At 46.6% G+C, this 119869-nt stretch overlaps 4 protein-coding genes across 4 annotated transcripts in view; 2 read left to right on the forward strand and 2 right to left on the reverse strand.

Moving 5' to 3' along the window:
* The first annotated feature begins 865 nt into the window (after positions 1–865).
* On the forward strand, positions 866–17038 carry LOC128347504 (zinc finger protein 883-like). The gene is made up of 5 exons (XM_053302369.1): positions 866–972; positions 4268–4396; positions 6548–6630; positions 7403–7529; positions 9481–17038. The coding sequence occupies exons 1-5, from the start codon at positions 966–968 to the stop codon at positions 10866–10868; spliced, it is 1734 nt and encodes a 577-aa protein (XP_053158344.1). The 5' UTR covers positions 866–965; the 3' UTR covers positions 10869–17038.
* Positions 17039–19527: 2489 nt separating this feature from the next.
* On the forward strand, positions 19528–70337 carry LOC128343910 (zinc finger protein 850-like). Its single transcript, XM_053293341.1, has 14 exons — positions 19528–19727; positions 21771–21982; positions 22538–22643; positions 23838–23920; positions 24446–24572; positions 38898–38980; positions 39491–39617; positions 49533–52086; positions 52498–52564; positions 56001–56118; positions 61111–61260; positions 64172–64254; positions 64758–64884; positions 67393–70337. Exons 2-14 carry the CDS (start codon positions 21776–21778, stop codon positions 69036–69038), a joined length of 5478 nt encoding a protein of 1825 aa, XP_053149316.1. The 5' UTR covers positions 19528–19727; positions 21771–21775; the 3' UTR covers positions 69039–70337.
* A 7960-nt stretch (positions 70338–78297) lies between these two features.
* Positions 78298–79208, reverse strand: LOC128343911 (zinc finger protein 664-like). Its single transcript, XM_053293342.1, has 2 exons — positions 79055–79208; positions 78298–78867 (listed from the first exon to the last, which is right to left on the reverse strand). The coding sequence occupies exons 1-2, from the start codon at positions 79206–79208 to the stop codon at positions 78431–78433; spliced, it is 591 nt and encodes a 196-aa protein (XP_053149317.1). The 3' UTR covers positions 78298–78430.
* A 21042-nt stretch (positions 79209–100250) lies between these two features.
* LOC128347473 (zinc finger protein 436-like) overlaps positions 100251–119869 on the reverse strand; it is a 22919-nt gene continuing 3300 nt past the window's right edge. The window contains exons 3-7 of the mRNA XM_053302215.1: positions 114839–115367; positions 114479–114611; positions 112858–112931; positions 111083–111209; positions 100251–102372 (exon numbers count right to left, since the gene is read on the reverse strand). Of these exons, the coding sequence (XP_053158190.1) occupies positions 100913–102372; positions 111083–111209; positions 112858–112931; positions 114479–114611; positions 114839–115255 (2211 nt within the window). The 5' untranslated portion in view covers positions 115256–115367 and the 3' untranslated portion in view covers positions 100251–100912. The remainder of the gene's footprint in view (positions 102373–111082; positions 111210–112857; positions 112932–114478; positions 114612–114838; positions 115368–119869) is intronic.

The following is a 119869-nucleotide window of genomic DNA, read 5'->3' on the forward strand; positions in this document are numbered from 1 at the left end:
CTACGCCCCGGTTGGGGAGATAGCGGAGCCGGAGGTCGCACCTCCTCGGAGCAGGAGCCTCCTCCCTATTCTGCATCTTTGCAGCGCAAAATGGAGGGCAAACAACACTCTCCAACGCTGCTCGCAATTGCCTCTCCTGCACAAGTCATGAAAACGCTCGCGCTCGTCGCCCCCACCCCGCTCGTGGGCGTCCATCTAAGGGTTAAAGTAAAGGAATCCACATCCCTAGAGAGGCAAATGGGAGGAAAGGGAGGGGCCGAGGAGGAATTCTTCCTCTCCCGCTGCCTTGCTTCCCTCCCTCCCTCCCGGCGGGTGAGTGACTCAGGCGGTCTCCTCTGGCGGCTGCGGAGTTGCACGGGCGCGTGAGTGAGCGAGCGAGTGAGCGTCCCAGGACGGTAACAGCTGAAGCGGGGGTGGGGGAGGGAAGAGATCTGGGGTAAGGAGGGAATCCTAGCAGGGAGAAAATGGAGGGGAAAGGCAGCTGCTGCTTGGGAGGAGCAACAGCGATGAGAAGAGAGGCGAGCCCTCCTTCTCCCGTCTCGCCCCCTCTCGCTTTCCTCCCCCCCCCCCGGATGCCTTCATTCCTGTCCTCCGTGGAAGGCTAGGGGATGGTTATGTGGGGCGGAGAGCAGGCAAGGCTCCTGCATTGTGGAGGACTCCCATGAAGGAGCCCCCAAACAGCCCCCACCCCGCAGTTCGTCCTCCTCCAGCTTTGGCATGTGTCTCTCTTTCCTGCAAGGGGAAGGCCTAGGAGTGAGCTGGAAGCGTCCATCTTTGCTCGGGGGAAAGGGGTGTTCCCAACCCCTCCCCCTTAAACACAAGGTGTGCATCTCTTCCCACCCACCCCCTTGTTTTGCTGGGTGCCCCAACCCTATTGGCTCAGGGCCAACCTTCGCGTTCTTTGTGTCCTCGGCTGAGTATGGTTTCGACGCCTTCAGCTTCCCTGCACATTCGGTATACAGTATATGAAAGGTGATAACTCATTACCTGCTTTTCTGGAGAAGTTGTTTTGCTTTTCCAAAGAATTTGTAAATGGGGAGGAACAGCCCATTCTCCTTCTCCTTTTGTTTTTAAGGTGTTTTTTTTAAAAAAAAAACACCCTACAGAGTGTGCTTCCCATTGCAATTCAACACTCACAGGAAAAAGACTTTAAAACTAATATTGCAGAACGGGCTTGCAATACTGAGAGAGCTCTTCAGAGATCCTTAATGGTGCTCACTCAGCACCCTATTACACTCCAGAGAAATGTCTGAACCACCTTCAGGGCCAGGAGATGATAAGCTAAGTGAGGGGTTGATGTATCAATGGCTGCTGCTCCATGGCACAACAACACTTTGACTTTGTCCCCACTTTGATTTAAATGTGTACCGCAGATATCAAAGAGTGTGGATAGTGTGCATTTTGCAATGTAGAGAGCCAGTATGGTCTAGTGCTAAGAATGTGAGACTAGGATTGGGGAGACCCAAGTAAAAATCCCCACTACTTCTCTCAGCCGAGCCTGCCTCACAGGGTTGTTGTGAGGATCAACATAACCATGCACACCACTCTGAGCTTCTTGAAGGAAAAATGAGATCTAACTTTAAATAAAATCTCCTTGCTGTTATTCCAGACTCCCATGCAATGACCATCTTATTTGGGTGTACAAAGATTGTATCAACTTTAATGTTTCATCAGCATATGTGTGCACGCATACACAGAGTGAGACAGATACATTCTTCTGCACCTGAAGGATCTTTCCAAAACAAGAAGGAAGAGTTGAGCTTCTATCTGCCCCCCTAAACACAGAAGCCTATGCACATTGCCACTAGTCTCTGCAAAGTGCCTGCCCCAGCCAAAGTTCACCTGGATCTGTCCACGATTGCCATTCCTCTTCCAGACCCCGTGTTAACCAGTCTAATCCATCTCTTCCCATTGAGTCCCCTTCCCCCCACTTTACAAATTCCATATGTTACGATGGAGATTCCCCAAATTTGCATCCTCTGATATTTTTGGACTTCATCTCCCATAATCCCCAGCCTCCTCTCATTCTGTCCCTTTCCTTTTTCTTGTAATAAAGCTGATCTTTAAAGTATATGAGTAGCCTGCAAAAAATTAATTGGAATTTTCCAACACGGGTTCTTCTCCAATGGGTCCCCAGATGCTGTTGGACTACCATCCCCATCATTCCCAGCCACAGTGACCATGGCTGAGGATTATTTTTATTCATTCATTTATTCATGCATGCATTTGATTTATATACCGCCCTTCCAAAAATGGCTCGGGGTGGTTTACCACAAAATATAAACAATTAAAGCCAGTTACTTAAAATCAAAACTATAAAAACAGAGTAAAACCAATTAAACATTCAAACAGTTAAAAACCCTGGAAAACCAGGGCAAACATTTAAAACAGTTTACAGTAATTTAAAAACCCTGGAAGACCTGGCCAAACAGGGCTCTCCTGAAAGACAATAATGAACTCAAGTTATGGATTTCTGATGGGAGTGCATTCCATAGCCCAAGAGCAGCTACAGAGAAGGCCCACCTCTGAGTCGCCACCAGACGAACCGGTGGTAATTGGAGACAGACTTCCTCAGATGACCTTAACGTGCGTTGAGGATCATGATGCGTCCCTTTCTCAAGAAGGCAGATCTGGCCACAGTTACCCATGCCTTAGTCACGTCACGGCTGGATTACTGCAATGCGTTCTACGTGGGGCTGCCCTTGAAGATGTGGCAGCTAGGGTTCTATCTGGAGCTGCCCGCTGTGATCGCATCACACCTATTTTGAAAGAGCTGCACTGGTTACCAGTGCGTTTCCGACTCCAATTCAAGGTGCTGGTTTTGACCTTTAAAGCCCTTAACAGTTTGGGCCCGGGATACCTGAGGGACTGCCTGCTCCCAAGGGTTGCTGCCCGCTTGACGAGGTCATCTGAGGGGGCTCTGCTCCGGGTGCTGACAATGAGGGAGGCTAGGTTGTCGTGCACTCGGGACAGGGCCTTCTCTGTTGCTGCCCCCAGGCTTTGGAATTCTCTCCCAGTGGCCATTCGCTCCTCAAACTCTGTCACAGTTAGGGGTGTGCACGGAACCGCCGCACTGCGGTCCGGCACTGGGGTGGGGGGTTGCTTTAAGAGCGGCGGGAGGGTTTACTTACCCCTCCCGCCGCTTTCCCGATCTGGCGCCGTAAAGTTCCGAGTAATTGGGGCGGCAGGATACCTCCCTGCCGCCCCTTCCCCGCTGCTCCTCTGCAAACTTCCCAAGAGTCCTTTGCGTGCATGTCAGAAACATGAAGACGTGCGCGCGTGCACAAAGGACTCCTGGGAAGTTTGCAGAGGAGCAGCGGGGAACGGGCGGCAGGGAGGTATCCTGCCGCCCCAATTACTCGGAACTTTACGGCACCAGATTGGGAAAGCGGCGGGAGGGGTAAGTAAACCCTCCCGCCGCTCTTAAAGCGACCCCACCCCCACCCCCAATCTGGACCGGTCTGGAGGCCTTTTCAATGGCTTCCGGACCGGTCCGGGCCCATCCCTAGTCACAGTTTTTAGAAAGCTGGTTAAATCTTGGTTTTTTATCCAGGCCTTTACATGATTGTTTTATTGCTGCTTCTGTGTGTTTTTATTCATGTATAGTTTTCTGTGTTTGTATATTATATATTTTAATATCAGATTTTTTTATATTTTTAGCTAAATACTTTTAACTTATTTTTATTATATGTGTTTTAACTTTTGTAAACCTACATACTTTTCTCTTTCACAACAACCCTGTGAAGTAGGCTAGGCTGAGAGAGAAGTGACTGGCCCAGAGTCACCCAGCTAGTGTCATGGCTGAATGGGGATTTGAACTCGGGTCTCCCCAATCCTAGTCCAGCACTCTAACCACTACACCACGCTGGCCCTCATTTGGTGGAGAGACAGCTTTGCCACCACATTGGGCTGGGAGGCAGATGTGGGTAGTGGCCAGGGGGCTGGTGGACTGTGTCTGTGCCCTCAGGCCTACTGAATTAGCTTGCATTCTCCTCCCCCTTCCACATCCTAACAGTCAGTGGCAGGTGGGAAGGCAGGTATCCACTCCAAGAGGCCCCAATGGTGGGCCATGCTTTTGGCTTAGTGGGGTGGGGGCAGAGGGTGGCACATGACCCAGGCCGTGGGCACCCCTCCCTGCTCGTCAGCTAAGTGGTCGCTTAGTCCTCCTGGAGGTGGAGCTGGTACTGAATTGGCTACCTGTCACCTTCCCACCCCATGTCCCCTACCAAGTGATCTGTGAGGGAGAAATTGTTTTCTTCTTTTTCAGGCTCTGTGGACCTTTCAGAAGGTGGCTGTGGGCATTTCACGGAGGAGGAGTGGGCTCTGCTGGATCCGGACTTAAAAGCCCTGCACGGCGAAGTCATGGAGGGGAACTTTGCAGTGCAGCCCTCTCTGGGTAAGGTCCCCTCTTTTGCCCTTCAGAGAGGGAGTAAAAGTGTGAGAGAGATGAGTCTGACTTGGTAGGTGAGAGACAGGTTTTGGGAACCATCAGAGGATGCACCTCCAGAGCAAACGTGTCTTCCCCTCTGCCCTAGAGTGGGAAATTGAGTGCAAACACTTGCAAATGCCTCCACTGTGCTTCTGTCTAGTCCTGATGAACATCCAGCTAAGGGGTAAAATGAAACAATTCCGTTTCCCAGATGAACAAAGGAGAAGAAAGGAATGAATGAATGAATGGGGAGAGTAGTTTACTGCTGCTTCCTCTGTAAAGTTAATCTGTAAAGTTAATCCTTTCTCTGTAAAATTAATCCTCTGCCAGACTTAATTTGTAAAACAGCACTGCTGGATTCTTTGGAAAGAGGCTATTGAGATTGCCAGAGGCCATGCTATTGTCCTCCTCAGGATGTCTTATAGAAGAAATCCCAGCTGCCCCATCCTTGAGAGGGTGTGGGTGGGTAGGGAATACTAAGCAATCAAATTCTTGTTAGGCAGGCTGATGACTCCTTTTGTGCTAGCAGAAATATTTCACAATCAAGAGGGCTTTTTACAGTTCTGGCTGTTGTTTAGGCTTCTAGGTTGCCAACTTTCTACCTTGGCAAGGGTTTATTGCCAGCATTGGCTACAGAGCTTGGGCCATCAACAATAATCAGAGGCCTGGCTTTGGTGATTTATTATTATTATTATTATTATTATTATATTTTATATCCCACTCTTCCTCCAAAGAGCCCAGAGCGGTGTACTACATACTTAAGTTTCTCCTCATAACAACCCTGTGAAGTAGGTTAGGCTGAGAGAGAAATGAGAGGCCCAGAGTCACCCAGCTAGTTTCATGGCTGAATGGGGATTTGAACTCAGGTCTCCCTGGTCCTAGTCTAGCACACTGACCACTACACCACACTGGCTCTCTTTAGGTGCTACAGTTTCCTCCACAAAGCCTTTCTGCTCTTCTGCAGCTGCTTCTGACTCTTGTCTTCCTGCTATTTCCTCTCTTTCCATTTCTTTGTTCCACTTGGGAATTCTGGATTGGTTGGATGGTAGGTTAACTGTTCTCTCACCCAGAAGGGGAGGAGAGCTGGTCTTGTGGTAGCAAGCATGACTTGTCCCCATAGCTAAGCAGGGTCTGCCCTGATTGCATATGAATGGGACTGCAAGATATTCCCCTCAGGGGATGAAGCCACTCTGGGAAGAGCAGAAGGTATCAAGTTCCCTCCCTGGCTTCTCCAAGATAGGGCTGAGAGAGATTCCTGCCTGCAACCTTGGAGAAGCCACTGCCAGTCAGTGTGGACAATACTGAGCTAGATAGACCAATGGTCTGACTCAGTATATGGCAGTTTCCTAAAGTGGCCTGGGCTTTTGTTCCCCGAAACCCACGAGTGGGATCAGAGTCCTAAAGGCAGTCCCTGAGGCTGCACTAGATGAGAAATGCCATCCCCAGCGGGGAAAGTGTAAGGGAGGGAGGGAAGATTCCTCCCCCGGGGAGACAGAAGAGAGTGGGGGGAATGAATGGAGGGAGAAGGCAGCTTCTGCCGGGATGGTGAGAAAGGAAAGTGAGCCCTCCTTACTCCCAAGTCAACCGCCCCCAGGGAGCAGGCCTAGGCAGCTTTTCTTTCCCATCTGGATCTTAGTTTTCTGCATTGCTGTGCTCCGGGGAAGTCTCAGAGTGGGAAGGAATTACTTGGGGCAGAGGTCAGGGGAAACGGCTTCACTGCATCACACACACACACACACACACACACACACACCCCAGATTGAGGGACTTGGTCTGGGCGCCTCAGGTGAAGGAAGCAACCCTGTGGTGTCAGTTTTGCCTTTCTTTCCTGCAAGGGGAAAACCAGGGGGGCATTTGTCTCTGCTTTGAAAAAATAATTTCAAATTATTTCTGTCTGGGATCTTCTGTGCTACTTCAAGTTCAGGCAGCAATGGAAGCAGCCACTCATTTTCCTCAGGCAGAGGAGGCTGCATTAGATGCTGGTCAGAGCCAATGTTAAGAGGAATGTTGTTGGAGAGTGACTGAAGGACCTTTGCCCTGCCTTTATTCTCCCCTTGGTCTTGATTCTCTGTAAATCTCATTTACCCAACTATTCTTATCACTTTCTATCCTTTGCAGGTCCTGGAATTATGTTGGCAATGCATTCTCAGCCATCCCTTCTTTCTAGTGGAGTGGAAGAAACTTCAGTACGACTGGATCAGGTAGGGGAGGGATCATTGGGGATGGAGGATGCCTGACAAATGGGCGCGTGCTCTCTCTCTCTCCCTCTCTCTCTCTCTCTCTCCCTCCCCCCCCCCTCCAGTCTTCCTGGGCCTGAAAGAATCTCTTTCCTTTGGCTTTGGACAAAGCTGCTTGCCAGGAAGCCTGTGAAGGCCATGATTCTTAATAACTTGGCAAGGAGGAACCGTGGTGATTCTCTTTATTTAGCAGTGGGAGAGTATCTGGCCCTATCCACCCCCAGCACAATACTTCCAGTGACTGTTGCTGGTGTCTGTCTTATGTTTCTTTTTAGAATGTGAGCCCTTTGGGGACAGGGAGCCATCTTATTTGTTATTTCTCTTTGTAAACCGCCCTGAGCCATTTTTGGAAGGGCGGTATAGAAATCGAATTATTATTATTATTATTATTATTATTATTATTATTATTATTATTATTATTTATAATAAACTCCTGGCACTCAGCTATTTAGCAGAGGGAGAGCAAGAGTTGAGTCTTCATGCCAGCCTTGTATCTTTTCCACTGGCTGTTGATAGCCTGTGTCTTTTTTGAAAGAACTGGAGCCGCTTTGGGATAGGGGGCTGTTTCCTCCCAATTTCTGTTGCTTTCTAAACTGCTTTGAATGATATCTTAAATATCATTCAAATATCACCCATTCTCGCATGTCACACTACCTCACCTTCACAACCCTTTTAGATGGTGCTTAGAAGGGAAAGACCCCTTATCTTCTTGATTCATATTTTCTTCTTGATTCAGGCTCTGGTGACCTTTGAGGAGGTGGCTGTGCATTTCAGTGAGGAGGAGTGGGCTCTGCTGGATGCGGACCAAAAGGCCCTGCACAAGGAAGTCATGGAGGAGAATTTTTGGAATGTTGCTTCTCTGGGTAAGAGATCTTGTTTTTCCTTTTGGTTAATGACACCATTGTCTTTTAAAGTGCTCAAAAAGCTTTGCAGGATTATTATTATATTTATTTATTAAACAACTTCTATAACGAATTTAATAAAGGTGAGAAAAATCGAGCTGGCTTGCTCAGTTGATGAAAACGTGGTTAAAAAGTTGTGGATCTGATCCTTGTACTTGTCAGAGAGGCAGTGCAGTACAGTGGTGAGTGTCAAACTAGAACCTGGAAGGTGGTCCTCTTGGCTACCGCCTCAGCGATGAAGCTCATTGGTTGGCTTTGGATCATTAAGCTGACCCCTCCGCATAGGGTTGCTGTGGACATAAAAAGGGAGGTGCATAATGCAGGAAGGGCATGAAATAATAAGAAATAAAACTGATTATTGAGGAGGCTCTTTCTGAAAGATCATGAACATATGGTTCAACCTTTTACAGGGTCCGTGTAGTTCAGTGTTCTCTACCTGGCAGCAGCTCTCCCAGGTTTCAGACAGTCATTTCCCCAGGCCTACTTGGAGTTGCTACCAGAGGCTGAAACGGAGCCCATTTGCATGGAAAGCAGGTTGTCTGCAATTGAGCTGCAGCCCCTACCCAAAGGAGTCTGGCAGTTGGTGGGGGCATCTCAGCCTTCTTGAATGTGTAAAGAGAGAGGGAGATCTACCTTGAGTGCAGACACTGGTCCTAGGAGAAGTTTCCCCCTCTGAGCTATATAACTGGGCTGTCACTTGAGCAGTAGGGATGTGCACGGAACCGGTTAGGAGTCTGGCAGTCTGGTGGGGGGCGAGAATCTCAGCCTTTTTGAGTGTGTTAAGAGAGAAGGAGATCTACAATTTGCACAGACACTGGTCCTAGGAGAGGGTTGTAGGGATGTGCACGAACCGGTAATGATGGTTCGGGGGGGGGGGGGTTGTTACCTTCTAAAGGAGCGAGATGGTGCTGTTACCACCCCACCCAGCCGATGTGTTTCCCCTGCCGGTGCTTTGCCCAGAATCGCTGCACAGGGTGGCATTGTACCTTCTTGCTGCCCTGGTCAGTGTCGGACTGGAAGTCATGCACATGCACTGGCCATTTCCAGTCTGATGCTGATCAGGGTGGCAAGCAGGTATGCTGCCGCCACGCGCAGCGATTTTGGGCAGAGTACCAGCGGGGGAGGGAGTAAGAGCACATTCCCTACTCTAAAAGTCACACACACACACACACACACACACACACCTGCCGAACCATCCACCCACTGGACCTTACACATCCCTACAGGGTCCCCCCGCTTTGAGCTCTATGACTGGGCTGTCACTTGAGCAGCAGGTGGCAAGCTAAGCCTTGTGAGAAGTCCACTTTCCTAGGGAACTCCCTGTGTGGAGCCTGAAGTAACAACCAAGGCTGTGAACCCATTCTGTGGTTTTCCCCAACCTTCATCACACAGACAAACGTCCATACTTGAGCAGAATGTCTAATCTAGAGCTTCCCCTGCCATTGGTGTATCATCAGGTATAACTTTGGGGGCTACTCATGGAAGTCAAGGAACCCAAAGAGGACAAAGAGGTCTTGAAGTGAATGATGTAATTTCCTAGGATAACCAGCCTGGGGGATGTCAACAACAGCCTGAGGCCCTCTTGTCAGCCTAGGGAGGGAGAGTGTTAGGCACCAGGGTTTGCATTCTGTGCCATCACTGGGTGCCCATACTGGATGTGGGGGTGCTGCCCATTGAGGCATCCGGTGAGTGAGATGAAATCCTGACTGTGACCCACCCCTTGAGCCTGTGCTTCTTCAGGCATGAAAACCCAGATGGACACAGCCAGGGCCTGCCACATCCATCTCTGACTCAGTAATACATGCAAAATTAACATTTTTGTTCCATTAAGAGCACATAACTGAGGGTTATTCATTGATCTGAGGCTCCTTCTTTTTTCCAGGCTCTGAACAGTTTTCTTTCTTCATTCCAGCAGGTGTCAGGTGCAAAAGGGAGGAGGAGGGAGAAGCCCACGAAGAATTGTTGGGAGGTGCCAGATATAAAAATAGAGAACAAAAAATAATGAAAACTGAAGGGAAAGAGAAGAGGAGGAATGGACCTTCTGCTTCTCTGCATGGTGACCTCCACGAAATCACAATGGAGGGGGAAAAGGAGGAAATAGCAGAGAGGAGTCTGTGCTCTGTGTATAAGAAAAGCTTCAGTTGTGAATCAAGCCTTCAACCTAGGTGGAAAATGCATATAGAGGGAAAAACATATAAATTGTGGGATTGTGGGAACAGCTTCTGTGACAGTGGAACTCCAAATATAAATCCTATTATCCAAACTGGGGAGAAACCATTAAAATGCTTGGAGTGTGAAAAAAGCTTCAGTATGAGTTCACACCTCATTATACATCATAGAACCCACAGTGGGGAGAAGCCTTACAAGTGCTTGGAGTGTGGAAAGAGCTTTACTCAGCGTGGAACACTTACTGTACATCAAAGAACCCATACTGGGGAGAAACCATATAAATGCATGGAGTGTGGCAAGAGCTTCAGTGTGAGTTCACAACTCATTATACATCAAAGAACCCACACTGGAGAGAAGCCTTACGATTGCTCAGAGTGTGGAAGGAGCTTCAGCAAGCTTGGAACACTTACTGTACATCAAAGAACCCACAGTGGGGAGAAACCATATAAATGCATAGAGTGTGGGAAATGCTTCAGCCAAAGAGCACTCCTTACTGTACATCAAAGGGCTTACACTGGGGAGAAACCATATAAATGCTTGGAGTGTGGAAAGAGCTTCAGCGATAAAGGATCTCTTACTACACATCAAAGAACACATACCGGGGAGAAGCCCTATACATGCTTGGAGTGTGGAAAGAGCTTCAGTGTGAGTTCACACCTCAATACACATCAAAGGATTCACACTGGGGAGAAACCATATAAATGCTTGGAGTGTGGAAAGAGCTTCAGGGTCAAGGGAATTCTTACTAAACATCAAAGAACCCACACAGGGGAGAAGCCCTATACATGCTTGGAGTGTGGAAGGAGCTTCAGCGACAAGGGAAGTCTTACTGATCATCAAAGAACTCACACAGGAGAGAAGCCATACCACTGCTTGGAGTGTGGAAAGAGCTTCCGTAGGAGCTCATGCCTCACTTTACATCAAAGGATTCACACTGGGGAGAGACCATATAAATGCTTGGAGTGTGGAAGGAGCTTCAGGGTTAAGGGAAGTCTTACTAAACATCAAAGAACGCACACAGGAGAGAAGCCATATAAATGTTTGGAGTGTGGAAAGTGCTTCCGTCGGAGCTCACACCTCACTTCGCATCACAAGATTCACACTAGAGAAAAACCATGTAACAGCTTATAGTGTGAAAAGAGCTTCTGTCACAGGAAGTCATTTATCAAATAGTCCACTCTGATGACTGATGTAAATGAATCCCAGGAAAAGAGCCACATTATTCTGCTCTGACAAAAACAGCAGAGAGAGCGAGAGAGAGAGAGAGAGGAGTTTCAAAAGTACATTACAAGCCTCACTTCATAGAAGAGTTCTCAGTTATGTGGGGAGCAGCCATATCTATCCTTGGCATGTGGAAAGAGCTTTGGTGAGAGGCACTCCCTTACTCCTCACCAGATAACCCTTTCCAGTGATGAAGATTGTAATGGAATTCACTTTAGAAAAGAGCTATTTTTAATCTGCTCACAGCTTAAAAGTTTTATTTTAAAAAAAATTATACACCTTTTGATTTTGGCATGAGCTTTTGTTGGTTGTATTTGACAAGAGAGGGCTCTTTCCTGTGAATGGGAATGTTTTCGTCTCTATCTCCATCTCGCTGGTGAAGCACCATCCAGCTGCTTTCTATTTTACAATGGCGCAGCGCATTAACATTATCCATTGATCATGCATTCTGTAAAATTTCATTTTGATGATGGTTTTTCAGGCCTCCTCCCATAACAGATCACACATCTAGTCCCTTTTCTTTTAAAATAGTCTTGGACTCCTGAAAGCTAGTTCCCCTCTCTTCATTACAAGGTGGTTGGGTCGTACTCCCGTGTTAGTGCTTGTTTTGGCCCCAATTTTTTTCTCTAAATGACAGTACTCTCCACAGGCACTGTCTGGTCCTCTGGTCCAGGAAATGTTTCAGCCTTTGGGGCTTGAGTTTAAACTAGCATTTGGGCAATGTGTAGAGGAATGGCACAGAAGAATCCTCCGGTCACTCAGACGAAAAGCACTCTGATCCTCCGGGAGAGGTAGAAAGACGTCTGCATTCCCAAAACAGGTGGTAGGCTGGGTGGTCCACCCCAACTTGAAGAAAAAGACCTTGGGGTTGTGATGGATAGGTCAGTGAAAATGTCCACCCAGTGTGCAGCACCTGTGAAAAAGTGGAATTCCACACTAGGGATCACGAGGAAAGGGATGGAAGCTCTAGCTCCCTGAATATAGTGGCACAGTAGTGTTGGTATAGTGAAGATGGAGAGAGGTTTCTACCTTCTAACACAATAAGATCTGAATGTTCTATTTGTCCTAAAATCAAAACCATCTGTCAAGCATACATCCACTAGGTGACACAAGACAACGCCCCTCCCAATTTATTACATTTTTATACTACCATCCCACCCAGGTGGCTCTTGGTGGGTTCACATAAATAAAACAGATAAAAACACAATCAATAGCCCATTAAAGCAGCAAAATAAAATCATTTTAGAAACCATAAAGGCCAAGCTAAAAAGATGTGGGGTTTTTTTTTTTGGCTCTGCATGGCTGGCAAGATTCTTAAACCTCGGCTACAACCAGGAGGTGCATTTTACACCCCAGGAGCAGCTATTGATCCTGAGATGCCACCAGGTGAGCTGGTGGCAGCTAGAGAGGGGCCTCTATCAATGACCTTAATGTGCGGTGGGGATCATGCCGAAGAAGGCACTTTCCCAGGTAACTCTACCCTACGCCGTGTAGGGCTTTGAAGGTAATTAGGAGCACTTTGTATTTTGCCCAGAAACGTATTGGCAGTCAGTGCTGCTGTTTTGAAATGCACGTAATAAGGTTCCTCTGTGAAACCCTGACCAATCTGACTGCTGCATTTTGAATTAACTGAACTTTCTGAACTGTATACAAAGGCAGCCCCATGTGGAGTACATTGCAGTAGTCAAGCCTTGAGGTTACTAGTAAGTGCACCACAGGTTTTGAGATCATTTTCAAGGAATGGATGCAGCTTTTGTATTGGCCAAAGTTGATAGAGATCCATTGAAGTTGATCAATCAATCAGCTTCATTACAGTCAGAGACCAGCATAGGTAATAATACAGTTGAGTATTTATTTATTTATTTAGCTAATAGAGCCATATTGAAAATTTCTACATAGATGCATACAACTATCAATGAGTAAAAATGGCTAAAAAGTATAAAATAGGCAAATAGGCTTTAAAATATAATAAAGGGTAAAAGAGATAGCTAAAAAATAAGAACTGATAAGTAATAAACTGATAAGATAACTAATATAAGCAATATGTAAAAATTGGTCCATTAAAATACAACTCTAGTAGGATGAGTAGTAAAATGTTTAAAGTTAACTATCTATGAGTTAAATGCATCTAAGAAAACAGACGTATATAAAGAGACTTATTAGGATATCCAGTAGTTAAAATCATGGATTCTTGGCTAGCTGTCATAGTCCGATGGATCTTGCACGCTGCCGCACAGAACCTAGCAACATTATATGTGAAGATTCACTTTTCATCTGAGAGCAGCATCTTAGTGTAGGCTGGACTGGGGCGGCCAGGGTAGGTGAGAAGTAGAGGAAAGATAAGCTTCTCCTGGCCAACTTTATAAAATGGGCAGGAAAAGAGAACGTGTTCAGTGGTTTCTACCTCCTCAGAGGCACAGGAGCAAAGTAGGGATGTGCAAACAGGTTCGACCCTGAACCCATTCGAGGTCAAACCGGTTTGGTTCGACCGTTCGGGGTCAAACCGAACCCCCCCATGACAGTTGGGGGGGGGGGTCGCATTTTTTTTTAAAATTCAAAATATTGTTTTTAACCTTTCTATCCTTCGGGGGAGCTCGTTGGGGGGGTCTGCGGAGGTTCCCCCTCCCCCGCTGGCCTTGGTAATAATCCGCTCCATATATTGGCGCAGTGGCCATTTTGGAAGCCGCCGTGCATGTGCAAATGGCTTCTCCGAGGCCTGGCATGGCCCAGAGCCTCACAGAGGCCATTTGTGCATGTGCAGTGAACTTTTTTTTAAAAAATAATTTTTTAAAAAATTTTTTAGAAAATGTATTCGCATACCCCAACTGAACTGAGGTGGTGGGTTCTAAGGGGTGCAGAACCGAACTGGGCCGGTCAAGTTTGAGTCAGGTTCGGATCCATGCACATCCCTGGAGCAAAGCCTTTCTGTTAATGGGATCTTCCTATATTTGCCTTTCAGCACAGTGGATGGAAGAGCGTGACAGCAGGCAAGGGTGAACGCCCTTCTGTGGCTTGGAATTTTCAGCTGAGTCAAATATGTCGGGGGGGATACCGTGAACCTAGAACTGTCTGAGGCCAGGTAGCCAGGCCCCATACTTAGGTCCACCTGTCGTTGCATGTCCAGGATCTTCAGTTTGATGGCTGTTTTCGCTTTGTCACTGCCTGTAGCAAGAAGGGGAGTTGAAATTGATCGAAATCCATCAGTTTGGTGCAGATACATTGAAAAGTGGCTCAGTTCAAATATCACTCCTGAGAAGTTAAGTCTCCCATTTGCCAACAGAGAACACATCTAATTTATTTTCAGTTTGTTCTTTAAAAATGCTTTCAAAGCTTCAGCTATATGCTGCAGCAGAAATCTGTGGTGTGTTTTTTTTGGGGGGGGGGGGCGGGGGTTCGTGGTCCAGTATTTCCTGAGTTACTAGCCTTTGAACTCCCCATAAGAACAAAGTAAAATCAACACAGGGCTCTGAATGTTGATTTTGCCGCTTGGAAGTTTTGAAGCCAGAGTTGGGAGGCGCAAATCCTGGCAAATGGCCCCATAGCTTGCACACTGCTGACTGCAGTGAGCACTGCCTGGGACCCATTTCTGGAAGCAGAGGTGGGACTAGGGCTGGGAGCCACTATTTGCAGTATGCTGGGGTGGAGGGAGAAGGAAGGAGGCAGGTTCACATTAACCAGGAGGGTTGCCAGTAGCGCTGCCCCCTCAAGTGGAAATGAAAAGTCAGCCCCCCCCCCGCCCTGGTGATGTAAAGACCACATTTTCTAGACCAGAGGACCACAGTAAAGACCACTCCTTCTCCTCTCTTCCCACTCTTTATCTGTTCAAACGCTGTGGGTGGGAAGTTGGAGAGGCTAGAACAGGGAGGGGAGGGGATACCACCGAGGGAGGAGGAGTGACAGGCAGCAGGGCTGGCATGCTACAAGAAATTTTTTGGATGGCAGTAGTAGGTTCTGGAGCTGCCCGTGGCAGGGGTGCATGACAATTGCAAGTCAAGGTGCCCATCTTAACCTCTGCACCATTTAAGCTGTAAAGACTTTGTACAGGCTTGTATATTTCACTGCTTTAGAAAAGAGGCTTCATGCACCCAAGCTTGGCTTTGGTCTTCCAGCTTGAGACTGGCTGGGGAGGGATGCATCCAGGCATAAATTCAAAAAGTACAGTTTCCCTAATTCCTTGCTAGAGATTCCTCTGAAATATTTTTACCTGATGCAACTTTGCAGAGCGCAGTCTTTCCCCAAACTGCCAGCTGTACAGTAAGTGTCTAGCCAGAAATTCAAGAGGTCCCCAGTCCAGCCACGATAACTTCCTACAGCAATATCTGGTAGGTTTTTTAAAAAATAAAATCTCTACAAGGCACAGTTGTTTACACAAGTGCTATGTAGGAGATGGAGGCCCCCAAATTTACTCGTGAAGAGGCCTGAAGTTCTTTGTGACTAGGTAAGCCTTGAAAGGCTGCAAGGTTTACTTCTGTGGCCTACTTGTGAGGGAAGGTAGGGCTTTACTAGTGAGTGTTATCCCTAATTGTGAGTAGACTGCCTTACTTAATGTTACCTGTAAATGTGGAGTTTACCTGTGAAGGCAGTGGTTCGGTTTGTGCCGTCGAACTGGGTTGGGCGATTTGATCCAATTTGGGTGGCTATACTTGTAGAGGTGATTCCTAAGAGATTGAAGGAGCAAGCAGGGGGTGGGGTGGATGAGAGGGCACCTTACTGGAGCAGCGTGGTGGCTGTGGCCCACCCGGGCCCCACAAGTGCCCCCCACCAGCAGCCCAGGCAGGCGAGGGTTCGGTTTCCAGCCTCCGTGCATGCACAAAGGCCATTTGCGTCACCAAGCTCGAACTGGTCAAACTGGGCTGATTGGGTTTGATTAGAACCAGTTCTGCACACCCCTGTGTGCCTGTGGGCTCCTCAGAGGCATCTGGTGGTGGGCCGCTGTGTGAAACGGGATGCTGGACTACTAGGAAGTCCTTGAGCCTGATCCAGCAGGGCTGTTTGTTATATTCTTATGATGAAATGTGAAGGGTGGCTTGCAATGCTGTATCACAAGAAACTAATCTCTACTCTAATTCTTCTTGGAAAGGGTTTGAATAGTAGAGGTTAGATGCTGCTACCTTTAGCTGTCTTGTTTGCAACAACTGATCTGCAATTGACAACATTCCATTACAAAGTGCAGGGTGGAATTAGGGCTCCTGCAAGGGTGGAATTAGGGCTCCTGCAAGGATTTTTAGAGCCTTTATTCTCAAACACCCATTTGCACATGAAGGATGAGGGGGATTGAAATGGATTAAAACTAGCTTTTAATGCAGATACAGCTTTAGATGGTGGTGGAAAATGGCACAGGGGGGAGGCAAGGACAAGAGGCTCTCTCAGCTGCTGCTGCTCTTCCTGCTTCTTGTGCTCTGGCTGAAGTAGGGGAAAACCTTCAGCCAGGGTCTGTGTAGTGATCAGCCATCGCTCCCCTAAAGAGTTAGCTGGAAGTGAACCCTGTCCTGACTGACAGACTGGTGAGCTTCAGGGCTCAGCCAATCATCACATCAGGTGGGTGGGTCTTAGAGAGCCATGAGGAGGAATAGATGGTCCCCTTGTTTGAAGAAGTTGGCTGGGGATGCAGAGAGAACGTGTGGCCATGGAGTATGGCTGCAGAAGGAGGATGACTGCAGCTCTTGGATGATAGAACTGCAGGGTCTTGATTCTCTACCAGGGTTTGGTGAGTTCAAGAAAAGGGAAGCCTGGGCTTTTGGCTTCAGAGAGGTAGTCTAGGGGAAAGTTTGTTTAGTCAGATTTTGTGCTAGACTTTTTTCTTTTGTGTGACTTGTAGATCCCTGAAACTGTTCTAGGATGGTTTACTGGTAACATAACTAAACTAAGAAACACTAGCCTTCGCCCATCCAGCCAGGGCGTTGTAAAAGACTCTGTAAGCTTTTTAAAGGTGCTTTTGTATCTTCCTACATCCCTGTTCCTTGCAATTAGGGTGCTTTTTGAAGTATTGTAACCACTGAGTATTTTTACTTGTTTCTAAAAGCTGAGGGAGCCTCAGATGGAAGCACTCTGTAGCAACTGAATAAAGCTTTTTCATTCTTTTTGTTCTTTGCATTTTACAAGTCTCTCTGAGTGAATCTTTTGGCTCCGGAGAAATGGAGGGGGGCTAAAAGGGTTTCCCCCCTCTCTGGTGCAAACACTCCTCAGGCTGGGTCATCAGCTACCAGATTTCTCACCATGTGTAGGCTTGCTGGTGGAGGATTTATGAGTATTCTTCTCATAGCAAAAGAAGAGTTTCCACCCCAAACCCAAGGAGGTACAAACTCTGAGACAAAGGAGGTGGTGGTGGCAGCCGTTTTTGAAACTACCAGAGATAAAGGAAAGCTTAGGGAACAGCTTTTCTAGGGAAGTGCAGAGGGGATGATTCAGCATTTTTCTTCCCCTCACTGCGCTTGCTGTGAGACAAAGGCTTAAAAGTAGCTTGATTATTATTATGATTATTATTTACGTTTTATATCCCGCTTTTCCTCCAAGGAGCCCAGAGCCAAGTACTACATACTTAGGTTTCTCCTCACAACAACCCTGTGAGGCTGAGTCTCTAGTGACTGGCCCAGAGTCACCCAGCAAGTCTCGTGGCTGAATGGGGGATTTGAACTCTCGTCTCCCTGGTCCTCATCCAGCACTCTAACCACTACACCACGCTGGCTCTTTATGCAGATACAGTTTTAGATTATGATGGAAAATGGCACAGGAGAGGCTCTTCCTGCTTCTTTTTCTTTAAGCAGACAGAGCTTTAGATGACAGAAGCAGCATAAAGGAGGCAAAGACGAGAGGCTGTCTCAACTGCTGCTCTTCCAGCTTCTTTGTGCTCCACTTGACTCAAGGGAAAACCTTCAGCCAGGGCCTGGAAACTAGTCTCCACTCCCTATTCTCTTGCCCACTTCAACATTGCAGCTCAGGAACTGCTGCAAGATCACCGGGCTCAGGATCTGATGCAGAGAGTAGCTCTGGTAAAATTAGTACAGCGAGGATGGGGGTGGGTGGGTTGAGGTGCAAGTTGCTTCCCTTCGCATGTGCACTGGTGTGTTTATGAGTCACACTACACAGGGAAGTGACTTGGGCAGCTCTCCTGCTCCCGGCCTGGCCCAGACCCACTGCTTTAGCCATTGCTGCAGGCAGGCCTGCTCAGCCCCCCCTCCCCCCCCGTGCTCAGCTGTGCACGCAGGTAGATTGGCTGGCAGGCCTCGGGCTTCCCGCAGCCACCCTCTATGTTGCACAATTGGCCACCCAAGACGGGCTAGTGGCACAGCCCCTCACAGGACATGGCAGGGGCGGGGCAGGCCCATCCCGAGCCCACTGCAGAGCATGATTCAGCTAACTTAAAAGGCAGGACTGTCCTTGAAAAATGTGTTATGTGCAGGTCAGTGGGAAGTATCTTATTCATAGTTTCTACTAAAAATTGTCAGTTGCAGCTTATCTTGCTGCGCTGGAGTGGGTCAGGAGGCAGGCAAAAGTCTGTGGGTCCAGGGGCGTAACTATAATAGGGCAGGGGGAGACAGTTGTTTGGGGGCCCCCCAGAGGCAAGTCACATGACTGACTTCCCCAGCCACGCACCCGCCCAGGCTTCCTCCAGTTGTATTCATCCTCTGAAATGGATGTGAGTGTTAAGACCTGGAGCTACCAGAACAGCATGTCTTTCTCTAGTACCATTGGACTCTAGTACCAGACTAGTACCATGACTTGCATTGTCCACAATTTACAAAACCTTTAAAAAATAATCTAGGATGATGTGAGAGAGATATATATATACACACACACGCTTTTTGTTACCACTATTCAGCCTCACTTAAGATTTATTTACTTAAGAATTATTTACTTCATGGGTTGAGCTTTAGTGAGAGGGGGCCCATTTTAAAATCTTGTCTCTGGGCCCACTCCAACCTCGCTACACCCCTGTGTGGGTCCAGGCTCCAACGTTACCTAGATGAGGAGCTAAGATCAAGGAAGTGATTATTACAGCTGCAATTACTAGAAAGAAGCGCCTCGCTACTGCAGAACATGGGAGGGAAGGTTTTGCCTGTCTCCGCATCATTTAGGAGTTCCATGAGCATAACAGCACAAGCGTGGAGAATATCAAAGCTAACAAGGACACTGCATTGCTTCTTCCAATGGATGCTGCTTTTAAGCACCCAGAGAGAGTCTCCCACTGCTTGGTTTTCCGCAGGTTATATGTCATGAATAACAAGATTTCGAGAAAGAAGCTCCAACTATAACTGGACATTTGGGAGAAATGAGGGAGAGGGGGGGCAGCAGCTGAGGAAGAGCTTGCTCTTTCCCACTCCCCTCCTCCAGTCTCTTCCAAGAAGGTGGTGGAGGGCGAGGGGGCATCTTCACGTTTCGTGCCCGGGCTCACTCCAAGCTTGCTACACTCCCGCTGGTTGGGGAGATGGCGGAAGACGCATTTCCTCAGCGCATGAGCCTCCTGCACTTTAGGGTGAAAAGTGGAGCGCTTTATTGCTCGCACTCGTATTTGTCTCTTGGACAAGGCGTGAAAAGGCTAGCGCTCTTTTCTTCTTCTGGTGGTGGTGGTGGGCGTCCATCAAGGGGTTAAAGTAAAGGAATCCAGATTCCACATTCCTAGAGAGGCCACTGGGAGGAAAGGGAGGGGCCGAGGCGGAAGTCTTCTTTTCCCGCCGGCCGCGTCCCGCTGTGTTGATTTCTTCCTTCGTCCCGTGCTGGGTGAGGCCGCTCTGGCCTTCCCCTTTGGCGGCTCCGGAGTCCTACGTGCGCGTGAGTCCCAAGACTTTAATTACTGGGGGGACGGGACAGACAGACAGATTGTGTCATATAATACATGTATATATATAAATGCTATATATAAATATATTAATAATAATAATATCAACTTTAATGTTTCATCAGCGTATGCGCGCACGCAGCGCATGCGCACACACAGAGACGGACAGGCACATCCTTCTGCAGTCCATGAAAGTTCCTTCCAAAACAAGGAGAGAGAGGTGGGCTTCCATCTGCCACCCTAAGCACAGAAGCTTCTTGTTTTTGCCTGGTACTCATATTCATTAAAAATCACCTTTATTACAAGAAAAAGGAAGGGGCAGAATGAGAAAGAAGGAGAGAGAGAGAGAGAAGCATTGGGAGAGGCCAAGCATTGATTCCCAGAGACAAACACTGTTGCAGCCTTCATCCTCCACCAGCCTTTCTTTACAGCAGTCAAGCAGTAAAAGGAAGGGCAGTGTTCAGAACAACTACTAACGTCGGAGCATTGTGAGGCTTTTATTTTGATAGCTGGAAGGGCAACTTGCAGGAAGATTAATTCAGGGCAGAGTGAAGAGGAGCTCCTCCCTCCAGCTCAGACAGCTACTCCACAGGCTACTGCCCAGGGAAGGAGGCAGTGCTTGCATGCCCCCTGCATGCAAGAGGGAGGAGGGAGTCACTCTCTCGCCTCCTACTCCCCTGGCCAGCCAATTCTTCTTTGTGTTGAGCCTGAGGCAAGTTGCATGTGGCCACCTTTGCCAAGGCTGACAGAGACACAGGTCAGGGAGAGAGTGTGGGAGAGTGAGCCAGTGAGTGAGTGTGTGACTGAGGGTAGCTGACAGGCCTCAATGCTTTTGCAAAAGCATTTTGCAAGCGTTTTGCATTTTGCGTTTTGCAAGCGTTTTGCGTTTTGCAAGCGTTTTGCGTTTTGCATTTTGCAAGCATTTTGCAAGCATTTTGCATTTTGCAAGCACTGGCTTTTGCCTTGGGGGCGGGGGGGGGGGACGACAGTGGCAGAGTGCATCTCTCTGCTTGGTGACCCAGGGAGTCGCTCAAATGGGTTTTCAAACTCAAACATGATGCTGATATTGAAATTCAGCGCTACAAAGCCAGAGATCACAGGAGCCAAGTTAGTCCAGCAGGCACTAGGGATCGTTGCAATTTGAGGGATATGCGCCCTCAAATTGCAATGATCCCTAGTGCCTGCTGGACTAACTTGGCTCCTGTGATCTCTGGCTTTGCAAAAAAAATGTGCAAAATGTCCTGCGGGGGGGCGGGGTGCCTTACTCAGCCCCTCCTGGATCAATGGGTCTTGCTCGGCCCTCTGTTGGCTGCCTGCCAACTTCCCACCCCATGACTTTGTTTGGAATAAGCAGGAGACAGTGGGGAGGGCATGCCCTCAGTCCCCATAACTGGAGGACAAAACACATCAGATATAACAAGACTGTGCTGGTGATTAATGTCTTGCAGGGTGGGGGAAAGGAAGAGAGATTTTGTTTTGCAGTAGACAGCATGAAAAAGGTTAATTCTCAAAAGGGGAAGTGGCGAGGCTGTGGGGCCTGGACCAAGCCCTGTGGACCAGGCCTGGATTTTTTAAGTACCCAGCAATGCCCTTGCATGCCTTTGTTTTGGGTGGAGGGCTGTCACATGCAGCTCCTACTTTTTTTTCAGGCAGAGGGGGCTGTGTTTGACCATGGTCATAGCCCATTCTGAGGGGGTTTGTGGAGGAGGGCGACCAAAGTTCCCATGGGAATAATCTCCACTGATCCTTAATGAAGGAAGGCATCAGAAATCCTTGCCCTGAATCTCACCCCATCCCCTTTTTTTAATTGAAGCCTCTCTCACAGTTTAAAGATATGTTGAGTTAGGACAGGTTTGGTCTTTATGCATCTAAATCTATGTTTTGAATTGTGCACAGAGGAAACACGAGGTGTTTTTTTTTGAAACTAAAATATAAAAATACAAAATGTATTTAAGGAAGACATGTGCAACGCTATACTGGATGCTCTCTATATTTCACTTCCCTACATTTTCCTGTCACTTTTGTGTCCTTTGCAGGAGTAATGTTGGCAATGCATTCTCAGCTATTTCTTCTGTGGCTTGAAGTGGAAAAAACATCAATACGAGCAGATGAAGCCAGGGGAGGAAGTCATGGGACAGGCAGGTTCCCTCTCTTCCTGGTACAACTGCCTGGGCCTGAAGGAATCTCCCTCTGGGCCGAAGGAATCTCCCTTTGCTTTGGCTTTGGTCAAAGCTACCCACTCATGCAGGTGTGACTCTACCTAGGAACATAGGAAGCTGCCATAGACTGAGTCAGGCCATTAGTCCATCTAGCTCAGTATTGTCTTCACAGACTGTCAGTGGCCTCTCCAAGGTTGCAAACGGGAATCTCTCTCAGCCCTATCTTGGAGAAGCCAGGGAGGGAACTTGGAACCTTCTGCTCTTCCCAGAGTGGATCCATCCCCTGAGGGGAATATCTTACAGTGCTCACACACACCAAGTCTCCCATTCATATGCAACCAGGGCAGACTGCTTAGCTAAGGGGACAAGTCATGCTTGCTACCACAAGACCAGCTCTCCTTCCTAATTGAGCCTTTGAAAGTGTCAGCTTTCATATATTTTGCATGGGGAGGTCAGCTGTGCTTCTTCAACCCAGCATGACATCTTTTTTCCAGTGGCTGTTGCTGGTATCTCCATTGTACCCTATTCTTCTGCCCTCCTCACACCATCTTTCCTGAACTCCCTGTTTGGATTGTGCTTAGAATGGAAAGAACTGTTAAGGGATCTTCCTTAAATGAAGAAGGAAATGTTTTCTTCTTTTCCAGGCTCTGTTGACCTTTCGGCAGGTAGATTACACGGAGGAGGAGCGGACTCTGCTGGATCTGGGCCAAAGACCCCTGCACAGGGAAGTCACGGAGCAGAACTCTCTAGGTAAGGCTCCCTCTTTTGCCGTTAAAAGAGGGAGTAAAAGTGTGAGAGAGATTAGTCTGGCTGACTCAGTAGGTGAGAGACAGATTTCAGGAAAGAGAAAGGTACATCTGGAAAGCATCAGAGGATATATCTTCAGAGCAAATTATTATTATTATTATTATTATTATTATTATTATTATTAATAAAACTTTTATACCGCCCTTCCAAAAGGCTCAGGGCGGTTTACAAATGTGTCTCTCCACCCTGCCCTGGAGTGAGAAATTTAGTGGAAGCACTTGGAAATGCCTCCACTGTGCTTCTGTCTAGTCCAGATGAGCGTCCAACTAACGGTTAAAATGAAACAATTTCGTTTCCCCGATGAACAAAGCGGAATAAAGGAGTGAATGAATGGGGAGAGTAGTTTTCTTCTCCTAGTTGTATTTGGGTAACGAGGAGCCTTGGGCCTTCAGTGGATGAGAATTCCCATCCCTAGGGGAAAGTGGGTGGGAAGAAGGAAGGCGGGAAGATTCCTTCTCCAGGGAATGAGAGAAGAAAGTGGGGGGAGTGAATGGAGGGAGAAGGCAGCTGCTGCTTGGAAGGAGCAGTGGTGAGAAGGGAAAGCCAGCCCTCCTTACCCCAGCAGCCCTGAGCAGCTTTCTCCCCCGCCATCTAAGTTTTCTGCATTGCTGTGCTCTGGAGAAGTCTGAGAGTGGAAGTTGCGCAGAGCAGGAGGAATTATTTGGGGCAGTGTGTGACACCCCGCTCCCGATTGAGGGCCTCGGTCTGAAGAAAGGAAGCAATCCTTTCCTGTCAGTTCCCCTGAAGTCATAGCAGTTCCCTGTCTCTCCTTCAATGGGAAGACTGGGGGTGGGATTGTGCATTTGTCTTCACTTTGGAAAAAATAATCATCCAGACGGAGGGGGGGTGCAATTCATTCCCCCTCCGGCCTTTGCCTGTCTAAATCCTCTGCTAATCCTTTACCCGATTTCTGACTGGCGTCTTCTGTGTGCTTCAGGTGCAGCTACCCAGGGAAGCAGCCACTCATTTTCCTCAGGCAGAGGGGACTTCAATAGCCACCAGTCAGAGCCCCTGTTGAGGGGGATCTTGCAGGAGGGTGGCTGAAGGACCCTCGCCCTGCTTTTATACCTCCCTGAATCTCGATTCTTCGTAAATGTCATATTGCTGCATCTTCCCACCATTTTGCATCCTTTGCAGGTGCTGGAATTTTATTGGCAATGCATTCTCAACCACCTCTTCTTTCTGTTGGAGTGGAAGACGCATCCGCACGACCATTTCAGGTAGGGGGGAGGATCACTGGGGATGGAGGGTGTGTGACAAATAGGCGATCTCTCTCCCTCCACATCCTCGTGGGCCTGAAAGAATCTTATCTATCCTTTGGCTTTGGTCAAAACTGCTCGCTAAGAATGCTGTCGAGGCCACACATGAAGGCCTGAATCTTGTTAACTTATCAAGGAGGCACCTTTGAAACTGCTGGCACTCATGATATTTAGCAGGGGGATAGCAAGGGTTGGGTCTTCATGCCAGCCTAGCATCTTTTCCACTGGCCTTTGATGGTGTCTCCCTATGCCTCTTTTTTAAAAAAGAAAGAACTGGAGCTCCTCTTGGTCATGGGGCCATCTGCACCCACTTCTTTTACTTTCTAAACCACATTGAATGATATAGAAATATACTTAGCCATCCTGGGGGGACATCCCCCGCCCTTCTTGCACCACCTCCTTTTAATAACTCTTTTGGATTGTGCTTAGAAGGAAGAGCCCCGTTATGTGATCCACGAGGGAGAAAATGTCTTCTTCTTCTTCCAGGATCTGGTGACCTTTGAGGAGGTGGCTGTGCATTTCACGGAGGAGGAGTGGGCTCTGCTGGATCTGGACCAAAGAGCCCTGCACAGGGAAGTCATGGAGGAGAATTTTTGGAACGTTGCCTCTCTGGGTAAGAGATCTTACTTTTCCTTTGGTTGATGACACCACTGTCTTTTAAAGTGCTAAAACGGCTTTGCAGGATTTTTACTTTGTCTTCTATGTATTTATTAAAATACTTCTATAGTGAACCTAATAAAGGGGAGAAAGATGGGACTGTTTTGCTCAATTGGTGAGAGTGTTGTAAAAAGGTTGCATATTTGATCCAAGTACTTTAGGAGTGGCAGTGCAGTACAGTGGCTAGTGTCAAGCTGGAACATGTGAGATCCTGCTCTAAATACCCATTCAGCGATGAAGTGCATTGGGTGGCTTTGGACCTGTAATCATTCAGCGATGAAGTGCATTGGGTGGCTTTGGACCTGTAATCATTCAGACCCCATCACATAGGGTTGCTGTGAACATAAAAAGGGAGGCCCATAATGCAGGAAGGATGGGATATAATAAAAAAATAAATAAAACTACTACTGATTGATTGATTAAGTGCTGTCAAGTTGGTGTCGACTCTTAGTGACCACATAGATGGATTCTCTCGAGGATGATCTGTCTTCAGTTTGACCTTTTAGGTCTCTCAGTGGTGCATTCATTGCTGTCGAAATCGAGTCCATCCACCTTGCTGCTGGTCATCCTCTTTTTTCTCTTTCCTTCAACTTTTCACAGCATTGTGGACTTTTCAAGGGATCTGGGTTTTCGTGTAATGTGTCTGAAGTATGATAGATTGAGCCAGGTCATATGTTCCTTGAGTGAAAATTATGGATTGATTTGTTCTATGACTCATTTGTTTGTTTTCTTGGCTGTCCATGGTATCTTCAAAAGTCTTCTCCAGCACCAAAGTACAAAAGCGCCAAGACTTTTCTCTCTTGCTTCTTCAAAGTCCAGCTTTCGCATCCGTAGAGTGTCACAGGAAAAACCATTGTCCGAACAGTTCTAATCTCTGTAGGTATTATCTTTGTAGGTATAATCTTTGTAGGCTTTGTAGGCCTTTCCAAGGCCTTCATTGCAACCCTACCAAGTGCTAGTCTGTGGCGTATTTCTTGACTGCTGAACCCTTTACTGTTGATGCTCGATCCTAAAAGGCAGAAGTTATCCACCACTTCAATGTCTTCATTATCAATTCTGAGGCTGGTTGCTGTACCCGTTGTCATTAGTTTAGTCTTCCTTACATTTAGTCTGTCTATATAGACTATTTATATACCTCTTTTCAATAGACGTTTTCAAAGCGGTTTACATAGAAAAAGTAAATAAAATATGATGGTCCCCTTTCTCCAAAGGGCTCACAATCTAAAAAGGAATATAAAGTAGACACCAGCAACAGCCACTGGAGGGATGCTGTGCTGGGGTTGGATAGGGCCAGTTGCTCTCCCCCTACTAAATATAAGAGAATCGCCACTTAGGAAGGGTGTGATATAATAACAAAAAATACAACTGAGGATGCTCTTTCTGACAGATTTGAACATATGAAGGAACTTTTTACAGGGTCCACATAGTTCAGTGTTCTCTACCTGGCGGCAGCTCTCCCAAGTTTCAGACGGGCATTTCCTTACCTGGAGTTGCTACCAGAGGCTGAAGCGGAGCCCCTTTGCATGGAAAGCAGGTGCTCTGTAGTTGAACTGCAGCCCCTCCCCCAAGGAGTCTGGCAGTCTGGGCGGGCGGGCGGGAGGAGGGGATCTCAGCCGCCTTCTGTGTGTTGGGAGAGAAGGAGATGTACCATTTGTGCAAAGGCGGGTCCTAGGAGAAGTTTTCCCCTCTGAGCTCTATAACTGGGCTGTCACCTGAGCAGCAGGTGGCAAGCTAAGTCTTGCGAGATGCCCACTTTCCGAGGGAACTCTCTGTGTGGTGGCAGCAAGAACAACTACTACTACTATGAATTTTGCTGTACCGCTCTTCAGCCAAAGTTCTCAAAGCGGTTTACATAGAAAAATAAACAATACATAAATAAGATGGTCCCCTGTCCCCAAAGGGCTCACATGCTAAAAAGAAACATAAGGTTGACACCAGCAACAGCCACTGGAGGGATGCTGTGCTGGGGTTGGATAGGGCCAGTTGCTCTCCCCCTGCTAAATATAAGAGAATCACCACTTTAAAAGGTGCCTCTTTGCTCAGTTAGCAGGGGTATCAACTGAAGCTGAGAACCAGTTCTTTGGTTTTTCCCCACCCTTCATCACACAGACAAATGTCCATACTCAAGCAGAATGTCTAATCTAGAGCTTCCCCTGCCATTGGTGTATGATCAGGTATAACTTGGGGCCTACCCTTGGAAGTCAAGGAATCCAGAGCCACACTGGACAAGGAGGTCTTGAAGTGAATGATGCAGTTTCCTAGGTTAACCAGCCTGGGGGACGTCAACAACATCCTGAGGCCACCTCTGTCAGCCTAGGGAGGAAGAGTGTTAGGCACCAGGGTTTGCATTCTGAGCCGTCACTGGGTGCCCATACTGGATGTGGGGGTGCTGCCCAGTGAGGCATCCGGTGAGTGAGATGAAATCCTGACTGTGACCCACCCCTTGAGCCTGTGCTTCTACAGGCATGAAATGCCTGGTCTGTAAAATGCCTGCTCTACAGGTCTGGTCTATGAAATGCCTGGTTTACAAAATGCTTGGGAGATCACTAGTAGTGATGGCCACTAGTGGTAGATCACTGTGTGGAACAGGATGCTGGACTGGATGGGCCTTGGGCCTGATCCAGCAGGGCTGTTCTTAAGTAAAACCCAGATGGACACAGCTAGGACTCTGCCTGCCACATCCATCTCTGACTCAATAATGCATGCAAGATTTCCATTGTGTTCTGGTAAGAGAGCATGTTACTGGGGGTTGTTCGTTGATCTGAGGCTCCTTTTCTTGGCGTCGGCGCTGAATGGAGCTGCAAGGAGGAACGCTGCAGCCCCGCACACACACTTTCTGGGAGAGCGCTGGCAGAGGGAGGGATGGGCAGGTAGGAGGCACCCTCCCTGTCCCTTAAAGTAACCCCCCCCCCGCCCTCCCAGGAATGTATGGAACTGGTTCCATGCACATCCTTAATACGTTGGTCTGAATACCAGTTGCAGAGGAGGGTTGGTGGAAGAAGGGTTATTGCCTTGGTCTCCTTCATGTGGGCTTCCCAGAGGCATCTGGTGGGCTACTGTGAGGAACAGGATGCTGGACTGGACAGGCCTTTGACTTGATCCAACAGGGCTCTTTTTATGTTAAGTGCAAGGCATCAGCATCTGTTCACAGGTATGGAGTCCTGTTGCTTGAGGAGCAGTTGCTCTGGTAGCCAGGGAGTGAATTGTGAAGAAGATGATTTCTGGGAGAAGAGGGCTCCATACTGGAATGGTGGAGAGCAGAAGGGTGTAGGAAGTGGTCATTTAGCCTCCTCTCTGAGGTGTACACAACAAGGGGCCTTTTTAGCCCTGTTCACTATGCTGTATGGGAGAAGTGCTGTGAAGATACCGCTTTGTCATAAAACACACAATTGTCTTATGGAACTCATTGCCACATGATGTGGTTATGGCCAATGGCTTTCAGTGGATGTTCTAGAAAAGGGTTGAGATCCTACACAAGTTACCTTCAGAGAACATCAGTCTGAGGATGAAATGTGAAGGGTGGTTTTGCTTGTCAAGAGGTAAGGTAGGTTAGGCGGAGAGATACATGACTGGCCCAGAGTCACCCAGTGAGTTTCATGATTGAATGAGGATTCGAAACTCAGGTCTTCCCGGTCCTATTTCAACACTCTAACCACTATGCTATGCTGGCTAATTCATACTTTCTACTAAAAATACACCCCACAAATGTTTCCATCTCTCCCTCAGCATGTTCTGCTGTAAAAAAAATAGTGCATTTATTTATTTATTTATTAAAAATTTTATACCGCCCTTCCAAAAGGATCAGGGCGGTTTACATTAAAACACCATTAAAATCAATTAACAAAACAAAAATTATAGACTACATAAAATAATAATTAACAAAACATCATAAAACACCAATTAAATAGCCAAAACAATTTAAAAACAAGTTTTAAAAAGCTGAGGAAGCTTGGTTAAAGAGATGCGTCTTCAGTAGTTTCTTAAAAATTGCCAGAGATGGGGAGGCTTGTATCTTATTAGGGAGCGCATTCCACAATCTTGGGGCAGCAGCTGAGAAGGCCCGTCTCTGTGTAGCCACCAAACGTGTTGGCGGCAACTGGAGACGGACCTCCTCAGATGACCTCAATAGGCGGTGGGGCTTGTACTGAAGAAGACGTTCCCTTAAATACCCAGGGCCTAAGCTGTTTAGGGCTTTGTAAGTTATAACTAGCACTTTGTATTTTGCCTGGAAACCTATTGGCAGCCAGTGTAGCTCCATCAACAGAGGAGTAACGTGGTCTCTCCAAGATGACCCAGAGACCAACCTGGCTGCCGCATTCTGAACCAACTGAAGTTTCCGGACTACGTACAAAGGCAGCCTCACGTAGAGTGCATTACAGAAGTCCAGTCTGGAGGTTACCAACAAATGTACCACTGTTTTGAGGTCATTGATCTCAAGAAACGGGTGCAGCTGTGTATCAGCCGAAGCTGATAGAAAGCACCGCCTCAACCTGAGAAACCAGGGAGAGGTGTGAATCCAGAAGTACTCCCAGACTGTGAACCTGTTCCTTTTGGGGAAGTGTGACCCCATCTATAACAGGCAGATCAAAATCGTCTCTAGAGTTCTGACCCCGCACAATAAGTATCTCCGTCTTATCTGGATTCAGCTTCAGTTTATTCTCCCTCATCCAGCCCATTACTGCTTCCAGGCAGGCATTTAGGGAGGATATGCCAACTCCTGAAGAGGTTGACATGGAGAAATAGATCTGGGTGTCATCAGCGTACTAGTAACACCCAGCTCTAAATCCCCTGATGATCTCTCCCAGCGGTTTCATGTAGATGTTAAAAAGCATTGGAGAAAGTATGGAACCTTGAGGGACACCATACTTAAGCTCAGATTTTGAAGAGCAACAATCTCCAATCGACACCATCTGAAATCTATCTGAGAGGTAGGAGCGGAACCACTGTAAAACAGTGTCTCCCACCCCCAGCACCCTCAGACGTTCCAGAAGGATACTGCGGTCAATAGTATCGAAAGCCGCTGAGAGATCCAAAAGGACCAACAGAGTCACACTTCCTCTGTCAATTGCCAATTGGAGATCATCCATCAGGCCGACCAAGGCAGTCTCCACCCCATAGCCCACCCGAAAACCAGTTTGAAATGAGTCTAGATAATCAGTTTCATCCAAGACCGACTGGAGATGAGAGGCCACCACCCTCTCAATTATCTTGTCCAACCACGGGAGATTGGAAACAGGCCTATAATTGCTCAACTCTGAGGGGTCTAATGCAGGCTTCTTTAGAAGTGGTTTAAGAAGAATTGTCTCCTTAAGACAAGGAGGCATCCTGCCTTCCCTCAGAGAAGCATTTATAATTTCCACCAGGCCAACTACAACAGTCTCCCTGCTAGATTGAACAAGCCCTTTTGGACAAGGGTCAAGAGACTAGGTGGTAGACCTCATCGCCCCAGGCAGCTTGTCTACATCCTCAGGAGTCACAAACTGAAACATCCAGTCGAATCACATAAGAGGAATAGTTGGACACCTCCAGTTCAGACATCAAATTAATTGTGGAGTCTCCATCTAAGTTGGCCCGAATCTGAGAGATTTTATCTGCGAAAAATTCTTTAAACACATCGCAGTGAGTAACTGATGATTCCAAATACTGGTTCAAGGGTTGGGGGGAAGATACTAGTCCCCTCACAACCTTGAACAACTCCACTGGACATGAACTCGCAGAGGCAATACGGGCAGAAAAGAACCACTTCTTTGCTGCACTTATTGCCTGAACATAGATCTTTAGATGTGCTCCATGTTGTAATCTGTCAGATTCGAGTCGAGTCTTTCTCCACTTGTACTCCAGCCGCCTACCTTGCCGCTTCAGCCCCCGTAGATCTTCCATATACCAAGGGGCCAATTTTGAAGCGGGTCGGAGGGGACGCTTAGGAGCAATTGTGTCTGCTGCCGTGGTGAGCAAGTTCCAATTCTCAACCAGGGCATCAACAGGATCACCGGCAGAGTCAACATTGAATCCCTCCAAGGCTTCTTGGAATCCCACCAGATCCAGTAACCTCTTCAGGCGGACCATTCTAATAGGCCCCTCGCCCCTGCGGAGGTGGTAGGTGGTTGTAAGTCCAACCTTAACCAGATGGTGATCCGTCCATGACAATGGGGTTATCACAGGAGTCCACACCCAAGGAACACCACCCTGATCAGAATAAAAGACCAAATCAAGTGTGCGACCTGCAGTATGTGTCAGACCAGAGACCGCTTGGGATAGGCCCATAGTTGTCATGGCCGCTATGAACTCCTGAGCTGCCCCGGAAAAGTTGGTCCCGAAATGAACATTCAAGTCCCCCAGCACCAGAAGTCTGTGAGACTCCAACGCAAGTTCCGCGACCAAGTCCGTGAGCACAGTAAGGGATTCCGTTGGGCAGCGGGGCGATCGGTACACCAACAGAAGTCCCAATCTATCCGTGGTCCCCAAACTTAAGTACACACATTCAATATGGTCTGATACCCTAACGGGGATCCTGGTAAGGGAGATGTTATCCTTATAGACCACAGCCACTCCACCTCCCCGCCCACGTCCCCTCACCTGCTCCTCTACAGAATACCCTGGAGGAAGAAGCTGGGACCAGACTGGGCCACCAGCCCCCCCCCCCCCCAAGTCTCAGTGATGCTCTTCAGGTCGGTCCCTTCATCCATGATCAAATCATGGATTACTTCACGTTTATTTTGGACCGACCTGGCATTGCAAAGGAGCAAGGTAAGGCTATGTGGGTTGTTGGCAGTGCTCTCCAAGGTCAAAGAGCTGACAGGGCAGCCGGAAGGGGAGATGGCTGTTAAATTTCCCTGGGAACGGCCTGCTGACCTGCCAATGTTACTTCTTCTGTTCCCCACCACCACTGGAATAGCTGCCCCGCATTCCACAAAGGCGCCCCCTGTCTCCCCATCTCCAGACAAACCCAAACACATTACAACTACTTCAGCCAAGTTTCAGTAACAAAGCTGGCACACATACTACAACAACTCTTCAAACAGCCAACTAAAAATGATATAGCCCAACCCTCAGCCTGCCACCGAAGGCTGGCACCAAGGGCTGGCCCACTTTGGCGGCCGCTGTAGGCTGGCCGCGCCGCCTATGGCAGCCCCCTTCCTTATAAAGCCTCCAGGGTCCTCCCTCCCACAAAGGACTCTGGGCAAGGCTGATGTAATCAATCGGTGCCTGCAGGTGATGTTAGTTCAGGCACTTGGAGGAAGGACGGTTCCCAATCAGTCAGCAGTGCTGTGCTGGTCTGAGTTGTCCCGGCCAGCAGACCAAGAGTGGAGGAGGCAGCTGAGAGTCTCCACGCCATCCAGCAGATGATGATGATGATAATAATAATAATAATAATTCGATTTCTATACCGCCCTTCCAAAAATGGCTCAGGGCGGTTTACAAAGAGAAATAACAAACAAATAAGATGGCTCCCTGTCCCCAAAGGCCTCACATTCTAAAAAGAAACTTAAGACACACACCAGCAACAGTCACTGGAAGTATTGTGCTGGGGGTGGATAGGGCCAGTTACTCTCCCCCTGCTAAATAAAGAGAATCACCACGGTAAAAGGTGCCTCTTTGCCCAGTTAGCAGGGGATGCTAGATGATAAACAGCCAAAAGCTCACCACCTCTGATCTTCTGCATTGCAGCTTATCTTGTGGTGGTGAGGGCGTGGAGTAAAGGCCATTCACATCCAAGGGCAGTTTTAAACTTTTAAACACCCTTCTGCCTTTCTTTCCAGGGGAAGGCATCAAGTGGCCAATCCTCATTGTTTTCTGGGGAGAGTGCTTCTAAGGGTTAAAATGAAAGAATCTCAATGCCTAGAATGGCAAAGAGAAAGCAAGCAAGGATGAATGGGGAAAACATTTCCTGCTGCTCCCTCTTCCTTTGTAACCTGGGCCATAGGGGATCAGTGGCTCGTTTTCTGGTGAGTCCTGCATGAATTTGGGTGAAGTGAAGGGGAGTCCCAGGGCTGCAGTGATTAAGAGATGCAAGGCTGGCAAATGAGGAGGTGTTGGGGGGAAAGAAAGAGCCCCGGCTTCATTTCCCACCTTTTTTTCTGGTTGTGTCTGTATTGCTGTACTCCAAGAAGTTTAGCCAGAACTTTGAGCCTCTTTGAGTGCCAGTGAATGCCATTTGAGGACCAGGATGCTGAAACTTTATCCACCGCCTCATTCATTTCAGTATTTGGAAATGTTCTGGTTGAGGAGAACATCATGGGGTTTTCTGCTTCTTCAGAGAAATTAGTCTCCAGAAGGCAACCTGGAGTGTCCAGTCTAGGGGCAGCTTCTCTCTCCATCAGTCTGGGCAGGAAACAGAAGAGTAGCCCGTTGGGGTGAAGGAGACCTGCTGCCATCCCTGTTTCCATGGGAAGGGGCTTCTCTCTGAACTTGATTCTGGTGGGAGCTGCCACTGTCTTTCCCACCCAGAGCGATTTGGTGAGACCCAGGAGGTGGCTGTAGGGGAAGGTTGGTGGGAACTGCCCGGTGGGAGTGGGAAGGGGACCACGATAGTGGCTGAAGCATGGAGGGGGGAAAGGCAGGCAGGTAAAGCAGCTGCTGGTGGGGAGGGCAAGGCAGAGAAGTAAGAGTTTGGGGTATGTTGAAGCCAGGGGGGAAACCTAGTCTTTCCAGTTTTTTAAAACAAACTTTGGGAAAAACATAAATATATGCAATAGTTCTTTCTGTATCCCATTTAAACATAATTTAATATTCAAAGACTTTCCTTCTTACAGGTAAAATTAAAGCATCTACAGCTTTACCATGTCTTAAGTAAACCAAACAGTTGACATGACATATATGTAATAGAAGTTATTGTTAATGTGCTTGAAAAAGGGAAGTCGAAGAATGGTTTTTAATTTGGAAGCTTTCAACTTCAAACATTTATTTAATTGGATAATGAATAATGACCGTATGTGGTATGGTAAATTTGAATATGAGCAGGATCTTCTGTTTCTCTTGGCCATGATGATGTTCTGGAATTATTGATCTGTTTCATTGAGTGTTAAAAATATGAGAACAATAATCATTAAGATGAGATTATTAGCATCATAATTTCTTCTAAAAAAAAAAAAAGCACATATATAAAAGCATATTCCAGTGTAAAAGAAGCACAAACGCTTCAAAATTTATAATATAGTAGACTATGCCTTACCATGCATTTCACAGGGCATTATAAGAGAATATTCTTTTACTGAGGGATATCTCTCCCCCCCCCAATTTTTCTGAGCTTGCTTCTGCCTTGGGGGGCTTGGGGCTTCTGCCTTGGGGAGCTTCTGCCTTGGGGGGATGGACTCCCACCATTTTTACAGGGTCTTTTCTGTCTCCACCCTTCCTTTCTCCCCATAAGAAGCTGCTCTGTACAGCTCACCCAGCCCATTTTCAGCACCCAGATCCAGGATTTTATCCCCCTACCCATATCAGCAAAACCAAGAGCTCTCTTCTCTTTGGGTTCATTCAGACCACTTCCAAGCGAATGTCATGAGTCGGCAGCCATTGATATTGCCTGGTTACTTACCACTTTTGTTACCCAGACCACTAAGAGGCCCACTGGATGGTTCTTGTGAAGACTCACCCCATTAATACCAGTAGGGGCCTCTGCAACTTCCTTCTACTGCCGATCTGAGTACTCCTCAGACACGTAAACATCGCTATGATGGATTTCCCTCGATTTCAGGAGGTGGTGCTTTGGTGTAGGGCTGGTCCTCTATACAGAGAGATTTGAGTCTGCTGATGTAATAAAGTATTATTTATTAAGTCAATAACTCAATGTATTTAAGCAGGATGGTTCAAGAATGCAAAGAATAAACATAAATAACCATAAAGGGCTTGTCTAATTGGGCTGGGCTAAGTGACCACTCACTCCGCTCTTGTGAAGTATCTCGACCAGAACCTACCTTCCCAGTGACTTCTTTTCTTCCGGGTCTGCCTTCCTGCTGCTCTTTCTCTCTTCTTCATCCAGAGCTCTCTGTCTGGCACCTCAGCCAACACCTTTCCCAAGCCTGCTCAGATCCTCTACTTTGTCAAAACTACTCTCTGTAAACATACTAAGGTAGAACCAGAAAAGTCAATGGACTCTCCACTGGTTATACTGGAACTGCCTCAGTACGCCTGGAGGTCATCTCTTATTGCAACCAAACATCAACATTACTGTATAAACTAATGCAAAACTAAGATGGGTTGGGTTCCCACATAACACCAAACCTACTTGCAAAGTCGGTAACCAACTTGACTGTGAGTGTTTGAACCCGTGCCAAGGCAGGAGCCTGAGGATCACTTGAAGTTTCAACCCAACCGAAATCTGGAGTTGGTTTGCAAACCAAACTGCTTGCCCTGAGCAGCGTGTTGTGTCTGAACCTTCGTTCCTGGCTTACCGGGAAGCCCAGCCAAGGGACTTCTGGCTCAGCTTGGCTACTTGCAGTGAATCAAGATCTGTGATTGTCTTAAGCACCAACTTCAAGCTGATTCCAGAGAGTTTAAGGCACCCAGATTATTATTATTATTGTTGCTGTTATTATTATTACATTATATCCCGCTCTTCCTCCAAGGAGCCCAGAGTGGTGTACTACATACTTGAGTTTCTCTTTCACAACAACCCTGTGAAATAGGTTAGGCTGAGAGAGAAGTGACTGGCCCAGAGTCACCCAGCAAGTCTCATGGCTGAATGGGGATTTGAACTTGGGTCTCCCCGGTCCTAGTCCAGCACTCTAACCATTACACCATACTGGCTCATGCTGGCTCACTCAGATTGTGGGGAGGAGATGGGCAGGGACATGGGAGGTGCTCAGAGTTCCATTCTTGCCTTTGTTTGAGATGCTGGGGTGTGTTTATTTAAAGCCATGTGTGCTTAGTGCGGGCCCTACTGAGTCCTGCCATGGTGGTATGTGGGCGGCTGCATCCGCACCGAGGAATCCTGCCCCACCCCCACCCGGTGCCCCCAAATCAGCCTCGTTCTGCAGATGACTCTTTGAAGCAGTGCTGGAGATTTGAATGGCCTGATCTGGGGAAAGAAATCTCCAGGAATAGCTTTGGTCAAACAGGTCACCCAAATTAAACATGTTTCCGATTCAAAGTGTAGTGCAATGTGCCTAGCGATCAAATGTATGTTCAATCCGTGATTACAGCTGTCTTAACATATCCTAATAAAACATTTAGAGAGAAACAGAGAGAGAAGAAAGAAGGGAGGGCTTGGGAGTGGGATGGCAGTGATTAGTAGGGAGGAGGGAAGGTTGAGCAGGCTGAGCTGTTTGTTGAATAGGCATCTCGCCATTTTCATGAAGAAGGCTTCGAAAGGATTTGTTCGTCACTTAGAGCACAAGGCTTGGGAACGATGCAGGCTTAGGCAGTCCAGCAGGCTAGTGGTAGATGCTCAGAGAGAGAGAGTGAGAGTGTTTGTTTGTTTTTGTTTGTTTTTGTTTGTTTTTGTTTGTTTTTGTTTGTTTTTGTTTGTTTTTGTTTGATAAATTTGTATACCGCCTTTCATTAACACAATCCCAAGGCGGTTCACACAAAAATTAAAAACAAGACTATAAAAATGACAATTAAAATATTAAGCTAAAATATAAAACAGATCTGACTAAAAAGATTTAAAATACAGGCATAAGAACTGTACAAAATACAAAGAACATAAGAACATAGGAAGCTGCCATATACCGAGTCAGACTATTGGTCCATCTAGCTCAGCACTGTCTACACAGACTGGCAGCGGCAGTGTGCCATGGCTGGATAGTCTTGACTATTCACTATGCAGCAGAAGTCACAGACAGTCCCTGTCCATGGATAGAATTCCTGCTTCAGCCCTGTGGCTTGAGCAGCTAACTCTGGGGATCGCTCTTGAGCAAAGGTCTGCTGGTTAGGCAAAGCTTGCTGACTGCCCATGTCTGAGGTTGCCTCTTCTATACACAGCTGGCCCTTTTGTTCTGTCATGAATCTCAAAAGTGTCAATTGCTGTTATCCTCTAGATCCTGTTTCCTGACAATTATCGATCAGTTCAGGATATTAGTTCAGCCCAAGATAAACAGGATTTTGGTTCCAGCTCCTGTTAGCTGCTATCAGAAAACATTGTATTCTTGTGTTCTCAAAACATCTGCATTTCTTAAGCTGTGGGTTTTTCTTTGCTTGAGAGGGCAGACTCCTGCCTCCTCTTGCTCCACATATTGTTAGAAGTCAGAAAGGTGTGAGGAGGAAGAGATCTAAATTCTATCTATGTGAGATAGAAATCAAATTACTTGTGTGTGTAAATCTACCTAACATGCATCTGTAAAGGCATTCCACAGTGATAGCATTTGGATATATGTGAAACAGGAAAACAAGCCTGGCCATTGTGTTTCTTGATTACAAGCTGCGCAAACATTTTGAAACATCTTTCCATAGGAAATGCTGGATTACTCCTACCTTCACAAAGCAGTTACCATTTGTCACAAAAGCAAGTCATGAGGCTAGGATGCCATGTACTGATCAATTCATTCAGAGTTGAGTGAGACCATGCATCAATGTCTCTCTGAGCTGAACATTGCTATCGGAAATAGGCCTGGGTTCTGAACTAAATTCTGGGTCCAGTCCATTGACTTTGGCCATGCTGGCTGTAACAAAACCCACAATGAAGAAAGGCATCAGTCTTTCTCTATTTCTCTCTCTCACTTTATTTCATTCTCTCTCACATCATCCAGACACTTTTGTGTCCTCTGTACAAATCAGGTCGGCAATGCATTCTTAGCTATTTCTTCTTTGTGTTGAAATGGATAAAGCTTCAATATGAGCAGGGATTGTAGCGGGAAGAAGACCTGGGGCGGGCAGGTTCCCTCTGTTCTTGCTACATCCCCCTGGGCCTGGAGGAATCTCCTTTTGCTTTGGCTTCAGTCTAAGCTACCCACTAAGGAAAGCTGTGAAGGCCACTCGTGAAGGTGTGATTCCTGCTAACTGAGCCTTTGAAAGTGTCAGATCTCGAATATTTGACAGGGGGAGGTTAACTGTGCCTCTTAATCCCAGATGTGCATTTCACGGACAGGGAGTGGCCTCTGCTGGATCAGGGCCAAAGAGACCTGCACAGGGAAGTCATGGAGGAGAACTTTGCCATGCTGCCCTCTCTGGGTAAGGCTCCCTCTTTTTCCTTTAAAAGAGAGGATAAAAGTGAGACAGAGATCAGTCTGGCTCATTCAGTACCTGAGAGGATGGTGCATGTAATGCCAAGCCTGTTAGTTTGATCCACATGGGCAACATGATGCACGGTGGCTTGAGCCACAAGACAGATTTTGAGAAAGATTCATTGGGGAAGCATCAGAGGATGCACCTCCAGAGCAAACGTGACTCCCCACTCTGCACTGGAGTGGGAAATAAGAGTGCAAATACTTGGAAACACCTCCACTGCGCTTCTGTTTAGTCCTTATGAGCACCAATCTAAGGGAACAATTCCATTTCTCAGATAGACAGAGAGGAATGAATGAATGAGGAAAGCAGCTTCCTGCTCCTTCCTCTGCAAAGTGGCTTCTGGGCTTCTCCTCCCCAACACCCAAAAGTGGGATCAGGGGGTCCCCTGCTCTGGGAACTGGTCAGTCCTCAATGTATTTGGGTGCAGGGGAGTCCTGGAGCTGAAGTGGAGGAGAAATGCCATCAGCAGGAAAGTGTGGGGGAAGGAAGGAAGGAAGAAAAGAATGATTCCTCCCCAGGGGGGTCATCTCTAACTTGTTTTCCTGCGTCCCAGTTCTCTGCAATCTAGGGAAAGGTGAGAGAATGAGAAGTGCAGGCCAGGTAGGAATAGTTTGGGGCAGAGATCAGGGAAGGCTGCTTCATTGTTTGACACACACACACCTGGACTGAGGTACTTAGCCTAAGTGGGGCTTAGGGAACTAACTCCTCTCCTGGACGTTCCCTTCAAGTCATAGCATTTCCCTGTCTCTCCTGCAGGAAGGAGAGCTGGGGGCCAGCTGGAATCATTTGTCTTTGCTTTGGAAAAATAATCATCTGGGAGGAAGAGAAATGCAATTCATTCTCTTCAGGCCTTTGCCTGTCTAAATCTTCTGCTAATCTTCCACCCTGTTTCTTTCTGGCATCTATTGTGCTGCTTCAGGTGCAGGCAGTGGAAGCAGCCACTCATTTTCCTCAGGCAGAGGCGGCTTCAATTTGATGCCAGTCAGAGCCCATGTTGAGGGGGATGTTGCAGGAGGGCAGCTGAAGGACCCTCGCCCTGCTTTTATGCTTCCTTGAGTCATGATTCTAGGTACATTTCATTTTGCTACATCTTTCCATTATTTTGTGCCCTTTGCAGGTGCTGGAGTTATGTTGGCAATGCGTTCTGAGCCATCTCTTCTTTCTGATGGAGTGCAAGAAACATCAGGACGACTGAATCAGGTAGGGGAGGGATCATTGGGAATGGAGGGTGTGTGACCAATAGGCGATCTCTGTCCTCTGCACGTCCTGCTGGGCTTGGAAGAATCTCTCTTTCCTTTGGCTTTGGTCAAAGCTGCTTGCTAAGAATGCTGTCCAGGCCTCACATGAAGGCCTGAATCTTGTTAACTTGGCAAGGAAGCACCTTTGAAAGTGCAGGCCCTCAGATATTTAGCAGGGGAAGAGCAAGGGTTGGGTCTTTGTGCCAGCACAGCATCCTTCCCACTGGCTGTTGATGGTGTCTTCCTGTGTACTTCTAGAAAGAACTAGAGCTCCTTTGGGACAGGGAACCACCACCACCCCGCCCCATTTCCTTTGCTTTCTAAACCACTTTGAATGTTATACAAATATACTTAGCAATCCTGGGGGGGAGCATTCCCCATCCTTCTTGCAGCACCTCCCCTTCATTGTGCTTTGAAGTTAAAGCCCCATTATGTGATCCATGAGGGAGAAATCATTTTCTTCTTGTTTCAGGCTCTGGTGACCTTTGGGGAGGTGGCTGTGCCTTTCAAGGAGGAGGAGTGGGCTCTGCTGGATGTGGACCAAAAAGCCCTGCACAGGGAAGTCATGGAGGAGAATTTTTGGAATGTTGCCTCTCTGGGTAAGAGACCCTGTTTTTGTAGTACGGTTGTTAGTGTTAAATCAGAAGCAGGAAGATCCTGCTTCAAATGTCCCTTTTGCGAAGAAGCACATTGGGTGGCTTTGACCAGTAATCTCTAAGCATATCTCATAGGGTTGTTGTGGACATAAAAGGGCAAGCACATAGTGGAGGAAGGGTGGGATAGAAAAACAAGAAGTAAAACTGAACTCCAAAGAGGCTTTCTCGGCTGGTGTAGGAGGTCACCCAACGTGGGATTACATCCCTCCACATGCTCCAGAAGGCAGGAAGTAGAAAAAACTGAAGAACTCAACCCAGTGCATGTGGGCGTACACCTTCAGTTCTACTTCCTGCCTTCGCTCCAGGAGGTTCTCCTACTCAGCTCGCTTCGTAAATTCCTTCCTATTTTGCTTATTCTCCTGTTCGGTCTACTATTCATTGTATACTTCTCTTACTTCTATAACATCTTACTATTACTATAACCCTTAAAAAAAAAAAGACCTTTCTTTCTCCGTTCCTTTCTTGCTACTTCCCCCTCTCCGTTGCTAATTTACTTTGGTCTCTCCTCCTTCTCTCACCTCTGGTCGGCCCTCCGATCGATGGCCGCGAGGAAGGTGGTTGGAATTGTGGCTCTGAGGGAGCAAGCAGCCCGCCAACGGGTTTTCCCGCCTAAGGCCCGAGCGGGTGAAAAGGACGTGGACAAAATGTCGGCCTCTAGGGGGAGTCTTGCTGGCACCACCAGGCCACAGCGACTTTCCCCTCAGCGAGATGGCCAGGGTGTGGATGCTAGGTCTCTTGACCGGGCACGATCACCTCCGCTCGGCGTCTCCGCCGCAAAAAAGGCAGAAGAAGAAGAAGAGCAAGCACGCCGAGCGGGAGTTGTTGCCGAGATCACACAGACACAGGACGGCCTCGCCTGTGCGGCCGCCTCGTCAAGCTGTGGAGGAAGCAGTTTCCCGGTCCCCGCCCCTCCTTTCGCCAGCGGCCGTACGCTCTGCGCAGCACTCAGCAGACGGGCCGTTGGTGGAACGGCAGCCGGTTCAGCTCCCCAGCCCCGGAACAGCAGAGCTTATGGACGAGGGGGACCAAGTTGAGGGGCAGCAGAACGAGGACGACAACACGGCTCGGATGTCTCCGGTGAGACCGGGGCCCTCACGAGGGAGCGGGGAGGCGACCGTGCAGCACTTAGCTATGGGCTCCCCTGGCCATACATCACCGGGTGACGGCGCCCCCGCGGCCCTTCCGGGGAACTCCGTTAATCCAGAGGCATTAAGGGGCTTGATAGAGGCGGCAGTAAAACGTTCCATAGCGGCTGCGCTAAAAGGACAGCCTGGGGACAGAGCGCCGAGGCGCCGGGGGGAGGTGTCCTCCTCCTCGGACTCCCAGGACCTATCCCCTGTCAGGAAGAGGCTTAGACGAGCCATGAGGGTCACCCCTTACTCGCGTACCCGCGAACTTCACTCCTCGGGGGAGGAGTCTCCCGACATTATGCAGCCCAGAGACGAGCACAGGGAGCGGGGAACCTGAACTTAATTCATCCTCTGGTGAAGATAGCGAGATTCCTGAAGAACAGGGGCTCGGGGCCCACAATCAGCGTCTTTCTCTGAAAGAGGATGCCCAATCTATCATTAACAGATCCCTACTAGCTTTGGGTATTAAACCAGTGACCCCCGAGGATGATAAACCCATATCCAAGGGTTCACTTGTCCTGCCCTGTTCAAAGCCTGTGCAGTCTAAGGCGGTTATGCCTGAGGGCTTCTCTGCCACTATTAAAGAAGAATGGTCCGCCATTGCCTCTGCTAAGCGTGCTCCAGCAGCCGCCTCTAAGCTTTATGATTTTGATGAGGAGACTCTTAATCTCCTGAAGGTTCCCCTCACGGATGCCCCCTTTGGAGCGCTCCTTAGTGGAGTAGTGGTCCCCAAGGATGGGGATTCCACCTTTAAGGACCCTGCAGACAAAAAAGCGGAAGCGGCCCTACGTAGGCTTCATGATTTATCTGCTATGGCTATCAGGGCCGACACTACAGCCTCCCTGGTATCGAGGGCTTCAGTGTTATGGATTGATGAGCTGCTCAATGAACCACCGTTGGATGAATCTCAGATGCGCCGCAAACTACTACGTTTACAAAAAGCAGTTGCCCTTGCAGCGGATGTGATGTAAAACTGCCTTTTTCGGGGTTCTTCTAGTTCAGCTTTCTCTACATTGTCTGGCAGCGCCTCTCCAGAGTTTTGGAGAAATATTTCCCCAGGTCTACCTGGAGTTGCTACCAGAGGATGGAACTGAGACTCTGCATGGAAAGCAGGTGCTCAGCGATTGAGCTGAAGTCCCTCCCCTGAGGAATCTGACTTTCTGGTGGGAGGGGAGGCATCTCAGCCACCTCAAGTGTGTTAGGAGGGAGGGAGATCGACCATTTGTGCAGGGACTGTTCCCCCTCTGAGTGATATAACTGGGGTGTCACTTAAGCAGCAGGTGGCAAGCTCAGTCTTGTGAGATGCCCACTTTCCAAGGCAACTCCCTATGTGGTGCCACCAGTAACAACCAAGGCTGTGAACCCATTCTGGGTTTTTCTTTCCCCCTGCCTTTCATCATCCAGACATCTGTCCATACTTGAAATGTCTGATCTAGAGCAGGGGTTCTCAATGTTGGGTCCCCAGATGTTATTGGACTTTGACTCCCATAATTCCCAGCCCCAGTGGCCTTTGGTTAGGGATTATGGGAGTTGGAGTCCAATAACATCTGGGGACCCAACGTTGAGAATCCCTGATCTAGAGCTTCTCCTGCCACAGGTGTGTGGCCAGATATAACCTGGGGCCTACCCATGGAAGCCAAGGAATCCAGAGTCACACTGGGCAATGAGGTCTTGACGTATGGGTTGGAATCTCCTGGGATAACGAGCCTGGGGGATTTCAAGAGCACCTCTGCCAACCTAGGGAGGGAGAGTGTTAGGCACCAGCAGGGGCTTAATGAGGGCAGAGAGGCCTGTGTTGAATACACCATCCATGCCCACACCATCCATGGCGCAGGTGCCACCTGTTTGTGCAGCGCCCCCGGCTCACTCATGTTGGTGCTCATCGGTCTCGGCGCCCATGCTGCCACTTCTCCATATTGCCCACTCACCAGGCTCCCAGAACAATGGGAAATAGGAAAGCACCAAATGAGGCCTTGTTGCTTCCTACTGGCTCAGAGCTGGCTGGAAATGCGCAGTGTGCATGCGCCCTGATACAGACACAGGGTGCATGTGCATAATGCCTTCCCAGCCGTCTCTGGGCTGACGGGAAGCAAGGCGGCCCTATTCAGGTCTTGTTTTTGCTTTCCACTGGCCTGGGAGCCTGTCAGGTGTGCAGTGAGGCAGGCAGCAGGATAGCGTGGTGGGTGGGTGGCAGGGTGGCATGGCAAGTGACAGCAACAGTGGCCAGCCCGCAGGGCAGCAAGAACAAGTGAGTGAGTAGCCAGCCAGCCAAGGGAGAGGCGAGGGGGCTTTCAGAGGTTGGAGAACTCGTGTTCTTAGAAGGTGTCCGTCCAATTATAGCTCCGCCCCTGGGCACCAGGATTTGCATTCTAAGCCAACCCTGGGAACACACACTGGAAATGGAGATGTTGCCCAATAAGGGATCCAGTAAACAAGATGAAATCCTGACAGTGACCGACCTATTGAGCCTGTGCTTCTACAGGCAGGAGAACCCAGATGGACACAGTTAGTGTGCTCCAGAGGGGCGCTAGTGTTGGAATGTAAGATCTCAGGCAACCTTTCATTACCTGAGTGAATTTATTTTATTTCTCATATTTATATACCGCCTGATACATAAATATGACTTGCTGTTGCCAACTGAAGTCTGGGCACCATCTCCCAGGTGGCCTACATACGAACCACCTCCGGCAGCTTGGATAAGGTCTGGGCATCATCTCCCAATTGCACATTGGGGCCAAAAAACCCAACTTCAAATATACGCTGATGCGATCTGATCTGTCAGTGTCTGACCAGGAGAGAGATCTTGGGGTCATGGTGGATAGCTCGTTGAAAGTGTTGACTCACTGTACAGCAGCGGTGAAGAAGGCAAAATCCATGCTAGGGATCATTAGGAAGGGGGTTTAAAATAAAAATGCTAATATTATAATGCCCTTATACAAATCTATGGTGCTGCCACATTTGGAGTACTGTGCACAATTCTGGTCATCATATCTTTAAAATAATATTGTAGAACTGGAAAAGGTCCAGAAGAGGGCAACCAAGATAATCAGGGGCCTGGAACACTTATTTATTTTATATTTATTTATTTGATTTATATACCACCCTTCCAATATGGCTCAGGACGGTTTACAATTAAAACAAACCACTAAAACAGTAAAGAGCTAAAACAAATTAAAACAATATAACAACAATTAACAATTTAAAAACATTTTAAAACAACAATTAAACAATTACAGTGATTAAAAGCCTCGAAATCAGTTTAGAATATTATAACCGATTAAAAAACCCTGGAAAGCCAGGCCAAAGAAATAAGTTTTAAGAGTTCTCCTGAAGGCTAATAGAGAATTCAAATTGCAGATTTCCGCAGGGAGCGCATTTCACAGCCCCGGAGCAGCTAAAGAGAAGGCCCGTCTCTGAGTCGCCACCAGACGAGCTGGTGGTAACTGGAGATGAACCTTCTCAGATTACCTTAATGTGCGGTGGGGATCATGCAAAAGAAGGCGCTTTCTAAGGTAACTCGGGCATAAGCCATTCAGGGCTTTAAAGGTAATAACCAGCACTTTGTATTTTGCCCGGAAACATATCGGCAGCCAGTGCAATTGTTTCAAAATAGGCGTAATATGGTCTCTCCGGGTTACCCCAGAGACCAATCTGGCTGCCGCATTCTGAACTAATTGAAGTTTCCGAACTATGTACAAAGGCAGCCCCAAGTAAAGCGCCTTGCAGTAGTCAAGCCGGGAGGTTACCAGCTGGTGCACCACTGTTTTGAGGTCATCCTCCTCAAGGAATGGGCGCAGCTGTCAAATCAGCCGAAGCTGGTAAAAAGCACTCCTGGCCATGGCCTCCACCTGAGATACCAGGGTGAGGCCTGGGTCCAGGAGTACTCCCAAGCTGCGTGCCTGCTCCTTCTGGGGGAGTGTAACCCCATCCAGCACAGGAAGATCTAACTCACCCCTCAGATTCTGAGCCCCCACAATGAGCACCTCTGTCTTGCTTGGATTCAGCTTCAATTTGTTCTCGCTCATCCAGCCCATTACTGCCTGTAGGCAGGCATTTAGAGAATGAGTGCCATTTCCTGAAGATGAAAAGGAGAAGTAGATTTGGGTGTCATCAGCATACTGATAACACCCAGCACCAGATCTCCTGATGACCTCACCCAGCGGTTTCATGTAGATATTGAAAAGCATTGGTGACAGAATGGAGCCCTGAGGGACTCCATATAACAGCTCCTGCTTTGAGGAGCGACTGTCAACAAGCTCTACCATCTGAGATCTACCCGAGAGATAGGAATGGAACCACTGCAGAGCAGTGCCCCCTATTCCCAACTCCCCCAGGCAACCCAGAAGGATACCATGGTCGATGGTGTTGAACGCCACCGAGAGATCCAAGAGGACCAACAGAGTCACACTCTCTCTGTCGATTCCCCGGTAAAGGTCATCCATCAGGCCGACCAAGGCTGTCTCAACCCCATAGCCCGTTTTAAAGCCAGTTTGAAATGGGTCTAGATAATCAGTTTCCTCCAAAACTGCCTGGAGCTGGTTAGCCACCACCCTCTCAATTACCTTGCCCAGCCAGGGGAGATTGGAGATTGGCCTATAACTATCCATCGCTGAGGGATCCAGGGAAGGCTTCTTAAGAAGAGGTCTAACTATTGCCTCCTTCAAACACGGAGGCACCCTACCCTCCCTCAGCGATGCATTTATGATATTAACTAGGCTATCTCCAACAATCTCTCCGCTAGATCGAAGCAGCCAGGTTGGGCAAGGATCCAGAGAACAAGTGGTAGGCCATACCACTCCAAGCAGCTTGTCCACGTCATCAGGAGTCACAGATTGAAACTGATCCAACCTAACACCGCAAGAGGAATTGCTGGATACCTCCCTCACAGACCCTGCAGAAATAGTGGAGTCCAAGTCGGCCCGAATACAGGAGATTTTATCTGCAAAGAACCCACTAAAGGCATCACAGCAGAGAATCTCAGGGAGCTTATTTGGGGCAGAAGGAGCAGAGACTATACTCCTCACCACCCGGGATAACTCTGCTGTACGTGAACCCGCAGACGCAATGCGCACTGACCAAAAAACGCTTTTTTGCTGCGCGCACTGCCATCACGTAGGTCTTCAAATGGGTTCTATGCTGCATCCTGTCAGATTTGAGCTGAGTTCTCCTCCACTTGCGTACTAGTCGCCTATCAAGCTGCTTCATCCCCCGCAACTTCTCTGTATACCAGGGGGCCATCTTAGAAGCAGGCCTGGAGGGACGTTTAGGAGCAATAATATCTACTGCCCTGGTGAGTTCTCTATTCTAGGTTCCCGCCAGGGCATCAACAGAATCACCGGCCGCACCAACATCAAAACCCTCCAAGGCCTTTTGGAAACCTGGGTCCAGCAGCCTTTTTGAGCGGACCATCCTAATAGGTCCATCACCCCTGCAGGGGTGGGTTGTGACCGTGATACCAACCTTAGCCAGGTAGTGGTCCGTCCATGACAATGGGGTAACCACCGGATCCCCCACCCATGGAAGACCCCCCTGATCCAAACAGAAGACCAAATCCAGTGTGTGGCCGGCAACATGAGATGGTTCAAGAATTAATTGGGATAGGCCCATAGTTGTCATGGCCGCTGTGAACTCCTGAGCCGCACCAGACAAGCCAGTCCCAAAGTGAATATTGAAATCCCCCAGCACCAAAAGCCAGCACCAAGAGCCAACTCTGCGACCAGCTCCGTCAGCTCAGTTAGGGAGTCAGTTGGGCAGTGGGGTGAATGGTACACCAACAGAATCCCCAATCTATCCCTAGTTCCAAGCCTCAGAAATACACACTCAATATAAGTCAACTGTCTCACAAGGGCCCTGGTAAGGGAGATAATGTTTTTATGGATCACAGCCACTCTCCCCCCTCCCCCGCGCCCACTTCCCCTAACCTGCTCCACAACAGAGTAACCTGGAGGGAGAAGCTGAGCCCACACTGGGCCACTCACCTCCCCCAACCAGGTCTCAGTTATACGTGCCAGGTCAGCTCCCTCATCCATGATCAAATCACTGACAATTTCGGTCTTATTTTGTACTGACCTGGCATTACAAAGGAGCAAGGTCAGGCTCTGTGGGTCGTTGGTGCTGCTCCCCAAGGCCTGAGAGTTGTCAGAACAGTTGGAAGCAGAAATAGTTACTAGATTACTAATTTCCCTTCCCCTGTAATGGCCAGCTGCTCTGCCAGCGCCAATTCTTCTATTCCCCACCACTACAGCAATAGCTGCCCCAAGGCTGCCAGGTGCACCCCCTGTATCCCCCTCAGGAGAGCCCAAACACATCTCATCAACTAGGCCTGGCACAACTCAGGGCAATAAAAACAGCACTTTGACCCAAAAATCCACCCACCCACTGAACAACCAGCCCTCAGTCCCACCCCCGAAGGCCCGGCCCCAAAGGCTGTCCCCTTTTGGTGGCCGCTTACAGGCAGGCCGCCGACCACGCCACCGGCGTGTCTTCAGCAATTTATGAGCCTCTAAAACTTCCCAGCAGCCCTTTCTGCCACAAAGGACTGCTGGCTGACACAGGTGTTAATTGTCAGGCTTTCTGAAGGCAGCAGGCTGATGAGTAACTTATGAGGCAAGGCTACAGCATCTGGGGCTCTTTAGTTTGGAAAAGAGGCAACTATGGAGAGATGTGGTAGAGGTGTATACCATTATGCATGGAGTGGAGAGAGATAATTTTTTCTCCCTTTCTCACAGCACTAGAACCAAGGGTCATCCTATGAAACTGAAGGTGGGGAAATTTACGACCAACAAAAGGAAGTACTTTTTCACACAGCACGTAATTAATCTGTGGAATTCTCTGCCATGGGATGTGGTGATGGCCACCAGCTTGGATGGCTTTAAAAGGGGTTTAGACAAATACATGGAGCCACTAGTAATGGCTACTAGTCTGGTGGCTATAGGCCACCCCTAGCCTCAGAGGCAAGATTCCTCTAAATTCCAGTTGTAGGGGAGCAACAGTAGGAGAGAGGGCATGCCCTTGCCTCTTGCTTGTGGGCTTCCCAGAGGCATCCTCTTGTATGCTTGACTCTCTCTTTTTGGTTCTCCTTTACTCTCTGACTCCTTTCTTAACTCTGACTCTCAAGCGCTCTCTATAATCAGGGCTGCTCAACTCTGGCCCTTCAGATGTTTTTGGACTACAACTCCCATAATTCCCAACCACAGTTGCCCGTAATCAGGGATTATGGGAGTTGTAGGCCAACATCTGCAGGAGGGCCAAAGTTGAGCAGCCCTGCTCTATATACACATTATTGCCTCAACAGTTTTTTAAACAATCCAATTAGTACAACTCTGGAAGTTCCTTCCATTTTTTCCAAAACATAACCAATAGAATTAAATCTCTTTTTCCTTCCAAAATCAAACCAGTACATTTTTGTCATCCACAAACTGAAATTGCTTCACAGAAGCCATGACCCTGATAGTTCTCTTTACTAGCAAACCTTTTTACACAGAAATCCTGTTTACAATAATGAAGAGGTTTTAGGACTATTAAAACAATGCAAGGGATTATTTTCAAAAACAAGAGCTCTAGGCCTTGTTCCTTCACAGCCACTCTAAATTACAACACACATACACACACACACACCCCATAAATATAGAAGGAAAGAAGTGTATTTTATCATTCTATCCTATTTATAAAATTGGATTTTTATTTCCTTAACACTTCACATTTAAGTATAATAAATCATTTAGCTGGGGTAGAACCCTGCTTGAAAGGTAAGCTGCATTAAATTGTATACAGGAGAGCCTCATTAATTGCAGACCTGGCACCCACAGTTTTGCATATCCGTGGTCAGGTAATTGCCTCCCGGTCTCAGTATACACAATTTTTTTTAGGCATTTAAGGGGTTAAAGCTTGCATATCTGCTGGTCAGGGATGGTCGGAAATGACCTCCGAGGTCATTTCCACCCACCATTTTGAAGACAGGAGTCATTTTGTGGCTTCTTTTTGTCTTTAAAAAAGAGGAACGCATTTTATTTTAATTTGGGAGGGCATTGCTGGGCAGCTGGGGACACACACAGCATGGTCGGGCACTGCCTCCCAGCCCCAATTTCCCCCACTTTCTGTCCATGTTTTGTCCTATTTTCACCAGCTCCTTTGCACCCCTCCCTGCTAACTAGGCAAAGAGGCACATTTTCAATGTGGTGATTCTCTTTATTTAGCAGGCGGAGAGCAACTGGCCCTATCCACCCCCAGCACAGTACCCCTCCAGAGTTGTAGTTCAAAAACATCTGAAGGGCCAGAGTTGAGCAGCCCTGATTATAGAGAGAGCTTGAGAGTCAGAGTTAAGAAAGGAATCAGAGAGTAAAGAAGAACCAAAAAGAGAGAGTCAAGCATTCAAGAGGATGCCTCTGGGAAGCCCACAAGCAAGAGGTGAGGGCATGCCCTCTCTCCTACTGTTGCTTTCTTGCTGGTGTCTATCTTATGTTTCTTTTTAGATTGTGAGCTCTTTGGGTACAGGGGACAGGGATCCTTCTTTCTTTCTTTCTTTCTTTCTTTCTTTCTTTCTTTCTTTCTTTCTTTCTTTCTTCCTTCCTTCCTTCCTTCCTTCCTTCCTTCCTTCCTTCCTTCCTTTCTTTCTTTCTTTCTTTCTTTCTTTCTTTCTTTCTCTATGTAAACCGCTTTGGATGGTTTATTCATTGATTTCAAGCTGTTTTTCTGTTCCAGACTGAGCAGTTTTCTCTCTTCATTCCAGCAGGTGACAGGTGGGAGAGGGAGAAGGAGGGAAAAGCCCACAGAAGATGGTTGGGAGGTGCCAGATATGAAAACGGAGACCAAAGGAGAATGGAAATGGAAGCAAAGCAGAAGAGGAGGGATGGGCCTTCTGCTGCTCAGCTTGGTGACTTCCATAAAATCCCAGTCGAGATAAAAAAGGAGGAAGTAAGAGAGAGAAGTCTGTGCCCTGTGTATAAGGAAAGCTTCAGTTTTGAACCAAACCTCCAACCTCAGTGGAAAATGAACATAGAAGAGAAAATGTGTAAATGGTTGGAATCTGGGAACGACTTCAGTGACAGTGAAAATCTTACCATGTGTAAAATAATCCACACTGAGGAGAGACCGTTAAAACGCTTGGCATGTGGAATTGTGAACTCACACCTCACTTCACATCAAAGGATTTACTCTGGGAAGAAACCACCTAAAGGCTTGAAGTGCAGAAAGCATTTCAGGAAGACAGCAAATCTTACTATAGATCAAAGAACCCACACTGGAGATAAACCATGTCAATGCTTGGAGTGTGGAAAGAGCTTCAATGACAAGGGATGTGTTACTCAACATGAAAGGATACATACTGGGAAGAAACCATATAAATGCTTGGAGTGCGGAAAGATCTTCAGTCGAGCACAATCCCTGACTAGACATCAAAGAAGCCACACTGGGGAGAAACCATATCAGTGCTTAGAGTGTGGACAGAGCTTTATTGACAAGGGAAATCTTAATAAACACCAAAGGACACACAGTGGAGAAAAACCATATAAATGCTTGGTGTGTGGAAAGAGCTTCATTGTATTGGACTCCCTTACTAAACATCAAAGAACGCACACTGGGGAGAAACCATATAATTGCTTGGAGTGTGGAAAGAGCTTCAGGGTGAGTTCACACCTCAGTAGACATCGCAGAATCCACACTGGGGAGACACCATATCAGTGCTTAGAGTGTGGAGGGAGCTTCAGGTTGAGTTCACACCTCTTATTACATCAAAGTATCCACACAGGAGAGACACCATATAAATGTCTGGAGTGTGGAAAGAGCTTCAGTGACAAGGGAAATCTTATTAAACATCAAAGAATACACACGGGAGATAAACCATATAAATGCTTGGTGTGTGGAAAGAGCTTCCTTGTATCGAACTCCCTTACTGAACATCAAAGAACGCACACTGGGGAGAAACCATATCACTGCTTGGAGTGTGGAAAGAGCTTCAGGGTGAGTTCACACTTCAGTAGACATCGCAGAACCCACTCAGAGGAGACACTATATAAATGTTTGGAGTGTGGAAAGAGCTTCAGTGACAAGGGAAATCTTAATAAACACCAAAGGACACACAGTGGAGAAAAACCATATAAATGCTTGGTGTGTGGAAAGAGCTTCATTGTATTGGACTCCCTTACTAAACATCAAAGAACGCACACTGGGGAGAAACCATATCATTGCTTGGAGTGTGGAAAGAGCTTCAGGGTGAGTTCACACCTCAGTAGACATCTCAGAATCCACACTGGGGAGACACCATATCAGTGCTTAGAGTGTGGAGGGAGCTTCAGGTTGAGTTCACACCTCACATTACATCAAAGTATACACACTGGGGAGACACCATATAAATGTCTGGAATGTGGAAAGAGCTTCAGTGACAAGGGAAATCTTATTAAACATCAAAGAATACACACGGGAGATAAACCATATAAATGCTTGGTGTGTGGAAAGAGCTTCCTTGTATCGAACTCCCTTACTGAACATCAAAGAACGCACACTGGGGAGAAACCATATCACTGCTTGGAGTGTGGAAAGAGCTTCAGGGTGAGTTCCCACTTCAGTAGACATCGCAGAACCCACACTGGGGAGACACCATATAAATGTCTGGAGTGTGGAAAGCGCTTCAGTGACAAGGGAAATCTTACTACACACCAAAGAACACACATGGAAGATAAACCATATAAATGCTTGGTGTGTGGAAAGAGCTTCATTGTATTGGACTCCCTTACTAAACATCAAAGAACGCATACTGGGGAGAAACCATATCATTGTTTGGAGTGTGGAAAGAGCTTCACGGTGAGTTCACACCTCAGTAGACATCGCAGAACCCACACTGGGGAGACACCATTTAAATGTCTGGAGTGTGGAAAGAGCTTCAGTAGCAAGGGGAATCTTAATAAACACCAAAGAACACACACTGGGGAGAAACCATATAAGTGCTTGGAGTGTGGAAAGAGCTTCAGTGATAAAGGATCTCTTACTACACATCAAAGAACACACACTGGGGAGAAGCCATATCACTGCTTGGAGTGTGGAAAGAGCTTCAGGATGAGTTCACACCTCACTAGACATTACAGAACCCACACTGGGGAGAAACCACATGAATGCTTGGAATGTGAAAGAAGCTTCACTGACAAGCGAAGTTTTACTGAACATCAAAGAACACACACTGGGGAGAAGCCCTATAAATGCTTGAAGTGTGGAAAGAGCTTCCATCGAAACTCAAACCTCACTTCACATCAAAGGATTCACACTTCAGAAAAACCATCTAAGGGCTTATAGTATGGAAAGCTCTTCTGTTGCAGGAAGTCACTTATTTCATCTCAAAGAATGCACTCTGATGACTGATGTAAATGAATCTCAGGAAAAGAGCCACATTATTCTGCTGGGGCAAAATCAGCAAAGAAAGAGTTTCAAGTGCCTTGCAAGCTTCATAGTCAAGTTTTCAGTGTGGGGAGCAATTGTATCTATCAGAACATCACCCTTACTCCTCACCAGAGAATCCTCTACAGTGATTAAGAGTCTAATGGAATTCACTTTAGAATACAGCTACTCTAGGTGTTGGTTAAAGCAAGAATAGCACTCACACCTCAAAAACCTGTACTTTTATTTTGACATGAGCATCTGTTGTGTGTATTGGACAAAAGAGAGGTCTTGCCTGTGAATGGTAATGCTTTCCTCTCCTTCTCCAGCTCGGTGGTGAAGGCACCATCCAGCTTCCTTCTCTTTTATAATGGTGCAGAGTTTCAACATTATCCAGTGACCACACATTTTGTAGAATTGTACTTGGATGATGATTTTCAGACCTCTTTCCATAACAGACAACACATCTAATCCCTTTTCTTTTAAAATAAAGTGTCTGGAGTCCAAAAAGGTAGTTTTCTCTTTATTACAAGGCAGTAGTGTTGTACTCGATGTTAGTGCTTGTGTTCTTATGTCGAAAGGCAATACTTCCCTCGGGTGTTGTGCACATGGCTCACTCTACACTCTGTCTATACTTCTTCACCTAGAGTTAAGAAGAGCTTTTGCTATACTGCCTCCTTGTGGTGGCTCTCTGTTCTTTGTATGTGAGTCATGGGACTTTCCAGGAAAGTGGGGAAAGCATGACATGCTACAACTGTGTCAAATAATGCAAGCTTCAATTATCTAATAAAAACTACAGAAAATCAAGTCCCTCTGTGAGGCAAAAGAAATCATTTCTATGCTGTCTTGTGTTGGTTGTGTGTTAGTCAGTCCTATCTCTGGCACAAGCTAAGGACTAGCATACTTAGCATTCCTGGGCACCAGGGAAGAGGGTATGGAGGAGAACCATGGAGAAGAAGGGGAGGGGAAGCGGCTCAATCAGGTGAAGCCACTTGAAGACTGAGGAGGCAGGTGAGCTGGATGGAGGTGAGGAAAACTGGAGAGAGTCTTGAAGTCTACTACTAATAATAATAAACTTTATTTGTGAGCTGGCTCATAACAAATTGTTCTCTGAGCGGCTCACAACAGAGGAATAATACATATAATAAAAACAACACATTAAATCATAACAGACAAAGAAGTGAAAATACAAAACAATACAAAGCAGCATTAAAAACACATTTTAAAATTAGTAAAAGTCAGATAAAATCTGAAAACCCGAATTTAAAAGGCCTGGGTAAACAAAAAGGTCTTTACCTGGCATCTAAAAGAACAAAGTGATGAAGGCAGGCAAACCTCTCTAGGGAGGCTATTCCATAAACAGGGTGCAACCACCTAAACGGCCCTTTCCCTGGTAGCCACCCACCTCAAACAGCCCTACTGGATCAGGCCCAAGGCCAACCTAGTCCAGCATCCTGTTTCGCACAGTGATCCACCGGATGTCACTGGAAGCCACAGGCAAAAGATTAGGGCATGCCCTCTCTCTAGCCATTACTCCCCTGCAACTGGTACTCAGAGGCCTCCTGCCTTTGAGGCTGGAGGTAGCCCACAACCGTCCAACTGGTAGCCATTGATAGACCTCCATGAAGTTATCCAAATCCCTCTTCCAGCCATCCAGGTTGTTGGCTGTCACTACATCCTGTGGCAGAGAGTTCCACAAGTGGATCACGAGTTGTGTGAAAAAGTACTTCTGTTTGTTGGTCCTAGACCTGGCAATCAATTTCATGGGATGACCCCTGATTCTAGTGTTGTGTGAGAGGGAAAAGAATTTCTCTCTCTCCACTTTCTCCACACCATGCATGATTTTATAGACCTCTATCATGTCTCCCCGCAGTTGTCTTTTTTCTAAACTAAAAAGCCCCAGGTGTTGTAGTCTTGCCTCATAAGAAAGGTGCTCTAGGCCCCTGATCATCTTGGTTGTCCTCTTCTGCACATTTTCCATTTCAACAATGTCCTTTTTTAGATGTGACCAGAATTGTACACAGTACTCCAGGCGTGGCCGCACCATAGTTTTATATAAGGGTATTATAATATTAGCCGTTTTATTTTCAATCCCCTTCCTAATGATCCCTAGCATGGAATTGGCCTTTTTCACAGCTGCCGCACATTGAGTCGACAATTTCAACGAGCTGTCCACCACGACCCCAAGCTCCCTCTCCTGGGCAGTCACTGACAGCTCAGATCCTATCAGCATATACTTGAAGTTGGGTTTTTTTGTCCCAATGTGCATCACCTTGCAGAGGCGTAACTAGGGAAAATGGCGCCCGGGGCAAGCACTGAAATGGCGCCCCCCCGTGCCCCCCGCCCCCCCAACATACTACATTATACTTAGGTTTTTCCTCACAAGCACCCGCCGCCAAGCCAGGCCACTGACTGGCCACCAGGCGCCAGCAAAGCAATGGGGGGGGCACGGGCAGCGCGGAAGGGACTGCTCGTGGGGGAGGGGGCACCGATGCGCTCCCTTGACTGCTGCAGCACTGCTGCACTGAGCAGGAAACATTTGTATTAATAAAGAATTAAAAAAAAATAAAAAAAAATTTTGTCATGGCAGCGCCCCCCACGTGACCAGAAAAGATGGTGCCCGGGGCACGTGCCCCCCCTGCCCCCCCTATAGTTACGCCTCTGTCACCTTGCCAACATTGAACTGCATTTGCCACTTTGTTGCCCACTCCCCCAGTTTGGGGAGATCCTTTGGAGCTCCTCACAATCAGTTATGGATTTCACTACCCGAAAGAGTTTGGTATCATCTGCACATTTGGCCACCTCGCTGCTTACCCCTGCTTCTAGATCATTTGTGAATAAATTAAAAAGCACCAGTCCCAGTACAGATCCCTGGGGGACCCCATTTCTTACTTCCCTCCATTGTGAAAACTCTCCATTTATACCTACCCTCTGTTTCCTGTCTTTCAACCAGTTAGCAATCCACACATGTACTTGTCCCCTTATCCCATGACTGCTAAGTTTCTTTAGGAGTCTTTGATGAGGAGCTTTGTCAAAAGCTTTTTGGAAGTCCAGGTATACCATGTCAACTGGATCACCTTGATCAACACACTTGTTGACACTCTCAAAGAACTCCGAAAGGTTGGTGAGGCAAGATTTACATTTGCGGAAGCCATGCTGGCTCACTCCCAGCAGGGCCTGTTCTTCTATATGCTATACAATTTTATCCTTGAGGATGCTTTCCATCAATTTGCCTTGAACAGATGTTAAGCTAACCGGCTGTAATTTTCCGGATCACCCCTGGATCCCTTCTTGAAAATCTATATTACATTTGCTACTCTCCAGTCCTCTGGTACACAGCCGGATTGCAGGGATAAGCACTAGGGCTTTGAAGTTTAGTGTATATCTCTGATTATCCCAGCCCACTACCCAAAAGGATATTGCAGAGCTTGGAACCCATAAGAACAGGGAGCTGGAACACCTCTACAAGGGAAGCACTAGGACTTTGAAGTTTAGAAAAAGACAGCTGCGGTGGGAGGGGGATGGAGATTTATAAAAAGAATTGAGGTATAGAACAAGTGGATACTCGGAATTAACAAAATGTGTTATTTTTTAATAATATTATTATTAAAGTGGTGTAGGGCGCGCGGGGTGAGGGCACCTTCACGTTTTGTGCCCGGGTCCCATCCTGCTTCTTTGCAGTGCAAAAGGGAGGGCAAACCACACTCTTCAATGCTGCTCGCACTAGTATTTGTCTCTCTTGGACAAGGGCATGAAAAGGCTAGCGCTCCTTTACCCCACCCGCGGGTGTGCTTCCATCGAAGGGTTAAAGTAAAGGAAACCACGTCCCTAGAAAGGCAAATGGGAGGAAAGGGAGGGGCTGCGAAGGAAGTCTTCCTCTTCCGTTGCTTTGCTCCCTCCCGGTGAGGCTCAGGCGGTCTCCTCTGGTGGCTGCGGCGCTCCACGGGCGCGTGAGTAAGAGTGCGGGAGTCCCAGTCCTGCAATGGCTGGAGTGGGGCGGGTGTGTGTGTGAAGAGACCTGGGGTAGAGAGCTCACGGAAGTGGGGGCGATAATTATGTGGGGCGGAGAGCAGGCAAGGCTCCTCCATTGTGCAGGACTCTCATGAAGGAGCCACCAAACAGCCCCCACCCCGCAATTTATTCTCCAGCTTTAGAATGTGCCTCTTTTTCCTGCAAGGGGAAGGCCTAGGAGTGAGCTGGAAGCGTCCATCTTTGCTCGGGGGAAAGGGGTGTTCCCAACACACACACCCGATTTTGCTGAATGCCCCAAACCTATTGGCTCAGGGCTGGGCCCTAGCGTTCTTTGTGCCCTAGGTGAAGTATGATTTTGGCGCCCCCTCCCCTGCACATTCGGTATACAGTATTTGAAAGGTGAGAGCTCTTACCTGCTTTTCTGGAGGAGTTATTTTGCTTTTTCAAAGAATTTGCAAATTGGGCAGAAAAGCCTACTCTCCCTCTTCTTTTGTTGTTGTTGTTTGTTGTTTGTTTACACAGTTAGACAGGTGCCATTGACTGGCCTGTTCCATCCAGACATCGAGTCTCCCCCCCCCCCCCACCACCACCTGGGATGGCCGAACTTCACTATCAATGTTGTTGCTGTTGTTATAGATATTGTTGCAGAATATAGGCTCTTCCCAGTAAAACTGCTTTTTGTAACTGGCTGATGGTGATTTCTGTGGCCCCTATGGTGTTGAGGTGCTCTTCAAGGTCTTTTGGAACTGCACCCAGGGCGCCAATCACCACTGGGATTATTTGGGTCTTTTTCTGCCACAGCCTTTCAATTTCAATTTGTAGATCTTTGTATTTGGTGATTTTTTTCTATTTCATTTTCTTCTATTCTGCTATCCCCTGGTATTGCTATGTTGGTTATTTTGACTTGTTTTTCTTTCTTCTCGACTACAGTTATATCTGGTGTATTGTGTGGCAGATGTTTGTCTGTTTGTAGTCGGAAGTCCCATAATATCTTTGCATCTTCATTTTCTACAACTTTTTCAATTTTATGGACCTGCCAATTTTTGGCTTTATTATTATTATTATTATTATTATTATTATTATTACTAGTATTTTGAAGCCCGTTATGATAACGGGCGCTAGCTTTCTCTCCCGCCTTTAAGTGTTTTTTTTAGGTGTTTTTTTTTTCTTTGTGTCTCTCGGTTTTTGTTTTTGTTTCCATTTTTCCCTCCTCCCTCTGTCCTCCCGCCGCCCGCTCACCCGCCCTCCCAGCTTTCCAAAATCCCCTTCCCCGCTCCTCCCCCCAATTGATTACGGGCCAAAAGGGCCCATGAGAAGGCCGTCGCCCCCTCCTATCGCCCACCCAGCTGCCCGAGCCCACCTTACCCGTTCCAGCCCGCAGCAGTCGGGTGAAGAAAAAAAAAATTATTTGCACAGTGGGAGCTCAGGAACAGAGCTCCTCTCTGTGCTATGCTGCTGCCCAAACTGCCGCTATGGACGAAAGGACGTTGCGTCCTTTCGTCCATAGCGGCAGTTTGGGCAGCAGCATAGCACAGAGAGGAGCTCTGTTCCTGAGCTCCTCACTTCCACTGTGCGAATAATTTTTTTTTTCTTCACCCGACTGCTGCGGGCTGGAACGGGTAAGGTGGGCTCGGGCAGCTGGGTGGGCGATAGGAGGGGGCGACGGCCTTCTCATGGGCCCTTTTGGCCCGTAATCAATTGGGGGGAGGAGCGGGGAAGGGGATTTTGGAAAGCTGGGAGGGCGGGTGAGCGGGCGGCGGGAGGACAGGCTTCCCCTGCCGCCTCTTCCCCCCTCAATCACCGGCTGGGCGGTCTCTGGAGGCGCCGCTGCCATCCTCCGTGGCCGGCCCGGGCCCTTCACGGTCGGCTCTGTCCCGCCGGCCTCCGTTCCGGCCCCCGTCTCCCCAGCTTGGTCGTTGTCTCTTCTGGGCGAGGCGGCGGCTCTGCCGCTGCCTTGGCCAGTTTCCCCCGCCGGCGCTTCTCCGGCTTCTTCAGGGCGGCCGCTTGTGGCCGTCCAAGATGTCCGCCGGGTGCTGGCGGTCGTGGCTCCCTGGCCTGTTCTGGGCATGCGCTTCGTGCATGCCCAGAACCGCCAAGGGAGGCACGAACACACGCTTGGTGTCCATCCACGGACGGACACCAAGCGTTTTATTAGAGAGGATTATTTTGCATTTATATCTCACTCTTCCGCCAAGGAGCCCAGAGCGATGTACTACATACTTAGGTTTCTCCTCACAACAACCCTGTGAAGTAGGATAAGCTGAGAGAGAAGTGACTGGCCCAGAGTCACCCAGCTAGTTTCATGGCTGAGTGGGGATTTGAACTCGAGTCTCCCCGGTCCTAGTCCAGCACTCTAGCCACTTTCTTCCTTTCTTTTTAAAAACCCTACAGAGTATGCTTCGCATTGCAATTCAACATTCACAGGAAAAATACTTTAAATTACAGAACAGGCTTGCGATTCTGTGAGAGGTCTTCAGAGATCCTTATTGGGGCTCACACAACACCCTATTACACTCAAGACAAATGTCTGAGTGGGCCTGGAAATGATAAACTTCAGGGCCTGGAAATGATAAACTAAGTAAGACAGAAGGGTTGATGTACCAATGGCTGCGGCTCCATGGTACAGCAACTCTTTGACTTTGTCCCCGCATTGATTTAAACGTTTCCCACAGATATCAAAGAGTGTGGAGAATGTGAGTTTTGCAACATAGAGATCCAGTGTGGTCTAGTGCTAAGAATGTGAGACTAGGATTGAGGAGATCCAAGTAAAAATCCTCACTTCTTTCTCAGCCGAGCCTGCCTCACAGGGTTGTTGTGAGGATAAACATAACCTTGTACACCACTCTGGGCTTCTTGAAGGATAAGTGAGATATAACTGAATAAAATCTCCTTGCTGTTATTCCCAGACTCCCATGCAATGACCATCTTATTTGGGTGTACATTGATTGTATCAGCTTTAATGTTTCATCAGCATATGCGTGCACACACATACAGAGTGAGACAGCTACATTCTTCTGCACCTGAAGGATCCTTCCAAAACAAAGAGGTGATCTTCCATCTGCTACCCTAAACACAGAAGCCTACACACATTGCCACTAGTCTCTGCAAAGCTCCTACCCCAGCCAAAGTTCACCTGTATCTGTCCACGATCGTCCATTCCTCTTCCAGACACCGAGTCAACCAGTCCAATCCATCTCTTCCCACTGAGTCCCCTTCTCTCTCCCCCCCCCTCAGTTTACAAATCCTATCTGTTACAATAGAGGCTTCCCAAACTTGCATCCTCTGATGTTTTTGGACTTCATCTCCCATAATCCCCAGCCTCCTCTCATTCTGTCCCTATCCCTCTTCTTGTAATAAAGCTGATATTTATAGTATATGAGTAGCCTGCAAAAAATTAATTGGAATTTTCCAACACAGGGGTTCTTCTCCAATGAGTCCCCAGATGCTGTTGGACTACCATCCCCATCATTCCCAGCCATGATGGCCATAGCTGAGGATTATGGGAATTGAAGTCCAACATCACCTGGGGACCCAAGGTCGAGAACTCCTGCATTGTTGATTTCCATGTAATCTTTTTGCCTGCTACTCATATCCTTTAAAAATCCCCTTTATTACAAGAAAAAGGAAGGGGAAGAATGAGAAAGAGGGAGTGAGTAAGAAGCATTGGGAGAGGCCAAGCATTGATTCCTAGATACAAACACTGATGCAGCCTTCATCCTCCACCAGCCTTTCTTAACAGCAGTCAAACAGCAGTCAACAGCAGGCGTTCAGAACAAAGTTTAATATCGGAGCATTGCGAGGCTTTTATTTTGATAGCCCAAAGGGCAACTTACAGGAAGATCCATTCAGGAGTGAGGAGCTCCTCCCTCCAGTCCAGGCAGCTACTCGATCCCCTACTGTCCAGGGAAGGAGGCAATGCTTGCATGCCCCCTGCATGCAAGGGGAGGAGGGAGTCACTCTCTCTCCTCCCACTCCCCTGTTCAACCAATGCTGCTTGGTGTGGAGACGGAGGCTAGTTGCATGTGGTCACCTGTGGGTACCTTGGTATTGGGCAGAGACTTAGGTTAGGGAGGGAGAGAGACAGAATGACTTTTATTGTGGCTGTGGCAGCTAGCAGGGACCCTGGGGTGGGTGGGGGACTCCCCCGCCCCCCCGGGCATCTGGACTCCACCCCTGCTTTCCACCATGCCCTTGGAAAGCATATTGCAGGGGTGTGTGACCTTGGCAGGCATTTGGAGGAGAGACAGTATTGACGCCACATAGTGCCCATGCCCTCTGGCCAGCTGAATTGGCTTGCTTTCTCCTCCTCCATCCACATACTAACAGTCAAGAGGCAGGTACCTGCCCCAACAGGCCTCAGTGGTGGACCATGCTTTTGGCTTGCTGGGACGGGGGCAGACAGTGGCATGTGACCCAGGCAATGGGCACCCCTCCCTGCTTGGTGGCGAGTAGAGATGAGCACAGAAACGGTTTGCACTTCCGCCGGTTCAACAGCAGTGGGGGTGCTGCTTTAAGAGCTGGGGAGGGTGCACTTACCCCTCCCGCCGCTTTCCCCCTAGTGCCGTCCGTCTTTTGGAAAGCCCATTGGGGTGGCAGCGTATCTTCCTGATGCTCCGTTGCCTCCCGTATTCCGGATATGACCGGAAGTTGCCGACGCGCCTGTGCGTGTCGGCACAGGTGCATCAGAGACTTCTGGTCATATCCGGAATACGGGGGCGACAAGGTAGCAGGGAGGTATGCTGCCACCCTGATGGCCTTTCCAAAAGAGGGATGCCGGCGGGGGGGAAGCGGTGGGAGGGGTAAGTGCCTTCAAGCCTCCCTGCTGTGGTTCCATGCACATCCCTAGCGGCCAGGTGGTGGCTTAGTCTGCCTATTGGTGGGGCCGGTACTGTATTGGCTACCGGCTACCTTCCCACCCCACATCCCTGCCAAGTGATCTGTGAGGGAGGAAATGTTTTCTTCTTTTCCAGGCTCTGCTTTTTCCAGGATTCTTTTCCACCACCTTTCAGGAGGTGGCTGTGTGTATTTCATGGAGGAGGAGTGGGCTTTGCTGGATCCGGACTTAAAAGCCCTGCACGGCGGAGTCATGGAGGAGAACTTTGCAGTGCAGCCCTCTCTGGGTAAGGCCCCCTCTTTTGCCCTTCAAAGAGGGATTAAAAGTGTGAGAGAGATGAGTTTGACTTGGTAGGTGAGAGACCAATTTTGGGAACCATCAGAGGATGCACCTCCAGAGCAAACGTGTCTTCCCCTCTGCCCTGGAGTGGGAAGTTGAGTGCAAACACTTGAAAATGCCTCCACTGTGCTTCTGTCTAGTCCTGATGAACATCCAGCTAAGGGGTAAAATGAAACAATTCCGTTTCCCAGATGAACAAAGCGGAAGAAAGGAATGAATGAATGATTGAATGAATGAATGAATGAATGGGGAGAGTAGTTTACTGCTGCTTCTCTTCCCTGAAACCCATGAGTGGGACCAGAGAGTCCTAAATGCAGTCCCTGGGGCTGCACTGGATGAGAAATGCCATCCCCAGGGGGGAAAGTGTGAGGGAGGGAGGGAAGATTCCTCCTCTGGGGAGACAGAAGAGAGTGGGGGGAATGAATGGAGGGAGAAGGCAGCTTCTGCCAGGATGGTGAGAAAGGAAAGTGAGCCCTCCTTACTCCCAGGGTCACCCCCCAGGGAGCAGGCCTGGGCAGCTTTTCTTTCCCGTCTGGATCTTAGTTTTCTGCATTGCTGTGCTCCGGGGAAGTCTCAGAGTGGGAAGGAATTACTTGGGGCAGAGGTCAGGGGAAATGGCTTCATTGTATGACCCCACCCACCCCGCATTGAGGGACTTGGTCAGGGCGCCTCAGGTGAAGGAAGACACCCTGTGGTGTCAGTTTTGCCTTTCTTTCCTGCAAGGGTAAAACTAGGGGGCCATTTGTCTCTGCTTTGAAAAAATAATCATCCGGGAGGAGGGGGAATGCAATTCATTTCCCCCACCTAATTGCTCTGCTGATTTTTTTTTTTAACCGATTTCTGTCTGGGATCTTCTGTGCTGCTTCAGGTGCAGGCAGCAATGGAAGCAGCCACTCATTTTCCTCCGTCAGAGGAGGCTGCATTAGATGCTGGCAGTGTTCCCACTAATTTATTTCATCAGTGAGCAGAATGAGTTTTGTTCTGGGCAACAGTATCAAGGCAGTGGGGGCACATGTGCCTTATTATATGCCACTATAGATACAAAAAAACCACACAATCCCATTAGGTACACTCCTTTCTGTCCCCACACCACACATCTCTCCCCCCACACACTATCTCTATCTACACACACACACTCACTCTCTCTCTCTCTCTCTCTCTCTCTCTCTCTTTCTCACTCTCTCTCTTCCTCTAGTTCAAGTGTGAAGAATTCAAATGCCCTGGTGGGCCCAGACCAACCGTGACTTGGCTTGTGGGGCCCGATGTCAATTTTATGGCACTGAGATTATTAAAGTAACACTTCATACGAATTAGTTATATAAATAAATTAAAGTGAAATTGATTAAAATGAAAATTAAATTATAATTTAACTTTTGAAAGTTCTGGCAGGCCAAGATTAATTTAAATTAAAATAAATTGAATTAAAATTCATTCTGATAAAATACACAAACACATATAATCTGTACAGAATACATAATGATAAAATGTATTGCTCTTGACTTTCCACGTCTGCCAAATCATCCGACTTAACAGGAAAAAATAGGAGAGGTATTTCTCAATTTTTGATTAAAAAAAAATTACACTTTGATCCTTGACTACACAGGCTATTACGAGAGAGAAGGGGGGGGGAAAGAAAGAGGGAATGGATGGGGCAGGCTTGGCAAGAGAGAGGGGTGTGTGGGGATGGTGCAGACTCTTACAAGAGGGAAAGAGAGAGGAGGAGAGGCAGAAAGTCAGAGGGAAAGGATGGGGCAGACTTGGCTTGACGAGGGGATGGTGCAGGCTTTTACGAGAGAGGGCAAAAGAAAGAGGGCAAGGATGGCTCAGGCTTGGCTTGGCGAGCGAGGGGAGGCGGGAGATACTGCAGGTTTTTATGGGAGGGGGGAAGGATGGTGCAGGCTTGACAAGGAGTGGGTGGGAAAGGACGGTGGGGTGGGGTCCTCAACAAGCACAGTCAACTAGTTCCAGCCACAGGCAGTCTCCTTGCAAATACCACCCCCATGCAAAAGCCAAATCAGCCTCGCCAAATCCAGCAGTAACTTCCGCTGCGTGTCTCTCCAGCGGCCTTGGTAATTAAGGGGCCGGGTTGGGCGGGGCAGGGGGAGGACACGGCTCACCTGAAGTCCTGGGTTGGTCTGCAGGGGAGCTGCCTGACCACATGCCCCCCCCCTCTGCTCAGCCAGCAGCAGCACCACCAGCCTTGTGCGCCACGGCCAGCACAGACGAGGCCCTGCCAGGCTAAGAATAATGCTGTGGAGGAGCTCCATGTGGCGGCGGCAAACAGGAAAGAGACTCAGAGCAGAGGCTGGAGCCGGTTCCCCGATCTTGCCACAGAAGAGCTCAAGCGGCTGGGGGTGGGGGGGAGCGAAGGTGGAGGGCAAGATCAGAGGAATCGGCTCCAGCCTCCACTATGAGACCCATCGCCTGTTTGCTGCTGCTGCTGCCACGAGAACTTCAGAGAGAAGGTGGAGGGGCCAGGGGGAGAGCAGAGCAGTGAAGGTGCCGTGGGGCAGGAATACAGGCAATGGGGAAAGGTGGCGGCGGGGGAGTGGGGCAGCAGCCGCGGAGTAAGCGGCAATGTCTGGGAGGACCAGCGGACTCAGTTGTGAATAGTCAAGAGGGCAAGTCAGCAGCTCAGTGAGTGGCGCATTGGAAATCGCTGCACGGGGGGGTGGGGGGCTTGAAGGCTGTGTGCGCAGCTTAGAGGGAACGGTGAATGCTGGTCAAAGCCAATGCTAAGAGGAATGTTGCAGGAGGGTGACCGAAGGACCCTTGCCCTGCTTTCATGCTCCCCTTGGTCTTGATTCTCTGTAAATTGCATTTCCCCAACTATTCCTATCGCTTTTTATCCTTTGCAGGTCCTGGAATTATGTTGGCAATGCATTCTCAGCCATCCCTTCTTTCTGGTGGAGTGGAAAAAGCATCTGTCCAACCAGATCAGGTAGGGGAGGGATCACTGGGGAAGGAGGATGTGTGACAAATGGGCTCTCCAGCCCCCAGTCTTTCGAGGCCTGAAAGGATCTCTTTCCTTTGGCTTTGGCCAAATCTGCTTTCCTGGAAGCCTGTGAAGGCCATGCTTCTTGTTAACTTGGCAAAGAGGAGCCTTTGAAAGTGCTGGCACTCAGCTATTTAGCAGGGGTAGAGCAAGGGTTGAGTCTTCATGCCAGCCTAGCATCTTTGCCACTGGCTGTTGATAGCCTGTGTCTTTTTTGGAAGAACTGGAGCCGCTTTGGGACAGGGGGCTGTTTCCTCCCAATTTCTTTTGCTTTCTAAACCCCTTTGAATGGTATCTAAATATCATTCAAATATCACCCTGGAAGGAACATTCCCCACCCTTCTCACATGTCACACCACCTCACTTTCACAACCCTTTTAGATTGCGCTTAGAAGCAAAAGACCCATTATGTGATCCCCCTGGGAAAACATGTTATCTTCTTGATTCAGGCTCTGGTGACTTTTGAGGAGGTGGCTGTGCATTTCAGTGAGGAGGAGTGGGCTCTGCTGGATGCGGACCAAAAAGCCCTGCACAGGGTAGTCATGGAGGAGAATTTTTGGAATGTTGCTTCTCTGGGTAAGAGATCTTGTTTTTCCTTTTGGTTGATGACACCATTGTCTTTTAAAGTGCTAAAACAGCTTTGCAGGATTATTATTATATTTATTTATTAAACAACTTCTATAATGAATTTAATAAAGGTGAGAAACATCAAGCTGGCTTGCTCAGTTGATGAAAACGTGGTTAAAAAGTTGTGGATCTGATCCTTGTACTTGTCAGAGAGGCAGTGCAGTACAGTGATGAGTGTCAAACTAGAACCTGGAAGGTGGTCCTCTTGGATACCGCCTCAGCGATGAAGCTCATTGGTTGGCTTTGGATCATTAAGCTGACCCCTCCGCATAGGGTTGCTGGGGACATAAAAAGGGAGGTGCATAATGCAGGAAGGGCATGAAATAATAAGAAATAAAACTGATTATTGAGGAGGCTCTTTCTGAAAGATCATGAACATATGGTTCAACCTTTTACAGGGTCCGTGTAGTTCAGTGTTCTCTACCTGGCAGCAGCTCTCCCAGGTTTCAGACAGTCATTTCCCCAGGGCTACTTGGAGTTGCTACCAGAGGCTGAAACGGAGCCCATTTGCATGGAAAGCAGGTTGTCTGCAATTGAGCTGCAGCCCCTACCCAAAGGAGTCTGGCAGTTGGTGGGGGCATCTCAGCCTTCTTGAATGTGTAAAGAGAGGGAGATCTACCTTGAGTGCAGACACTGGTCCTAGGAGAAGTTTCCCCCTCTGAGCTATATAACTGGGCTGTCACTTGAGCAGTAGGGATGTGCACAGAACCACAGAAGGGTGTTCCGGCACTGGGGGGAGTGTCGCTTTAAGGGGGGGTTAACAGCGCGCGCGCACCAGCAGCGGAGACGAGCACGCGCGCTGCGAAGGGCACATGCGCTCCGCCAGCTCTTCTCGTTTAAGGCTTAGAAGGACAACGATGGGGGCAGGGGCGGCAGGGAGGAACTCTGCCGCTCCAAGAAGGTTTTTAAAAGCACCAGCACCGGAGGGGGAAGAGCGACAGGGGCGGGGAAGTACTACCCCCCCTTAAAGCGACACTCCCCTGCCCTTCCGGACCGGTCCGGAGGCTTTTTTAATGGCCCCGAACCGAACCATGCACACCACTATTCAGCAGCAGGTGGCAAGCTAAGTCTTGTGAGATGCCCACTTTCCGAGGGAATTCCCTGTGTAGTGCCACCAGTAACAACCAAGGCTGTGAACCAATTCTTTGGTTTTTGCCACCCTTCATCACACAGAAAAATGTCCATAATCAAGCAGAGTGTCTAATTTAGAGCTTCCCCTGCCATTGGCGTATGATCAGGTATAACTTGGGGCCTACTCATGGAAGTCAAGGAATCCAGAGTCAGACTGGACAAGGAGGTCTTGAAGTGAATGATGTAATTTCCTAGGATAACCAGCCTGGGAGACGTCACCAACAGCCTGAGGCCACCTCTATCAGCCTAGAGAAGGGAGAGTGTTAGGCACTGACAGAGAAATTCCTGGAATTCTGGGTTTGTTTAATGAACAGAGGCCATCACCTTCCATCAGGTTCAAGCTTTTATTGATCAAGACATGCCGGGTGTCTTTTTTCCCAGAGCATACACTCAGGCACATGGCAAGAGTCTTTTATACTCTTCACGTACAGGCTATAGGAATGAGCACAGAGCCTATCAGAGGCCAAGGTTTCATGGTATACCAATCATACTAGTACCCTGGGCTAACTGAGCAGAGAAATACCTTTTACAGTGGTGATTCTCTTTATTTAGCAGGGGGGAGAGCAACTGGCTGGCCCTATCCAGCCCCTGCACAGCATCCCTCCAGCGGCTGTTGCTGATATCTGCCTTACGTTTCTTTTTAGATTGTGAGTCCATTTGGGAAAGGGAACCAACTTATTTATGTATTCCCCCCCCCCATGTAAGCCGCTTTGAAGACTTTGGTTGAAGAGCGGTATATAACTATCAGTAGTAGTACAAGCAGGATAAAGCTTAGCAATTGGTAGACAAGCTGAAGCAGTTACAAGGCAGAAACCAGCAAGGATGTACCAATCGGCTTTAGCTGTGCTTATCCCTAGCCAGGCAGGGCAGGGTATGGTCAACAGGTGCTTATCTCTAGTCAGGCGGGGCAGAGTATGGTTTCCAGGAAAAGGGGCCCTATGACGGCAGGGTACAGAAACTTGTGACCTTTAGAGCTTATGTAGGTCACATAACCAGGTGAAAGGGGATAGTGGAATTTTCCTTCATCAGCACCAGTGGTTTGCCTTCTGATCCATCACTGGCTGTGCATACTGAGTATGGAGGTGTTGCCCAATGAGGTATCCGGTGAGCAAGATGAAATCCTATGACCCTTGAACCTGTGCTTCTACAGGCCTGAGAACCCAGATGGACACAGCTAGGACTCCACTTGCCACATCCATCAATGACTCAATAATACATGCAAGATTTCCATTGTTATGTTAAGAGAATACGCAAATGGGGGTTGTTCATTGATCTGAGGCGCCTTCTTTTTCCCAGGCTCTGAGCAGTTTTCTCTCTTCATTCCAGCAGGTGTTAGGTGCAAAAGGGAGATGGACAAAAAAGCCCAAGGAAAATTGTTGCGAGGTGCCAGATGTAAAAACAGAGAATGCAAAAGAATGAAAGCTGAAGGAAAACAGATGAGGAGGAATGAACCTTCTGCTGCTCAGCATGGTGACCTCCATAAAATCACAATCCAGGAAAAAAGGGAGGAAGTAACAGAGATAAGACTGTGCCAGGAGTATAAGAAAAGTTTCAGTTTTGAACCGAGCCTTCAACCTCGGTGGAAAATGCACGTAGCGGAGACACCACATGAATGGTTGGAATGTGAGAACAGCTTCAGCGACAGTAGCACTCTTACTATAAATCAAAGAATCAACCCTGGGGAGAAATCGTTTAAATGCTTTGAATGTGGGAAGAGCTTCATCCGGCATGTAGCACTTACTATACATCAAAGGATTCACACTGGGGAGAAACCATATCGGTGCTTGGAGTGTGGAAAGAGTTTCTGGAATAAAACAGATCTTACTATACATCACAGGATCCACACTGGGGAGAAACCATATCACTGCTTGGAGTGTGGAAAGAGTTTCCGTGTGAGTTCACATTTCACTTCACATCAAAGAACCCACACTGGGGAGAAGCCATATAAATGCTTGGAGTGTGGAAAGAGTTTCCCTCGAGGTGACCGCCTTACTTTACATCAAAGGATCCACACTGGGGAGAAACCATATAAATGCTTGGAATGTGGAAAGAGTTTCCCTCGAGGTGACCGCCTTACTTTACATAAAAGGATCCACACTGGGGAGAAACCATATAAATGCCTGGAGTGTGGAAAGAGCTTCAGGGACAAGGGAAGTCTTACTAGACATCATAGAATGCACACCGGTGGGGAGAAGCCATATAAATGTCTGGAGTGTGGAAAAAGCTTCAGTGACAAGGGATATCTTACTATACATCAAAGAACCCACACTGGGGAGAAACCATATAAATGTTTGGAGTGTGGAAAGAGCTTCAGCGACAAAGGATCTCTTACAAAACATCGAAGAATGCACATCGGTGGGGAGAAACCATATAAATGCTTGGAGTGTGGAAAGAGCTTCAGTGTGAATTCATATCTCATTTCACATCAAAGAACCCACACTGGGGAGAAGCCATATCAGTGCTTGGAGTGTGGAAAGAGCTTCCATCGACCAGATTCCCTTCTTAGACATCAAAAAATCCACACTGGGGAGAAACCATATAAGTGCTTAGAGTGTGGAAAGAGCTTTGGTGACAAGGGAAATCTTACACAACATCAAATAACACACATGAAAGAGAAACCGCATAAATGCTTGGAGTGTGGAAGAAGCTTCAGTATAAGTTCACGCCTCACTTTACATGAAAGTATTCACACAGGGGAGAAACCATATAAATGTTTGGAGTGTGGAAAGAGCTTCGGTGACAAGGGAAATCTTACACGACATCAAATAACGCACATGAAAGAAAAACCGCATAAATGCTTGGACTGTGGAAGCAGCTTCAGTATAAGTTCACACCTTACTTCACATCAAAGTATTCACACAGGGGAGAAACCATATAAATGTTTGGAGTGTGGAAAGAGCTTCCATCGGAGCTCATACCTTACTTCACATCAAAGGATTCACACTAGAGAAAAACCATGTAACGGCTTATAGGGTGAAAAACACTTCTGTCAGAGGAAGTCACTAATCTTAAATCTGATGACTGATGTAAATAAATCCCATTTCATTTACAAAAACCTGTAATTTTGTATTTGATTTAAATTTGATTTATAATCAAAAGAGCCACATTATGCTATGGCAAAGAAAGCATTTCAAGTTACATTGCAAGCCTCATTTCATAGAAAAGTTTTTAATTAGATGGGGAACAACTGTATCTATCCTTGGAGTGTGGAAAGAGTTTTGGTGAGAGGCACTCCTTTACTCCTCACCAGATAACCCTCTCCAGTGATTAAGATTGTAATGGAATTCACTTTAGAAAAGAGCTTCTTTAATTAAAGTAGCTCTTTTCTAATGTGAATTCTTGCTTTGGTTAAAATTACAGGCTTGTTAGCTTAATATTTGTTGCAGGCAAATTGATAGAAAGCATTCTCAAGGATAAAATTGTTAAACATAGAAGAACAGGCCTTGCTGAAGGAGAACCAGCATGGCTTCTGCAAACGTAAATCTTGCCTCAACAACCTTTTGGAGTTCTTTGAGAGTGTCAACAGGTGTGTGGCTAAAGGTGAGGCAGTTGACATAGTATACCTGGAATTTCAAAAAGCTTTCAACAAAGTTCCTCATCAAAGACTGTGATGGCATGGGTCTTTGTTCAGCCTAAAAACTCATTCAAGTTTGTTCCTTTGTGGATTTCTTGTCTCTCACCAGCCTGTTGGGGAATTGTTGGTTTTCCATGTGTCTCTTTTGGCTAGAACAACCTTCAAGTATTGTTAAGTATCATGTAGATAGTTGCTCCTAATGTTTGGAAACTTCTACTATCAGGAAGAAACATTAAGCTTTTGAAATAAGTGTTGAGCTATCAAATCCAAGGATATTTTGCCTGTCTCCAAGAGGATGATTGTAATTACCAGCTCGCTTTAGCTCTTTCCTGTGCCAGATGCTAAATTTGCAAATCTTTTCTATAAAGACCAGCTTTTAAGGGAGGGAGGTGGGGTCAGTCATCGGAGGACTCTTGAGGTTGCTGTTTTCAACATGTTACTTCTATGTTACTTTTAACTTTGTTAGCTGAGACCAGGCTGCATGGCTCCTGGGAGTGTGCAGACGTCACTGTGATGCAGGGTTTTGTTTTCTGAACTGCAACTTAAAACCTAAAAGCCACTGAGCCTCCTGTCTCTAACACCAGACAGGAAGAAAGGTATCTCGCTTGTGCATTTTAACCATTTTGCTTTGTTTGCTTTTAAACTTCCCTGCTTTTTATCTCAACTTAAATAAATTAGCTTTGATTGTTTAAAACTTGGTCTGGCTGGAAACGTGCTCTGTTCTGTCTCCCTATGTGCCTGCTCTGCCTACACGCTCTTTCAGGAGGGGTTAAGGCCTTTTGGCCATATATTGAGTTTACCCTGGTTCTAGAGAGAACAGGGGAGGAATTACTGCTGGTTTTGTCTCATAGGAGACTGGTGGCAGCTCTCCTGGAGGATTTTTAAATGAGTCTTGGCAAGGTCCAGGGTTGGAAATTCATAAATGATCTAGAAGTTGGGGTAAGCAGTGAGGTGGGCAAATTTGTAGATGCCACCAAACTATGTAGGGTTGTGAAATCCAGAAGATTGAGAGGAGCTCCAAAAGGATCTCTCCAAACTGGGGAAATGGGCAACAAAATAGCAAATGCAGTTCAATGTTAGCAATTGTAAAGTGATGCAAATATAAAGATGGGGTGGGGGGGACTCACTGCAATTATACACTGATGGGGTCTGAGCTGTCAGTGACTGGCCAGGAAAGGGATCTTGGGGTAGTAGTGGGGTGTCAACTCAATGTGTGGTAGCTGTGAAAAAGGCCATTTGCATGCTTGGAATCATTAGGAAGGGACTGGAAAAAACTGCTAATATCATAATGCTAACTTGGCAAAGAGGCACCTTTTAACGTGGTGATTCTCTTTATTTAGCAGGGGGAGAGTAACTGGCCCTATTTCCACCCCCAGCACAGTACCTCCAGTGACTGTTGCTGGTGTCTATCTTATGTTTCTTTTTAGATTGTGAGCCCTTTGAGGACAGGGAGCCATCTTATTTATTTATTTATTTCTCTGTGTAAACCGCCCTGAGCCATTTTTGGAAGGGCGGTATAGAAATCAAATTAATAATAATAATAATAATAATAATAATGCCCTTACACAAAACTATGTTGCAGCCACATTTGGAGTATTGCATGAAGTTCTGGTCACCATACCTTAAGAAGGGCATTGTAGAACTGGAGAACGTGCAGAAGAGGGCAACCAAGATGATCAGGGGCCTAGAACACCTTCTCTTATAAGGCAAGGCTGCAACACCTGGGACTTTTTAGTTTAGAAGAAAGATGACTGGGGAGACATGATAGAGGTCTATAAAATCATGCATGGTGTGGAGAAAGTGGATAGAAGTTTCTCACTAGGTGCCACCCAGCCCCCAGGTTTCAACCAAGGAAACCAATTGCCAAGAAATTTAGGACCGACAAAAGGAAGTACTTTTTCACACACTGCATAATCAACTTGTGGAGTTCCCTGCCACAGGATGTGGTTATGGCCACCAGTCTGGATGGTTTTAAGAGGGGCTTAGACAAATTCATGGAGGACAGGTCTATCAGTGGCTACTAGTCTGCTGTCTATGGGCCACATCCAGCCTTAAAGGCAAGATGTATATACCAGTTGCAGGAGAGCGACAGTAGGAGAGAGGGCATGCCCTCGGGGGTAGGGGGAAGGTATGGGCAGGCGGCAGGTGTGGCATGTGGGGGAGTGGGCGGCTGACACTGAGGCTGTGACATCAAGCAGGGGTTGTGGTGGGGGCAAGGAGAGCAACCAAGTCCTAGCACACAGATGCTCTGTGTTAGTTCAGCTAGTTTGTCATAAATCAAAACCGTTTGTCAAATCTTAGGCCCAGGACATTTCAGAGAACGTCATCTTCACGATGAGCCTCCTCGCCCATTGAGATCAGCCGGAGAAGTCTGCCAGCAATTGCCACCAAAAGGTGAACCTTTGACTCCAAATACAAGCTTCGTCATGGGAGATGTAGTACCAGAGTGTAGCCTGCTATACAGCCTGCAGGGCTGAAGAAAACCGCTTTCTGGAGGCCTGCAACGTGAAGCCAGCCTCTTCATTGTGTGTGCACTGCAGTCAGTGACTGGCCTACCTCAGAGTGCTGAAACTCTCTCTATATATATTTCTCCTGGGTGTGCCAGGGAAAATGCATCCCGGCAGCCCAGCTGATTGGCTGGGCTGCGGAGGTGCCTGATTGGCTGGTGCACCCAGGAGAATTGGCTGGCTGGACAGATGCGAGGTGGTGGTGGCGGGCCTTGTCTGGCCTGGCCGGATGCAAAGCAGTGGTGGCGGCAGCGGGCCCGGCCATGCAAGGTGGCGCCTGGCGGGCCCAGCCTGGCCGCAGATGTGAGGCGGCGGGTGGTGTGGTGGTGGCGGCGGCAGCGGCAGTGGGCCCAGCCTGGCCGCAGGGTGAAGAGGTTGCGGTGGGCCTGGCCGCGGGGTGGCGCTGCGGCGACAGGTCTGGCCGCTGCGGCAATACTCAGCCTGGCATCTTGGGCTCGGCACTCGGCCTGGCCGGAGACTGGTACAGGTGGGGGTTGGGGAGAGGTAGCCGGCCCCAAAGAGCGAACAGATGCTCTGTGCGGGGGTCGGCTAGTATAGAATAAAACCTGTTCTTTATTAACTTGAAAAAGGGCAGGTGCATGTTAATGCTAAATAAAGAACCGTTCTTTGAAAGAAAGAACGGGTAGCAAGTCTGTATACACACCACCTGCCAGCTATTATTTGTTTGTAAAAACTTTTATTAGTTCATCAAACATTCAAAAGATAATTTGGTTTTGTGTCTTTCTCATGCCTCTGCCAATAAATGTCTACATCTCACTAGAGGACCAGAGGGAGTTCTCAGGGAGTAATGTCCAGTTCCTTTGACTCAGGTGCTCTAGAGAACATGCAGAGTGCAAAGAGATTGACAACACAGCACCCAAGAGGCACCTTTTCTCAGAACTGTGTATGGACTCAAAGCTGAAGACCTTGGACTATATTCACTAGAAAGGAATGGGTCCTTGGAATGAGGATCTCAAGTTTGTGACACTGAAATGGGGCAGGTCTGTCTGCTCTGACAGAGATCTCAAATCAATCCTTGGAATATTGATCAAGTATCTAGCTTTTGGGGTTAGATATTTCAAATTGACCCTGGTATATTAGTTATCAGTTGGACAAGGCTTTCAGTGACTTTGCAAAGTGATAGGCATAGTACTGACACCTAGTCAACATAATTCACGCACAGAAACAGTACATGAACAAGGTCTTCTGAGTCCAAAACACCCCTTTGGGCACAACATATTTGGCACAAGCAGGGTAACGCGATTATGCCTTTCTCACGGAGGTGTGAGAAAACAGAATAGTCTCGACTCATCTTGGAACCACGATTACCTTAAGAAAGTGGCTACAAAAAAGGAAAAAAAGGAGGTGGGAAGAGGACCTAAATGCCATAGGCTGGACTCCTTCTGTAGACTGGAGCCATGTTGGAAATGACCTGCAGAACTTTGTGAACCATCTGGGGAATGGAGTGCTGGCAGTACCTGGAGCCAGGCCAGGGTAGCAGCAACGGCAGCCAGAGTGGGGCTACTACTCAGTTTAGTTCTGCTTGCCAAGCAGCAGAAGTACAGGCAGACTATCAACAGGTGCTGCTTGTCCTCTCATATGCTAGTCAAAGTTGTACCTGTTAGCAGTTGCATGACAAGGCACCAACTTAACTGATGAAAGGCTGGGAAAGACAGACCAGGGGACTGAAAGGTAGCAAGCTTGCAAACAATGCTAAAACCTCCCCTCCCCTCCCCCTGCATCTGTATTTGGATTTGTCCATCCAAAGGAGAGAGGGAATCTTACCAAGAGAGGCCTTATTCTCAAAATTCTCATCCATGACTTCTCTCTGCAGGGCTCCTTGGCTCCAGTCCAGAATTCACTCTTCCTTGTGACTTTGTCAAAACTCACCAGACCCAACAATAAATAATTAAATTGATGATGATGATATTAGAATGACAATGATTGATTGATAGAGTTAAACTTGTTTGTTTTTAAGTCTGGTAAGCCTGTCAGTCACAGGAATCCTATGTGGGGAGCTGCCTCTTAACTGAGAGTTGTGTGAAGGTGCCTAATTTATGAAGTGGCTTACACACATCACACTATGGAAATATAGGGATCCAAATTTACTTCGCCAAGGTGAGGTGAGGGATCCTTGTCAAATTTAATCAGCCGAGGTGCTGATACTGAGCAGTTATTGGGTCAATAAGTGGATTGTGTTCAGGACCAATGAGAAGGTGGAGCTAAGATCCAATCATCCGCTGAGTTCAGGGCTGAATTCAGAGCTGGTCTTGTGGTAAAGTGTGCCATCCAGTTGATTTCAACTCCTGTTGCCCACAGAGCCCTGTGGTTTTCTTTGGTAGAATACAGGAGGGGTTTACCATTGCCTCCTCCCACACAGTTTGAGTTGATGCCTTTCCGCATCTTCCTATATCGCTGCTGCCCGATATCGTGCCAGCGGGGATTCAAACTGGCAACCTTCTGCTTGTTAGTCAAGCATTTCCCCACTATGCCACTTAAGGTGACTATGGTCTTGGGGTAGCAAGTATGATTTGTCCCCTTTGCTAAGCAGGCTCCATCCTGCTTTGTATTTGAATAAGAGACTATATCTTTGGCTGTTTTGGAAGATTCCACCATATGCTGTATTCCCAACAGCTCTGCCCCTGCCACTCAAGTCAGTGGTGCATGTTTTACTTTACTGTGTATTTTATAGAGATATACGTACTCCTCTTATTGGTCTAATTTTGTTACACTATCCAGGCAGTCTGGATGACTTTTATGTAAATCTTCTCCTTTCTGACTCTGATGCTGAGATTATCTACTGTGTGGCCAAATTTTGCACCACTGCTTGTAACATCAGAGAAAAAATGCTTAACTCTTATGTGAGGTACATGTGTCATTCTGGTGGTGGCTTGATAGTTTTAGTATTATTCAGGATTATTCATTATTATTTAGTATTGGAGTGTTTTAAATTATGTAGCCTATAACTGCTGATTATTGTAATTGTTGGCTGGTTGTGGACAGTTATAAATTAAAATAGATAGATAGATAGATAGATGGATGATATGTGTAAGCACTGTAAAAGATTCCCCTTAGGGGATGGGGCCGCTCTGGCATCTACATCTCTTCTACATGCAGAAGGTTCCAAGTTCCTTCCCTGGCAGCATCTCCAAGATAGGGCTGAAAGTGAGTCCTGCCTGCAACCTTGGAGAAGCTGCTGCCAGTCTGTGTAGATAATACTGAGCTAGATGGATCAAGGGTCTGGCGGTATAGGGCATATTCCTGTGTTCCTATGACCAATCAGCTGGTGTGGAGGGATAATGAAGGAGAGAGAATTCCTGAGGAAAACCAGAGGCAGAATATGCAATGACAGAGAGGCAGGAGGAGGAGTTGAAATCCACAGTGGGTGCCAGGACACAGTATCCTCTAATCAGGGATCCTCAACGTTGGGCCCCCAGATGTTCTTGGACTTCAACTCCCATAATCCCCAACCAAAGGCCACTGGGGCTGGGGATTATGGGAGTTGAAGTCCAAGAAAATCTGGGGGCCCAACATTGAGGATCCCTGCTCTAGATGTTCTTCAAGATCCCCAGATGTTCTTCAAAACAGCTCCCATCATCCCCAGCTGCAATGGCATATGGCTGGGGATTATGGGAGTTGTAGTCAACAACATCTGGGAACCCATTACAGGAAATGCTTGGCAGGAAGGCAGCAGAGTACCAGATAGCCCGGAGAGAAGTGGAGCCCTACCACAGGTAGAAGCTGTGCCAAGATCATGGAGATGAAGCCCAGCAAGAATCCTTTTCTGTGGGGAGAGACAAAGAGGGGCAGGTAACCCCTCAATCTTCCTGAACCTGAGTGAGAAGTGTGAGCCTATTGTCATCTGCAAGGTCTGAGCCCCATCTAGTGGTTATGAATAAAAGTCAGAATGGAAACACATTTAGTAGTAGGGAAATTTGGATCTGGTGGGGGAGAAGGAGGTTTGGCATGAATCTGCAAATTGATTAGTGTTAGGAAGGGATGTATAAAATTATGCATGGAGTGGAGAGAGTGGACAGAGAGAAGTTTTTCTTCCTCTCTCACAACACTAGAACCAAGGGCCATCCCATGAAACTGAAGGCGGGAAATTCAAGACCGACAAAAGAGTACTTTTTTCACACAGCACATAGTTAATTTATGGGATGTGGTGATGGCCACTAGCTTGGATGGCTTTATAAGAGTCTTAGACAAATTCATGGAGGAAAGGTCTATCAATGGCTACTAGTCTTGGTGGCTATAGGTCTCCTCCAGCCTCAGGGACAAGATGCCTCAAAATACCAGGTGCAGGGGAGCAACAGTAAGAGAGGGCATGCCCTCACCTCTTGCCTGTGGGCTTCTCAGAGGCATCTGGTGGGCCACTGTGTGAAACAGGATGCTGGACTAGATAGGCCTTGGGCCTGATCCAGCAGGACTGTTCTTATGTTCTAAGGACCTATCAAGGACTGGCAGTTTTCCATCTAGCCTTCATCTCTCTTTCATTCTGAGAAACTGTAACAAGCAAGCATGCACAAGTAAACCATTATATTTCATCTATTTATGCTTTATTACACTTCAACTAAAAGTATCTTGTTTTACTCTATTCTTGATTGTGCCATCCTTACTCTCATGCTTACTATACACTGCAATCAGGGATAAGGAGAAGGGGAAAGGGAAGAATTGTGGTAGGTTTCTATTCCTGAAGGAATAGTTTGGATTAAGTTTTTTGTGGTGGAGGATTGGGGGTGGGGGAAGGGAGATTTTGGGGGAGTGCAAGGACGGGGGCCATTAAAGGGGATTAAACCAGGAGCTCATCTGATTCTTCCCAAGGATGATAACCTTACCACCACAACAACTTTATTTATTAAAGCTGCCCCATAACAAGTATTCTCCTGGTGGCTCACAACCTACCAATTGTTCCCCTAAAAGCACACCCAGAAAAGATATTTAAGATGAGATGGGTAGGTCTTGTCCAGCAGGACCTAAACATTTCCAGCCTTCCTGTTGGCAACTTGGACCGAAAAAGGAAAAATGGAGTTCTAAGCAGAATGAAGGATTAAGGATGTAGGATGAAATCCATTCCACTATCCCCCCAACCCCCCAGAATGCCTTTTTAAAGGGAAGGTGCTTATGATGTCTGTGAGCAGCATCTGTTTTCAAAGTAGCAGATGAAAAAGAGTACCCCCCTCAAGATACCCTAGGACCCCTTGCATGTGGTCTGAATTTGGCTTGTAAATACAACAGTTCCGGAGACATGTGCATGCACACACACAACAGACATGGTGATTGCATAAACTTTCCAAATGTAGGCTAAAACTCAGCCTCTCTCCCACCTAGCAAGCAGCTGCCTACTGTTGTTGCACTGAGGACTCACACAGGATCTAAGTACCAGCGCTGCTCTTTTTACAGGCAAGGAATAAAGTGGCTAGTCCTCATTGTTTTCTGATGAAGGTCCATCTAAGGGTTAAAGTGAAGGAATCTCGATACCTAGAGGGGCAAAGAGGAAGGAAATAATGAGTGAGTGGGGAAAGCCATTTCCTGTTTCTCCCTCTGCAAAGTAGCCCCTCTTCCACCCATGTGTGGGACCAGGGGGTCCCCCCCCCTAGGATCTGGCGAGTCCAATGAGTGTGTGGATGAAGGGGAGTCCCAGGGCTGCAGAGGGGGAGAAATGTAAGGCAGGCGGCAATTGAGAAGAAAGAAGGGAAGACCCTGAGCAGGAGAGCAGCTCAGTTTGTGAATGGAGGGGAAAGGCAACAACTGCTTGGGAGGAGCTGTGGTGGGAAAAGAGAGTTCTTCCCTCAGTCCCTGAATGTGTCTGTTCCACTTCTTCAGGTATGTTTATCTTCTATCTTGTTAAGAGGTTTCTAACTCTACCTAACCTAACAATCTAATTCACCCTCCACCCAAGTCCCAGTCACCCAATGACCAACATCCAGTCATGTCTCCAAGCATTCCTTCCTCTAAGCATACCCACCTCCTCTTATTTCAACATTCCATGCTGCAAGCAATTCCTACCTCACACCATCCAGACAAGTCACAGACCAACATGCACTACAGCCTAACATTTTTAAAAAATGTGTGGTTGGAGGGGTCAGTGGGCAACATTGGTGCTCTGTGCCACTTTAAAGAGAAGGAGGCTGCTTAGGCAGGGATGCATTATCAGTTATAAGCAAGGCATCTCTTTCGACAAATGTATCCAAGATAAATTAATGCCAAAACAAACAGGCTTTTGAAGAGGAAGTGTTTTTCTGTTTCTGCAAAAGCAGGTGAATGACGACCATTTCTGGAATTAATCACCAGAGTGGCTTCTTTGATGTGATGTGACATGGTCAATTCGACTGAAGCTCTTTCCACATTCCAAGCATTTATACGGTCTCTCCCCAGTGTGCACTCTTTGATGTCTACTAAGACTTCCGCTGGTGCTGACGTTCTTTCCACATTCAATGCATTGATATGGTTTCTCTCCAGTGTGCGTTCTTTGATGTACAGTAAATTTTTCACTCACACTGAAGCCCTTTCCACATTCCAAGCATTGATATAGTTTCTCCCCGGTATGGATTCTTTCATGTGAAATCAAGTGATTCCTTTGAATGTAGGTATTCCCACATTGAAAGCATTTGTATTGTTTCTTGCCAGTATGAGTTCTTTGATGAAGAGTAAGACTTCCGCTCACTCTGAAGCTCTTCTCGCATTCCAAGCATTTATATGGCTTCTCCCCTGTGAGAAATCAAGTGGTCCCTTCGAATGTAGGTGTTTCCACATTCCAAGCATTTATATGGTTTCTCTCCTGTATGAATCCTGTAATGAGAAGCAAGGTTAGCGTTTTGAGTGAAAAAATTTCCACACTGCAAGCATTTATATGGTTTCTCTCCAGTGTACATTCTTCAATACCCAGTAAGGTATGTACTCATACTGAATCTCTTCCCACATTCTAAGCACTTATATGGTTTCTCGCCAGTATGCATCCAGTGATGTTTACTAAGATTCCCACTGCTGCTGAAGCTCTTTGCACATTCCAAGCATTTATACAGTTTCTCCTCTGCACATATTTTCAACTGAAATGGCATGTTTGGTTCAAAAACAAAGTTCTGCCTTCTTCCAGAGCACAGTCTTCTCTTTGTTCCTTTCTCTGTTTTTAGTTTGACTGCGATTTCATGGAAGTGACTATGATGAGAAGCTGAAGAGCCATCTTTCCACTTCTGTTTTGCGTCAGCTTTCCTTCTCCGTTCTTCCCTTTTTTTACATGTGGGACTTCCTAGCAAACTTATATGGGGCTCCTCCTCATTCTCACCTTCACACCTGCCACCTGCTGGAATGAATAGAGAAAACTGGTCAGAGGCTGAGATAGCAAAGAAGCAACAACCCTCAGTTCAAACTTCTAATAATGGAAGAGTTAAAAGGAGGCAATCTCCTGTAAATTACCAAAATATGGGGGTCAGTGTTCCCTGTAAGAGGGATTCCTAGATGTTGTTGACTACAGCTCCCACAATCCTCATCCAAAGGCCATTGCAGCTTGGAATGCTGGGAGTTGTAGTCAACAACATCTGGGAATCCCTCTTACTGATGGGGGTGTATGTGACAGGCAGAATTCTTGCTGTTTCTGCCTGGGTTCGCACACCAGAAGCAACCCAGGCTCAATGGGTGGGTCACTATCAGGATTCCATCTTATTTACCTGATACCCACTTGGGAAACCCCCCAGTGTGTGTACACAGTACTATGCACTAACAGTCTCCTTCTCTGGGCTGACAGGGGTAGCCTCAGGGTAGCATTGAAGTTCTCCAGGCTAGCTAGCCCTGGAGATTTAATTATTTACTCTGAGGCCCCTGGGTCTGGTGTGGCTCCGGGTTTCATGGCCTCCATGCATAGGCTCCAAGTTACATCTGGCCCTGCATACTGGGGGCGGGGGAGTCCCGATCCAATGTTTTGCTTGCATATGGATAATCATGTGGAAGACGAAGGGGATTCAAAATGCACTTGACTCATGGATAAGAGCATTACTTGGGACTTATAGGGACCTTTCAACCCTGCAGGGACTGGCGATCAGTCATGAGCTTAACTAAATGGGCTGGAACTTAATCCATGCCAGTCAGATGGTTTTGAACATTTGAGCAGGAGATTTAAACTTGACACACAGAGTATCTGCTCACAGCCTTGGCTGCAGCAGCTGGCCCAGATGGGGGCATGCTGTTGATGGCAGGGACCTCAAAGGATTTCGCTTGCCATCTGCTGCTCATGTGGCAGTCACATTACATGGCTGAGTGGGGAACCTTCTTCCAGGACCAGTCTTTGGGCAGATACTGGATCTCCCTCTCCTAACATGCTTAAGGTGGCTAAGATTCCCCTCCCTCCAGACTGTCAAGACTCCTTAGGGGAGGGGCTATAGCTCAATGACAAGGCACCTGCTCTGCAAGCACAAGGTCCCAGGTTCAATTTCTGGTAGCATCTTCAGCTAGCCCTGAGAAAATCCTTTAGATGGATCTCGGTATCTGACCCTTAGTAAGGCAGCTTCATATCTTCAGGGACTGTCAGACACAGCCTCCTCAGGGTTCAGTTTTATTTATTGCATTTAGTACCCATCTTTCCTCCACTGCATACTTCACTGTTATCCTCATAAGAACCCGACAACATAGGCTAGGCTGATAGATGATTCATTTAAAGGCATGCAGTGAGCTTCAATGCTGACAGGAATTTGAACCCAGATCTTCCAGGTTCTAGTTTAAGCACAGCTATGGTACAGCACCAGAAAGAAGGCACTGATTCTAACAAAGAAGAAATCTCAAACAAGATGGAGCCCTTCACAGAAACACTGTGGGTGCCGATGACTTGCTCCAAATAAGTTTAATACTGGGGATGTATTACCACCCTCCTAACCAAAATGTTCAAGGTGATTTCAACATGGAGAATGAAATCAGAGAGGCATCCAAGAGAGAAAAGATTACGGTAATAGGTGAGTTCAGTTACCCTCGCATACCCTCACACCTGGGGCTTTTTAGTTTAGAAAAGAGATGACTGAGGGGAGAAATGATAGAGGTCTATAAAATCATGCATTGTGTGGAGAAAGTTGATAGAGAGAATTTTTTCTTCCTTTCTCTTAACACTAGACCAGGGATCATCCCATGAAAACTGATAGCTAAGAAATTTAGGACCAACAAAAGGATGTATTTTTTCACACAATGTATAATCAACCTATGGAATTCTATGCCACAAGATGAGGTGACAACCAATTGCCTGGATGGCTTTATGATAAATTAATAAATTGATAAATTAATGGAGGAGAGGTCTATCAATGGCTACTTGTCTGAGGGCCCTAGGCCACCTCCAGCCTCAGAGGCAGGATGCCACTAAATACCAGTTCCAAGGAAGTAACAGCAGGAGAGAGGCATGCCTTCATCTCTTGCCTTGGGGGCTTCCCAGAGGCACCTAGTGGGCCACTGTGTGAAGCAATATGCTGGACTGGATGGGCTTTATAAGCCTGGGCATGTTCCATGTTCTGTGCTTGCATCTCTCTTGCACCTCCACCTCTTTTGCCTCCTGCTCAAGACACTTGGAAAGAAGGACACTGCCAGGATCACAGGTAGATATGGAAAACAGCTTTCTCTCTCTCTCACCCTGAAATCTCTGTCCCCCTTCCTCAGCGCTAAGACATGGTAAATGCATATTGGGACAACTTGTGCCACTGCCAGAGAGTCTGCAAACCCCTTATGAGAAAGACCATTGTTACTGAAACAACTCTGCGCTAATCTTTGCCTTAACATTCTCTTTTCTTATTCTGTACCCCAATTACCCCTCAATAAAGCAACTTTTAATTCCAAGACACGTGTCTCTATACTCTTTGCCTCCTTCCAGTGCATCCATGCAGAGATCAACTTTCTCTGATATTTCAAAGTTAACAAAGCTATTTACTGGTATGAACCCATTTGAAGCTAATTTCCCCCACTCTGAGCAAAACATAGACACAAAGGGTGATAGTGTTCCCTCTAACAATCTTCATCAGTTTGTGGAATGAGTTTAGTTCTGGGCGGCAGTATCAAGGCACTGTGCACAAACATGCATTCAGAGTGGGGCATTCCCAATTCAGCCTGAGCGGGATCTAAAATTAACTGAGCGGACATTAAAAACACTTTAGCACACACACATCTTAGAGGGAACCCTGGTGGTTACTGCCACATGGAACAGGATGTTCCAGCCATGACTAAGAGGCAACATTTCTAGATATCCTAAACTACTCTGCCCTAGAGAAATTGGTCATGGAACCCACCGGAGGGGAGGAGAACCTGGATTTATCCTAAGTGGTTTTATATCTAGCCTTGGTACAAGATGTATGTGTCACTGAACCGACTGGAGCTGCTAGCACCATGCAATCAAATTCTGCATGAGTGCAAGTAGAACACTGTTGAGAAAATCGAACACAGTCACGCTGGATTTAAAAAGAGGAAGCTTCACAAAAATGAGGGGACTGGTGACATTTCAAATGGCAAGTCAAGAGGGTCAAGATTCTCCACAGTGCTTGGAGGCTACTCAAAATCACAATAATAACCTCAGCAAAACTGTATAGCTCAGAGCAGGAAAGATACCATCAAGTCTAGGAGAATGCCAACATGATTAATTAGCAAGGTCTAAGAAGCTATTAAAAGCAAAGAGGTTTCCTTCAGCAAATGGGTCATCTTGCCCTAATGAGGAGAACAAAAAGGAATTAAGCTCTGGCAAAATGCAATTCAAACAGACAATAAGAAAAGCACCACCAACAAAAGACTTTGAGGAGCATATGGCTAAAAATATTAAGACCAACAACACATTAGAAGAAAGAAACTGGCCAGACAGGTGGCTGAACTGCTGAGCGATAAGGGAATTAAAGGAGGATAAGGAAACTGCAGATAAGCTGAATTAAATAAGCTGAATGAGAGGAGAGCTGGTCTTGGGGTAGCAAACATGACTTGTCCCCTTAGCTAAGCAGTCTGGCCTGGTTGCATATGAATGGGAGACTAGAAGTGTGAGCACTGGAAGATATTCCCTTCAGGGATGGAGCCATTCTCTGAAGAGCAGAAGGTTCCAAGTTCCCTCCCTGGCTTCTCCAAGATAGGGCTGAGAGTGATTCCTGCCTGCAACCTTGGAGAAGCCACTGCCACTGAAGATATAGAGCAGATATCTGTGCCTGAAATGGCCTTTTCAGGAAGGGGATCTGAAGAACTGAGGTAAATTGAGGTGACAAGGGATGAAGTTTTAGATCTTATTGACTAATGAGCCCCACTGCCTGTTAAGATCATCTGGAGAGGTTCGTCTGCGGTTGCCGCCAACTTGTCTGGCGGCTACGCAGGAATGGGCCTTCTCCGTTGCTGCCCCTGGACTTTGGAAGGGGCTCCCTGTTGAAATCAGAGCCTCCCCATCTCTGGCAACTTTTAAAAAGATGCTGAAGACACATTTATTCACCCAGGCTTTTAATTAGATTTATAGTTTAGAAATTTTAAATACTGGGTTTTAAATGTTTTAAATGATTTTAATTGTTAATTGATTCGATGTTTTAAATGATTTTAATTGTAAGTCGCCCAGAGACAAGTTTTGGGCAATATAGAAATATTTTAAATAAAATGAATAAATGAATAAATAATCAACAAACAAATCACCAGGTCTGGATCGTATCCACCCAAGAGTTCTTACAGAACTGAAATGTGAATTTGCTGCTCTCTTAACAAAAATATGTACCTTACCATGAAATGAGCCTGTGTGTATTGAAGGCTAGAAAATGGCCAATCTAACTCCTTTTTTTTTTTTTAAGGATTCAGAGAGGATCTGGGTAACTACGGGCCAGTCAGTTTAACATCTGTTCCGGGTAAGGTGATACCCGGAAGTTGATACCTCTTTCATAACACTAGAACCATGGTCATCCTATGAAACTGGAGGCCAGGAAATTTAGGACCAACATAAGGAGGTATTTTTTCACACAGCACATAATTAATCTATGGAATTATTTGCCATGGGGTATAGTCATGGCCACTAGCTTGGGTGGCTTCAAAAGGGGCTCAGACAAATTCATGGAGGACAGGTCTATCAATGGCTACTAGTCTGGTTACTATAGGCCACCTCCAGCCTCAGAGGCAAGATGCCTCTCAATACCAGTTGCAAGAGAGCAACAGCAGGAGAGAGGACATGCCCTCACCTCTTGCCTGTGGGCTCCACAAAGGAATCTGGTGTGCCTTTGGGAAACAGGATGCTGGACTTGATGGGCCTTGGGCCTGATCCAGTATGGCTATTAAGAAGAATATTTATTTAAAGAGATTATTTGAGGTTTGTTTCACTACTGATTAGCAGGGCCGAAATCTTGCTTGATTACAACGTTTAAAATTTGAACTTCTCACAGTACTTAGTTACGTTACACACACTACATAAGGCTTCTGCTTCTCAGCTTTGAACCCAGTTCCTTCCCAGGACTGTACTTCATTAGAGACTGTCCTAATAACCCAGTCCTTTTTTTTTTTTAGACTGTCTTATCCTTTGAGTCTCAGAACAGCTCTTCTTTGAGACTGTTGCTACCAGCCCCAAATCCCCCCACTCTAACTGAACTTCAGATCCAACGTCTAACTGCCTAACTGCCTCTTATGATTGACAGCTCTAACATGTTCTAAGCCAATTTGCATAAAAGTAGTCCTGCACCATTTCATCACAACCACTTTGAAAACTTTGGTTGAAAAGCAGTATATAAATATGCACAGTAGTAGTAGTTATCTTTATATATACACTACTTTCCCACAAAAGTGGTACAAGTTATTTAAATAGCAAAAGAGATGGGGAAATGATGGTTCCCTGTCCCTAAGGGGATCAAAGACCAACAAAAACCACCAGAAAATACATTATGCTGCAATAAAGAGGCACAGTTTGCTCTTCCCCTGCCCAAAGGTTCCTCTTTGCCCAGTTCAAGCTTTCATGAGTGTCATTCAAAGCCTTCCTACTAGGCAGCTTTGACAGAAGCCCAAGGAAAGGTTTGTTCAGGTTCAGGGGATGTGGATGTGACAGAGGTAACCCGTCTGTGTTCCCTGTCATCCTCTCCTAATGGTCCCTCCACTGCCTGATCTGGTCGTGAAGGTTTTTTCACTGCATCACAAAGAAGAAATGACTGAGAATGTCTGGCCAATGTAATTTCAGGACCTGCAAAGGATGCAAAAGTGAGGGGAAGATTTAGGAAAACGTCATATATAGGGAATCAACTCTAGGAATACAAACACACTTTGTCTTTTTATATTCCAGTTTTGGGGGTGAGGGAGGAAGCCCTCTCTTCCTGTTTGCGCTGAGCACAATGCAAAACACCAAATAGTTGGGGTTTAGGTACAGCCTAAAACTACCATAACTTAAGAGACCTTTAAGCTCTTGGAGAAGATAAAATAACAATCCCCTTCCCTCAAAAAAGGGACTCAGGGAAGGGTAAAAGCAGTGCAAGCATTTCAGATGGCCTCCCTCCCTCAAGTAGAAGTGGAAATAATTCCCATGAATCCTTCAGTTGTCCTCCTGCAAGATTCCCCTCAAAATGGGTTGTCCAATTCAGCCTCCTCTGCCCGAGGGAAATTAATAGCCACTTCTGATGGCCTCCTGTCCTGAACCAGCAACAACCCAGAGGATGGGAACAGGGCAAGAGATTAAATGAAGAATGGGGTAGGGAAAGGTCTGAGGTAAAGTGATGACGGATATTTATATCCCGCTTTTCAACAAAAAGTTCCCAAAGCAGTTTGCATAGAAATAAATAGATAGATAGATAGATAGATAGATAGATAGATAGATAGATAGATAGATAGATAAAATGATTTCCTGTCCCCAAATGGCTCACAGTCTAAAAAAGGAAACGTAAGATAGACACCAGCAACAGCCACTGGAGGGATGCTGTGCTGGGGCTGGATAGGGCCAGTTGCTCCCCGCCGCTAAATAAAGAGAATCGCCACTTTTTAAAAGTGCCTCTTTGCTCTGCTAGCAGACATTCTCCCTCCCTTGGGCAATTTGTCCCGAGCTAAGATGGATGGGATAGTTCCTTGGTCCTTTTGGATTTTGTTTTGCAGCACAAAAGATGCCAGACAAAAATTGGGTAAAAGGTTAGCAGATAAATGAGACACACAAAGGCCTGAGGGGAGAATGGACTGCATTCCCCCTCCTCCTGGATGATTACTTTTCCCAAGTAAAGACAAATGATTCCAGCTGGTTCCAGCTGGTCTTCCCCTTGCAGGAAAGTGCTACTACCGGGCTGCAAGGGGTGCGTGTTGGGTGGGGAGTGCTCAGGTGGACCAACTCCTACAATCTGTGCCCCCCCCATCATATGCATACACCTCACAATACAAGCATGAGGTGATGGAGAGAACAGAGGCAGAGATAAGGAAAGGAAGCTACCCCCACGCCCCCTCCCTGGAGAACCAAATGGAGAAAGGTGGGAGCGCTGGCTTCCCCTTCTCACCACCCCCACTGCTCCTCCCAAGCCGCAGCTGCCTCTTCCCTCCCTTCACCCCTGCACTTTTCTCCTCTCCGCCCGGGGCTCTTTCCTCCTTATTCCTCACCCACCACACAGCCCCCTGGGACTAACAAAGGACCCGCCCTGATCCTCCTGCGAGTGGGTAGATGAGGCCAAGGCCACTTGTTACCAGGGGGAGGCAGGAAACGACTCCCCCCTCTCTTCCTGTTTGCTCCTCTAGGAACACATAGGAACATAGGAAGCTGCCATATACTGAGTCAGACCATTGGTCTATCTAGCTCAGTATTGTCTTCACAGACTGGCAGCGGCTTCTCCAAGGTTGCAGGCAGGAATCACTCTCAGCCCTATCTTGGAGAAGCCAGGGAGGGAACTTGGAACCTTCTGCTCTTCCCAGAGCGGCTCCATCCCCTGAGGGGAATCTCTTCCAGTGCTCACACATCAAGTCTCCCATTCAGATGCAACCAGGGCAGACCCTGCTTAGCTATGGGGACAAGTCATGCTTGCTACCACAAGACCAAGCGAGATGTCTTCCCTTTAACCCTTAGATGAACTTTTTTGCGGAAGAAATGAGGACTAGCCCCTTGACGCCTTGCCCTACAGCAGTGGTTCCAACTTCCAACCGGGGGTACGCAAACCACTGGCAGTACTTCTAATGCTTTTAAGGAATACTCAGAGCCCTCCCATTTTGCTGCCTATCTCCCATCACCCCCAGCCACACATTATGGATGTTCAAAAACAGCTGAGGGGCCAACATTGCTCGCCCCTGACCAAGTGAGATGAACACAGGAAGCTGCCTATGTCCAGGGGCATAGCTAGGGGAGAGGGGCCTGTGTTCATCCCTCTCTTCAGCGGCCCCTTGGAGTGAGAGAGATAATGAAGAAGATAGGGAGGGGTGGAGAAAAGGAGGCCCTCAGGTGCTTGGGCCCCGGGTTCTTTGAACCCATCTGCTCAATTATAGCTACACCCCTGACCAAGTCAGACCATTGGTCCATCTAGCTCAGTATTGTCTACATCTACACAGATTGGTAGTGCCTGGCTTCTCCAAGGCTGCAGACCGGAGTTTCTCTCTCAGCCCTATCTTGGAGATGCCAAGGAGGGAGGGAATTGCAGCTGCTCTCCCCAGAGTGGCCTCATCCCATATGGGGAATATCTTACAGTGTTCACATGTAGTCTCCCATTCAAATGCAAACCATGGTGGATCCTGCTTAGCAAAGGGGACAGTTCATTTTTTCAACCACAATACACATTGTGCATTGCACATGTGTTTTTTGCACATTGGGGCAACCCCCCGCCCCGCCAACTTCACATACTGTACATACTGATGGGATCTGAGCTGTCAGTGACTGACCAGAAGAGAGATTTTGGGGTCGTGGTGGACAGCTCATTGAAAGTGTCATCTCAGTACATGGCAGCTGTGAAAAAAGCTAATTCCATGCTAGGAATCATTAGAAGGGGGGTTGAAAATAAAAAATGCTAATATTATAATGCATGTATACAAATTTATGGTGTGGCCACATCTGGAGTACTGTGTACAGCTTTGGTCACCGTGATGTACCATCCCAAATGTGGTTCTTTTCTCGGTCAGCGAGCCAAAGACTTCACCAGTTGAGAAAGGGTAAAAAAGGCTTTTTTATTTGCTCCATGGTAAGCAAAGGTTCTGGCCAGCTCATGCTCAAACTCCAGAACACCTGCTTTGTGATGCGGCAGCGTATTTATACAGCAAAGATAAGAAATAGGTTTTGTTTCTCAAGAAAAGATGAGCTCAGTCTCCCAACAGTGTAGATAAAACAGAAGAAATAGGATTAGTGAGTCAGAGGGCTAGAGGGTCAAGAGACTGGTCATCCCTTCTCTACTGCTCTGACACATTCCCTTTGGAATGTAGATTTCTACTCTCAGGGACACTTCCTCTCTTCCTGTTCCTTCTACCTTGCAACATGCAAGCAAGCTTCTCTCCTTGCACCATGTGTGCAGAGAAGATGCAGAATCCATCTGCATCCAGCTAGATCAGGGATTCTCAAACTTGGGTCCTCAGATGTTTTTGGACTTCAACTCCCATAATCCCCAGTCCCAGTGGCCTTTGGTTGGGGATTATGGGAGTTGAAGTCCAAAAACATCTGAGGACCCAAGTTTGAGAATCCCTGAGCTAGATAGATAGATTAGAGATCCTAACTCCTCATTTTCCTATCTAGAATGGAGTTCTCTAATAAATGCCTTATATATTGATTTGAAACTATGAACTGGCTCCAAGTTACTTTACTCTCAGCATACACGCATGCCTAACTAAATCTGCTCTGTTGTGCCTCTGTGCACTCTGCTATAATTGAAAAAGGGTTTCTCTACCAGAGAGAATTCCCAACAATATAAATAGTCATAGTTGTATTATTATGGTGCCATCCACATACATCTTGCTTTACAAAAAAAGAGGACAGTTCTCTGCCCCAGAGAGGTTACATTCTAGGTACTCACACAAGGGAGGTTACAGAGGAAGAGAAGGAAAACGGAGGCAGGGGTAAACAGAAGGAGAGAGTTGCACTGTTTTTTGTGTGTGTGCTCTTTTGCTGGAGTAGAACAGTTATTTGATCCATCTAGTTCAGCTTTGTGTACTCTGACTGGCAGCAGCTCTTTAAGGTTTCAGAATCTTCCTTCCTTCCTTCTCCTCTGCCTGGAGATTCTGGCAACCTTCAGTATGCTAAGCAGATGTTCTGCCACTGAGCCAAGGCCCCATCATGGATGCCTAAAGGAGGGAGTGGAGAAAAGGCTTCCCTTTGAACCAGGGCTACACAACTTTGGTCCTCCTGGAGAAGTTGAATTTCTACTCCCATAATCTCTACTGGCCACTGTGGCTGGGGATTATGGAAGTTGTTGTCCAAAAAAAGTTGTGCAGCCCTGCTTTAAAATTCTGGCTGAAGTTTCCATTCACCCCCCCCCCCCGCACTCCCCTGGTTTCTCTGGCCTTAAGACTCCATTTCACAGAAGCCTAATGAACAAATCTACTCCCCCCTCTATCCTTCAAATCTGGCCACCTGGTTAATAGCCACCCCCTTGAAAGACAGAGGGATTAATGGATGCAAATAGGAAAGACCCCCTCCTGCCTTTGTTTCCCTGTGGCAGTCATGACTCCAAATGGCTAGAGCCATGTCCTGGGTCATAGGACACTTTAGACATGCATTGAAACTCCCAGAATCCTATAAGCATGAATATTTATTTATTTATTTATTTATAAAATGAATGCCCCGACTTCCTTCCCAAAGAAACCCAAGGTGGCTTACAAACACAAAGTTAATATCATTTTAACATAATACTTTTTGTTTTAACAAAATGGTGGATATAAAAAGAACAACAACACAGAGCACACAAAATCAAGTTCAATAATGTTTGCTGGACTTCCCCGATCTCCATGCTTGTGGACAATCTCAAAGGACTCTAAAGCAGGGGTGTCAAACGGAATGGTGTGGTGGGCCGGATTTGATCCCGACACACCTGGGGGGAGGGGGATTGTGTTGGGAATTCTCTCTGGTAAGAGAAAATTTATTTATTTATTTATTTATTTATTTATTTATTCATTCATTCATTCATTCATTATTAAAACTTTTATACCGCCCTTCCAAAAGGCTCAGAAAAATGCCCCTTTCTCGCCTGGGACTGCTCAGGGTGGAGGCTAGATGAGCAGCTTTCTCTTCCCCTTGTTGCAAAGCTGAGCAGTCAGCACCACAAGCTAAAGCCAGTAGTTCCAGGGTAAGGAGGGATTCTGCTAGCCCAGGATTCACATGGCATGGCATTACTGAGGGCTAGGGAGGGTTCAGCAATTACGGATTTATTTATTACATTTTTATACCACTCCATCATAAGAACATAAGAACAGCCCTGCTGGATCAGGCCCAAGGCCCATCTAGTCCAGCATCGTGTTTTGCACAGTGGCCCACCAGATGCTGCTGGAAGCCACAGGCAGGGGTTGAGGGCGTGCCCTCTCTCCTGCCATTACTCCCCTGCAACTGGTACTCAGAGGCATCCTGCCTTTGAGGCTGGAGGTGGCCCACAGCCCTCCGACTAGTAGCCATTGATAGACCTCTCCTCCATGAAGTCATTCAAACCCCTTGTAAAGCTATCCAGGTTGTTGGCTGTCACCACATCCTGTGGCAGAGAGTTCCACAAGTGGATCACACGTTGTGTGAAAAAGTACTTCCGTTTGTTGTTCCTAGACCTCCTGGCAATCAATTTCATGGAGTGAACCCTGGTTCTAGTGTTGTGTGAGAGGGAAAAGAATTTCTCTCTCTCCACTTTCTCCACATCATGCATGATTTTATAGACCTCTATCATGTCTCCCCGCAGTCGTCTTTTTTCTAAACTAAAAAGCCCCAGGTGCTGTAGTCTTGCCTCATAAGAAAGGTGCTCTAGGCCCCTGATCATCTTGGTTGCCCTCTTCTGCACCATTTCCAGTTCTACAATGTCCCTTTTAAGATGTGGTGACCAGAACTGTACACAGTACTCCAAGTGTGGTCACACCATAGTTTTGTATAAGGGCATTATAATATTAGCCATTTTATTTTCAGTCCCCTTCCTAATTATTCCTAGCATGGAATTGACCTTTATCACAGCTGCTGAACATTGAGTTGACACTTTCAACGAGCTGTCCACCACGATCCCAAGATCCTTCTCTTGGTCAGTCGCTGACAGGTCAGATCCCATCAGCGTATACTTGAAGTTGGGGGTTTTTGTCCCAATGTGCATCACCTTACACTTGACAACATTGAACCGCATTTGCCATTTTGTCGCCCACTCCCCCAGTCTGGAGAGATCCTTTTGGAGCTGCTCACAATCTGTTTTGGATTTCACTACCTGGAAGAGTTTGGTATCATCTGCAAATTTGGCCACCTTGCTGCTTACCCCTGCTTCTAGATCATTTATGAATAAGTTAAAAAGCACCGGTCCCAGTACAGATTCCTGGGGGACCCCACTTCATACTTCCCTCCATTGTGAACACTCTCCATTTATACCTACCCTCTGTTTCTTGTCCTTCAACCAGTTAGCAATCCATACATGTACTTGTCCCGTTATTCCATGACCGCTTAGTTTCCTCAGGAGTCTTTGATGAGGAACTTTGTCAAAAGCTTTTTGGAAGTCCAGGTATACTATGATGACTGGATCACCTTGATCCACACACTGGTTGACACTCTCAAAGAACTCCAAAAGGTTGGTGAGGCAAGATTTACCTTTGCAGAAGCCATGCTGATTCACTCCCAGCAGGGCCTGTTCTTCAATGTGCTTTACAATTTTATCCTTGAGGATGGTTTCCATTAATTTTCCTGGAACATACATTAAGCTAACCGGCTTGTAGTTTCCCGGATCGCTCTTGGATCCCTTTTTGATAATTGGTGTTACGTTTGCTGCTCTCCAGTCCTCTAGTACAGAGCCTGATTTCAGGGATAAATTATATATTTTAGCAAGGAGGTCGGCAATTTCATATTTGAGTTCTTTGAGGACTCTTGGATGGATGCCATCAGGCCCTGGTGATTTGTTAGTTTTCAGTGTTTCCAGACAGTTTAGAACATCATCTCTTGTCACTTCTATCTGACTCAGCTCTTTAGCCTGCATCCCTAAAAAGCCTGGTTCAGGAACAGGTATATGCTCAGTATCCTCTGCCGTGAAGATGGACTCAAAGAACTCATTTAGCATCTCTGCCATCTCTATATCCTCCTTAAGAATCCCTTTCACTCCCTCATTGTCTAATGGTCCAACCGCTTCCCTGGCAGGTTTCCTGCTTCTGAAGTATTTAAAGAAGCTTTTGTTATTCCCCTTGACACTTTTGGCGAAATGTTCCTCAAACTCTCTTTTTGCCTCCCTTATGGTCACTTTGCATTTATTTTGCCAGAGTTTGTGTTCCTTTCTGTTCTCTTCATTTGGGCAGGCCTTCCAATTTCAGAAGGAAGTCTTCTTCCCTTTTATGGCTTCCTTGACAGTACCTGTTAGCCATGCTGGCATCCTCCTGGACTAAGTGGTACCTTTCCTCCTTTTGGGTATACAATCTAACTGGGCTTCTAGTATTGTGGTTTTGAGTAAACGCCATGCACTCTGGAGTGAAGTGACTCTCCTGATTTTCCCTTTCAGCTTTCTTTTCATCATACTCCTCATTTTGGAGAAGTTTCCTCTTCTGAAATTCAAAATGTCTGTGTTAGACGTCCTTACTTATTCTCTTCCCACATGTATGCTGAATTTGATGGCACTATGGTCACTGTTCCCTAAAGGGTCAATGACATTGACATCACGCACCAGGTCCTGGGTGCCACTCAGAATTTAGTCCAAGGTCGCCTTCTCTCTGGTAGGTTCCAAGACCAACTGTTCTAGGGCACAGTCATTTAGCTTGTCTAGAAATCTGACCTCTTTGTCCTGACTGTGAATTGACCCAGTCTATGTGTGGGTAATTGAAGTCACCCATGATTACAGCCCTGCCTCTCCTTGACGCCTCCTTGATTTCCTCCTACAACTCCCAGTCGCTGTTGGTGTTTTGATCCAGAGGGCGATAGCACGTCCCCAGTAGCACGTTCCCTTTCTGGCCTTGTATTGCCACCCACAGGGTTTCTGTGGAGGACTTCAGTCCACCTAGGTTTTCTAGCATGTTAGATTCTATCTCTTCTTTAACATACAGTGCCACCCCACCTCCAAGGCGCCCCTCCCTTTCTTTTCTGTAGAGTTTATACCCTGGGATAACATCCAAAAAGCTCTGGGCGCTGCACAACCAAACCCGCAACTTGATCATTTAAAAACCATCAATTCAAAATCAAATAATTAAAAACATTTAAGAACCAATTTAAAAACCTGAAAGGCTAGACCGAACAAATAGGTTTTAAGGCCTCTCTTGCAGCCCAGCAATGAACCCAAGCTATGGATTTCTGCCAGGAGTGCCTTCCACTGCGCATACCACAGAGTCTGACAGACACATCAACCTAACAACAGCCCTGCTGCATCAGGCCCAGTGCCCATCTAGTCCAGCATCCGGTTTCATAACTCTCTTTAGAACAGGAATGTCAGTAAGAGATACTGCTGGTGTTCTGATCACAGGAATAATTTGTCCACAGGAGCAACATGTGTCTCTGCAAACAAATGCTGTAACTGTGGACAGTTATGCGTGGCGCTCCTGAGCATGTCCTCATGGCTTCAGAGTGCCTGCTTTTTATAATGCATTGAATGGGCTACTGTGGGGCAGGGAAAAACAGTTGGGGACCCTGTATCATCAAGCATTCCAACAGAGACCCCAGGTTTTCCAGTGCCAAACATGGTGCAGTGCTTAGAGTGCTGGACTAGGACTGAGAAGACCCGGCTTCAAATCCCCATTCAGCCATGAGACTTGCTGGGTGACTCTGGGCCAGTCACTTCTCTCTCAGCCTAGCCTACTTCGCAGGGTTGTTGTGAAGAGAAACCTAAGTATGTAGTACACTACTCTGGGCTCCTTGGAGGAAGAGCGGGATATAGAAAATGTAAAAAAAAAAAAAAAAAAAGTACCGCCAGCGCTTTTTGCAGAACATTTTGAATCACTTGGTGTTGACGGAAGACTAAACCTGGTTTCAGTAGCCCTACATGCACACACACAAATTGTACAGCAGGTCTATTTCATTTCAGAACCACAATCTTTCCATATAACGAAGGAGCAAACCTCCACCAAGTCAACGTCCTTTTCTCTTGTTGCTCTTACTTGCACAGAAGCAGCCTGGGGTGATTCTTGTTCTCCAAGTTCTTTTCAATAAGATCAGACAGCAACTGCTTCAGGACATCAGTGGCATATTCCAGCTTTCCCTGAAGACCCGTCATGATGAGGGAAGCCACATTACCACAGCGGTGCATGGAGAAGCTTTGCTGCATCTCGAGGGTCTGGATCAGGCCTGCTCAACTTAGGCCCCCCCAGCTGTTTTTGAACTACAACTCCCACAATTCCCAGCCACAGTGGCCAATAGCCAGGGATTATGGGAATTGTAGGCCAACATCTGCAGGAGGGCCGAAGTTGAGCAGCCCTGGTCTGGATGAACATCAACAGAAAGACCTTGTTGCTGATCAGCTGAGCAAAGAGCTTCAAGGCCTTTTCAACGTTCTGCTGCCCATTGCAGATTTCTGTAAAGGCAACACAACAGTGTCCCATTATACATGGAATTGCTTCAGCTGCATGCAGGAAGTGGGATGTGGGGGTGGAACTTGATGGTTAAGGGAACGGAGGAACTTAAACCACAACTAGGAGCACTCTTCTGCAGCTCTAGCTACAAGCAGAGCTAAAAAGAAAAATGCTGGATATGACATGGTGGCAGGATCCCAGCAGCAAAGGAAATAACTTGGGTTCCAATTGAGTTCACTAAGGAACTTTAGAAGATGGAGGGTTTGACCTTGAAACAGCCACGGGTACTTGCCGTCTCTGTCTTTTCAGTATGGAGCACTTTGGGTTGAAGAGTCTTCGCCTTCACAAGCCGGCCCTTGGCCCAGCACCTTTGAACAACTGCATTGTGTTCAACATAATAGGAAACGTGCTGGATCAGGCTCTAGGCCCAGCAAGGCAAGCATCTTGTTTCTCACAATAGCCAACTAGATGTCTCTGGAAAGACCACAAGCAGATGAAGGTAGACCCATCTCTCGCCAATGTTCCCCCGCAACTGGTAGAGACACCCTGAGCCTGAGGGTAGCATTTAGCTGCCCAGAGGTTTGTCCTATATGACTTTGTCTAGCTCTCCTTTAATGCCATCCAAACTGGTGCCCATCGCTGCATCTTGTGGCAGCAAGTTCCATAGATGGATTATGTATGTTAACATGTGTCTTCAGCCATGCAAAGGGGACCTCTTGACTAACAGTTACTCGTGCCTCAGAATGGGTGAGGGACCATGTGGCTGACATATGGAGGAGAAAGCACTCAAAAGAGCCCCATAGGAATGAAAAGGACTGGGGGAAATCACTCCATGTTAATTCCTGTCCTTTTCGTTTCAGTGGGACCACTGAGTGATTTTCCTCAGTATGCCAGTCACTGACTTTAATCCAAGAGTTATATTTCACATATAAAAAACAGTAGGGTCCTTTTCAGTAAGAAAACAAGCTTAAAGGTAAAGCTTATAAGTAAAGTTGTGCTTTTGAATTGGTGATGCCCGATATAGGTGTTCATACTAGCAGGGATTCAAACCAGCAACCTCCTGCTCCCGATGCAATTTACTTCCCCATTGCATCATTTGATTGGCCAATCATTACATATGCCATGCCGTAATCTTTGGTATAATGGTAAAATAAAAATCACACACTTTGCCTAAACACTGAATAGGCATTTAAGGGGTTCAAAATTGTCGCGTGTAAAAACAGAGCTCCTAGAATTGCTGGAAAGACTAAATAGTGAGTCCTGAATCTGACAGAGATAAGAAAGCGAGAAGCAAACTGTAATAGAAAAATGTGGCTTAGAAGGTAACAGAAAAGGAATAGACAAAATTAGGAAAATTGCCAGTCTCCAGGTACTTGGTGTGAACTATGGATTCCTGAGCAGGCTTGAAGAAGCCTGATTTATATATTCTTGGGCAGGCTTGAATCTACCTCTTCCTGTCTGCTGAGCACAGTGTATAATCAAAGTGGGACAAAGCTGGATATCATGGGCAGAAGACAATGAGATTCCCCTAAAAGTCAGAATCACACAAGCAGGCTCAGAACATCCCAACTTTCTCAGGGTTCAGTCTCTTGGACTCCTCTAATTATACAAACATTTTGGGCTTTGCAGTCTATGGGGACCAAAAGTGTAGGAAGGTATTCAAGGGGTCCTTGACTCTCTTAAATGGGTTGCTCCTGGTTCTGAAGCAAAGACCTGGGCTGGCTTGAAGAGGACATTTCCCAGAACTTCTCTAGATTGTGGATTCCAGCAGCACAATTGGTGGGAGGAATCCTTTTTGGATGGAACCAGTATCATTTCACACCGACCTGGTCAGGATGTTTGGTGAGACAGTCATTCTTTCCCGGCCCCTGAGAGATTCTTCTTTTTTGGAATGATGTTCCCTGGAGACTTTGGTCCTTTTAATTTACAAAACAAAAATATAAAAGCAAAATTAATTCTCACTCCCTTTGTCCAACGATATGTGGCGAAGTGGGGAGAAAGAAATTCCCCCACAACCTTTCAATCTGGGTTACAGTACAATGTTGAAGGGTGATAGGGAATTAACAGGTTCAGCCTGCCACAGTCAGATTTGTCAACAGAGAGGCATTTGGCCTTGACTGACTCCAGCTAGGATCTTTCATCCAAGATGGAGGACGACCAAACCACAAACAAATTTTATTGTTAAATAAAGTGTATTTAACAAAGGTACTTTTATTGGCTTGAAAAAGGTGTGTTCAAGAACAAGAAACTATCTAAACATCAATACATCGGCTCAGTTGCAGTTCCTGTTTTCATGCTCAGGCATGGTCACCTACCTGGACTAGAATGATGCCTTAGCTTGCCAACTAGAACTTTTCCAACTAAATATATTATTGACCTAGTCTTACAAATATACTTCACTGCCTTCTATCATTGTGCTGACGAGGCACTGGAGAAGAGAGATGTCAAGGAGCCTGGAAGATGCTTTCCCCAAGGGCAGTAAACAGGATGGAGTCTCTACTTGGAGCATCTGAGTGTCATCCCCCCACCACCCTTTAATAGTCTAAGCTGGCCAGGGACTTGTGAGGCAATAGTGGGATGACCCACAACAGCTGTTCAGCTGCCCTTGCCAAATCATGACCCCCACCCCAGTCCCCACATCCCTTTTACATCTTTGTGGCCTCTCTGTGTGCTTCCATCTTCTCCCAGCTGGGCCACCCACCTGACTCGCTCCTTATCCCTCTTTGGCACATACAGTTTCTACATGGTTCAAAACTGAAGCCCCATTCTGAAGTTGCATCCAAAGCTCTGCTCACAGTTACAGAACCAAAAGCAAGGAGACAGTCCCGCCCCAGGGCTGTCACTCAACCCCTCCAGCTCCCCCAATCATCCTGAAGGTGCTGTTTGTGTGAAGAGGGGAGCACTGTAAACCTTTATGACCAGCGCTTTTGGGATCAGCAGCCTTGGGCAATCCAGGTTGCTGATTATGGAAGCACCGGCGGCCATCACGGTTACAGCGCTTCCCTCTTTGCACAAACGGCACTTTCATGGTGAGTGGGCAAGCTGGAGGGGGTGGGTGACCGTGCCAGGGTGCCATTCTTAGCAGACATCTCTTTGTTACGTTTCCCTTCTTTATTGCTTTCCCCAATTTAGGATTGGTCATAGCATCCCTTGTGGGCCTTCCAGTCTTTTGGGCAAGGGGGAAAGAGTCTGCTTTGCTGGGCATTGCTCCTTAACTTGAGATTGAAGATGGAGGAAAGTGTGAGTGTTGGGGGCAGGGTGGGTGGGGAAGGAATAGGTTGGGACATCCTTAACAAATACTTCTTTTTCGCCGTCCTAAATCTCCGCCAGTTGGTTTCATGGGACAATCCTGGTTCTAAGCTGAAAGGTTAGAAGAGGATGAGACAGTGCCTCAGGGAACTATTCCCATCAGGGTGTAAGAAGAGAAGTACACAATGGAGCACTGTTCTGCCACCCTGTAAGGTAGACAGGAGACCCCCTTCCTAGAGTTCACACCCTTTATTTAAAAAAACCAACAACCCACACAACCCAATATGGGTAAGACAAATAAACTAAATACATGGGTGAAGGGTGAATAAAGTCTGTGCAGCTGTAAAAGAGAAAGAGGCTGGACATGATCTCTAGCAGTGAGGTTGTACTGCACAGTGAAGTATTATGATTCATAAGCAAGGACTCTCTTTCTCAAACACGTTCCACATAAGCTTATCCCAAAATTAAAAGGTATATTTTTTCAGGTCTCAAAGGACTTTTTTTTTTTTTTGCCACAGAAGACTAATGGGGTTCTTTTCCTTGAAAGCCCAAAGGGGTTCTTAAATCTGAACTGGGTGTGAACTCACACTGAAGCTCCTTTCACACTGTAGGCATTTTTAAGTTTTCTCTAGTGTGAATTATTTGATGCAAAGTAAAGTGTGAACACCGCCTGAACTCTTTCCACACTCCAAGCATTTATATGGTTTCTCTCCAGTGTGCGTTCTTTGATGTCTAGTAAGATCTCCATTCATGCTGAAGCTTTTTCCACACTCCAAGCATTTATATGGTTTCTCTCCAGTATGGGTTCATTGATGCACAGTAAAGTTTGTATTCATGACAGCCCTGCTGGATCAGGCATAAGGCCCATCTAGTCCAGCACCCTGTATCACACAGTGGCCCACCAGATCCCTCTGGGGAGCCCACAGGCAAGAGGTATGTGCATACCCTCTCTCCTGCAACTGGTATTAAGAAGCCTTGTGCCTCTGAGGCTGGAAATGGCCCACAGCCACCAGACTAGTAGCTACTGATAGACCTGTCCTCCATGAATCTGTCTAAGCCCCTTTTACTGCCATACAAGCTGGTGGCCATCACCGCATCCCCTGGCAAGGAATTCTATAGATTAATTATCCGCTGTGTGAAAAAGTACTTCTGCTTGTTGGTTCTCAGTTTCCCAGCCTTCAGTTTCATGGGGTGACCCCTGGTTCTAGTGTTGTGAGAGAGGGAGAAAAATGTCTCTCTGTCTACCCTCTCCACTCCATGCATAATTTTATACACTTTGACCATATCTCCCCTTAGTTGCCTCTTTTACAAGGTAACGTGCCCCAGATGCTGTAGCCTTGCCTCATAAGGAAGGTGCTCCAGCCCCTCGTCATCTTGGTTGTCTTCTTCTGCATCCAGTTCTACAATATCCTTCTTTTAAGATATGGTGACCAAAGCTGTACGCAGTACTCCAGATGTGGCCGCACCATAGATTTGTATCAGGGCATTATAATATTAGCATTTTTATTTTCAATCCCCTTCCTAATGATTCCTAGCATGGAATTAGCTTTTTTCACAACTGCCGCACACTGAGACAACACTTTCAATGAGCTGCCCACGACCTCAAGATCTCTCTCCTGGTCAGTTACTGACAGCTCAGATCTCATCTGTGTATATGTGAAGCTGGGGTTTTTTGCCCCAATGTGCATAACTAAACACTTGCTTACATTGAACTGCATTTGCCATTTTGTCGCCCACTCCCCCAGTTTGGAGAGATCTTTTTGGAGTTCCTCACAATCCACTGTGGATTTCACTACCCAAGTGAGTTTAGTGTCATCTGCAAATTTGGCCACTTCGCTGGTCACCCCAACTTCTAGATCATTTATGAACAAGTTAAAGAGCACTGGTCCCAGAACCAATCCCTGGGGGACCCCACTGTCTACCTCCCTCCATTGTGAAAACTGTCAATTTATTCCTGCTCTCTGTTTCCTGTCCCTTCAACCAGTTATCGAGTTCCATGAAGAAACCCTTTCCACACTCCAAGCATCTATATATATTATCGCTCTATATAATTCTCTAAGGCGTACTTGTGGCTAATCCTGTATGTGGTAGCTCTTGCGAGCGTTCACAAGCAGAAGCACTGTGGTGATTGGGCAGTGGAGATTTCATATGCAGATAGGGAGGAGGAGACTGTGATGGTTACAGTCAGCTGGAATGCAACTGTTACTGGTCGGTAGATGTTCTTGATTGTAGAGAGGTATATATATATATATATATATATATATATATATATATATATATATATGTATGTATGGATGATAGTGGGCAGAGGTCTGCGAAGAGAGTGGTTGTGAGGGAGAAAAGAGCCCCTTCAGGAGAAGGAGGCTGCCACTGTGTCAACTAGATGAGGAAAGATCAACAGGATTGTTAACTCAGGAAGGGAGAGAGAGAGAGAAATCAAGAAAAAAAGAAGGGAGGGGAAGAAAGACAGAGGGGAAGAGCGAGTACAGGAGTGAAAGAGAGAAAACGAAGGGAGGGGAAGAGAAAGAAGGAAGGGTGAGGGACGGGCCCGAGCCTGCCAGAAGCCTGAGGAGAGCGAGCAGCCATGGCGGTGGTAGCAGCGAGGAAGGATTTGGTCAACCGCTGCTGCTGCTCCTATGGGGAGGAGCAGGAACAGGGCTCAGGTGAAGGTGCAGAGGTCTCTGGGGATAGGGGGCTGCAGCTTGGCCAATAGGCACCAGCAATGCTGCAGCCGTGACCAAGAGGGATGGAGTAAAAGTTTGGAAAAGTGACCAAGAGGGGTAAGGGGGGTGGAAGCAACCAGATGGAGGAGGAGGAGTGGGAGTGTGGCTCAGTTGAGGGGGGCTGTGGCAGGGGGTGAGGGGAGCAATCAAGTACTAGCGCAGATGCTCTGCATGGGTTAAGCTAGTTTATGTGGTTTCTCTCCAGGGCGCATTCTTTGATGTCGAAGATCTCCTTTCATACTGAAGCTCTTTCCACACTACAAGCATATATATGGTTTCTCTCCATTGTGGGTTCTTTGATGTCTATTAAGTTGCCCACTGGTACAGAAGCACTTGCCACACTCCAAGCATTTATATGGTTTCTCTCCAGTGTGGGTTCTGTGATGTATAGTAAGTTTTCCACTGGTACTGAAGCACTTGCCACACTCCAAGCATTTATATGGTTTCTCTCCAGTGTGGGTTCTGTGATGTATAGTACGTTTTCCACTGGTACTGAAGCTCTTTTCACACTCCAAGCATTTATATGGTTTATCTCCAGTGTGCATTCTTTGATGTCTAGTAAGTTCCCCATTTTGTCTGAAACTCTTTCCACAGTCCAAGCATTTATATGGTTTTTCTCCAGTGTGGGTTCTGTGATGTATAGTAAGTTCTCCACTTTGTCTGAAACTCTTTTCACACAGCAAGCATTTATATGGTTTCTCTCCAGTGTGTGTTCTTTGATGTCTAGTAAGATCGCCATTCGTGCTGAAGCTCTTTCCACACACCAAGCATTTATATGGTTTCTCTCCAGTGTGTGTTCTTTGATGTCTAGTAAGATCACCATTCGTGCTGAAACTCTTTCCACACTCCAAGCATTTATATGGTTTCTCTCCAGTGTGGGTTGTTTGATGTCCAGTAAGTTTTCCACGATCACTGAAGCTCTTTCCACACTCCAAGCATTTATATGGTTTCTCTCCAGTGTGGGTTGTTTGATGTCTATTAAGTTTCCCACGATCACGGAAGCTCCTTCCACACTCCAAACATTTATATGGTTCCTCTCCTGTGTGGGTTCTTTGATGTATAGTCAATTGTTCACTTCGGTTGAAGCTCTTTCCACACTCCAAGCAGCTATATGGCTTTTCTCCAGTGTGGCTTGTTTTATGTCTAGTAAGTTTTCCACGATCACTGAAGCTCTTTCCACACTCCAAGCATTTATATGGTTTCTCTCCAGTGTGGGTTCTTTGATGTATAGTCAATTGTTCACTTCGGGTGAAGCTCCTTCCACACTCCAAGCAGCTATATGGTTTCTCTCCAGTGTGGGTTCTGTGATGTATAGTAAGTTTTCCACTGGTATTGAAGCACTTTCCACACTCCAAGCATTCATATGGTTTCTCACCAGTCAGAGTTCTTGGGTGTATTTTATGTTTCCTTTTTGCACTGAAGATCTTTTTCCATTCCAGATATTTATACAGTTTCCCCCTCCTCTGCATTTCCCCCTGAGGTTGAAAGTTTGCTTCAGAACGTAGGCTTTTCCTCCTCACAAAATGCAGGCTTCGTTCTCTTTTTTCCTCCATAATTTGTTGGATTCTGATTTTAATGACTTCAAAATGCTCAGAAACAGAAGATTCATCCTTCTGTTCTGCTTCAGTTTTCATTCTCTGTTCCTTTCCCCCCCATTTGGCAGCTCCCAACCATCCTCTGTGGGGCTTTCCCTCGCCCTCACTCTCCAACCAGTCATCTGTTGGAAGGAAGAGAGAAAACAGATCAGAGCCAACAATGGAAAAGAAGTTTCACATCCATTAAGAGCCCCCAGTGACTCTTCTGATAATGAATGAACAGCTAAGCCAACCTGCCCTGTTTTACAGAGATATGGATGGATGCTCCAGGTAGAGTCCTACCTGTGCCCATCCAGGTTCTCAAGCCAGCAGCAAGCCAGGTGAAATGGGTGGGTGGGTGCGGGGTCACAACCAGGGTTTCATCTGGTTTTCCTGGGATTCCCCTTGGGAAACTCCTTAATTTGCAATATCTTGAAGGTCTAGCTTGCATACCTGGTCCCTAACAATCTTCCTCTCTGAGTTGATAGAGGTAGCCATAGGATGGTGCTAAGAATCCCAGGCTAGTTAGCCTGGGAGATTTTCAACATGGACTCCAAGACCCTTTTGTTTGGTGCCATCCTGGAGAGGAGAGGAGAGCTGGTCTTGTGGTAGCAAGCATGACTTGTCCCCTTAGCTAAGCAGGGTCCACCCTGGTTGCATATGAATGGGAGATTAGAAGTGTGAGCACTGCAAGATCTTCCCCTCAGGGGATGGAGCCACTCTGGGAAGAGCAGAAGGTTCCAGGTTCCCTCTCTGGCATCTCCAAGATAGGGCTGGCTGAGAGAGAGTCCTGCCTGTAACCTTGGAGAAGCCGCTGCCAGTCTGTGTAGACAATACTGAGCTAAATGTACCAGGGGTCTGACGCAGTATATGGCAGCTTCCTATGTTCCTGGATTTCATGGTATCTATGGGTAGATCCTAACTTATATCACACAGACTGTTTTTAAGCCTCATGATTATTGTATATATTTAACATTTCCAAATCAGTAGGGCTCTGCTTTCTCTTTTGATACAGGCTGGAAACCACTGAACCTTGTTGAAATCAAGCAAACCTCAAGTCTGCTCTAAGTTCCTTTCTACAGCCAGAACACGCTTTAAGACAGTGAGGCTGAGTCTTTTTCAGAAAGGGATCTGCATTGGTTTTCACATGTAGATATCAGTTATCTAGGTGCTTAAATGATCTCATGATAGGGTAACTCATGTTTATTCTCACAACATCCTTGTGAGGTAGGTTAAGCAGAGATGAGATGTGCACTCTCTCTCTCTCTCTCTCTCTCTCTCTCTCACACACACACACACACACACACACACACACACACACACACACACTTTCACCTTCTCCTTTCCCATGGAACCTCCTCCTATCTGGTTGTATCAGACCATAAATGCAAATGGTATTGGAGGGGGACACAAACAAATACAGTGCAGTGGTTGGATGAAGACCGGGAAGACCCAGAGTTCAGATCCCCATTCAGCTATGAATCTCACTAGGTGACTCTGAGTGAGTCTCTTGTCTCTCAGACTAACCTACCTCACTGGCTTGTTGTGAGGAGAAACATAATCACATAGACCGCTCTGGATTTCTTGAAGGAAGAGCAGGATATAAACGTAAAAAAAGAAAGCGGTGGTCTCCTAAGCCACCTTCTTTCAATAAATAAATAAATAAATAAATAAATAAGAAATAGACTGAATTTGCAATTAGGAACATAGGAACGTAGAAAGCTGCCATATATTGAGTCAGACCATTGGTCTATCTGGCTCAGTATTGTCTTCACAGACTGGCAGCGGCTTCTCCAAGATTGCAGGCAGGAATCTCTCTCGGCCCTGTCTTGGAGCACGGGTGCCCTCATACTAGGGAATTGGAACGTTCCCCTTCTCATAATCAGGTTAGTAAACCTGTATGTCATTTATGCCATCCTCCTGCATAGGAATAGGGAGGGAAGACGTGACCAAGAGGTTCATGTGGATGAGACAGTAAATCTCTTCTGAAAAAGTTTGTATGGTTATGTGCAAAAATACAAGAGTATCTCTTCTAAACAGCAATGGGACAAATTGTGGAAATGGATGTCGGCTGTAAACCCCCCCCCCCCCCGATTACCTGATGTGCCTTGAAATCCCCCACCCCCGAGTTACAATACTACCTGCATATACTTCATAACCTTGTGGGTTTCCAAATCCTTGTGTGTAAATCTTTGTAGATATATCATGTACAAACAACCACTTTGTATATAATTGTGCTTTGGCAACGTACTGTATGCTTTGGTAGTTTGTTGGTTCAATTAAAAAAATCTTGTCCTATTAAAAAAAATAAAAATCTTGTCCTATCTTGGAGAAGCCAGGGAGGGAACTTGAAACCTTCTGCTCTTAACAGAGTGGCTCCATCCCCTGAGGGGAATATTCTACAGTGGTCACACTTCTAGACTCCCAATTCATATGCAACCAGGGTGGAATCGGCTTAGCGGCTAAGGGGACAAGTCATGCTTGCTACCACAAGACCAGCTCTCTCTAATACCAATGTAATAGTACCTAACCATCCATCTATCTATCCTTCCATCCATCCATCTAACAACACACACACACCCCACCCAAAATTTATGTCTCTGGGTGGGTTACAATAAAACAGCATAAATGAAAACAAAATTAACACACTAATTCATTAACATAATTAAAAAATTAAAACAATGTTAAAATCAGTAAGCCTAATTAAAAGTCTGGGTGAACAAATGTATCCTAACTGCCTTCTGAAAACTTATCAAAGATGGGGAGGATCTTATTTCAGCAGGGAGCGCATTCCATAGCCTTGGAGCAGCAATGGAGAAGGCCTGTGCCTGCATAGCCACCAGATGAACTGGAGGCATCTGCAGAAGAATCTCTCCAGATTCTCTCAATGGGTGGTGTGGTTCAGAGCAAAGAAGATGTTCTCTTAAATACCCAGGGCCCAAGCTGTTTAGGGCTTTATAGGTTATAACCAGCATCTTACATTTCCCCCTGAAACGTATTGGTAGCCAGTGTAACTCTTTAAGAATAGGAGTAATATCATTTCTCCGAGATATTCCAGAGAACAAAATGGCTGCCACATTCTGTACCAACAAAGCACATTTGCAGTAGTCAAGTCTGGAGGTTACCAGCAAATGTACCACTATTCTGAGGTCATTTATCTCAAGAAACGGATGCAGCTGGCGTATCAGGAAAAGCTGATACAACGCATTTCTGGCCAATGCCTCAACCTGGGACACCAGGCAGAGGACTGGATCCAGAAGCACGCCCAGACTGCGTACCTGTTCCTTCTGGGTAAGTGTGACCCCATCCAGAACCGGCTGATCAAAATAGCCTCCCGACCCCGCACAGTAAGTAGCTCGGTCTTATCCGGATCCAGTCTCAGTTTGTTATATCTCAGCCAGCCCATCTCTGCCTCTAGGCAAGCATTTAGGAAGGTTATGCCTTCTCCCAATGAAGCTGACATGGAGAAATGAGCATCACCAGCACACTGATAACACCCTGCACCAAATCCCTTGTTGATCTCTCCCAGCGGTTTCATGTAGATGTTAAAAAGCACTGGAGACAGTATGTAGCCCCGGGAGAAACCATATAAAAATTCAGATTTTGAAGAGCAACAGTCTCCAAGGGACACCTTCTGGAATCTGCCTGTGAGGTAGGAGCAGAAACACTGCAAAGCAGTGCCCTCCACCTCCAACACCCTCAGATGCTCCAGGAGGATACTATGGTTAATAGTACTGAAAGCCGCTGAGAGATCCAAAAGGACCAACAGAGTCATACTCCCTCTGTCGATTCCTAATTGGAGATCATCCATCAAGCTAACCAAGGCAGTCTCCACTCTATAGCCCACCCTAAAGCCAGTTTGAAATGGGTCTAGATAACCAGTCTCCTCCAAGACCACCTGGAGCTGGGAGGCCACCACCTTCTCAATCACCTTGCCCAGCCATGGAAGAACCAACACTAAATCCTTCCAAGGCTTCTTGGAATCCATGGAATCAAGTGTTTGACCAGCAACATGTGTCAGTCCTGAGACCACTTGGGATAGGCGAACTCCTGAGCCAGCCCAGACAGACTGGTCCTGAAGTGAACAATGAAATCCAGCACCACCACAGGCCTGGGGAATAACAAGCCCAAGACCACGTCCCTAAGCCATAATACTAGCTGGGTGACTCTGGGCCAGTCACTTCTCTCTCAGTCTAGCCTACTTCACAGGGTGGTTGTGAAAGAGAAACTTAAGTATGTAGTACACTGCTCTGGGCTCCTTGGAGGAAGAGCAGGATATAAATGTAATAACAACAACAACTATTATATTATATAACTATTCTATTATATAATAACTTTTATATTATATTATTATTAACAAGGCACTACCTTGGCGTGATTGTGGGGCTTGCGTGCTCTGAGGAAGGTGAGAGCTATGCCAGAGGTCCAACCATACTGGACAGGTCTCACCAGAGGAGCCAAAGAGTGCCTCTCCCATCAACAATATGGTGAGACGTAACTTTAATAAATCTATACCGGATCGGTCGTCGCCTGGGTCAACAAGGACCGCACCAGGTGCTGGAGTCCCTGGACATCTGGTGGCAAGTGGGCTACAGGACTCAGGATCTTCAGTTGAGCAACCAGGGCTGGAGACTGCAAGGTTACTGGAAGAAACATCACTTAACCGGAAAAAATATATGAAAAACTCCAACAAGGAAATAATGATCTGCTATTACAAGTCTAGTCCAACTAGAAGAGGTTATTTAAAAAGAATGTACCAAATTTGGAAAGAGAAGCATCCAGACACAGAAATAACAGAACAAAGGCTAGCAGACCAGAGAAGATTCATAATCAGAAATAAAGTATTCACAGGAGTTGAGCTGGAAGAACTGCAAAGAGCAACACAGTCTCAAGATATGGAAGAAGAATTACCACCAATTGAAGAAGTTGCTCAGGCGCAGGTGGAGGAGGTGTTGGAAATAGAGGATGCCACTGTTGCTGAACTGTTTCAAAATGAAAACCAGGCAACTTCCCCTTTACCTTCACCTAAAACCCCCGAATGCCGTTTAACAGAAAAGCAACAAGAACTAAAGCAAAAAATAACTGAGCACATGAACCAAACAAACACCAGGGTCCGACTTCCAGCTCTAAAAACAGTTGCCATAAAACAACTTGCTCAGGCATTAAAAGATGTCAATGCTGCACTTGCAGAAATAACAACCAATAATTTGCAAGAAACAAACCAACTAATGTACCGTGCAGCAACAATAACAACACAAGTGCTCGGATATAAGATCAGTGGACCTGTAAAAAAAGAAAGTAGTACATCACCTAAATGGAAGATTAGATTAGAAAATAAAATCTCCAGGCTTAGATCAGATGCTAGTAAATTGAAAGATATCAAAGACAAGAAGCTGAAGAATGAAAACACCAAACAGTATCTGATCCAAAAATACCACCTAGATTCAAGGAAAATTAGAGAAGTCCTGGAAATAATAAAGCAGCAAATAACAGCCGTGTCAAAGAAGATTAGCAGATATGAAGCCAGAACTACACAACACAGGCAGAATCTCCAATTCCAGTCGAATCAGAGACGTTTCTACCAAAGCATAGAAGGAGAAACTGCAAGAAATGTAGAAACACTAAATAAAGAAGAAACAGTGCAATTCTGGCGGAAATTATGGGACAATCCAATAGATTATAATAAAAAAGCAGGCTGGGTGAAAGAGGTCGAAAAATGTAACCAACAAATGCAAGATCTAATAATAACACCAGAATTAATAAGTGAAAGAGCAAAGAAAATTAAAAATTGGACTGTGCCAGGCGACGATGAACTGCATGGCTTTTGGCTGAAACACCTAACAAGTCTTCATAAACAACTATCAAAACAGTTCAATCACATTTTGCAAGGAAGTGATATTGAACAATGGCTAACAACTGGGAAAACTCATCTCATCACGAAAGACCCAGCAAAAGGTGCAGTTCCAAGTAATTATAGACCGATAACCTGCCTGCCAATCATGTTCAAATTATTAACTGGAATAATAGCAGATGAAGTGATGCTACACTTATTGACTAACAAACAGCTTCCAGTTGAACAGAAAGGAAATTGCCCGAACACCAGAGGCACAAAAGACCAGCTGCTGATTGACAAAATGATTTTAGAAAATTGCAAGAGAAGAAAAACAAATCTAAGTGTTGCATGGATTGACTACAAGAAAGCCTTTGACTCATTGCCTCACACATGGATACGAAAATGTTTAGAAACAACTGGTGTCAGCAAAAACATTCAGATATTTATAAAAAAAGCAATGAGCACGTGGAGTACACAGTTAACAATCAATGGCGAGAGACTTGGACAGGTTAGCATTAGACGAGGCATTTTCCAAGGGGACTCACTATCCCCTCTGTTGTTTGTAATCGCCATGACTCCACTTTCACAAATACTAAACAAAACAGGCCTCGGAAACCAAACATCTAAAACATCAAGTCAAATCAACCATCTGCTGTACATGGACGATCTGAAGTTGTATGGAAAGTCCCAGTCAGAAATCAAATCATTGCTAAACACTGTCCATATATTCAGTAGCGATATAGCAATGGAGTTTGGACTAGACAAGTGTGCTGCATTAATAATGAACAGAGGAAAAATAAGAAAAACAGAAGGAATAGAACTGCCCAATGGAAGCAACATCAAGAACCTGGAAGAGAAAGAACATGACAAATACTTGGGCATTCTCCAGGCTGATAACATCGCACACACTGAAGTTAAAAGAAAAATTGGAAGTGAATACATCAGGAGAGTTAGAAAAATCCTCAAGTCCAAACTCAATGGTGGGAACACCATACACGCCATAAACACCTGGGCTATACCTGTTATCAGATACACTGCAGGAATAATAGACTGGACCCAGGCAGAGCTAGAGACACTAGATTATAAGAACAGGAAAACAATGACCATCAATCATGCTCTGCACCCCCGCAGTGATGTAGATAGGCTATACCTCCCTTCCAGCTCAGGTGGAAAAGGAATGCTGCAAGTGCATCAAACAGCAGAGGAGGAGAAAAGAGGCACTGAAGAATATATCAAGGACAGTGAAGAAGATGCACTTCAAATGGTCAATAATGAGAAACTATTCAACACCAATGAAACAAAGCAGGCCTACAAGAAAGAACAAGTCAAGAACCGAGCAGAGAAATGGAGAAATAAGCCTCTGCATGGTCAATATTGGCACAAAATAAGTGGAAAATCAAACCTCACCAAGACCTGGCAATGGCTTAAGAATGGCAACTTGAAGAAAGAAACAGATGGTTTAATACTGGCTGCACAAGAACAGGCACTAAGAACAAATGCAATAAGAGCAAAAGTCGAAAAATCAACCACAAACAGCAAGTGCCGCCTTTGTAAAGAAGCAGATGAAACAGTGGACCACCTAATCGGCTGATGTAAAAAGATCGCACAGACTGACTACAAACAAAGGCATAACAAGGTAGCAGGGATGATACACTGGAACATCTGCAAAAAATACAAGCTCCCTGTAGCCAAAAATTGGTGGGACCATCAAATTGAAAAAGTGGTAGAAAATGTAAAAATATTATGGGACTCCCGACTACAAACATTCAAACATCTGTCACACAATACACCAGATATCACTGTAGTCGAGAAGAAAGAAAAACAAGTCAAAATAATCGACATAGCAATACCTGGGGATAGCAGAATGGAAGAAAAAGAAATAGAAAAAATCACAAAATACAAAGATCTACAAACTGAAATTGAAAGGCTGTGGCAGAAAAAGACCAAAATAATCCCAGTGGTAATTGGCGCCCTGGGTGCAGTTTCAAAAGACCTTGAAGAGCACCTCAACACCATAGGGGCCACAGAAATCACCATCAGCCAATTACAAAAAGCAACTTTACTGGGAACAGCCTATATTCTGCGACGATATCTATAACAGCAACAACACTGACAATAAAATTCTGGCATCCCAGGTCCTTGGGAAGGACTCGATGTCTGGATAAAACAAACCAGTCAATAACACCTGTCTGACTGTGTAAATTGATAATAATAAGCTCACTGAGGGTCTCTGCTGGGCAGCAGGGTGATTGGTACACTAACAAAAGTATCTGTCTATCCCTGGTCCCCAAACTTAAGTACACACATTCGATATGGTCAGACACTTTGACAGAGGTCCTGGTAAGGGAGATATTGTTCTTATAGACCACAGCCACTCCACCTCTCCGCACACTTCCCCTCACCTGCACCTCAACAGGGTACCCTGGGGGGAGAAGCTGGGACCAGAGTGGGCCACCAGCCTCCCCCAACCAAGTCTCTGTGATACATACCAGGTCAGCCCCTTCATCCATAACCTGATCTTTTCACTTAAATATGTGTGTGTGTGTGTGTGTGTGTGTGTGTGTGTGTGTGTGTGTGTGTGTGTGTGGCGGGAGGGAGCCCACTTAGAGTACACTGGGCCCAAAAAGTACTTTTGGCTGACTTGCCCAAAGCCCCACAATGAACTTCATTGTCATGGGGGTGTTTCGAACTGGATCCTTCAGTTTCTAGATTGACACGCTAACTACGATACCATACTGGCCCTCTGGCCTGTCCATGGATGGAACCCATGAACTTGGCATTATTCCCATGACACTTCACCAAATGAGTGAACCAGCCTCTCTCCCTCTCATATACACTTTCAATTTCTCTTTTACAAGGTTCGCTGCAAATATGTTTAATTAAACAAAGAAATGAAATAAAAATCCTGCAAAGTCATGAGAATAGAATGTGAATGCAGAGATATAGTAGGGGGACATTATTCATTTAGCACTTTAAAAACAGATATTATCGACCAAGGGTGCAAGGGGAGGGAGTCTTACTCAGAAAGTCCAGATTCCGAAAATTCTTCTCCATGACTTCCTTGTGCAGGGCTCTTTGGTCTGGATCCAGAACAGCCCACTCCTCTTCCGTGAAATGAATAGCCACGTCCTCAAAGTCCACCAGGCTCTGGGAGAAGAAGGAGAAGACTTTTCTTCTTTGTAGATCACATTATCTATCTATCTATCTATCTATCTATCTATCTATCTATCTATCTATCTATCTATCTATCTATTGTATTTTTACACCGCCCAAAACTTATGTCTCTGGGCGGTTTACAACAAGATTAAAAAGTAAAACATTAATTAAAAACAAAAGCAAAACAAAGCAAAAATTTAAAAGCAAGGAATGTAAAACACCATTTAAAACTTTTAAAACAATATTCTAAAAACAACATTCAAAACAGTTAAAACAATATCAGTTAAAAGCCTGGCTGAAGAAATGCGTCTTTAAGGACTTTTTAAAGGATGTCAGAGATGGGGAGACTCTTATTGTACTAGGGAGCGCATTCCAAAGCCTCGGGGCAGCAACGGAGAAGGCCCGTCCCTGAGTAGCCACCAGATAAGTCGGTGGCAATGCAGACGGACCTCTCCTGATTATCTCAATGGGCGGCGGGGTTCATGACGAAGAAGCAGTTCTCTTAAAAACCCAGGGCCCAAGCTGTTTAGGGCTTTATAGGTTATGACCAACACCTTTGCCTGGAAACATATTGGCAGCCAGTGTAACTCCTTCAATATGGGAGTAATATGGTCTCTCCTAGAATCTAGGACCTAGATGACCCAGAGACGAGCCTGGCTGCCGCATTCTGGACCAACTGTAGTTATGGTTCTTTCCCTTCTAAGCACAATCCAAAAGGGGTTTTATGATCAGGTGGTTTGAGAAGGGTGGGGGATGTTCCTCCCCAGTGCTGTATATCATATCATTATCATTACAACTCTTAAATCATGATGTATTTCATTTAATCAAACTTGCACAATAAATTATAACCCTTTATTGATTCCTATGTACTGATCCTCCTCATAACTCATAATAGTTGACACTATAAAAACAGATTACCATATATAGAAATAATTTCTTTCATTAAAAGTATATAAATTTAGTCCTAAAAGAATATTTAAAAAGAGTCCAAATGGATGTTTCTTCCGAGATTTCCAGTCAATGTGAACAAAGTCAATATAATGTCCTTAATGAAACTTCATAGATGTTTCCTAAAAATCCATGGGTGGCATTTTTAATATCAGTGGATATTCAATCAATTGAATATACACAACTATATTCAGGGATTGTAGGGAATTTTTGGATTAGTGCTACTGAAGAAGGCTGAGGAATCGCTGAAATGCATCTGGCATATTGTGAAGAACTTTTAGAAATCCTTCTGAAACAATTCAACATCTATCAACACACACACACAGTTCAACAAAAACAAAGTAATTTATATAGCAAAAGAAATGCAGAACATTTTATTCCCTGTACCAAAGGAGATCAGAATCCAAACACAATGTAGATACCAGCATGAGTCACTGGAAAAGACCCTATCTTGGGATGCAGAGGTACGCTTGCTCTCCCCCTGCTAAGTATCTAAGAGTCAAACACTTTCAAAGTTGCCTCCTTGCCCAGCTAGCAAGAGTCAAGCTTTCCGGAGTGGCCTTCACAGCCTTCCTAGCAGGCAGCCTCAACAGAAGCCACAAGAGTGATCATTTCAGGCCCAGGGGAATGTGCCAGGAACAGAGGTACCCGGTCTAACCTCCATCCTCCTCCCACAATGATCCTCTCCTACCTGGTCTGGTCTTATTGAAGGTTCTTCAGCTTCCACAGAAGAAAGAGATGGCATTGGCAGTGTCACTCCAGCACCTGCAAAGGACACACAAGAGAAGAGAGGGGATGAAATATAGAGAGATTTAATTTTTTAAAAAAACAACAACCCTCAAATGCTGCCTTCGTGCACAATTCGCAAGGTGGACTTTATGTATCCAGATTTGTGAATATTGTAATTAAATATGTATTTTTAATAGTAAGAAACTCTGAGGAAAAGTGACCCCCCCCCGCAAAAGGGCACAGGGCAGAACAAAGTAGGGCAAGGATTTCAAATGGTCTCCCTCCATCAAGCCTACCAGACAAGAAGGGCAAGACATTAAAAGGGGAATGGGACCCGGAAGGCTCTGAGTGGGGAGAGATTGGGGACACCTCCTCCTCTAGGCAGATTAATTTCCCCCAGCAAGGATGGGGGTGGGATCCAGATAGCTTCCAGGTCTCCCTTTCTTGTAGAAAAGGCAGGCAAATGCTAGAATCATGGAATTCGAAGAGTTGGAAGAGATTCTGGGGATGGTCTAGTGATCTAGTCCAACCTCCTGCTCCGTGCAAGAAACTGCTCCCAGCACCCCGAGAGATGCCAGCTCAGCCTCCGACCAAAAGCCTCCAGCAGAGGAAAGCCTGCCACTGCAGGAGGCAGAGGGTCCCCCTGACGGACAGCTCCTACAGTTGAGAAATCATCCCTTCCCATGTCTTTCACGCAGTTTCAACCCGTGGTTCTGGCCCTGCCCTCAGGAGGAACAGCAGAGAAGGTTGGCGCTCCCTTCTGTGCGGCAGCCCTGGAGACCTCTGAAGCTGTCTATCTGAAAGCCTGTCGCATAGGAGGAGTGAGAGGTTCCTTCCCAAGGACTGCAGGTCAAATCTTTCAATTGGGTGTGTGTGTATGTGTGTGTGTGTGGGTTGATGGAGAGGGGGGAATCACACAGTGAATTAGTTTGCCCAGGTGTCTACCCAAATGACTCCTCCCTTCTGCACAGCCTCCTGCTCACCGTCTTTCCTTGATCTCCTCTGAGCTCAGCATGATAGGAAACCGGCACCAGAAAAAAAATATTGGGGTGGGGGCATCAAACTGCATTTTGGAGGGAGCATGTGAAAAGTGCCTTTCCTTGAATCAACCACAGGGGTCCAGCAAAGGGAATGGAGGTGGGAACATCTGCCCCTGCCCCAAAAACTCTGGTGTGGCTGATGCAGAAGGAGCTTTTTATTCTGAAGGATGCCAGCCCAGAAAAGACACCTTTCCACTGATGCGTTCTTCCTTTGAAAGATTATTTTATTTCCGTACAATTTGAGATCTATTTTTATTGTCATTTTTATTGTATTTTTAAAAACTTTTTTAACTTTTGTAAACTGCCTTGGGATTGTTTTTAATGAAAGGAGGTATATAAATATAACAATTTTAAAAAATGGGGGGGGGGGAATCTAAGTTTCATAGAAGTTCCCTCAATTTCTGGAAGTGCAGGTTGGGATGTGTATATTCTCAGGTTACTGAAAAGAATTATTTTTAAATCCTTGCAAGAGGCTGGAGATGAGCAGGTCCCTCAGTGATAGGGCGACAAAAGGTGGGAGGGATATGCCCCATTCTTCCTTACCTGGTAAGGTGGCACCTCTGTCCTCCTCCTCCTGCTGCAAGATCCCCCTGGACTGTGGCCTCTGCCTGGTATCCCTTGGAGCCCTCTCTGCCTCAGGAAAATCAGGGGCTGCATCTGAACACAGTCCTTGTATCTGAAACAGAGAAAAGGGGATCCCAGGCAGGGGATGTGAGGAAGAAGGATTAGATGGGGAATGGTGCAGGGCAAGGCCAGAGAAGGGGCTTGGGCAGGCGGTTGGTGGGCCATCTCCTTGAGTGACCCCAAGTTGTTTTTCTTGGGCAACGTCTTGCTTCTTTTAGGATCTCCCGCCTCACATTCTCAGCCCTTTTCAACTCCCCTGATGAACCGCTTTTGTCTTACCTGTTGCTCTTCCTGCTTCTTCTCCCCCTCCTCCTGGCTGAGGAGGAAACCTTCAGCCAGGGCCACCGCCTGTGAACTGCTCTCCGGCCCACATTCCCTGACCCAGCTCTCCATCTCTGGGGGTAGGATAGCCAGGAACTGCCCCAGGATCACCAGGTCCAGCATCTGATTCTTGGTGTGCCGCTCTGGCTTCAGCCACCGATGGCAAAAGCTGTGGAGTCGGCTGCAAACCTCTCGGGGCCCTTTGGTCTGCTGGTAGCGGAATTGCCTGAAGTGCCGGTGCTGGGCCTCTGAACTGGCAGGGTCTTCGCCCAGGACCTTCTGTGAAGATATCTGCCAGAATCCCCCACTCCTCCCAGTCTGGGGGGCATCAGGGACTTTTCCTGCTTGGCCACCAGCAGAGTTTCTCTCTCCCATCTCTGATCTGTGCTCTAAGGCAGTCTTCAATAAAGTCAAAGATCTCTCTGTTCTCTTCTGAAGGAAGGGTTTTTGGTTTTTTTACATCAGATTCCACCTAAGGATCTCCTCCCTGTAGAAAAGTGAAGCAAATTCCAGGAGTCAAAGAAAGTCAGCTCAGGGGAGGGCAGGGGCCTAGCCAAGTTGGAGGGGAACCTGGGACAAGCGGTGAAGATGGGCCCCTCATCTTCCCCCACCGCCATCTCTTTACAGCATTAGGATGGTAAAGATATGGTGAAAAATGGAATGCTAATCAAGAAGAACCTTAAAAACCACCCTTGCCTCAACTATGATGCCAGATGTGTTGATTTTTAAAGTAAACCAGTGCACAGACTCACTCAAATGCAGGCTACAGAAAGGAAGTCTTTAACTGCACACGTGTGGAACATAATGTGTGAATGAGCATATATGCAGCGGTACAGATTTGTAAACACGTATGCTGTATACAGATTGAACGTACATAAGAACATAAGAACAGCCCTGCTGTATCAGGCCTAAGGATGCCCATCTAGTCCAGCATCCTGTTTCGCATAGTGGCCCACCAGATGCCGCTGGAAGCCACAGACAGGAGTTGAGGGCATGCCCTCTCACCTGCCATTACGTAGGGTTGCCAACTGTCCCACGCTGTGCGGGATGTCCCGACTTCCTGCGGGGAAAGGCTTGTCCTGTTTGAGACTCAATTTCTCCCACTTTTTAACTTTTCTTTTGACTTTTCTCTTTCTTTTAAAGCTGCCGCTGTGTGGCATCGGAGAGGCAGCGGCACGAGCTCTCCCACCTGCCAAACTATGTGAAGTCTGGCTGGGGCTCGCTCAGGGTGGGCACGCTGGCGAGAAGCGCACTGAGGCAGGAGGCGAGACTAGGAGAGAAGGCGGTGACATGCTACTGCCCTCTGATCAAAATGCTGACATTGGCTGGGAGTTGCAGGAGGAAATCAGGGAGGCATCAAAGAAAGACAGGGATGCAATAAGGGGCAACTTCAATTACCCACACATAGACTGGGTAAATTCACAGGTAATGACAAAGAGGCCATATTTCTATTATTATTATTATTATTATTATTATTATTATTATTATTATTATTATTATTATTAACATTTATATCCCGCTCTTCCTCCAAGGAGCCCAGAGTGGTGTACTACATACTTGAGTTTCTCCTCACAACAACCCTGTGAAGTAGGTTAGGCTGAGAGAGAAGTGACTGGCCCAGAGTCACCCAGCTAGTTTCATGGCTGAGTGGGGATTTGAACTCGGGTCTCCCCGGTCCGAGTCCAGCACTCTAACCACTACACCACACTGGCTCTCCACCACCATATTTCTAGACACGTTGAATGACTGTGCCCTAGAACAGCTGGTCATGGAACCAAGGTTGCGGGAAAACCCCCTGGAAGAAAACGCCCTCCTGTTTGATTCAGCCACTTGCGTTCATCCTTCTATCACATGGATAGAGAATGGGGCATCTTGCCAGAACCAAAGAGGATTAGACCAAACTCCCGCAGTTATACTTGTTGCCTGACTGAATGAAGTCAAATGCAGCAAGGGTGCGATGCTAAAAAAAAAAGTGGGGGGGGGGGAAAGCTTTTATTGCATGTCATGAAAGGCACGAGCACAGTCAGAGAACATCTGGCTGATACTGCGCGCCCAAGTTATACAGTTGGCTAGCTTTTATAGGTTTCAAACATACAAGCATATCAATAAAGCAATTAATACATGTTATTTGTTATTAAACATACATATTCCAGAGGTGCCACCTAGAGCCTGGCACCTAGAGCCTTTCTGACAATTTTAATCCCTATGGTATCTCCTCATACCAGCAAGATCCTCTTTCTGCCGACTGAGGAATTTGGCTAATGGCCTGTGTTTGACAGGTCCTGGTACCTGTTATCTCTGGTGGGCTTCTCGCCTCACATTCTTGAGAGTGGCCCCCGTCCTTGGCTTTGGCCTCTGTTACCGAGAGGCTTCTCAACTCTGAGCAATTCTTATTTCAGTCCTGCTGGCTTTATTAGGGATCTGAACCAAACTACTTTGAATTATACTTTGATACACACAGTTATATACTTATTGGTAGGCCTGGATAAATAAATCCTTTATCACCAACCAGAGAGAAGGCGACCTTGGACTTAATCCTGAGTGGTGCCCAGGAACTGATGCAAGATATCAGAGTCATGGACTCTTGCTTACTTGACAAAGAGGCACCTTTTAATGTGGTGATTCTCTTTATTTAGCAGAGGGAGAGTAACTGGCCCTATCCACCTCCAGTGACTGTTGCTGGTGTCTTTCTGATGGTTTTTTTTAGATTGTGAGCCCTATGGGGACAGGGATTCATCTTATTTATTTATTATTTCTCTGTGTAAACAGCCCTGTGCCATTTTTGGAAGGGCGGTATAGAAATCGAATGAATGAATGAATGAATAAATAAATAAATAATGGAACCTTTAGGGAACAGTGGCCATAGTTGATCAAATTTAGCATACATGCGAGGAGAGAATTGCCAAGGAAGTCTCAGACAGACACTTTGAACTTCAGTATAGGAAACTTCTCTAAAATGAGGAGTTTGGTGAAAAGAAAGCTGAAAGGGAAAACCAGGAGAATGCATGGAGTTTATTTAAAACTTCCTTCTGAAACTGGAAGGCCTGCTCAAATGAAGAGAACAGAAAGGAACACAAACTCTGGCAAAAGAAATGCAAGGAGACAATCAAAGAGGCGAAAAGCGTGTCTGTGGAATATTTAGCCAAAAGCATCAAGGAGAATAACAAAAAACTTATTTAAATACATCAGAAGCAGGAAACCTGTTCAGGGAGGCAATTGGACTGTTAGTTGATGAGGGAGTGAAAGAGATTTTTACAATTATGAATACGACAAACATTTATATACTGCTTTTCAACAAAAGTACCCAAAGTGGTTTGTGGTTGTTGTGGTTGTGCCATCAAGTTGGTGTTGACTCCTGGCGACCACCGAGTCATGTGGTTTTCTTGGTAGAATACAGGAGTGGTTTGCCATTGTCCCTCGCAGTATGAGATTATGCCTTTCAGCACCTTTCTATGTTGCTGCTGCTCGATACAGGAGTTTCACATATTCTGGGAAACACACCAGTGGGGATTCGAACAAACAGCCTCCTGCTCTCTAGGCAGGTTGCTTCCCCGCTGCGCCATTAGGTGGCTCAAAGCGGTTTACATACAGTAGATATAAGTAATTTTTTAAGAATATAGATATTGCGGAGAAGCTAAATGAGTTATTTGCACTTGTCTTCACGGCAGAGGCTAAAGAACTGAGTCAGATGGAGGTAACAAGTGATGGCATTCTAAACTGTTAGAAAAATTAAAAAATTAACTAGGGCCAGGGCCAGATGGCATCCACACAAGAGTCCTGAATGAACTCAAATGTGAAATTGCCGACCTCCTTGCAAAAATATACAACTTATTCCTACAATCAGGCTCTGTACCGGAGGACAGGAAAGTAGCAAATGTAACACTGATTTACCAAAAGGGGTGGGGGGAAGAGGATCTGGGAAATTACAGGCTGGTTAGCTTAATGTTTGTTGCAGGCAAATTGATGGAAAGCATTCTTAAGGATAAAATTAAGAATATAGAAGAGCAGGCTCTGCTGAAGGAGAACCAGCATGGTTTCTGCAAAGGTAAATCTTGCCTCACTAACCTTTTGGAGTTCTTTGAGAATGTCAACAGTGTATGGATAAAGGTGATCAAGTTGACATATTATCAGGGGCGTAAATATAATAGGGCAAGTTGTCAGGGGGCCCACTGCCTTGGGGGCCCCCCAGAGGCAAGTCACATGACTGACTCCCTCAGCCACGCACCCAACCGGGCTTCCTTCAGTTGTATTCATCCTCCGAAATTGATGGGAGTGTTAAGACCTGGAGCTACCAGAGCAGCATGTCTTTCTCTAGTACCATTAAATGACTTGCATCGTCCACAATTTACAAAACCTTTAAAAAATATTTTAGGATGATGTTCTGTTGTGGCATACACACACACACACACACACACACACACACACACACACACACACATTTTACTATGCTTTTTGTGACCACTATTCAGCCTCATTTAAGATTTCTTTACTTTATAAGCTGAGCTTCAGTGATGGGGGGCCATTTTAAAATCTTGTCTCTGGGCCCACTCCAACCTTGCTACGCCCCTGCATACTATACTTGAATTTGCAAAAAGCTTTCAACAAGGTTCCTCACCAGAGAGTCTTGTGAAAGCTTAGCAGTCATGGGATAAGGGGACAGGTTCATGTGTGGGTTGGTAACTGGTTGAAGGACAAGAAATAGAGGGTAGGAATAAATGGATAGTTCTCCAGATGGAGAGAAGTAAGAAGTGGGGTCCCCCAGGGATCTGTACTAGGACAAGTGCTCTTTAACTTGTTCATAAATGATCTAGAACCAGCAAAGTGACCAGATTTCCAGATGACACCAAACTACTTAGGGTAGTGAAGTCCAAAAGAGATTGTGAGGAGCTCCAAAAGGATTTCACTAAACTGGGGGAAGAGGACAACAAAATGGCAAATGCGGTTCAATGGGTATCTTGGTATCATGGGTAAAGTGATGAATATTTGATT

This window comes from Hemicordylus capensis, chromosome 2, assembly GCF_027244095.1.
Source record: "Hemicordylus capensis ecotype Gifberg chromosome 2, rHemCap1.1.pri, whole genome shotgun sequence".
Classification (NCBI taxonomy): domain Eukaryota; kingdom Metazoa; phylum Chordata; class Lepidosauria; order Squamata; family Cordylidae; genus Hemicordylus; species Hemicordylus capensis.

Bases quoted from the DNA above. Each gene is read 5' to 3' on its own strand.
- LOC128347504 (XM_053302369.1), top strand. The intron at 4,397-6,547 runs GTAAGGTCCCCT...TATCCTTTGCAG, and splicing joins TGCAGTGCAGCCCTCTCTGG to GTCCTGGAATTATGTTGGCA. The intron at 7,530-9,480 runs GTAAGAGATCTT...TCTTCATTCCAG, and splicing joins TTGGAATGTTGCTTCTCTGG to CAGGTGTCAGGTGCAAAAGG.
- LOC128343910 (XM_053293341.1), top strand. From the start codon at position 21,776: ATGTTGGCAATGCATTCTCAGCTATTTCTTCTGTGGCTTGAAGTGGAA. The intron at 21,983-22,537 runs GTGTGACTCTAC...CTTCTTTTCCAG, and splicing joins AAAGCTACCCACTCATGCAG to GCTCTGTTGACCTTTCGGCA. The intron at 64,885-67,392 runs GTAAGAGATCTT...TCTTCATTCCAG, and splicing joins TTGGAATGTTGCTTCTCTGG to CAGGTGTTAGGTGCAAAAGG.
- LOC128343911 (XM_053293342.1), bottom strand. From the start codon at position 79,208: ATGCCATTTCAGTTGAAAATATGTGCAGAGGAGAAACTGTATAAATGC. The intron at 78,868-79,054 runs GTATGAGTACAT...GGACCACTTGAT, and splicing joins AGAATGTGGGAAGAGATTCA to TTCTCACAGGGGAGAAGCCA.